Source organism: Molothrus aeneus, chromosome 3, assembly GCF_037042795.1.
Source record: "Molothrus aeneus isolate 106 chromosome 3, BPBGC_Maene_1.0, whole genome shotgun sequence".
Lineage (NCBI taxonomy): Eukaryota > Metazoa > Chordata > Aves > Passeriformes > Icteridae > Molothrus > Molothrus aeneus.
Window position 1 is genome coordinate 60,142,840 of NC_089648.1, and position 136,522 is coordinate 60,279,361.

General features: G+C 40.8%; 3 protein-coding genes across 7 annotated transcripts; 2 read left to right on the forward strand and 1 right to left on the reverse strand.

The window, feature by feature from the left end:
* Window positions 1-6,367: 6,367 nt before the first annotated feature.
* On the reverse strand, window positions 6,368-19,306 carry C3H6orf58 (chromosome 3 C6orf58 homolog). Its single transcript, XM_066545765.1, has 6 exons — window positions 18,985-19,306; window positions 14,768-14,854; window positions 11,149-11,333; window positions 9,937-10,070; window positions 8,828-9,066; window positions 6,368-6,495 (listed from the first exon to the last, which is right to left on the reverse strand). Exons 1-6 carry the CDS (start codon window positions 19,304-19,306, stop codon window positions 6,368-6,370), a joined length of 1,095 nt encoding a protein of 364 aa, XP_066401862.1.
* An 18,564-nt stretch (window positions 19,307-37,870) lies between these two features.
* On the forward strand, window positions 37,871-76,414 carry MTCL3 (MTCL family member 3). Of its 4 annotated transcripts, none has more exons than XR_010783374.1 (8): window positions 37,871-37,960; window positions 40,138-41,084; window positions 41,404-41,628; window positions 44,974-45,132; window positions 66,178-66,249; window positions 66,852-68,027; window positions 69,318-69,654; window positions 76,307-76,414. XR_010783374.1 is itself a non-coding variant. In XM_066547041.1 (7 exons), the coding sequence occupies exons 2-7, from the start codon at window positions 40,212-40,214 to the stop codon at window positions 68,749-68,751; spliced, it is 2,610 nt and encodes an 869-aa protein (XP_066403138.1). In that variant the 5' UTR covers window positions 37,871-37,960; window positions 40,138-40,211; the 3' UTR covers window positions 68,752-69,310. The 4 variants fall into 4 exon arrangements, 2 of the variants coding, with proteins under 2 accessions (XP_066403138.1, XP_066403139.1); XR_010783375.1 differs by having other exon boundaries at window positions 66,852-68,018; XM_066547041.1 differs by lacking the exons at window positions 69,318-69,654; window positions 76,307-76,414 and adding an exon at window positions 68,647-69,310.
* Window positions 76,415-80,481: 4,067 nt separating this feature from the next.
* On the forward strand, window positions 80,482-93,314 carry KIAA0408 (KIAA0408 ortholog). 2 transcript variants are annotated; one of them, XM_066547045.1, is made up of 5 exons: window positions 80,482-80,647; window positions 83,363-83,704; window positions 84,046-84,125; window positions 85,323-86,697; window positions 88,499-93,314. In XM_066547045.1, the coding sequence occupies exons 1-5, from the start codon at window positions 80,513-80,515 to the stop codon at window positions 88,667-88,669; spliced, it is 2,103 nt and encodes a 700-aa protein (XP_066403142.1). In that variant the 5' UTR covers window positions 80,482-80,512; the 3' UTR covers window positions 88,670-93,314. The 2 variants fall into 2 exon arrangements, with proteins under 2 accessions (XP_066403142.1, XP_066403140.1); XM_066547043.1 differs by lacking the exon at window positions 80,482-80,647 and adding an exon at window positions 81,758-82,634.
* Window positions 93,315-136,522: the final 43,208 nt, after the last annotated feature.

The following is a 136,522-nucleotide window of genomic DNA, read 5'->3' on the forward strand; positions in this document are numbered from 1 at the left end:
GCAGGCTGTGCCAGCAGGTAGAGGGAGGTCATTCTTCCCTCTGCTCAGCACTGGTGAAGCCATATCTGGACTACTGTGTCAGTTCTGGGCTGCCTTGTGCAAGAAAGATGCAGACATACTGCAGTGAGTCCTACAAAAGCCCATGAGGATGGCTGAGGACATGGAGAGTCTGACATACAAGGAGAGGCTGAGATAGCCTAGAAAAAACAAGGTGTCCTCTAGTTGCTATAAGTGTTAGGATGGGTGTGAACAAAGTGGGATGCAGTAACTTTCCCAACAAACCTAAGATTCAGATATCCTACATTGGCATTTGGGACCCAGTGAAAAAAACCCAAAGGCTTACCAGCCCTTTCTGGAAATTCTCCCCTTCAAAATGCTTCCAAAGAAGCAATTTCTCTTCTTTGCACAGATCTTCTCACATAAGGAGCCTGGTTCTGTCACCCTTGTCATGGGATGCAATTCTGTCTTGTATATTCAGCCTCACAGAGTTGAATGAGTTTCATTCTTCTGAGCAAAGGTGGCAGTTTAATGAACTCTGTAAATATATAAATAGCAGAGATGTCTCCCACATCTTTTCCTCAGGCACATGAGCCAACACCATGTCCTATGACAGAAATGGGAGCTATCCTGGCTGTTCAGTTTATATGACACAGCAGGACAATGCCATTTGCATTCAGTTCTGGATGAAAGAGAGAACATGGTGCTCTCTTGTGCTGTGAAGAAGGGGCACCCAGTCTTGCTGGGGAAAGCAGATGGGAGGAAGGAGACACGAAGAAAGAGCCTAATAAAAGGTTTGTGTTCAATATTAAAGACTTAATAAGCATTGTGGTTCCCTTATGGCATACAGATGACCACAGTGATTTCATACTGTTTGCTAATACATGTTTGACAAAGCTATAATGTCATGGCAATCCTTGAGGGACATGGTTATCAGTCCCAGACATTAATGCTCAAGAAGACTGCATTCAGGAAGGGAAAGCCAACACAGACCACAATTGCTATGCCTGAAGAGAATACAAGTGTATTTAAATAATAAGATATTTGCTTTGCAAAAGATTGGCATAAGCTTTTGCACAGACTTGTTAGCTTAAAGGCTTATCTCTTTTAATGCTAAGAAGTATTTCCAGTGAGTTCTCACTGAGGACCTGATCAGAAGCAGCTGTTTCCACAGCACTCCATGGGTGCATAAGCCCTTAGTGAGACAGAATTTTCTGTTTGGATGATCAACATGCACAATTTTTTATATATCCAGCCTTTGTGTCTGGAAAGATAAGAAGAATCTTCTCCCTGCATTCTTCTTTAAACTCCAAAACTCTTTTGTTTAAATGACACGTCACAGGAACATTTATCTACCACAATGCTCCCAACAAGAAGCCACTGTTTATTCACTTAACGCATATGATATCTTTCCTCCCCCTTCTAAGACTGCCCAGGTGTTTTCCTTACATTTTTAGACTTTGATGCACCTTTACCATGTAAATTTTCAACTTCCTGACACCATGTTAAAACTGATAGTCTCTGAAGAGAATGTTCTCTTGCTTCTACTTCATGTATAAGTGGCAGGTTTTGCTGTTTGTTTGGGGTTTTTTTTTGTTTTCCTCCTTTGTTTTCTTAATGTATCTGTGTGCTGGGAGTGTTCTTGTGCTTTGCAATAATAAATCTCTTTGATAAATTTATTCTGTATCTTTTCTTGGGTTTTTGTATTTTCTAAGATAACCTTTCACAACTCTCTTCCTCTGGAACTGATAAACCATATGGGCGTGATGTAAGTGCAGACTGCCAGCTGCTGGCAGGCTGAGTAGAAGGAGAGATTACCCTGCCTTTACCTTGCCTTTGCTGCTCTTGCCCCAGTCCTCTGCTGCCAGCTCTGTCCAGCGTGGGGGTACCAGGATGGATAGCTCAGTCTGACCCTTTTAATTTTATCATGTAACCTTAAATCCCTCCTATTTGTTAACATTTGGGTGTATGTGGGAACATTTGCATGGTGTGTCAAGGGGCTGATTCCACCAGGATCTAAGAAATGCTGGTACATCCCTGTTCCTTATCCCCATGTCTCTGTGACACTGTCCCTGAGGCTCTAGATGCAGCAGTGCTGGCAAGCAGAGGCTCAGGCCAGCCTCAGAAAGCAGTACCTCTTCCCAGGGCAGTTTTAGATGTTATGATTTTCCTTTATTGCAAATACATCACCCTTCTGTAATTCCTCTGGTTCTCATAGCGCAGAGGAAGGATCTGAGTGGGGCTCAGGATTGCCCCACGTGGGGCACTGCAGCTACTCTGTCAGCAAAAAGACTCTTTTCCTTTTTTCCTCTTATTTCAGCTGCCTGCTCTCTTAGGTTCAGTGGTCACATCTGTTAGTATTTTGGGACCTAATGACACACAAAAGGAGAGGTAGAAAGAGCCTTTCATTCTGAAATGACTTTACTAGTCCAGAAGCCTGGTTTATACTGCCACTATCTGTTCACCATACCTGCTGCAGCCCTTTCCTGCGAACACACACACAAACAGTTCATGCAAATTTTCCCACAGCTACTAACAGTTTGCAGAACTAAGTGAGAAACATTAAGGATTTTATTTTATTGCTCTTTCTGTCACGGAGAGTCTGATTAGGCATTAATCAGTTAAAAAACATTTTTACATTACCATATTTTTTTCTACTCATGTTTTAAATATGTATAAATGTCTTCTAACAAATGTTTACATTATTCTGCCTCCATTCCTCATCCTCTGAACCCCATTTTGAGGCACTGTCAATGCTTCCCAACTGAGCAGCCCTTTCCAGCTGGTGCAGTTAGGCAGGTCTGCAGCCCCAGGCTCCCCAACACCCTCCTAAGGATCCTTGACAGCCCTTGCCTGCAGCAGTTTGTGCCATGTGCATAGTTCTCAAAACACCTCATGGCCATTGTGTCTCATTGTAAAAAAGAGAATTAAATCCATAATAAGCTTAGACTCAGATCTACAAGGACATTCATATTTTTAAATTATATCAAAACCAGAGAGGAAATGTGCTCCTCCTGACGTCACTGAGGTTAAGGTGACGGAAATGTTATAACAGGTCCCCATCATCTTGAATCTCACTGCTTTTGGTGGCAGGAACTGAAGGTCCACAGCCTCCAACACCCTGCTGAGAGGGGCAGATAAAATGCCTTGGTCAGAAAAAGTAACTGAACAATTTGGGTTTGAGAAATGCAGAGGGTTTTTAATGCTGTGCACAGCAGTTAGAATACTTATATTAGGTTAGTTTTGTTTCTATCTGTCAGAGTCCAAATCTACATCTTCTGCTTCCCTGCAAAACCTCCTATCTGCCACATTAGAGGCTGCCTTGGGCAAGAATGCCCTTCCCTCCACACTTGCCAGGTGTGATTTTTCCCACCAGAAAAAAAGCACTTTATTATTCATTAGAATGCGTAGGCTGGAAAGGAACGCCCAATTCTCCACAGATTAGGATCATAAGGAAGGAAAAACCTAGAAATCCAATTCCTACTTGAAAGAAAAAAGAGTTTTTTGGCATCTTTGCTGATGACTGCCTTGGGTGTTTGCCCTGTGAGGTCCATGTCTTGATGCCTAAGAAAGCTAAAGAAGTGCCTGCTGACACCTGTCTGCCATTCTGCAAAGACACAGGTACCTTTCCCAGAGAAGCACAAGGTTGCCATTCCCCTTATGGAAGGACAGGTGGAGAGGTCAGCCCTTATGTATTTCTGTGATGTAAATTTAGGATAGTATTTGGTAAGGCACAGCAGCTGTGTGCCCAGTTGCAAATATATGGACAAGGACAAGAATCTCACTTCTGACCACTCCTCAGAAATGTGATCACTCCTGTAGCAAAGGCACTGAAAACTGCACAGTGCTCAGAAATAAGGAGCTGACCTGACTAATATGAGCTGTGGAGAGGGGACTGCACAGTATTCAGCACTATTGCCCAAGTTTTGAGGATGGACAGGTTCTTTTCTGGTGTGTTTATATTTTCCCAAGTTCCTCCTTTATCATGTACCACATTTCATTTCTAAACTTCCTTCTTCACACCCAAACGTTGCTTGTTCCAATCCCCTTAGGCTTGCCATTTGCAAGTGTGTACAGAAGTTTAACCCCCTGTCTTTCCAAAGCCTTTTGCTTATTTTAAACACCATCTCTATCAAACAGGAAAAAGCCCTACTTAATGCCAGTCATTCCTCATTAGAGAGACCACACATGTAAAAGACATGAGAAGAGAGCAGCAAACCCCAGACTAATGCTGAGCAGGAAAAACCTTTATGCTTTGTGAGCCCTTCTCACTGGGCAAACCTTCGCTTAGGGAGTCGTCAGCTTTTGCTAGCTCTTATTAGCAAGCAGGCTCCTTCACTGCTCTCCCATTCCTCTCCAAATCCACCCTACCACACCGCTACAGCTTTCTCTTGATGCTTTTCTCTCTGTTAAGTTTCTGATATAAGTTTTCCTGTGAGTATGCAGCTATTCTATTTCAAGATAACTGGCTCTACTCTACTTGTAAGAAACCCCCATCCCATATTTTGCCTAAACTTTTATACATTCCTCAGCTTCCACAGAGCAATCACTGGCCAATTTCTAAAGTCTTCACCTGACTGGTTGTCTTGTTGGATTAGGACAAAGTGTATGAAATACAGAAATGCTTGATGCTGTATTAAGAAAAATTGCTATTTTTCAAAATTCGGGACTGTTTCCTAATGTTTCATAAATTCAGGTAAGGAGTAAATTGCTTTTTAAAAATGTGTTTTATAAAGACTCCCTCAAGTGCAGCAGTGTGCTGTTTAAAAGTTTGTATTAATGCCTCTTTGTTTTCTCAAAGCGTACCTTAAGTTCAATCTAAGTTAACTACAGAAAAGGTCAAAAAATTTTTTCTAACTTTTCTGGAGCTCAACTAACTTAATATTTAGCAGCTGGCAGCTGTGGTGATTACTTTTGGATTATATCTAAAGTCTGCTGGAATCTAATTACTGTGATCTATGAACCAGGTAATTAAGGTAAAAACTCCCACATTTTCTTATACCTCATTAATGTATTTCCTTTGAAAATTGTTAGCTAATGATGGCACATTAAGAGTTTATCCATTACATGACAATGAATAATTAACACCTTTGTCCTGGGACATTAGAGGACAGAATGGTGTTTAACTGCTATATGTGATGATAATTATTTCTTAATTTACAGTGCAAATATCATGCAAGTTTGGGCAGAAAGGACAAATCAAACCAGAAAAAGGGAATGGAAAGAAATTACTTCTTTTCATAGAATTGCAGAAGGATTTGAAATGGAAGGGACCTGAAAGGTCATCTAGTTCCAAGCCAACTGCTCTGGGCAAAGACAACTTTCATTCATTTCCCAAGAAACCTCAAGCCCTGTCTGCATGCAGGACCCCTGACTCACCTCCCCACAACCTCTGTTTTCAAGTTGTAACCAATTCCAAATATGTGTTATCACCCCGAAGACTGGGATCAACTCTTGGGTCTGAGTGTTCCAGGCACTGGGAATGCAAACATTGCAAATACAGCTCTTCCTCAGTAGCCAAATCCAACATATGACACACTGCAACAAAGTGGATCAGACATGGGGGAATGGAAAAGCAACCTGTGGTTCTAAAGGGCACACAATCACATAAATTCATATATAGATCAAAGTTTTCTTGAAGAAAGTGAAATGAATCAAGTACAAGAAATCTCTGCTGTCACATAAAAGCTGGTACGGAATAAATTAATTTGCTTCAGGACTGCTCTGGTCTGGCTCTGCTCTACCACGTGAGGCATGTACTTGTTGCAAAACAGCATAGCAAGGGAACCTATCTATACTCAAGTACCTAATCTGAAAAGCCTGAAAGCTTCCAGTTTGATTGCAGCTGCTCTGCAAAATAGCAGCTTTGGTGGGAAAGAGTCAAGGCATTTGACTTACCAGCTTTGAGATTTGACAGTCAAGTCTTTTGGATCAGAACTTCAAAAAAAAGTTTCTCCTGATCATCTGTTAGACAATCAAGTAATTACATATCTAGTGGAATCCCTGCCTACAGGGAAAAAAAAAAAACCAGTCTGAAACCAAATATATTTTGCCTGATTTTAATTTTGTCTCCAAATATGATACATTATTTATAAGGCCACAAAAAGTAGTAAAGAAAAATTTTTCTGTGAGGTTTTTTTTTTTTATTTATAAGGAATTGAGTTATCAAATGAGATAGGAAAATTAAGGTTAAAAATATCGATTCTATATGAGAGAGAGACATGCATGGCTACTCAGGAAATCCTGCTGTAAGAAATTACCAAGGCCAGACTACCAGACACATGTCCGCTAATAGATTAAATCAATCCACCTTGGAAGTGCTCTTTCTCAAGGAACTGAGAACTTTCAAATCATCTCCTTCCCAATAATTCTAAATTCCTATTAGGTCAAGTAGTTCGAGCTTCTGGCTGGAAGGCAAGCTTTCAATCAGTTCTCGGCCTATTCTTCTTCCTGCTTCGGTGGACATAGCCTTTTGCCAGATCTTCAGCAGCAATCCTCCTTGGAAAGAAACACAACATGACATTGGCGAATTAGCATGGAGTGCATGCAGCTCGCAGCTTACCAGGGACCAAGTGCGCGTCTGGCAACAAGCACTCCACACTGCTGGGGACAGAGAATTGTAGACAAAGCTGGAGCTTGCCGAGGGGGTGATAATTGCCTACAAATGTGCAGGGAGACGCAGAGCACTCATTCAGCTCAGGATCCTTTGTATTGACAGACAACGGGGCTTGCTCCCGTGTCACCAGTGTTGCAGGTCGAAATGACTGAAGATTTATGGGAGGGTCTTTGTCTGCTCTGGCACGTAGCTCCGTGGTTTATGGAGCAGTGGCCTGGGAGTTATAGTCAGACCTGTCTTCATTTTCACTCTAAAACTAAGTGTTCACTTTCTGCCAGCTAAGACATCAAGCTAAAGAAGGAAATGATCCAAATACTTAAGTCCAGGTGATAAGCAGTGGCTCTCTAGGACGTGTGGCTTGGCCAACCCAGCCTAGCATCAGCACCGGTTTGCAGGATAGCCACTGCCTACTCCTCACCCCAGTGAGTGCTCACCTTTGGAGTGGATAGAGGGGAAATATGAGGGTAAAAATGTCTACTGTAAGAAGAATTTATTCTCCTCCTTTCTGCCTTTGGGTAAAAAGTTGATCTGACAGTCTATGGGTAGAAAAGCTTTAGAAGCAGCACAACTCTCATTACAGTTCCTGCTGGACTAGCAGGGGCAACTGAACAAAAATGAGGAGTAATCAAACTCTGAATCAAGAAATCAAGTCTCACTCTGGGTTGGACAGGGTCCCATCCTAGGAGGAAGTAAGACCCTCTATCTGCTGTTGAAGTTTGCAGTACCAGTAGAGAACCCTGTCTCTCACAGGATGTATTTAAAAGGATCTACAAAAAGAGTCTGTTTTGTCACCTGTGCTTTGTAGCACTAAGGTAGGGTCTTTCAGGTCCCTGTTGAAGCTGTGGGTTTCAATGCAGTCAAATTTATTTTAAAGCTCCTTTTTCTGATCTGCAAATCAGTTACCAGGCTGAATTAGGTGGCAGCTGAATTCAAATCTCATCCCTTAGAGCAAAGTCAGGGAAATCTTTCCCCTGAAAAGCAAGGGATTTCAGCTATGGGATTCATTATGGCTGCACCTGCATGAAGCTTATCTCTCTATCTCCTTCCACTTACGAGGTTCAGCATCCATACATCCTTCCCTCTCTCCAGGCAGGGCTTTCCTCACCTGATGTGCTACCCTGGTGCTCTCGACCCTCCTTCCTGTCCTTCTGGTCATGCTTTTCCTTGCTGTGCTCCTCTCCTTTCCTGGAGGTATGTCAAGAAACCCTGAACTGTGTCATAGGCTGCCAAGCAAGCAATAGATCTGTTCAGACCCTTATTCAGATTCCTAAAATAATGCTGCATGAAAAATGTGAGGGAAGCCCTCTGTGATGGGAAGATGCTCTTTTGTAGCACTGAATAGCTTTATGTCACATCTTTTTCAGCTTTAAATCCAACTGGAGAGAGAATTTTCAGTGAAATGTACAGATAGAAGAGGATCACAAGTGCCATAGCTAGGCATGCCAATTTTTCAGTGTATTTTTACATTCTATTTTAATTTAAAGATTCAAAATAACTTTGCTTCATAAAGGTCAAACAAAAATAGCCAGCCCAGAAGTATCTATGAAAGAACTGAATCCTCTGGAGAGTGTAATTCTATGTTGCACCACTGGATGGTGATGTACGACTTATTTTGGTGAATACGATTAAGTCAGCATTGACTAAGGATAGTTTTGCTGGGACAGATCTCTGTTAAATCAAAGACCAAGAGAGAACCAAAAACTGAAACCAGAACACTTGTGGACACAAAAACTGTTGCTTATGATAATTTACTTTTTGTTTGCTTGTTTTTTCTTATTCAACTGGTATAATAATTTCATTTACAGTTATAATTGTTTCAGATTCAACTGGTGAAACACAAAAAACGTCTCTGTTTTTAAAGTTCCTATGAAAACTGGGAAAAGAGAGTAAGATCATCTGCTCCCATAATGTTTTGGGGTTTTTTTTCACTGAAATCCCTCATATTGTCAGTGTTATCCCACAAGCATTTGCTGTCTGATGCATTGTTTGCTTATGGTTGTATTTTAATTGTTTTACTGTTAGTCTCTAAGATGTATACTACTATAAAGTAGTATACGTCTTATAGACACTAACAATAAAACAATTACTCCTTAGTCTCTAAGATTTATACTACTTTATATCAAACATTCACTATATTCATATGGAGAAAGGTATGTAGAGAGAACAAGATATTAATATCTATGGACAACAGACATCTGTAGGTCAAGGTCATACCTGTTATTTTATTTACTTTGTGAAGAGCTCTCAGTGACACCAGAACCTTATTTTGCCCTGGACTGAAGTCACTAATGGATGGGAGAACATCCCCTTCAACAAGCATCCTCTGGGGCAGGAAAGCCTGGAAGTCGTTTGTGGTCAGTAAGTCTGTACTGAAGTGTGTGGCAGCAATGAAATCTACAGCATTAGCCCAGTCTTCACCAAAATTTGCTTCTGGATCAGAGAGATATTTTAAGCTGAAAGAGAAGAAAATAAAAAATGTGGCAGATAACTGAATTCTCCTGTAGAACACATTAGTTGATCATTTATCCCAAAGGTTTTTGTTCAGTATAAAATCCTGAGTGGCCTCAGCGCCACTGTGACTTGAAACCTCCTTAAGTACTTTATACCCAATTTCTCCTGGCAACCCTGCCTCTTCCCAGATTAAACACAGCTCCTGAATCAGGCCCTGGCTCCCAGAGGGGAACCAGCATCTCATTTTAAGCCCAGAGCCTGACTGGTCATCACAGTTTGGGCAGCCATCTCTCACTGGTCATCCTACACTCTGAGAGAGGGGAAGGAAGAGCAGAGCCTATGGAGTAGATGCCTAAGGTATGAGTGTGGCATTTCCATGCTCCCCTGTCATGGGGAGGAAAGATGAATCTGACTCCATGTTCTTAGAAGGCTAATTTATTATTTTATGAGATGATATTATAGAATGCTATACTAAACTGTACTAAAGAATAGAGAAAGGATACAGACAGAAGGCTAAAAGATAATAATGAAAAACTCATGACCCTTCCAGAGTCCCAACACAGCTGGACCATGATTAGTCATTAAGTCAAAAAAATTCACATGAAACCAATCAAACAATGATCAGTTGATCAACAATCTCCAAACCACAATCCAAAGCAGCAAAACACAGGAGAAACAAATCAGATAATTATCGTTTTCATTTTTCACTGAGGCTTCTCAGCTTCCCAGGAGAAGGAATCCTGGCAAAGGGATTTTTCAGAAAATATGACAGTGTCAGTACAAGGGTTCATGCAGACTTTGTTAGGATACCATCCTTCCAAAGAGGCCTGGAGGTGGAAAGATGCTCCATGGACACTGCTCTATTCCCTTACCTGTCATGGAATTTGGGGAGTGCGTAAGCAATGGAGGAGGTGTGTGCCTTCCACATGAGGCCAAGGGCATCGTCCAGTTTGAAGGAGGAGAGGCTGGCAGAACTCACAGCTTTGCGTTCTGTAGATAGCAGATACTGCAGCAACAGGGAGAAAAAAGGGCATAAAATGAGAGGGGAGGTTTAAACCCTTTTTTTTTTTATATGAGCACATACCTCACAAAATAATAAGTTAAAGGAAATTGCATTTGTATAGTTAGTGATAGCTGCTGTTTTTCGACTTCAACATTGCAAGGGTTTTATTCTTTTATTTGCATAATTTTGGTATTTGGTTACAAAAATTCAGTGAACTTTTGTATCTGAGTGCCATGGAAAATTCAGTACTAAAATAGGGGACTCCTTATTATCTTAAAAAATTTATCTATATTCTTTTAATCACAACTTTCTGGAGATTTTCAGAAAAAGAAGAAAATTATCCTTGTTATCATTATAGTTATATAAGGAGTAGATATTTTACAATAACTTCTGAAACATGGTGTATGGAAAAAATGTTCTTATGAAGACAGATCCAGTCTTAATCTTAAACAATTTCTTTCACTCACAAGGGGGACTTACAGTTTAACATTCCTGCTCATTATCAGTTGACTACCAATAAAAAATATTGACTGCAGTAGTCTAGCTATAAAAAATAGCTATTAAATCTATGAAGTAAGAAATATTGTTATTTTTGGGATTAGACAACAGCGGAGTGAGAAGGAAAGAGAATATCTCCTTGCATAAATAGGTGTACTTCTGAATGATGTTTCAGCATTTTTAAGTTTTAGATGTTTAAAGAAATAAACAAACCTTATAAAACCAACCAAAGGCCACTTTTTAAGGGCAGTGTTCCATCTCACAGGCTCATTTTGTATTGCTAAGATAAGCAGTATTGGAAGAATACAAATATAATTGAATACAAAACAGTGTCTTGGAACAGAGGCCAAAATACAGAACTGTCTCAAAAGAAGAGAAAAATTCCATAACTTTTAAAAATCCTGTCCTACTTATTTCTGACTCACTGTATGTTATGCTTTCCATTTTTCCTGCTTCATTTTTACATGAAGCTGCTATTGAAAACAAACTAAGCTCTCTGAATCTTAAAAAATGACAGTAATAATAGTTTTTAAAACTAATATTTTGGTATAATTTCTAAAAACATTTTAAAAAAATTATTTACTTCAAAAAAGGCTTTCCAGTCATCCATGAGCTTGGGCATGCGAGACCAGCAGTCTTTAACACTGTAACAGAAGTCATCTTTTTGCTCCCCTGGTGGCAATATTTCTATCTCATATGGCAGCTGCCCAAAGAGGCCAGCCTCCACTGCCCCCAGAAAGGGTATAATAGACAGATAGTAATTCATACCTGTAACAACAATTAAAAGACAGCAGGTGTTAATCACAAGCAAATGAAAAATTCTCACATAAGAAAATGAGCTCTCTCCCACACCAAACGCAACTGTTTGAAATACCACAAATACAACTGTGTTCAGCAGTGGAATATATGTACTGAAATGTAATAAAGATGACCCTTGTATTGATTTAGATATGATTTGTAGTGTTCATTTATGCATTGTCCTTTAAGAGCCTTTTATGAGCTTCCACTGTGTTTTATTTTACAGGAAAGGAAAAAAGCTAATGGAAAAAAGTTAGACCTTGTAGGTTGTCATGGACAGGGCAAGAAAAGTCTCTCAAATACTAATTGCAAACTAGGTATAGAAAGACTAAGGGGAATTCCACAAGTGTTGTTGCTATTAAAAAACCCTCTTCTATGTACCCTAGACCTATGAGAAAGGGAAATGTGATATTTTACTGGAAAATAATAATTTTGCTTCTAAAAAATATTTCACTCACTGAAAATTGCTTGATATTACCTCAGTTTATCTGTTTAGATCTATTTTATGATGATGGCTTTCTTTGGTCTGCTCCATAAGTCGGAGGAGTCAGACACAGAATGTAGGAAACTCAGGCTCAGTTCTCACTGGTGCGAAATCTTGTCCCATGAGAGTGCCCACAGGGCTATTTGATATTCCTCTCTTGAGAGGAGAATCTGAAGTTCTCCTCTTAATTGTGTCCCCTTTGTAGAAATGAAGTTCAATAGTTTTGAGTGAAGAAAACCCTGGGGATCTGTTGTTCTCCCTCTTGGGTGGGCGCCTCTGAGCTGTTATGCCGAGAAGTCATTTGCCCATGCATGGTCTCAGGGACACGGACTGTACTGATGTTTTGTATGAAATCCCAGCAGTGAGGACCAAAATCATCAAAACCTGAACACCTACCATGTATCCATGTCCTACTAATGGGAAGCCATCGCTCCACCTTATGGTTGAAAATCACAAAACAAAATTCACAAAGGAGTGTGTGTGTTGGCTGCAGTTCAGCAGGGACTGGGTCTGCACACCTTAGGAGCAGGGATACTGAGGGAACTCGGTGTATTGCTCTAAGCATGAGATGTTAATGAAGGACAGAGCAGCATGGAGGTGCTGTGGTCATGGTCTGTCAAAATTGACGCAGATATGAAACAAAGGATGGAGCAACAGAGCGATGTTGTGGTTATGCTCCACTGAAAACATGCAGCTAGCAGGAACTAAGCCCAAGGAATGAACCCAACAGTAACCAGAAGCTGGCCTTTGCTTCATTAGCTCAAAAACACATCTTGCTTTTCTGTACATATACTAATGACTCAAGCACCACATCAACATGAAATGTCACCAACTGTAACTTAACCTTTTCTCTTCCCTCAAAGGAAGCAATATAAATCTAGCTAAAGTGGGGAGGGAGGTCAGAGAAGACTCCATCATAATCTGGGATCAGTCAACAGGCTGAACTTGTCTTCTTCCCCCAAAGGGATGCCTATTGGGTAAGAACCTCATTCTGTGCAAGCTAAATTATTATCTCTAGCCAGCTTTAATTGGTGATTAGAATTGGTCAATATATTGCTTCAAATTCATTTTTGCAATCAGTTACTGTCAACAGCAATCTCTGAACCTTAACCTGTCACAGTGTTCGATTATCAGTGTATTTGTTCATAAAGTGTGTTATTCAGTACACTGTTTAGTGTGAGTCCTTGAAGGGCACTGAGGGAGGAGTGGCCAGAAGCAGATAACATACTTGACAAAACTGGAAATATCTACCAACTCTAAGTGGGAACATTGTTGGTTTGTGACCCTACATGGGTTGGTCAAACCATGCTCTGAGTGGATTGTTTGGTGGGGTCCCCATAATGGGGCACTGACAGGCTGGTCAGGCACAAGGGTTTCAACTTCTCTGGGGGTGCTGATGGAGCAAATATAAAGGGTTATATATAAAGAGAAACTCATGTGACACAGTTCCTAAGTGTGGACCTGGTTGGGAATTTAGGAGGAAATGTCTGGCTAGTCAGAAGAGCAAAGGAAAACTCTCAAGTGATGAGAAGACAGTGTTTCACTGAGACTCATTGCTGAACTGGCTCTTGCTTCTTGTTCACTGTTTTCATGAGAAGTATTTGAAAACTTGACCCACATCACAAAGTGCTTATATTCTTTTAAGTGTTCTTGTCTATATTATATATTTGCACCTGCTTGGGTGACTTAGAGGGCATAAAACAATGCAGGACAGGACTATAGTGACTATTATTCTAGCCAAAGAGACTGATGTTCTTAAGCAGTTAGTATCCCATACACCCAAGGTATATTAAATGTGAGTTTCTGGTTTAAACTCATTCCTGGTTTCATGTGACTACTTGTGCCAGAGAGGGCTGCTCTGAAGGTCAGCTGAAAGCTTTCATATCCTCAGAACACTGAGATGTTTCCATGCAGTCTCAAAGACTCTGCATGCTCTTGCTTCAATAGGGTAAATCAAAGCCGAGTTTATACATTTTCTGGAGGCAACAAAATGGATATCAAGCAAACATGCAATATTTAGAAGTAAATGAAGAGCAGGAATTCAAACACTGAGAAAGCAAAAGTGGTAGATTCTATTCCAGGAAGGTCCCCTGCTTACAAAGGGCTGTGCAGCGACTCTTTTTACTTGGCACTGTGTGGGACACCATCCCACAGACCACTAGTGCTATCCAAACACAGAGAGGAAAAACCAAAACTGAAGTGAATACCACAGTCAGTTTTACCCTAGATTTACATTTTAAATTTTATCTATGCTTATGTCTTTGTTCACTTGAAGATATATACATTTAACTGCTGATTCACAGCCAGAAGCTTAATCCAAATGGCCCCTAAAGGAAAAACATTCCTGTGACAGGGAAGGGAGAGATCTGCTTGCTCAAACCTACTGCCCAGTCTGGGGAAAAGAGGAACTTACAACAGGGCATCAAGGAAGCTGAGGGAGCAAGGGACAGAAGTGATGGAGGGAAAATATGCTAAGGGAAAAAGAACCAAGGATGGTATAAGAACCACAAAGATTCCTGCTTGACATTTTCTCACAAAGTTTTAGTTTGAAGTGCAAGCATCTGAACTGAAGAAATCTGCTCTGGACTAATTGTAAACTGCAAATATCTACAAATATTTACAAATATGTATACCTGTCAGGGTGTTTCCCGCATATTTTCACATGAATATTTGTAGTATAAATATTTTTAAGGCTGCAAACTTGCTGGGATCTTTTTCTCCTTCCTCAAAAAAGTATTCAAAATCAATTAACTTTCATTTACCCACTCACACTTAGGTGTCTTGCTGCAAGTTTGTGATGTAGAATTACATAGCACTGAAATTATAATGCAATAGAGAAGTCTAAGGGGAAGAAATATTTTCAGATGTCCTTGAAGGACACTAATTTATTTTGGAGAACAGTGTGACAGCATATACTTACAGGACCACCAACTTCTTACAGATTGGCACAGGAGCTCTCCATTTTCATGGCCACAGGAAGTCACACCAGAAGGATCTGCTAACCTGCCTAAATGAATCAAATGAAATAATTCGACAAATACTTCCCAAAATTTCACACAAGAAATCCCATTGAGATGAAAAAAAGATTAAGGAATAAAGCATGTAGATTTTTGGTTAGAGAAGCAAAACAATCACTGTTACTTTGCTTCATAAACTAATGTCCTAGAGTAGTTGAGTTTCTCATTGCATAGTAATTTGATTGTGTTTTACATTTTGAGCTATCCCTCACTGTAAATGTATTCTGTGAATTTATTGAACTGTTTGAAATCAGGACATCGCAGTATTTTTAGTGAGATTTAAATATACATTCACATGCAGACATGAGCACATGCATGGCTGAAGCATCGTTTCTAATAGATGTAGGGCTGCTAGTTCAGGAGAGCTGCTCAACGAGCAAAATAGCACAAACTAAATGTACCAGTAATTGCCTCACCTAATTGGGTTGTGTGATACAGAATCACTCCCAGCTTAATCATGCAGACAAACGTAGCCTTACTGTGAAGCTAAGCATGCAAACGTTGCTGTAACTAATTAGCAAAGTTTGCAAGCATCTGCGCTGTGGAAAACATGCAAGACATTCCGTAATTATTCATGAGAGAATATTTTACTTTGAGCATGTGGCATGAAGAAATAGCTTAAGTCCTAAAAGAATACCATACATGTACATTAAGTGTTGTCATGCAGTGTCAGGAAGTCTGCTTTAAGTGCATGGCATGCAATTACCACGGCCTTGTGCAATGACTTGAGCTATTCCAGAAGCTTCCAAACTGCCCTGCAGAGCACTTGCTCTCTGACGAGTCAGCTGAATAATGGCAGCGTCATTTCTGCCACATTAGAACTAAACCGCTTTACCAAACCAAATTTTCTGATATTTACACTCAAGAAGAAGAGATGATCATGAACAATGTGCATACAAATTATCCTAATTATTCTCCCTAACTGACTGGGCAGAAGACTGCTTTTGCTTTGGGGCATGCTAGTTACTCAAACCTGTATCTTTCAGTAGCCAAGCACTGAGAACACAAACTTGCAGTAATGAGGGTTGCAGTTCAACCCATTTTTTAAAATGAAGATTATAATTTTTAATATCTACAGAAAGATTCAATTTTTCAAGATTTTATTTCAACAGACTGTCAAAAACAGGCAGCAATAGATCACTGGTGTGCAAAGAGGATGAATGGGAAGGATAAAGGCTAAGAAGAAAAAAACAAAATGTTGCAAAAGAATTGTACATGAGGCTAACCAAATATTGTTAGCCTTGGTGTTTCAGGAAAATGAAGATTTCCCAGGCAGTATCAGTGATAATTATAAGATAGAAATTGGAACTGGAAGCATTAACTGCACTTACAGGTGTCCACACCATTTTTGTGGTCTCTGCTTCCTCCTATTCCCTGTGCTTAACACAATTGTTATTTCAGTATCCAGGTCTACCCAAGCTAATCTGTATTGACAGTACCTCCCAGCTGTGTTATTGATAACTATGTGAAACCTCATCAGCAAGATTTCTCCACCCTTTTTTTTTTGTTATTGTGGTTTTTGTTGCTGTTTTTTGGAGTTGTTGTTGTTGTTGTTGTTGTTGTGGAAATGTTGTTACTGAAAGTGCTAAATGTAGTTATTCTCATCTTGCTGATGAAGAACTCCTAGCACATCCTCCACTTAGCCGTATACTTCTTTTAGCAGCAGTTATCGCTAAATTCTCCCTCAGGTGTTCCTTTACCAGATTTGCAGTTCCCTTGTTCTGTAAAAGGGAGTAAATGCATTTATGCATTTCTTTTTGAAAAAAACCCCAACATTTGTATGACAAAAGAAGATATCAAATTAGCCTGAAACAATATGCCTTTGATTCACATAACCTGTGCTTTATCCCTTTTTCTATCTGGTTCCATGTCATTAAATATTCTTTCCTCTATACTTATTCTAATGTCTTGTTTACTACTGATATAAGACAAATAAATACTGTTCTTATCCCCTTTTTTCTTCTTCAGTACAGGCACAATCTTTCCTGCACTTCAGACATACAATACCATGTGAATAATTCTTAAAGTTCTTGATCCTGTATTTGGACTTCTGTATATGAAGGGAGGATAGGGTCTATCCTGTTTCCTCAGTTTCTCTAGATAGGACCCTCAGTTTAGCTTTACCTCCCAAGTGACAATTTCTGCTTCCACAATCTCATTCCTAATAGCCATGCTGTCTCAAGATCCTTTTCTCTGCTGTAAATTTAGGCAAAATACTGATTTCATTTTATGTCCCTGAGTGGATTATCACAAATCTTCGTGCCACTCTTATTAAGTAACAGCTTCACTTGTACTTCATGGTTTATACAGAACCATATCCATAAAAATATTCTCTCAGTAACATAGCTTTCAGGACAAGACAGAACTATTAATTCAACAAATTTTGTAATATTTTCAAAGTTCTGTTGTCTTGCACCATGAACTCAAATCCTGCTTTTGTTTGTCCAAGCTTATTATGTTGATATACAAATGCTTCAGTCATTCATCACTAATCTATCACACTGCCTATCTGGATTAGGTTTAGCCCTTGCTAACCTCACTACTGTATACACCAGAATTATGTTATTCTTTCTCCCTTCCATTTATCCTTCAAATGCTCATTCTTTTTTTTTTACTGTAAAACTACTTCCAACTATGTGATATTTCTCCTTTTAGTATTTTTTAAATCTTCTGGTCATGTAAATTAAAAAGCTTATCTAAGTGTCGGTCCTATGACTCTTTAAGCAGGTGACAGGACATTACCTGTCTATGCAACCAGGGGCAAATGTTCCCTGACAAACTATGTCCCTTGTCTCTACTTGGAAGTTGTCACTACAAGAAGGCACATCCTCACTTCGTGGATGAGGCCATACTCCATAACTCCTCCTTTCCAGCAGGTCACCACTCAGCTGTAGCTGCTGCATCTTTGCCTCTGCCACACATTGGGTCAATTCTCCTGCTGTACCAGCCATCCCTTTCATCTGCTCTTCTTTTTGTATACATAAAGAAGGGAAAGAGGAAAAAGTTTGCCTAAACTCCAACCAAACTTGAGCTGTTTTCCAGCTAGTTTCCTGCTTGTATTTTGTGTATTATCTTGTTTCCCTCATTTTGACTTAGGAGTACATTTTCCATGAGGTGTGACTAAATGCTGGCAGCCTTCCTTCACCACCAGGTGCAGGATCTCTGTCTTCTCTCAAACCTTCAGTGTCACCCAAACCACCACCACATGTAACTATGGGTTACATCCAACAAAGAAAACAACAGGCAGTCGGATGCATTTGTTTACCCCTGATAAGATATTGTAGCCTTAGCCTTAAGGAACCTTTCACATGTGTTTCTGTGTCTGCTCCCCTAGCAGGGACAACAAGCAAACCAGAATGAGTGCCCCTAGACAACAACCAGCTTTTAGGGGATAAACCCTTAGAATCTGGACATAATTTAAAACAAAACAAAATAAAATAATCAAAAAAACCCCACAATCAAGCAAACAAAAAGAACCCCAACAAACAGAAAAAACTTCAATTTTTGTAAAAAACATTTAGAAATAAATGTTTTTTACAAAAATTAATGTAAAAATTAATTACATTAATTTTAACATTTAGAATTAATTAATTCTAAAGGTTAAAAAACATTTAGAAATAAATATTTAGAAAATAAGGAGGCTACTTCTAAACAGATCATGAAGAATAAATGGAAACAAGTTCTCAGAGGGAGATGTGTCTTAGAACTAAAACTCAAATGACCTCTAGAAGCTTGTAACATTAACAAAAATAAAAGCCTATTAGTTAACAATTTAAGAACATCATTGTAGAATGCATGCCCTGAAATCTGTCTACATAAATTGAAGCAACTGGGAATGCCTTTCCAAATATTTTAGTTAGCTGAATTATTGTGGGCAATATTTCAGCTGAAATATACCACAAATCTGGATTCTGACCTCTTCCTATAAGGAATTTTAATAACTATTTCTCAGCAAGGTAAGGGTGTTCACTCAGCATCTTTTTCAAGTTGGCATCTCTGTCAAAGTTTACGCTGTCTGAGGCCATACTGTGCTTGTCAGGCAGAAACTTTGGAAAGGAAGCCTCTAAGCAGGTCTGGTAAACACTTTGCTAAGCCAGCATCTTAAGGAAATAATTCATACCTGTACGAAATTGCCACCCATGCTGCAATGGTAATCCCCAGAGAATATTGCCACTGTTTTGGGGTCCAAAGGCATGAAAATATTTGGCTGAAGCACTTAGCAAGCTCTTGTACACTCCCAGTCGATCTTGATAGTTCCAAGCACTGACAACAATTTTGTTGTCCTTTACTGGGAAATCTAGCAGGTTTCCAGGGGCCAGGTCCCACAGAGGGGGATAGAGATCTTCTCCAGTGACATCATTTTCACTCTGTGCCCTGGCAGGCAGAGGACTCAGCATGACAGTCACTACCAGAAGAGCACGTATGCCAAAGTGGGGCCACATTGTGAAGGCTTGTGACCCAGGTGATTGTGGCTGCAGGGCTTTTATTGGCAAAGGTGAGGGCTGGACAAAAAGGCTGACTCAGACACACAAGCCTTTGTCTCCCTTCCCTTTCCCAGCCATGACCCTGACGTGGAGCTGCCAGACTAGCAGCTGTGAGCAATGCTCTGTCCTCTCTGTGGGATACAGGGAGCACCACCAGATGTTTAAGAGGAACCAATCTAGTCCATTTGGATTGGAAACATTTGGGAAATGTCCAAATCCGTGCTGTCCATGACATATGTACACACTTCCAAATGGCTGAGGTGCTACAATACTGATTGTACAGTTGCACTATAAAACTTTCTGTGTCTGTGTTTCTTACTAGCTGTCAGCTTCCCTTTCCCAGCCCAGTTCCTTTGGGTAAAGAAGGGACAGAAGTGGCAGAGATCTCACCTCAAAACATGTACAGGCTGTGTGTGAGGTATTGTGAGGAGGACTCCAGGCACTGACAAAGGAGCAGCAGTGACATGCTGCTGGTGCTGCTGTTGTCAGCTTTGTCTTTTGGCCTTGGGACAGCAGCCTGCAGCCTTCAGGTCATAAGAGTGTTGGAAGTAGCCAGATCAGCCTGTCTTCAGACCACATAGCACCTGGAGAGTTGTACTTTTAGTACTGGTTTGTCTTGTGTAGAAATGGTCATCATTATATAAAGTTTTAAGGTCTCCTATTATAGCCCCCTGATCCAGTAGACTCCAAAGGGAACACAAAGGCCATGCCTCCAGTGATAAAAGTGGTGTTTAAGTTATACTCCAACAAAAGTGAAACTGTCCAGCTGCCTTCATCTCACCTATTGTCAGGAATTCTAGGACTTTATCATCCTCAGCTGCTTTTTCTCAGATAAGCAATGGTTGCAAAAGAACACTCAGCAAACAGACACGTGGTTTGTTATCTCTGTAGTCTTTTATTTGCATGAGAAAAATTGCAAGTGCTGCTTTTCTTTGAAGTAATTCTGTGAGTTTCGGTCGGGCTTTGTGTGCCTAAAGAACCTTCAACCCATGGGTGGGAGCAAGTCAAAACTGGCTGCAAACATCTGATAGTAAATTCAAAAGAAATGTATCTCTTCAATTCAAAATTTTCCATTTACTTTATTTAGTAAGAAGACTTTCTGGTAAATAGCAGAATTTTTCAATGATCACTTATAATTTTTTTGTCTGCTTGTCCTTGGGTGACTGAGAGAGAGACCCAAACGATTTTGAAATACAGTGTTCAACAGAGATTAACACAGATCTGATCATGCTGCCTTGAAGAAGTTTCAAAAAATCAAGTTGTTCTTTCATTAACTTCTATGGATGTCATTTCTCTAACCCAAATGTGGGCATTTTAACACTAACCTAGCTATGTAGATTCCCTTGATAACAAAACAGAGAATCAGGCATATCCAGAATGTAACTCATTTAAAGCACACTACTGAGAGATGTATTGCTCCTGACTGACTGTAGAGGGAGTAGAAATTACAAGTTTACCTTTAGACATAGAGAACATATTTTTAGATTAAATAAAATCAATATTATTTTTACTACTTTTCTGAAATAATTTCTGATCTATATTCTGAAATAATAATTTTGGAAATATTTCGAAAGGAACTTCTTTTTATTTTCTTGAAATAAGGCATTCTATTACATAATCCTGAGGACAAATGCCAAAAACGGTGCTGATTTAATATAAATACATATGTGTATATATATTAGTCTCTAATTGAGGCAATGGGCAGTAAGGCTCACATGAAAAGGAAGGACAATGAAAGGCATCAGCTAAGGTACAAGATATATGGAGGAAACCTATGAAATAAAAGACTTAAGGCTCATAATTGCACTAAGGGAGAAATTTTATTTAGGATCATGAAGGAGTGAGTAAGGGTGGTTGGCTTTTTTTTTTTTTACCATCACTGAAAGAAGTGTCCCAATTGGGAAGCTCAACTCCTTCTGTTTTTCTTTAGTCAAAGAGGAGAGTTTGAGCTCTTCTAATGAAAAATACCAGACATTTGTATTACATGAGCGATTTTGCTTAAGGTACATAAGATAAATAGAGGTGAATAAACATCTTCTTTTCCTTTTTTTTTTTTTTTTTTTTTTTTTTTTTTTTTTTTTTCTTTTTGTAGAGATATCATATATTTACATCCTCTTGGCAGATTACCTGGTAGGGGACTACTGGTTCCATGCTTGTTTGCTTGTTTGGAACTTTACTGTGTATGAGAAACTGTTCTCCTGCTCTGCCATCTAGAAAGGCAAACCCTACTAACACTAACACGGGCAGGCATGAAAATATTAATCACTAGTGTAAATGCAAAACCACACTTTCCCAAAAGACCTATAATACAGAATTGAGATAAATCAATGACATAATGCTTGCCTTATATAAATTTTTGAGCTATTTGATAGAAAAGAAATTGTGTTATATATTAAATGGGAAATAATGACCAAGAATACATCTACTCAAACTGCTGAGTCTCTTTGCTTTTAGAAGTTTCAGCCTCTTGCCTTATTATGGTAATAGAAGGACTTCAATAACCCAGTTAATCATTAAAGAGCCAACAATAATTTTTTATTAATATAATAAAAAATTCTTCCTGAAAAATATTATAACTCAGTTTATAGGTCTTACTTCATTTTTGCATTTATCTGTGTGTGCAAAAAAGTTGATGAAGTTTCTGTAAGACTTTAGGGACAACAGATTTCCTTTGAGAAATATCTGAGCTGGTGTTTCCAGTTTGGAATCCAGTCCAGTTAGTTTGGCTGTCCTGAGGGGGAAGAGGAGAGGGTACATGTGATCTCAATTTGGCTTGAGTGGTGTTGGTGTTGGGTGTTGAGCCATAGCACCCCTCCAGGGATGCCAGCATTTTAAACAAGGGGGAGATTAAGGAAGACTATTAGTAATGTCAGCACCATTATTCACCACTCTGTTAGCAAGTACCCTACCAGTTACTCAGTAAGGAGGTGTTCCCAGAGACATTGCAGCAGAATCACATGCTGGGAAAGACTGCAGGATACGATAGGTGGTAATTTCAGATCTGATACATAATTATCAAGTTTCAAGAGAGAATGCTGCAGTTTTCAAGTGGGCTACAGATTTTGCTTCAAGATAACTACAGAAAAGCTAATAAGCATCAATTAGATGAGTTGAGGTGACCACAAGAAGAAATGGCAGCCCTAAGCCCCAAACTATCAAAACTTAAGGTTCCTTAGTCCTGTTGGATAGACTGAGGAAGGAGCTGGAAAGCCAGTGAGGAAGGGACATCAGTACTCCCAGTGGAATTAATTCAGAACTGACACAGAGTTTTGCAGGTGAGAAACCTTTAGGTAAATGGGGATTTCATTATCCTTCAGCCACATAAAATAGCACTGAAAGGAAGGGTTTGCCCACTTCATTTTAGGGTAACAGTCCTAAGAGGAAGAATAATCTGTTTTCATTTGTATGGGCTATTGCTATGAACCTCCCTATCGCATGGCACTTTGTTTCATGCCCTGACACTCGCACCAGAAATTGTGGGTGCCCTTTGTCTGTGATCTATTTCAGGGAAAAATGACTACACTGTAGCTAAAAGTATTCTTCATGTAATTCACTGAATAAGCTAAAAGCAGTGGATACATTTAAGTTTCTTACTAATCTCTGTTGTTATTGTTCACAGCTATTGTCTGGAACAGGCTTTCTACTTCTTTTTGTCACAGGCCTTTAGTACTTGGCAGGGAGGATCTCTCTGGCTGCAGCATCCTCCAGCAAAACCCCTTAACAGGGCTGTAAAAGGATTTATAAATTGCTACTGGTGTTTCTGTGAGTAAAGGTCATCAGCCAAACCCTGTGGTCACATAAGTGCAACCACTAATGCAGTAAGACACGCTGTGGTAGGAGCATCAGGCATCTGAGGGGAAATTACACTCTGTGTGTAGTGGATATAGCAGGAGGTGCTGCATCATCCTATCCTGGCTCCTTTCTCCATCCTTGAAGCTAACATTTCTCCTTCTTTGGAAAACATCATTCTTGTGTTGTCTATGAATCCCATTCTCCCCTCTGCAAAAGTCTTCCTGTGTTCCCAGCTGATTTTGCCTCACCAAACAGAGTAACCTGCACTGAAGATCCTGACAATTCAGACTATAAATTGTAATTAATCAGCACACGGAGAAATGTCAGGTTCATATCTGTGGTGGGATTTTACCACATGCAGTTTTTCTTTCCCAGAAAAAGCAGTATTCTTTCCATGAGGCTGGCTGGGTGGAAGTCTGGCTGGACAAATGGCTACAAAGGCAGGTGTAAATCCAACATGTTACCAGAGCTTCAATTCATAATAGCAAAAGAAGATTAATTATCACCAAGGTAAAAATATGGATTGAGGAGCAAGCTACACACAAGGTGTGTAATGGGTGGTGGTGTCCTAGGACACCTGGTGGTGTCCTAGGTGTACTTCCCAGACCACAGTGCTCCAGAGGAGTCAAGACCATCCTCAAATTTCCTGAATAGGCTTGCTTGCAGACCAATGTTAATATTATAAATATATATATATATATATATATATATACATATGAAAGAAACCAGCCAATAAAAAAATTTTTATCAGACTTAAAACAAATTTGAATTAACCTAAAATTTTCATTTTTATAATGATATTATGGAGGCATATTTAGCTTAGAGGTTAGTTCAGATTATACCATAATCTTCACTGCTTTTTTATCTTCAGCTTGAAGATGATGCTGATCATGGAGTCAGGTATCTGTAGAATTTAGCATCTACAGCGTGGTCTTCAGCGTCACCTCTTCAGCACCTACCATAAAATACTTCAGCCTTATTTTCACAGTGTGATGGAATTCATTCCCCTGAGTCAGACTATACAAAAGCTCCACTCACTGAAATACATACTTAAAAGTTGATATAACCAAAATAGATACTCCTGAATGCATCTGAGTTGTAAACACCTGTTTAATGGAGGAAGATGATAGTAAATTTTTAATATGATATGTCTATTTTTTCTTAGAAATTGTTGTCAAATACAGCCCTAAGACTGCTTATGAAGCCAAGGAAATCTTTTGGCTGTCTGTTTATATATCACCAGGGAAAGAGTAAACTGCAGCAAAAATTACTAGAATCACGTTGTGAATTGGGTTTATTTTTCAATGTCATTAATTATGGATTCATTTATAAGACAAATAAACTGAATCTTCACTTATAATTTTAGTTAGATGAAAATGAGAATAACTAATTAGAAAAAAACCAGTATAATGGAAAAGATTCATTAAAAGAAAGACACAAGTATCTAAAGCATTAAATCTGTGACTAGATGCTAATGCCCAGATTTACTGATGTGAAGTATGCAAAACAACTGCATCAATTAGAAACTTGGACCAAAACAGCTTCTTTTTTTGCCATTTGGAAGGAGTAAACAATTATTTCAGGAATTAAAATCAGCTCTTGAAACTCAGAGACTGCAGAGAAAATTTAAGGAGACTGTCAACCATCTTCTTCCAGCTGCAGCCATTTTCCTCAGACTGAAAAATAAAAAGGAGGGGGAGGGGAGAAGCTTTCTTGCAAAAAAGGAAAGGAGAGCTAACAAAAAAAATTCTCAAATAAATAGATTACTCTTCATTGTGTAAGGAGGAAAAATAAATTTTAGTACAAGACAACTGGAAAGAAATGCTGTAAAATAAAACATGAGGTATAAAGTAGCCTCACATTTATTGCCTAATTTTGCTTCTGTCATGGGAAAGAATAACATTCTTGTTGTTTCTAATTGATATTCTGTGTTGGTATACAACACACTATTTTAGTTCTGCTGTTCATTTGTAATGAGAGAGAAAATAAGGGTGATTTTCAAGAAAAGCAGATTTCAGCCTCGTTTAGAGATGCTGAATAACTCATGAAAAACAAATTCCAAGCCTGTTTGATTAAACTAAAATGTATATTCAACATATAATTGCTAAACCAAATCAGTCATTTTGAAACATAGTTAAGGTACTATAAACCCAGAAAAGGTGTGTAAGGAGCAAACATGTGCATGGATAGGTGTTAAAAGACAGAAATGACTGGGTATTCACAGATGCTTGCACAACAAAGCTAACATTGAAATGAGACCTAATGATAGTATATGGAGAGATGTCACAACACCAAGCTGAGAGATGACAGAAAACAAACATTTTTTCAAACAGAGTACTTTTTTCTGGAAAACATGATAAATAATTCCATTGCCCAGTTTTTCATTAACTTTCCCTTAGCTTCTATTTCTTTGTAGAACACACCCTAAACTCCAGTACCCGTGTGCTCCTGAGAACTCTGCTTCTGAGATTTCTCACATGGCATGACTTCATATGTACCAATATCAATTCCATAATGCAAGTGTCCACTGCATAAAGACTGATGTGAAATTAATTTCCTATCTGACAGCCACCTGCTGATGCATAGCAAACATAAATATGACTAAGCTCCACAAAGGCCACCAAGTTTGGGACCCAAAAAAAATCCCTCAGACACATAGCTGGGCAGTTATTGTAGGACAGGAATTTCTAGTCTGTTGTCCCAAGTCATAAAAAAATTAGGCCTTGGATTGTCAAAGGGATGCAAGTGAAACACGTGTTTAGTTTTAAATAGGTTTGAAAGGAATTCATTTAGCCCTCAGGTGTTCCTATCAAACAAGAACCTCTGAGGACTCCCTGATCTCACTAGAAAAAATGTCCAGCTTCCCAAATATTCCTGGCCTGTTCTGAAGTGACATTTCCTCAAATGTGTGTGCCACGTGACCTTACTCATATTGAGTCACACTTAATGGTCCAATTTAATTCTCATCAAGAAGACAAGAATAGCTTTTTTGGTTGTAAAGTATGCCTCCCTCAGCCACCCATCTGTCTGGCTGTCCTGCTCCTGCATTGTTTTCCAGTATAACCTGTTTTTGTCTCCTCCCTGCCTGCACCAGCACTTGGGCCATGCTCTGTGGTCCCTGCAGGGAGCCACAATATGATCCTTACTTACAGGGGATGGCACACCATGGGAAACCATCCAGCAGAAGAGCCTGGGGAGATGTGACCTGCTGTTTGGGTGGTGAAGGAAGCTGCTGTGCTCCCTAGAAACAGAGCACCTTTTCCAGAGTGATAAGACCTGTTGGAGATGCCTAGGAGTGTCATTGACACAGATACAAGAAAGTCTTAGGCTGTAGCCTAGATTTAAATGAAAGGCCAGGGGTACTGATGCCTTGTCAAGGCTGCCCTAGAACAGAGGCTAGATGGAGCTAAAGAATAAAGTACGGATTTATTAGGAGGCCTCAATGGATACACTTTGGGCAGCACAAGAGGATAAACCCAAAATGGTCACAAAATGCATGACCGGTCATGAGACCTTACACTTTTATAAGTTCTGGTCCGTTTGCATATTGGGGTTAATTGTCCAGTTATAGCTTTAGGTTTTGAAGTCCCATCCTTCTTTTTCTCTCTTCAGTCCACAGTGTTCATGCTCTTGGGCCTGAGATTTGGATCATTTTTCTGTGGTCCTCAGCTAGAGAAGGAATTGTTTTGTCAATCTACTCTGTGAAGAGAACTTACTCTCCCTTAATATGAAGCTCAGAAATACACACAAAAGCAGCACAGAATCTGAAAAATATAAAAGCTAAAACCTGAGACATCAGTACTTTTTTCCCTTCTTTTTTTTTTTTTAGTCTTTTTTTGTATTAGCATAGATCTCTATGTTGGCTATTCTACACATAAAAACACAGTGCACAGTTAAGAAAAATCAATTTAAAATTTTGAAATATTAAGCTTTTAAGAAGGAGAAGACAACCCTTCCAGAAAAGTGAACATAAGCAGACATGCTTCATAGAAGGTAGGTTTCTGAACTATGTTATATCCTCCTGGATTTCTATTGCATTTCCTTCAAAGTAATTTAATTTAAAATGCTTAGCCTTGGAAACAGAATATTTGGATTTGTGTTCGGATTATCTTTTTTTGAACAAGTTCTTAAAAAATAAAGAATTCTAATTTATTTTGTCAAATTAGAGTGGGTACAGTAGGCTCTGATCCTGGTCTTCTATCATCCTTAAAATCACACACCAAAATTCCTTGGCTTAGCCTTATCTGCGAAAATACTTGCAAAAAATACTTAATATTCTTGTCCCACTCCTGTGAATGCTAACAGTATGGGCATAGCACAGCTCTGTTTTTTCTTTTTTTTTTTCTCTCCTTAGAGTCCACAGGCCAACAGCTGTAAATAAGGAATTGATCTCACATTTTCCTTTGGAGTCAACACGGGTGCCAGTTAATCTGAATAACTGAAGGTGGTGAAACTGCAGGCTCCTGTAAATTTGTTTATGAACACTAGATGATGCTATACAACTTTTCAATCTCCCTATCACTTTCACATGTAACTGAAATAAAAATTATACAGAATCAGAAGACTGGACTCAAACATGTTTTTAATATGTTGGCAAGTATGCACATATGCCAAATCATATCACTAAAATCTATTAAAAAAAATCTATATTTCTCTCCTAGTCAGCTGTCTCCATCTCAATTGACAGGTGCAAGGAGAGGGTACATCTAATTTTAGGGCTACTTGTGCCAGACATTGTGGCAATGTGCTACAGAAGGATATTAAACAAACGCTTAATAACAGCAATGCTTTCCAAATGATTTGGCAAAAAAACCTCTTTGTCCAGCAGTTTTTATACTGGACCAGGTATCAACTCTTTTGCTGCAGTCAGGATAATTCCTTAAACTGGCATAAAGATCACATGCTGTACTTGGACTAAGTTAGCTTGGTTTTGGTCCAGATGAAATTTGTGCTATGAGGTAACATGTAGTGTACAAAAAACGGCTTTGGCTCAGAGGAAAGGCTTTGGAGCCATTGTGGCTTCTGTCTTTCCTGTAAGAAACAGCTCCTCTGATCCCTATGACCTTCATGTGTATGATGTCCTTATGACACAGTTCAAACACTAACCAAGTGGTGAATCCATGTCTCAGGGCGGATATAGTTACAGACACAAACCTGTTCAGACATGGTGAGTCTTTCATAATTTGCAGAAATATTGAATGGGAGAATCTCAAATGTTACTGTCTGGGAAGTGGACTAGCAGCTGCTTTTGCCCCAGAGAGGTTTTGATCTGTGCAGTTTCCAGAACTCCTTCGTCAGGGGGCAGTGCCCATGCACTAATGTGCTCACCTGGCAGCCAGGGAAATAGCTCTGTGTCGTGCCCATTTCACATCAGTGGTGCAGTCACCACTACCTCAGTGGCTTGAATCAGGCTGTTTGGAAGGGTAGTTGATGAGAGCACATGGGCTTGAGTTACACTTTAAATCTGCTTGAAGAAATAGTTTGACCCTTTGCCAAAGCTTTGATAGTAATTACAAGATGCACACAGACTTCCAATGGCTCACAGAACATCCTGCAATGAGAGAGAGTGTCACCACAACAGTCATTGAAGAAGACACTTATTCTTTAAAGAGGGGTCAAGGAAAGTTTTCTCACGTGTCATTTTGTGGGCTATAATGGTAGAGAAGCCTACAGAACTAGAGTTTCTGGTATTAAAGCTATTAAAAGTATGGTAAACAAAATGAAAGCTGAATTTTTGCTTCACCTCAGTTAAGCATCTTTAAAATTATGATGGATTAATGGAAAGTACATGCAAATGAAAAGTGGGTAAAAACATTTTAGGATTTTTTCCTTAAAAGAAATTAACCCGGTCATCTTTCAGAAAAAGGACTTCGCTGAGTTAGTCTGTTAACTCATGTCTCATTCCAGAACTAGATCTGGAGGGTTGGTGAGGAAGACATGGCAGCAAATATTATCATGGCTTTGGGGACTGTAACTGGAAGTCATAAGGTACATGGCCTGCATCAAACAGGAGATGGGATGCACTGCCTGGCTCTGTGCCTGAGCATCAGCAGCTCCAGCTCAGAAGAGAGAGCCTTCCTTTCCAGTAACTACAGATTTCCTTTTGAAAGAAAAACTTCATTATAAAACTAGGAACATTTACTTTGCTGCATTAAATGATTTTTATTTTCCTTATACTTTTTAAGTCATACAAAAATTTTGTAAATGTAAAGACAATTGATATTTTAATAAAATCCATTACTACAATTCATTATTATTATTCACAGAAGTTCTCAGGTTATATGAAGTATTTCAAGTGATCAGAACATTGTTTTTTTCTAGTCAAGACAGAAACAATCAGTGATTTGAAAATATATATTTACCTTTTAGCAGTTGGTTTAGTAAAGCTTCTAAATTAAATCTGTCAGTACTTAAATCAGCATGAAGAATCCTGTGCCAGCTTAGAGGAGACAATGACCAAAATGTCCAAGAACTCCTAACATTGGGGATGGTCATTTTGACAAGAGTGTGAGATTAGCTACTGACCTTAATGGAGCCAAGATTTAGCCCCAGAAGATTTAAAGGAATATCTCTGTATATTGTAGATTTGTTGCTTCCTACACATGCCTCTTCTACAATTACAAGATAACTTGGACTGTGGGAAAAGCAGGTGGGTTTGAAAAGAGTGGATCACAGCTCTTTTGAGCAACTATGACTGCATGGCAGGGTAAGTTTATGTGCCTTCCTTGGGCTTCCTTCCTCAATAATGAATGAAACCTGGAGGGTATCCTCTCCTGTATATATATCTCATTAATAACTGATTAACTTGGCCAAACAGGAACACTTGGATTTACTGCTGACTTTGTTGGGATAGATACCAAGTTAACCTCACATTCAGACTCAGAACAGGAGGAGCAGAAAGACTAATTCTGCAGCACCCTTTTCAACACAAAGGCATTACCTTAAGGGTCAATTATGCTTCAATTATGGTCTCTTGCACCTCAGATCAATAAAGGATTATCTCAGATCTGTCCTGCAACATCCTGATTCTCTGTGGGCAGCAGCATCAGCTGTCCAGGGTTTACACATTGCTATGGCAATGTGACCCAGAGCCTTGTTGCAGGACTCCAGTGTCTCTGGGACTGTCCTTACTTCACAAAGCTCGATTGTTGTTTTGCCCATAATAGAATTACACCAGGGTAGATGTGAAAAACATTTCTCTACAGGGACTCCAAACAAGATCAGACCATCACCATTATGTTTTCTGTGAGATGCAAGGAGTGCAGGAGTGGGTTAGCATGGAGGAGCCCAGCATGTCCCTGGAACCTGCCCTGCAGGGATTGCCTCTGTCCATTCCCTGACACTCTGACACTACAACACACCAATACTGGTTTCTCAGGCTCCTCCTTGGAAATACTCCATCCTTGCCTCCCCCTCCTCTCCCTCCCCTGCACCATCTCCATGGAATGGAAGAGGGGCTGCTTGATGAGGTGGCAGCAGGTAAAGTCACCATAGAAACCGGGGCTCTGGCCTCATCCGCACTGCAAGCGAGCGGCTCCCCCGCAGCCCACGGAGAGCACAAAGCTGCTGTGCTACAGCCACAACTGATCCTCTGTCTGCCATCTAAAACCATCTATAGCAATATCAGCCAACACAAGGCAGCAGATCTGGAGAAAATCATTTTCTCCCTTGCTCTTTAAATCAGAATCAAAATTCGGTCCCTGAGTCAAAAGCCTTGCAACAAATCTGCCGTGTGTACTTCTCAATACACCTACAGAGCTTTTTCTGTGCACATGCACCAGCTGGAAAACCTGATATCCTGATTTTATTGTCTTAATGTGTGCCAGAGTCCTCTAATTTCTCTGAAAGTACTAGGGCATTATGTAAGAAGCTTGGATATGATCCAGGATGTAGATAACAGCATAACAGGCCTGATAAAAAGCCCAGCAAATTGTTGAACAAAGGATCTCATTCACTGTTGATTTATTAATCAGCAGCTTGCCTAAATACTGTGATTTTTTTATAGGATTTGTAAGTGTGAATTAACAACCAAAATGTCCAGCCATCATACACAAAATCCAGTAAGACATAGAAATGAAAAAAACTTATTTTCAGGATTACTTATGTTGAGGTCTCACAGGTGTTTAAGATAAAAAAGGAACAGAGATAAATTTGACAGCATTTTCAAATGTTTCTAGTCCAAGACTTACCTCTGAAAATTGCATTAAGCTTAGAAATGATATATCCAAAAATCCTCTGATCCTAAAATGCAGGTTATAGTGAAAAAATAACAGAGAAACCAAAGAAAAAATAAAGAGAGAGATTATCCATAAGAAGAGGACAAAAAGGCAGAGAATATTTCAGCATGTATCACAGGTGGAAAAGAAACTAATTATCTAACATCAGGTGTTGGAAAATCGAGGTGGAATTTTCATCTGGAAGTTTATGTATATGGTAATGTGATGCCACCTGGAAGTCAGAGTAGGAAGATACAGTCCCAGCCTAAACAATTATACACATCCATAAGTTATCAAAGCAAGCATAACAAATTAACAGGGAGGAAATAAAAATTTAATTAACATTAAACGAGGAATAAATAAAAACATAAAACACTCTCAAGCCTCTCAGCTAACAAAATGTAGACTGTTTATTCACCTGTTTCCTCACATCTTTCCTGTCTTTCCAAGCTAAGGACTTAAGTCCTCTAGAATTCAAAGGGTATTGGGCATTCTAGTGCCTAGAAATAAATGAAGAAAAATCACCTACTGTGGAGACCCCTGAAAAGTACTGTGTTTTCTCGATCACCAGATGTGTGAGACTAGGATGGCCTTGCATCTCCCAAACTCTCCTTAGGCACAGAGGAAGGAGTCTGCAACCCCCCTGGGATGCTAGAACCACTGTTTTCACTTGCTTCAAGCTGTGGTGGACACCATGGGGTAAGAAGTTCTGCAGTCTGCTCAGGAAAGCCACAATGAGGACTTTAAAGATTAAGATAGACAGTAAGCCCTTCATACTGGTTGTGGGCCACCTCTCAGTGAGATGCACAGGCAGACCCCAGAATACAGCTGGCTCATGACTAATCTCTTTTAACACCAGTCATTTTAAGTCTGAGATCACCTGCAACTGATCATCTGCAACAAAAATGCTTTCTATTTGAAATCTCTTCTTGGAAAAGCTGTTTGAACATATTGGTACTGTGTTAGTGTCCAAAGGAATATTGTTTACCTTCAGCAGCCAGTAAGCATGTTATACAAAATGCAATGAGACTGATAAATCTAGAGGAATTTCATATTTTGGCTTTCATTCCCACTCTTAGCTATAAAATTTTCTCTACTGTTCCTCTACCATTAGCCTTATTAAATAATCAATGAGGCTTAGATCCTAATGCAATATATAGACTATTCATATATATGCATGCATGATTGCATTTATGCAAGTCTGCTGTAATCTTATCCTCTGAAAAGAGTATGAGAAAGTAGAATGGCAGCAAACACAGCAATACAGAGACCTTTTTCAGTGTCTTCAATTCAAAATTGATACTTTTTTAAATCATTCTAGTAACATAAGATATAGCAATTCCAGAAGAGACAGAGAGAGACTGATAGAAATTTTTTTATCATTAGAAATGGTTGAGCAGAACTGGCCTGTTTCAGGGCATGTTCAGTTCTGTTATTATCTCTGAACAATAGGTAGAATTGATTGCTGTAGAAAAAAAAAAAAAAGGATTATGAAACTTCCTAAAGCCTTTGGGAGGGCTGAATGAAATGTCTGAGAACAAAATTAGAACTAAGCCTTTATTTTAAAAGAATTTAGTTATTAAAAGCAACAGACCTAACTTCATCTAGTTTTATTCTCCATTGGTGGAACAAAAGATGCCTCTAATTTTCATTACAATTTAAATTTTTTGTGTCTTCTCACAATCTTGTGAGTCTGAGAATCCAGTGAGGTGCTTGAATGCAAGGGTTAAACCAAGAGAATTATGACAGAGTGCATGAGATCCAGACTTCCAGAACTGGGATAGAGGTGATCCCTCACAGGTATGGTAGCTGAAGCTGCTTCCTTTACATAACAGTAAAAAGCAACATGACCTACTTCTCCCATGGGAATGACTTGCCAGGGAAGGTGCAGATGGCATTGCTGTACCTTTGGTGGAGCATCCTGCCCCCTTGGTAGGTAGGGTCTGCTGATGAACAGAAGGTGCAGCCTCAGTGTGCCATGCTATAGCTGTCTCTGGCTGAGAAGCAGCTGTTAAGGAGGAGGAGGAAAAGGAAATATAGGAAGGAGAAATGGCAATCAGACCACCATGATTTTATAGAATGATCTGGCTAAACTGGTATGCCAAACTATGTGTCTTTTAACAAATTATTTGGTGCTGTTATTTCTGTTCTACTGAGTTGTATGAACTTAAAATATATGGGGTTTAGCTTTGTTTTTTCAGCCAAGTGTTATTCCTATCTAACATCAAGGCTTCAAGGTTTCTTCTTCTTGAAGTGTGATGATTTGGTGCTGTACAATTCTGCTATGCAGTACCTCTGGAAAGCTTTTACATTTACAAGTATATAAGAAAATAGAAAAGTTGTAATGTATTCATTGTTTATTCTCAAATTACCTCTTGTGGTGCTTAGTCAACATATTAGAAATAGGTGAATTAAAGTCTCAAAGTTTGTTGTTTTTTGGGTTTTTTTTGGTTTTTTTTTTTCTGTATGGACAGAGAAAACAGGCCTTGGCCTGGGGTAGAATTAGTTATGTCCAGCACATCCTCCTGGGCAGGGAGATAAACTGCAGCCTCTGCCAGCTGGGGCAGTGCCAGCACCATGAATTAGCACAGCATGCTCCAGAAGCTTCTCTTTCTGAACAAGCATAACCCAGCATACTCCCAAGAGGGCAGAGGAGGTGAGTAAGCAAGTGGAGAAAGTACAGCAATTGTGAGCCACCCAGGCATTTTCCTGGAAAAGCATCCTCTGCAAGCCACTCCTGAAATCTGTTATTAAAGTATTCTCTACTGAAAGCTAGGAGGTTGTGCTTTGGTCACACTTTTAGGGTGTTATGTAAAGGGATTCTCTTCTTAACTTAGGAAAAGAAACTTGTATGGCTTAAGCTAAACTCTGCTTGGAGGAGAAATTCTTCCTTTCCTTCATCTTCCTCTACTTTCATCTCTTGCTTAACTGCATACAACTTAACGCAGTTATAGGCTGAAAAATGTGTCTCTACATGAGCAAGCAATAATGGGACTAGAAAACAACTAGAAAACTAGAAAACAAAATCTTGTTTTCTCTTGTTGACTCGAATTTGAGTCAAAACAATTCTAGCTATTGAAAGCAGAAAAGTAATGAAAAAGTCATAGGTATGCTCTACCAGGGTGCAGCAGGTTGCCAATGCTCTGCAGAAAAATAAATCTAAGGTGGAAGAATGAAATAGAAATGAAGAAAACAAAATAAGGTGGAAAAGAGAAAGGGGGTGAAGCTAGAGTGTGATACTAACAGGATAAGAATTGTCATACACAGCCAGACCCAAGATTTTTTGTCTTACTGATAGGTGTCTAACTGTGGTCAATAGTAGATGCTGGAAGAGAATGCAAAAACACATATTAATACCTCTCCCAGACCATCTCTCAGATCAAAAAAATAGTCAGAGAAGAGGTGGGTTTTGAGCATGTTCGTCCTTTTTTGTCGCCAACTGATTTTTCTTCCATTACTTTCTTCAACCACTTTTTAAACTCAGGCAGTTCCTTATATTCCCAACACTCTGTGTCAGGGAGTGAATAGCTTAACCACAAGGACTGTCTTCTAGGTTTTTGGAATGCATCACCTGTTTGTTTCTTTCCTTCCTCTTTGCATCTCTGCACCATTTGTGTGGGTAGATACTGTGAGTAATGGTGAACCTTTTACACTTGTTTACCTTCCTTACTAAAGATTGTAGGGACTTGCATCACATTTGTCCTCAGCCACCCTGTCTCCAGTCTGAAAACTCCTACCATATCTCATCATTCCTTAAGCAGAGACACTTCAGGCTCTGGCCATCCTCCTCTGAACCTTACTTCTTTCCACCATGCCTGGTTTGAGACGGGGAACCAGAACTGTTCTCGGTAATCAAAATCTCTCGGCAGCAGGGAATTATACAGGACCAGTAATTATATTTTCTGGTTTGTTCTCTACTTCTCACTAAATAATTTCTGGTATTCTACTTCCATTGTTTTCCCTGACATTTGAGCCAGTGTATTTGTACAACTGTCCTGCACCATGTCAGTGTTTCATTTCTGAATGACAATAGTCAGCTGAGATCCCCTTGTTTTCTGTGTGAAGTTAATACCTTTCCTTCTGTGTATTATTTCAATCCACAGGTTTTTAGAGACTCTACAATAAAATCTGCTCATAAATGGAATTTTTTACTGTATTAATTTGTATATATGGGTCTCTTCATACTGCACTTACTCAAGGGTGTATATAATTATTGTATCTTTTATATCATGATCTGTTAGTAATAGAAAATGTCCACAGAGATCTGGCAGAAAATTTCCTTGTGGAAATACATCTTATATTAGAAAAAGAGTACTTTAACTTGTATTCATTTTATCCATTTTCCCCAGAAAAGTAAATTATATGAGTAGAATATTTTTGTGCCCATGTCAATTTTTATAACTCTATCAGTACTGATGTTTAGACAAAATGGAAATTTTTGAGAATTAAGTCAACCATACCAAACCACACTGAGAAACTGGCATTTTTTACCACCATAAGATTGATCTTTACTGTCAGACATATGGCCTATGACAATGTAGGTGAAGATAATCTGATGACCTGGTTTTCATTTGGCCACCACTGTGACAAAATAAGAATCTGTACCTTTCCAAAAGCATGATCAAACTTGTTGTAGGTGGTATGAGATGCCATCACATTGCATAATTGTTTTCTGTAGAAAGTTCATCCAAGCAACTCACCCACCAAGGGGGCAGAGAAGATGGTAAATAATGTCCAGTGCTTAAAAGTAGGGACTGTTGTGCTTGTCCTTCTGAATGATATTGTGTAAATGAAATGTTATGTTGTTGTGATGTCCTTAATACTTCTATTCTGTTTATTCACTGAGATCAGGACCTAGATGTTCTAGCAGAATCTATCTAGCGTTTTCATATGAAATTTTCCCAACTCCTACTCCAGAAATATTTTTATTTTCATTCCTCAGGTTTTCAATCAATTATTCTCTTTACTTGGTATGATTGCAGTTGTTTTTTATGAGTGTCAAAGACCCCAAAAAAAATCATTAAATATTAATAATTTTAAAAGTAGCTTTTCATCGTCCCAGTGATTTTCTTATTCAGCATTAATGTTCCATTTCCTATTTTCTGATTGCCCTCAACTCATCACATCTATCTATATCCCGTTCATGCAGTCCCAGGGCTTGAGTCTGGAGGACATGCGCCTGCATGGGGGGAGTATCTTTCTTCATGCCACATATGATGGTTTAGATGTGTTGAGTTCTGCATGGCATATCAGGAGAGGTGGAGATGACTGTCAGGAGGGGGGGAGCTGGAAGGGGGGCAGCCCATCTCCCCCTTGCCGTCGCCCAAGGACTGCACAAGAACCTCAGAGATAAGTAAAACAAGAACCTCAGAGATAAGTATATATGTACATGCAATGTACCAACCCATGCATATGTTTGTATATTTTGTAGGCGTGCTAGCACATGCGTATGCACACACATCTGTGCACATATTTATGCACAATGTATATGTGTATATACAGTTTATATATAGATGTATGCATGCATGTATATGCTGGTATACCTATGGGCACGAAACCATCACTTAATTATCCTTCGGGAGGAGTTTCCAGCCCAGAAACCCATTCTCCCCACGGCTGGAGGGAAGCGTCCGCCGCCCCTCCCGCCGCCAAGGCGCTGCCGGGGCTGAGGCAGAGCCCAGGAGCTGCCCCGACCTCCGAGCTGCTGCAGGAGGAGGGAGAGGGACCCCAAACTGAGCGTCGCTGCCCCTGAGGCTATTCTTGCCGGGTGTTCACATAGACACAGGTGGGTCCGGGACACTCCCACACCATCACGTGGCGAGGGGAACGAAAGCAAGCCTTTCCGCAGTTTTCTTTGTTTGTAATTGAGAAAGACTTCAAGCGCAAAGTCTTAAGAGCCTCCTGAGGTGCTTCAGAGCAAAGGTAAATTCACCTCACGATAGAACAGAGAGGTAAAACAGATTTGCCCGCGACACGAGTAAAGAAAGGGTCAGTGACCCGTTGGTCCCCGTGTTGAGGCGCGTAAGTAACCCCAGAGAATGATCTCCACCAGCCCAGAGACGGCGCTGCCTTTGTCTCTGCCCCTCCGGGCGGCTGCGGGCTCTTGCCGAAGGGGCGCAGCGGAGGGCGGCGAACAAAGGAAGAAAGCTCTGTCACCGCAGCCCTGCCCGTACAGGAGATGCCCGGCACCCCTGCCCGGCCCGAGCAGGCTCCCCTGAAGGGGACGCTAAATAATTGATCATCATCGATTGCCCGCATGCATTGGGAAGCCAGAGCGGGCGCATCCCTTGCTTGCAGCCCGCTCCTTCCCCCATTTGCGCTGTAATCCTATTCCACCATGTGCAGGATAGATGAGGGGACGTAATTCAGCCTTCAGGCCTGGGCGGGGTTCTCGCCGTTTAATCTTTTCCTTTCTCTTCCCTTCGCTGCTTTCTTCCCTTCCCCCCGCGTCCCCCCCACCCCTTCCGTCTCCCAGGCCCAGTGAGGTCAGCTCATGAATATTGCTTCATTTTTCTGAGAGGCTCTGGCAGCGGCGGGTACCTCGTGTGCGGTGCCCGGCTCTCCGTGCATGCATTTCGCCAGCCGGGCAGCGGACAAAGTGGTGGTGAGTAATGCAGATGCTTTAGGTACAAGCCTTCTCTCTCTTTTCCTTCTACTTTTTTTTTTCTCTTTCTCCCCAAAAAGGAAATATTATTCCTAATGCAGATGTAACAAACCCGCCAGGTATGGGGGGGGGGGGGGGGGGGGGGGGGACTTTCAAAAATCCCCTCTGCTCCTTTAAACCAGGACAAAAGGCAGAAGCGCTCCCAAATCTTAAGCCGCGTTTGCGAATTCTCGCCGGGGCAGAGGCGAATGCCCGGTAGGACGAAAAGGCCAGGGACAGGTGGATGCTCTGCCCGAAGTTCGGGGCACGGGAGAGTCCCGTGCTGGCCCGTGGAGCCACCGGACTGCTCCCTTTTGTTGCTTCCATTTATTTACCCCTTTTTCCGCCTGGACAGCTGTTCCCGACAGGAAAACCTGCGGAGACGCCGCGTCCCGGCGCCACGTGGGTTTGTCTCTGGGGAGAAGGTCGAGCTGCGGAGTTTTGTGAGGACAGAGGTTTCGGACTTGATCTTAAACAGGGCTTTCGTTGTGCCAGTTAAAAATGTATATGAATACATATATATATATATATATACATAAAATTAGCCAGCTTAACCCTAAGAGGTAGCAGATCTTGGATTTTGGGGCATGCAGGGTAAGGGATTGTGTTCTGGGAGGTCGCAGTTGAGTCCGATGTCTTAGTTGCCGTGAAAGTTCCCTAAAAGATTCAGGTATAGCATAGGGTTTCCGATGATTAATTTGAATTACGTTTCTTATATTTAATACCTGTATAGCTCCAAACAATGGTAGGGTGGGAATTCTGTTTGTGGTGGCTAATAGAAATGCAAGGAAATCTTTTATAAAGTGTTGTCATACAAGTTTTATAGCTCTATACACCCATGCTTTTTTTTTTAATAATTAATGCTTGGGAAATGTCTGCCAAATTGTGTCATTTTGAGGATTAATTTCGACAATATTGGCTTAAATCTGGTTATTAATGACAGTGCATTTGAGAGGAAATTATGTCCTCCTGCCAGTGACAGCAGAGCAAACACAGCCTCATTGTCTAGTATGTTCGAGGGAGTCAACCAATTGTCAGGGCACGGTATAGTCTCTACATTGATTTTGCCCAGTCGTGCTTCTTTCTTTATCCCCTGTTCTAGCAGGGAATGGTTAAGCCATGTTCTAGGAGGGAATGGGCAGGCCATGTTAGGAATGCTGTCATTTCTGATGTTGCCCATGTTTTCTCCCTAAGGGGAGTTGAATAAAGGCTGTGTGAAAACAGTTTGTGGATCATAGCCATTACTTTCAGAATATATTGGGGGCATTAGCAGCATGATATGGCTTTTAACAGCCCTTCTTCATAATCTGTTGTGGTCATGAAAACTCTGGTTGTGTCATTATAGAGGCAAATTGTCAAGTGAGCATCCTTCAGAGAATGACATATAACATTTTATTCCGGGTGACAGTGTATTCCTTGCTTCTTCTGTTTTGAAAATCTGCTGGAGTGATTATGTCTGAGTCCTATATAACTTATTGATATGCATAACTGGTAACAAATATGAATCGGTCCTGACAGCACCTCTGGATAAAAAACTGGGGCAAATGTGTGTTTAGAAGCTGACTGCAAAACCCCTTTCCTTTATGACCCTCGATTCCCGAGTCACCTTGCCCCGGAAGAGTCGCTGTCAAAGCTGGGAAATCTGTAGTTGCTTCCACGTGTGCAGCCCTTTGTACAGTAGCTTTCCCCTATTCGGCTGTGATAGACATTGGAACGAGGCCTTTTAGCAGGCAGACAGGTGCATTAGCAACGCAGGCTTGGTAGTGAGGACAAGGGAGAGGGAAGTTTGTGTGTGGGAGGAAATCCATTCCCGGTGTGGCGGTCCGGCGGGGGAAGGTTCAGCATCGGGGCTGGGGAAACGCCCCTAGGTGCAGGCGGAGTGGGAACAGGTCTCAGCCTCAGCCGAGCCCTTCGGGCCCTTCCTTGAGCCGCTCCGGTTGGCTCTGGGCTGCGGCCTCGGTCGGATTCTCCCCGGCCGCTCCGGGGGACCGCTCCGGTGGGCGCGGGTGAGGGCCGGGGGCCGGCGGGGCGCCGCGACGGCGGGGAGCGGGCAGGCTGGCGGCCGCCGTGGCCGGAAAGCCCGTCTCCCCGTCCTCCCCGTGCCCACCCCGACCGCTTCTCCGGTTCTCCTCCCCCAGCTCTCGGGGCGGCGGCGGCGGAGGAGGCGGAGGAGCCGGCCGGTGATGGACGCGTCCCCGAGATAGCCGCCGCCATGAGCCAGCCGCCTGCAGGGGGCGCCGCCGCCGAGCCGCGCCTGCATCCCGAGGGCAGCAGCGGCAGGAAGCAGCCGCGGGCAGCCTCGCCGGCCCGGGCCCGCGACGCCGCCCCGCGCCCGCCGCCCAGCACCGCCAAAGCCGCGCCCAGCGCCGCCAAAGCCGCCTCGGCGCGGCCGCCGCCCGGCCAGGCCCCCCGAGCCGCCCGCGGCCGCGCCGCCGAGAAGCCGGCGCGGGGAGCTGTCCAGCCCGGCGCCGGTGCTGAACCGCCGCCCAACGCCGCCGCCGGGAGAGGAGGAGCCGCCGCTGCCGCCGCCGAGGAGCCGCTGCCGCCGCCGGGCGCCGCCGAGGAGGCGCCCCCTGCAGGGGGCGGTGGGGGCGAGCGGGAGGGGGCGGTGGCGCCGCCGCCCAAGCAGTGGCGGGGGAAAGCGGGGCGGTCCCCGCTGAAGGGCGCGGGGGAGGCGGCCCCGGCGCCTCCATCTTCCTCGGGCGCGGGGAAGGGCCGCGGTGCGGCGGCGGGCGGCGGCGGGTACTGGAAGGAGGGATGCCTGCAAAGTGAGCTCATCCAGTTCCATCTCAGGAAAGGGCTGGCGGCGGCCGCCCAGATGCAAACCAAGGGCAGCAATCACAGCAGCAGCAGCGGCAGCGCTGCCTCCGCCGCCTCCGCGGCCGCCGCCCCGGCCGAGCCTCCCCCGGCCGCCTCCGCCTCCTCGCCCGCTGCCATGGCGGCGGCCGGGGCGGAGGGGCTGCGGCAGGGCGAGGCAGAAGGCGACGGCAGGAGCTGCGGCCCCGAAGTCGCCCTGAGCCCCCACCTGCAGGAGGAGATGCAGGAGGAGATGGAGAAACTGCGGGAGGAGAACGAGAGCCTCAAGGTGAGGGGCCGGGGCGGTGACGGGGGTGGGGGAGAACCAGGGCCGGGCGTGGACAGGGCTGCCTCCCGACCGGAGGACCTTCCCGGCCTCCCTCTTGCAGCAGGAGCGCTTGAAGCATCTTTAAGATGGCTCTGTTGTGGAGTGTGCGGGCAGTGCCACTTCCCTGCTTCGTTGCGGTGCTTATAATGAGCTGGATTGTATTTACCTGCCGTCCCTGCGGGGCGGAGCTCCATTTTGGCTGCCTTTTCCTATGTGTGCTGACATTTGTGCTTTTGACCCACCTGTTGCGTCCCTGTCCCCTTCTTGCCCCCGGTGCCAGAACGAAATAGACGAGCTGAGGACAGAGATGGACGAGATGAGGGACAGTTTCTTTGAGGAGGATGCTTGTCAGCTTCAAGAAATGCGCCATGAACTGGAGCGAGCCAACAAGAACTGCCGGATCCTTCAGTACCGGCTGCGCAAGGCCGAGCGCAAGAGGCTCCGCTACGCCCAGACTGGCGAGATCGACAACGAGCTCATACGCAGCATGGAGCAGGACCTCAAGGTACAGACACGGGGAGGTGTCGAGGGAAAGGGAGCGTCTCAGATGGAGACACAACCATGCTCTTGGTCCTCATGACTCAGGCATTTCCATCCGTTCCACTGTGCACCCAGTGCAGTTCATGAAATAGCAATGGCCAAGCTCTTCTTGGTAATAGGAGGCCCTTGCTGTATGTAGCCCTTGCTATCATTTTTTATAAAGGTAATGTGCAAGGAGTTAACTCAAAAGCAAATTAGAAGCGAAAGGTTTTGGGCTCTTTATGATGAGTGCAAAACATACCCTTCCACTGAAGAATTAAACCAACCTCACCAAACAGCCCCGTTGACTTTGAGGGGATTTTGTTACTCTTAAGTGAAAGATTTTAGGGGGTAAGCAGATTGAATACTTGCAGTCACAACACTAAATCCTTACTCTGTCTCCATCAGTAAAAAAACTGCTGTCATAGTCAATGAATCCAGGGTTTTGCACATCCACCTGAAAGCATAGACAAAACCCATCAAATTTCAGTGTGTCATCAACTGCATTTCATCCATAAGATCTGAATCAACCACAGCCTCTTGCTAAGGAAAAGTTTCAGTCCTTGTTTAAAGATTGTCATTGGTAAAATACCCATCATCTCCATTCTAGATTGGTCCAATTACAGAGAAAAAAACCTTTCTTGACACAGTTGGAAGTTTAATTTCAGCTTCCATTCACTAGATGTTGAAGGACTCCTGCTGAATCAGGACACCTAAACATTTTTCAGTTGACTGATCTCCCACTTAACTGACCTTTTCTCATGGAAGTGCAGACCTCTGTATAGCAAATGTGAGCTTGTTGGCCACACTTCTGCCTAGATACCCATGGCACATGGGCTCTGTGGGCTGCAGTTTAAAATGTGAATTTAATACATGATTACGAACAAGGTTATTTTTTAACTTCTTTCTGATAAATATGATGGATGGATATGATGGATAAATATGTTATTCTCAGACCTGGTTTGGATCATCTTTTCTGAAAGTTTTCAAGCTTGTCATCACTATTATTAAAATTTCTATTTGATATTCCTTTTCTGTGAGTATTCAAAACCCACGTTTTCTGTTGTGGCTGTGACAGTTCTATAAATACAGCTGCCCATGTGGTTCTTGGCAAAATAGAGTCTTCCTGATCAGAAGCAAAATCACCCCCTTCTCCTGGGGATTTCTGTTTGAAACAAGGGATGATGCTTAGGTGATCAGTTGAGACACACACATTTGCAGGCAGAATTTGAAGGTGGGCCTTCATGTCTCAAGTGAATTGTGATTATAGTTGGCTTCTTTGTTGGCTCAGTGTTACTTTTATTAGCAAGTCATACACATGCAGGCTGGGGAGGGAATTGTTGAGAGCACTTTTGCTGAGGTTCTTGTCTGCCAATATAGGAGATAGAAACTAAGGCCTTGGATTTAGCTGGACAAAGAGCTTGCTTTAATTAGCATTTCTCCCATGTGCTTCCCAGTGTGACTGACTCATTGGAAAGGAGCAGTGTTCTTGCAGAGTGTTCTCACTGTTCATGAATGTGCTCTGCTTTGGAGTAGGGATGAATGCCTAATGCCAAATTTCTGCCTTATAGAGTTCTGGGTGCTGGCTAACCATAATTATAACTTGTGTGGTTTTAGGTAGTGTTTTCAAGTCCTCTTCTGAAGAAAGACTATCCAAATTGACATTGTTCATTTTGCAGTATATTAGGGAACTTGATCCTTCAGAGATATGTTTTAATACAGCTATCTGCAAGACTGTATCTTGCATACGCCTGGATTAAAATGTATCTTGCATAAGTGAGTTCCATTTCCCATGTGATCTAGAATGCTCTGTATTTTTTTTTCCTGCATTAACAGCTATTCCACCAATTTTTGTGTCAAAAAGTTAGCTACCAGTAATTGCATTACAATTTGGTTTTATTTACTGATCCAGACTGTATCTATAGACTACAGGTTCTATTAAGGTGCTGTTTTAAATATCCCCCATGATTTTCCATTTACTTTGGTTGGACAACCAGATGAGCACTTTAATACTAAGTGTAGGAAAAGGCATCAAGCTAAAGCCCTGTGGTGTGTTTCTCAGCTCATTCTGCAGTCTCTTTGGCCTATGGTTATAATTGAAATTCCCCTCCACTCACTCTTTCTGTTGGGCATTTTGTGTCTTGAGTGCGTGTGCAGTGGGGGAGGTTATTGAATGATCTTGTTCTACACTGCAGTGTTGTATCTGTAATTCACACACACTGGGTTTCTTGTCAAGGGAGGCTGAGTCACTAGCTGCTGCTGATTTCTGAAACATTGGATCTTTCTAGATGCTTACTTACCGTTAGAATTTCTTCTCTAGAGTTTTAGTATGTCAAAGAACTTCTGACATACTAACATAAAGGTGGTTTGAGTGAAAGCCATGAAGGACAGCTCGCTGAACTCCCCTAGCTAATGCTAAGTTGGATTAATTATGCTTGCCAGTGTTCTAAAAAAAGCAGGAAATTAGGCTTTTCAAACTATATTTCTGTGCGTCTAAATCACCATCAACACAGTGATTAGTGTATATTTAAATATTTTTGATGTGTGATTATAATTTCTGGTAGTTTCAAAAATATAGTGCAAGTGGCTTGCAGGGTAAGATTCTCATTACTTTTCCTGAGGAGGAGGAATTAAATCTTGTCATATGCCTTATAACTCTATTCCTATGAAAATGCATTAAAAATCCCCCAAACAACCACAAACCTTAGTGTTAATTTCCATTGAAAATATCAGATATCATTTGTGTGAACACAACCTCAGTAAAAATGTTGTTTGTTTGTATTTTGATCTTAAAATGAGCCAATGGTAGTAAATATTTTCATTAATTGTCCACCAAGGAGAGAGAAACTAGCAGAGTCAAAATAAACGTGTCCATTTGCAGTCACAGGTAGACACAGGTAGGGAAGGCCTGGAGAAGATGGGCCCTGCTTTTAGGTGCTCTTGCGTGTCAAGTATTTGAAGGGTGTGTGGTTTTAGGCATTGAAAAGCATAAGCTAGCTGTGGTTGAGAGAAAATAGATGATGCACTGTCTCCAGGAATAGTGAAGGTCCTGTTTAACTGTTGATGTGACAGAACCTAAGAAGGAGTTGGGGTTTAATGTCTGATGTGGTTTCCAGTGAAGTCCATAGGGATAATGTATAATTTTTTGGAAGGAATTGGCTTGAATTTGGAATTATTTAGAATTCTTCTGTGGGTGTCCTTGTCTACCTGTTTCCTTACACACCTCTTCCATCAAAACACCCAGAATTAACTTTTAAATGGTTGCTTAGGCACTAAGCACTGCAGCAGTTAATTTTTTTTAACCCTTCTTTTGATATACCATTTCATTTAGGTTGCAAAAGATGTATCAGTGAGACTTCATCACGAGTTAGAAAACGTGGAAGAAAAACGTACTATAACAGAAGATGAAAATGAAAAATTAAGACAGCAGCTTATAGAAGTTGAAATTGCCAAACAAGCACTACAGAATGAACTGGAAAAAATGAAAGAGGTTAGTATTGCTATTTACTTCTACTCCAATTATTTGAAGAGCTTAGATTCTTCCTGATGAAGTGTTTTTCTTCTACAACTTGGTTTGGGGGCAAACAATATGGCAGTCAAAAGTTGAAAGTTGCAAGGAGTGCTAAAGTACAACTTGATGGTTGCAAAGCTGAGAAGAAACTAAAATATTTGGTGGCTTTTAGCAAAACAGGAACCAAGAGGTGCCTTTTTTTCTCTCTCTACTAGGAGGGAAATGTGAAGTTAGTGGTAACAAGACTTCAGATGCTTTGATACATTGTACCTACATAAATATTCATGTAGGAAGTGTGCTGAAGTGTGCCAGAGGCATCTAACTTTACAGATGATGTTTCCCACAGGTTTTTACAAAGACCAGTAGTTCTTCCCTTGCTAACTACACCTGGGGACTAGCAGGCACACTGACACTGGGGATCTAGCCACCTCCCCATCTTGTTCAGTCATGTTCTTTGGAGTATTGGGAAGTGAGAGACTCTACCTGGCTTTTCAATCTAAGCGTAATTTTTCATTGTATCTAATTAATCTTCAAAATTACTCCAGCTGCCATTATATAGATGCAAGATACTGTGCCATTAAGTAAGCAGAAAATTGCATTACAGCAGTATTAGCCAGGCTGACAGAGATAACAAAGCAGCAGTAAAAGGAGAAACTGTTGACTAAGAATGACTTATCAGAAGTCCCTAAAAACAGCTCTCCTGTTTCCTCTTCAAGATTTAAAATTCAATGAATGCCCCCAATTTTCACATTTAGGAATATACCCTGGTAGGAACACCAGTGTCTTCTTTGATCTTGTATGAAGCAGGAGAGACATATTTAGTTGTCAAAAAGGGCAGGAAATTTTGATTTGTATGATGTTAGGGCATTTTTAGGAACTGCAAATGAGTCCTTTAAGTGATGTAGTATTAAAAATATTAAATTTTTTTCTTTACAGGAGCTGAATTTCAACCATGTTAGTAGAGGTTAAACAGGTGGTTTGTTCCACCTTCTGCTGCTTTCTCAAATAACTGCTGATTTTAAAAGGGCATGAAAAAAATCTGAGCTTTAGTCAGGTTTCCCCTCATCTCCCTGAAACTTTCCCCTTCTGTTTTCTTTCTGGTTACTGCCATTAAATAGAGCTTGGTTTCTTCTTGATAAGAGCATGGTCTTTCTGTAATTATCCTTGTAACTTGTCTTTAAGATTGCCTTTACTCCAAAGCTTTTGTTATTCACACTCTACTTTCTCTAGGTTCTCATCTCTGGCTCCTCCTTCTCTCTAATAGGTTATACTGCTGTAAAATCCTTTTGCCTTGCTTTTTTGAAGCATCTTCAGATTACAGTGATGTTTGGTGGCAATTTAATAGTTTGTGTTCTTTGATAGTAAGCCAGTTAATTGACTTCTTCATCCCTGTCATCACTAGTCACTTTCTCCTTATCATGGTTCTTCCCTCTGGCCCGCTACGCGGAGTTACGATTCTGCTGCTCCCGCACTGCTCTCCACTCCTTTCTTTGGCTTGTGTTTAGTCCTTTCTGGTTTTGCTGTTGGTATCAATGAAAGGGTGCTGGAGGCTCCAGAAGAGATGGTGTCATCTTTAGGGTCTCTTGTTACACAATAATGGTTTTCATGAAGCTGAAGCAGATGGATGTTTCCCAGTGGCACAGAATGGAGGCACTGAGCCAGAATGAAAACGTTAAGTAAGCCTTGACACCATAGTAGGGGTGGAGTGGACAAAGAGTCAGAAATACATCCTTATACTGAAAAAGGGAGAACTTCTTCAGAAATGTGTTGTCATAATTGGCAGGATTTATGTATTTCAAATAGGCTGCTGAGTTGCTTTCAGCAGGTGAATGCTGATTTTCAGGCCAGGACTTTCAGCACACCATGGGGAGAGATGGAGGATGGGTGAGGAGGTGCAAGTAAGAGGAAAAATGAGTTTGAAGCAAAGCCAAATTATTATTATTATGCACTTGGCAAATATACCATGACTTGGGGGACCCATGGAAACATGCTTGTAAAGAATAGTAAATCTTACAGAATTGAAATTTAGAATCTGTGAAGAAGCTATTCAAATGTTAATACAAAAAAACCATGAAAACAACCAAAAGCAGTCTGCATTAGAATTTTTCTGTGACAAATAGTTTTTCTTCTTCTCTGGCAATTGAAGGTTTCATGCATTTTAAATGTCATTGTCAGGTAGTCACAATGTTAATTTTCTGTTTGTTTATGAGTTATTTCCTCTAATCTCATGGATTCACAACCCTTTCTCATTTCAATACAGTCATTATAACCAATGGAACCTCCTGCTTAAAGGAGTTCTACTCAGCTTAAATTGAAATACGGGGAAGGCCTTTTGTCTGGATTGGGATCTTTGCTTTATTGAGCTTAGAATTAATGGGAAAGTATCTCTCTAAAGACAAAGAAACATTTTTGTTTCACAACATAGTAAAAATGCTTGGAGATGTAATGATTGATTTCTGTACTTTTGTCATCAGATGTGCTGCAGAAACTCAAACCTTTCCATTCTTAAAATCTATTTATGTACAACTGCCATATGAAATTTCTTGTTCTTTAATAATGAACACTGTGAGATATCATAGAATTAATATATGACTTAATAGAAAATGTAAGAAAGAAAGCATAATGTTTTGTTAGGTAGTCTCTAGGGCAGGACCAAAGCCAAAGTTTTCTCTTTGTGGATTCTCTGTTGTTTCAAAAAGCATGGATACTTGACTGAAAACATGTAGAAAAGATAAAAGCTAGCAGATGTGTTGGTTTAGAGTCAAATCTGGAGTTCTCCAGTGAACATTTGGGTGAATATAGACATGTGAATGTATTTGTCCATTTATGTAAAGATGTAATTGCAGTTTGCTTTCTTGATTTGGAGCTTTTGGAAAAAACAAATTATGATAAATTCCACAACAAGTTTGAAGATGTTGTTGATGGCAGCAGAAGCTTGCAAGCATCCAGGATTTGGAAGGTGTTCCAACAATGCATTCATTTTCTATCAGTTACTTTTGCTTTCAGCCCTCCAAACTGCAGCTATTTGATGGAAAATTATTCCTGCATATATCCACACAGACACACAAGATTTTTAATCTGTGTTGGTTTTATTTGTAGCAACTGCTGCTGATTTTTTCTTTAATATTGGTTGCTATCAACTGTAATCCTTTTTGGGAAGCTGAAAACAAAGTAGAGGAATTGTTTCCTAGCAGGAAAGAGAAACTAACAGTAGCTAGATGTAACTTTTCAGATATTAAAAAAATTAACATGTTAATAATAATAATAATGAACATGTTCATGGATTAATTAATTAACTTTCATTAATTTGTTGTTAACAAGTAAAGCCTAGATAATGCTTGTAGATCTTTCTGTTATCATGAACTAAAAATCAATTTGTTTGCTGTAGCTATGTAGCAAACACCCAGTTACCTGACGTTTAGTGGTTTGTTGTGAAACAAATGAAATAGGGGGAAAATATGGTTGTTGTACTGGACCCTGGGCTCTACAAATCCTGGTTGCAATGCAGACATGCAATGGCAAGAAGCACAGTGTTTTTTTGGGGACATGGGTTGTGGAAACCCAGAGCACTGGGAATATTTCTCTCTCTGCCCTGGGGTGCCCTGACCCCCAGGGGAGCACTGACTTTGACCCTCTTTCATGGAGAAAGTTTCCTAGACTTCAAGATAGACTAGAATCCACAAAAGTGTGAAATAGATTACAGAGAATAGTGTAGGTGCATCCCTTAGGTGAGAAATTTAGGTTTTGGGATTTTTAGTATGTTGTGGATGGAAGCAAGATGGAGGGCACCGGGTGTCATCCTGAGTTTCTTCTTCATGCTTCTTCCTTCTTCTTCATGGGTTTGGGTTGCATTTTTTAATTGGGCAGAAAAGTCCAATAGCAGGCTCTTTGGGATCAGTTATTGGGTTAAAAAGGGAAAATAATCTAGGTCTTAATTGGATAGTCTAGTCTTAAAAGACCTTGTAATAAGAGATTGTTAGCCATTTTGTGCCTTCTAATGAAAAGCTGCCAAACTCACAGTAGTGAGACTATTTTACTGATAAGAAATAATAAACACTTGAGTCCAAAGTTGAAATAATATCTCAAGTGCCTTCAATCCAGACCCAGAGAAACCAACAACTGGTACCCCCACAATGTGTCTCTCTGGATGGGTGTGGATTGCTCTGCTACTGCTCCAAGCTGGGCAGATGCAAGGCAGCTCAGTTCTTACAGCTGCTTTAGGGTGGTGTTGTCAAGCCACCATTTTCTTTTTCTGAGCACAGACTTTTAGTTCAGATACAGAACCTGTGATAACCATGGCACTGAACCAGAGATGTCTTTTGTGCCTTCAGTTCAGACTGCAGGCAGCGGAGTCTATTTTGCTGTAGTGGTGCCTGTCTTGTCAATCTGGTTCATACGCTGCATGGAAATGGAAGGAGGCAACAGGATCTGGGGAACTGGGCACTGGAGCTTGGAGGAAGAATCTGAATTCTGTTCCTTATTTTGACATTAACCTGCTGTGGGACCAAAGGAACATAATTGCACTGTTCTGCTTACTCTTGCAACCTTTGCCTGCCCTGTTTAAGCACAGATTAGCTCTTTATACACCTTTGAGTGTTCAGACTGCATAGACATCAGAAGGATAGCTGGAAATTTCACTAAAAAAGCTGCTGTAAAAAACCCCCAAACAACTCCAAATTTGACCCCGCCACCCCTGCAAAAGAAAAAAAAAACCAAAAAAACAAAAAACAAACAAACAAAAACCCAAAACCAAAAACAAACAAACCCAAAAACAAACAAACAAACAAAAAACCCCAAAAAACCCAAAACAACCAAAAAAACACCTCAAACCAACAAACACACATTGCAAAAGATCTGGTAAGATGCTGTCCCTGTCCCCTTGATCAACAATACTGGCTTGCCTTGCTTTTCTAGGATGAAAATCCAGTATCTCTTCTTTCTCATAACCCTTTCTTTCTTTAAGCCCCTTCTCCTGCCATTTAACCACAACCACTTATTTCAAGTCTTTCCTCTATAACTCACAAAGTCTCACATTCTCCAGATTCTTTCACTCAGTCTTGATCCTGTGTCTCTTTTTTTCTTTTTTCTTTTTCTTTTTTCTTTTTCTTTTTCTTTTTCTTTTTCTTTTTCTTTTTCTTTTTCTTTTTCTTTTTCTTTTTCTTTTTCTTTTTCTTTTTCTTTTTCTTTTTCTTTTTCTTTTTCTTTTTCTTTTCTTTTTTCTCTTTCACTTTCTCCTTTTCTTTTTCTCTTTTTCTTTTATGTCTGATAGTAGTAGCTGTTGTGCTGTCTTCTGATTTCTAAGTCCCAGTCTTGTCCTTCTCTCCCACCATTCCTTCCTTCCCTGCATCCTTCCAACTCTTCATGAGTGTCCAATCTTCTTTCTGGATTTCAAGAATTTTCTAGTTAATTTTGCTTTTATTCTGATTTAAATATATTATCCCCATTTCTTAGCTACAACTTCAGTCTGCTGTGAAATTTTTACTTTTTCCCTGGTTCCTCTGCCCCCTCATGCAAATCTGTCAGCTTCCTTGGTTTGTTCTGTTCCTTTCCTTGTTTCCAAGCCTTAGCTCATCATTTTTGCATCTGATCTGAGAGCAGTGGAGGATCACTCTCTGTGCTAGGAAACAGGAATTGTATCTCTGTGAGCACCTGAATGAAGGTTTCTGGTTCTAATGCCTGGCTTCAGCTTTATCCAGGCCCTCATGGAACAACAATTGCAGGACTAGTTGGCTTTGCCTTCTGGCCCTGGAGTTGGAACATAATCTGTCAGCTGGAGAAAACGTGCAGATTGATAGCTGGCAGTGGGAGAGGGTAAGGTAATTTATAAATACTGAATTTTCAGCAATTCAAACTGGTAAGCTCCAATGAATAATTACCTGGTAATGTATAGGAATGGAAAATTTCTAAAAGGTTATGTCATCCTTTTGATGAGTTAGGAAAGTATGAGGTATACATTGTATATAAACACAAAAATGGTCTGGAACACGGACATACTGGGATGTCTCAAGAGAACAGTTGCTAGGATAATTTACTATAAGCAAACAAGAATATTGTCATCTTAAAAAGAGCTGAATAATTTGCTTAAATTTCCCAAAATATTAGCAGTGTTGGTAACTTATCCCAGGACAGATGCTTGGTGTGGAAAATCTGCAATGCTTAAAATGTAATGAGGTTGCAAGAAATTGGAACCAAGTCTCATAAAGAGTGGTGGTTTGCAGCATTTCCAACAGGCAAGGCAGCCATATCCAACAGTAACATTACATATTTGGATGGTTTCAGAACTTCCTTGCCTGGTACTCGTCTTGATCCCTTCTCTCAGGACCTTAAACTTCACCATCTCACAGCAGTGCTGCCAGTGCTGCCACTGACCATTAAACCTCTGATTCCTTGTTTGCAAGAGGTCCATCAAAGTAATTGCTACAGCTGACTTATTCATCACCTGTGGCAAAAATTGTCTTCAATCCATTGCAGAAATCATGTGACTGTTAGTTGTCTGAAAATGCTTCATCTATTTTCCCTTGTGCATCAGATGATCAGGAGACACTTCAGATGATGCTCCTCTGTCCTCTGATTGTTGCCTGTAGCTCACAGCTGGCCCATCATCACCTGCCACAGGACAGCACCAAATGCAATTGAACTGCTCTTTTGTGTGGAGCCAAACCCTTCTTCCTCACCTTTAGAGTTTTCATCAATCCATTGCTGCACTCCAGGCATGTGAGCTATCCTGACTGGTCTCTGTGATTCCAGTGAGGTCATAACTATGTGGATGTTCATGGATTTCTAGCTTCTGTTTGTTGCCTGTGCTGCATGCATATGAATCACTGGAGATTGATACTTGAAAGAGAAAGTTTAAGTCTCCTCCATCATGCTGTCTCCCAAGCACATCATAATTGCACCTCATATTTTCATTTTTCCTCAGAGTTAGAGCCTCATTTCAAACAGCTGGTAATGGAGGGAGCAAGGTTAAGCAGAGTGAGATGAGAGGCTGCTGTAGCTGCTCATCCTCACAGGCTCAGTGCAGCAAGTGGAACTCTTTGGAGAGTTACAGTAATTTACTTGCTCCTGGCACCAGATGGCAGCAGGGGAGGATTTAATAGGGCTCTCACAAGACCAGTTCCTTCCTGTGTCTTTTGGAGTATCCAATACTAAGTCTATCAGCAACACTTTTACCAACAGTACCTTTAAGCAGAGGGTTTCTGTGATCTGGAATTTTGGTTTGTTGTCTCAAATAAAGGCAACTAGTTTTGATGAAAAGAACAACAGGGTACTTATAAGACTTTTCAAAAAGATGAGAAACAAATGTCTGCCTGGGTTTGTACAGAAAAAAGAGAATAAGTCCTCTATCTCCAAGCACAGCTCAGTGATTTCTAAGCACCCCATCCCAGCAGATGTGTAACCCTCAGTCAGAATTGCTTGTATGGTATTCTGTTACCTTTGGTGTCTTGCCCAAGTATTTTGATCCTTTAAAAACAGTACTCAGCAGGGATGCTATTCATAACCTGTGAGGGTGTGATTCTGACACACTTGCTCAGAGCACACTGTGACTTCACAGGGACTGGGATAAGCAGAGTTTGCTTCGGTTTTGTTCTTTGAATATGAGAAAAGAATCATAATGGAGTAAGAAATTAATCTCTGTAACAGAATCTGTTGTAGTAATTCTCTGAAAATGTCATGCCATGAGCAGGGAAAAAAAAGTGCATTTGAGATGCAGCTGATGCTTAAACTTTGTAAAATTAGATTTTAATTATCTATCAGCCATCAGCAATTCACATGAGCCATTTGCTTCAAGAGAGTTACTCAAAATTGAATATAAACAGCCTGATGGTCAATAATAATGTATTCCAAAACATATGTAGTAAATAGGGAATTATTTCAAAGGAATAAAGCTCCATAAACATATTATTTTGGAGAGATTTTGTGGGTAAAGATGCCTGGAAGGATATTTTTAGTCATTGAAGTTGGTGTGCTGCTTTGTGAATTTCTATTCTGAAAATTGATTAAGATGTGTAAAAGAAGTGGCAGGATTGATGGCTGATTAGGAAGTAATAATGAAGGAGTGGCAGCTGTTGTAAAAAAGAGTATATCTGGAATAGATTTAAAACAGAAACTAATTTAGCCATCACAAAATAAAGACTGATCAGTTCTTTTGAATCTGTAAACATAATGCTGCTACTCTGATTTCATGGGAACGTGAGAATTCTTTCCTTGTTTCAGAATCTTATTTTATTTTCCTTCATCTCTGTGGTAGATAGCAGCAGCCTTAGATTTATTTGTAAGCTCTTTTGTCAAAGGAGTTACTGATATTATATACAGTCTCCAGGTAAAATTAGAGTCTCTTTGCAGTAAGGTGTATTTTAAAGGAAAAAAAAAAAACAGTAATAACCATCTTAAAAAAACCCACAAAAAACCTAACTGAAATGGAAGCATAGAATAAAACCTGAGCTTCCAAAAACATACAAGCTATATTTTACAGAAAGGACATTAGTCCAAACATTATGGTCTCAAGCACCTGAAACCCTTTTTTTTTTTTTTTTCTTGGATAATTCTTTTCAAAGTTGTTTTTTGCTACAAAATTGCTTCCAGCAGTCAAAAACTATATATGTAAAGTAAATCAGGCTAGGAAGGGCCCACACACTGAACAAGCAGTTGCTAACATGTCCCTTAGATGGTTTTGACCTGGGTCAGCTGCTACTGCTTCAGTGCTTGGGCACGACTTGGGGTCTAGCCTGGGTCAGAGCTTGTTACTGATTGACAATTTGGATGTGCTCCTGTTTGTTTGAAAGGAAGCTGTAGGGAAGTTCAGCTGTATTGTCATCAGAGCTGAAAGGAGACTGAATTGTGAAGAGCCAGTTGGCATTGGGTCCTGAGAACAGTCTCTGACCATTTCATTTATTAGTGCAAAAACCAGGCAAAGGTTCTGTGACTTGGTGTGGAGCCAGATGAGATGGCAAACGAGATGCAGAACAGCAAGTCCAGTCTGTTGCTGCCATGTGATTTCGTCCTGCTGGGAATTACTTGGCAAGGGGCAATCACTTGCCATGCCCAGTTGTCCGTGGAAGTAATGGACAGGGTGGGAGCTGTGGATTGGGTGGTAGGTGGTATCTGGTTATCAGAGAAAATGGTTTGTAAGCATGAACTCACCATAGAGCAGGCAGTAAAAGATGTATTTCTCTTAGTACAGATTTTATAGTATGACTTCCTCAAGATATAAAGGAGAAAGAAAACCTTCTTTATCTCTTTGCTGAGTAGGCAGCCTCACTACTGACTTCACTAAGGCTGTCAAAATATGATACCACATTAACAAATGGAGAAAAGTCTGGGAAATAAAATATTAGAAGGCTCTCTAATGGTCCTCAGTCACAGAAAAAAAATATATTTTTGTACTTCTCAATTTCAGTATTTCTTTACTCAAATGGAGATTCAAGTGTCCCTATATACAATTGAGACATAAGGGTACCAACTGGACTGCCCAATTGAAACAAAAAGTTGCCAGGTCACTCAGAAGTGTAAAAATGAGCTCCCTTGTTTAGGGGACTCTTAAATAGCTCTATTATGTTACTTTTCACAGTATCAGAGACAGCATATAATCTACCCTGGTTCTTTAGTTGTTGTTTTGCCTAAGTTGGCTTTGTTGTTTGTTTTTGTTTGTTTGTTTGTTTTTGTTTTTTGTCTTTTGTTTAGTAATATGTTGTGCTTTTCAAATTCCACCTCACATTTTATTTTTGCTCTTTTTTTTCATTTTTGGCAGGTGGAAAATTTTTTCTTGCTATAAGACATTATGTATGATTACTTTAGATCTTAAAGAAAGAGATTGCATGATATAGAGGACAAATTTAGTATCTTTGTGCTGGTACAAAAAAATGAACGGGAAAATACATGTAGGCCAGGATTATCTAGATTTAGAGGAAATCCATATGACTTGTCAAAATTGCTTTCTATTACTTGGAAGGCCTTATAGAGGCAGAACAGACATTTTCTAGGTGCTGAACCAGAGTTCTAGATACATGTTTTTGTATGGAATCAATGTACACCAAATGTCATCATATTACTGGAAGGCCCTCCAAGGCTTTGATGAGTAATAGGTATACATGCTTTCTGTCCCTTGTACCACTGTATTTAGTCCTGCTTAAGTGCACCTGTCCCTTCAAAGAAACAGCTGAAATAACAGAGTATTTGCAATGTGCTGATACAGGTCAAATATGAGCTTGTTTTAGATTGAAAAAGAAATTGCCATAGTTCTGTTATTGTTTTAGTGTATGTAGTCATTGCTGGTTTCAGGGCTATCTCACATATTAAACTGAGCTTTTCAGAAACCCCTTATGAAAGATATTTCTGTCTTAACATCCTCCGGATGTTCTAGCAAATCTACAGTTTCAAAAACCTCCAGAGAACTCTGCAGACTGATAGATTTTTCAGTGATTCTGTACATGGAATTTCCCAATGCATCTTTCAGATGCTCCTGACACGAGTTTGGGAGATCCTCACAGCTGTAGGTAGTTTGTTCTGGCTTTAGGAGAATAAATAGGAAGTAGCACCATGGAGGTTCGTGCTGCTCTGCATCTTGGCTGAACTCAGCTGTTGGTGTAAGGAAGGGAACCTTGTCCTGTCACAGTACAGATGGCTGTTCTGGAACGTGTCACGGGCCCTCAGGGTGTGACCTCAGTGCAGTTTCCAGTGTAAAACCAGGTGAAACAACTTGGCACGACCTCAAATGGAACATGGACAGCAGAGACATGTACAATAAAGCTATCACAAGAATTTCTAAATTTACTATTCAGTAGTAATTGTTCGTCACTTTTTTCAGAATGATGGTTCTGAGAATTTAGGTGGCTGGCATAAATTACCCAGTATGTTAAGAATCAGAAAAGCCTAGTGAAGCAAGCATACCTTTGTATGCTGCTGTGACTTGTATGCAGTGCCTGAAGGAAAAGTGATACTGTTTGTTAATTAGTATCCTAATGGCGCATAGTAGGATGCAAAAGATGTGGTGTGATACTCCAGCCTTTTGATGGAGTTTGGTCCTTCTCCTTTAAAACTATCTTCCCATGTCCTTTTCCCTGCCCTCACGCCCACTCAATCCCCCCAAAAATCAGCCCAACTTAATGTTTTGCTGCCAGTGCTTTATAATGTCATTTGTGTTTGCCTGCAGTCCACTTAGAAATGAAAACTTATGAAGTCCAGATTATGAGTCAGGTTCAAGGTGATGAATCAGGTCTAAGGTTCAGCTGGAAAACCAGTGCACAGGTGTATCAACAAAGTCCATGACCAGTGACAGGAGCAACTGTGGTGAGCTAATGACAGACTCACTGCATCTCACACAGCTCAAGCAGGACCTGAAGCATGGGCTCAGCTGAAATGGAGCTCCTGGGCCTGGGGGCAGGGTATCTGGGGAGGCCCCCAGATCTGTGTTTCTATGAAATATCTGATAGGATGGAAAGAAGAAGGAGGTAGACTCTTTTCAGTGGTGTTCAGTGACAGGACAAGAACAAACTTCAGTGTGAAGGTGCTCAAACACTGAACTCATTGCCTATAGAGGAAGGAGATTCCACCTCTGGAGAAATTCAAGACCACACAGGACATGGCCCTGAGAAGCCTGCTTCAGCTGTCTGTGCTCTGAGCAGGGGGCACTGGACTAGATCTTCAGAGGTTGTGAGAGACTGGACTATTAAATGAGTAATGACTCAAAACATTTGTCCATTTGTGGAGGCACCAGGGTGCTTTGCTGAGGCCAGTTGTGGGGGCTGGTCATAACAGAGGTCTCTTTCAGCCTCCACTGTTCTGATCTGTTCTTGTTAGTAACAAGCAGAATCTATTTTCCCATTTTGCAGTGGAGCATACGAGGGGTAGGGAAGGTCACTTCTGGATAGGGAGAAAGGAAATGGTTTCCAGGTTACTTCTGCTAAACAGGAGAGCTCAGGGTCTGTCCAAGCAGACTTTTTTCCCAAGGGAAAACACAGCAAATGAGCAGGAGATCTGAGGCAGCTACATGCTACCAAGAAGGGCATGTTCCCAGTGACACTGATATTGCACAGAGGTTTGTGCCTCTGCTTGTGCTCTGTGTCATGCAGCTGTGCACGTGTGTGTCTGTGTGCACAGCACTGAGCTCTCCATCAGGCACATAGCTCACGTGCAGTGCAGGAGCGAGGGAGGAAGAACAAAGTGAGACAAGGGAGGTGTTGTACACGTTCAGTGGTGGGGAACACTGCCCTGCAAATGGCTTCTGTGTGCCATTGTTCAAGGCAGCCAGCTGATTCGTCATAAACTGGCAGTGTGCTGGCTGTGCTTTACCTCTGAACTGCCCTGGAAGAATATGACACTTCAAGGAGCAGAATGGCATGTTCTGACCCTCTTCTTTCATACCCTATCATCTTTTAGACCCTCCCATTCACACACATTTATAGCTATTATATATAGCTATATAATATGTGTCACTTGACAGGGGGAACACCCAGCTATAGGTGTGCTGGGTTCTGGGATCAGCTCAGCAGCTCTTCTGAATCATGTGGAATTAATGCTAGCCAGGAGCAAGAGCACCAGGCTTTTGATGTTTTGGGTTTTTTGGGTTTCTTTTCACTTACTTCAGTGTTCATAGTATCAAGAAATGCAACCTTCTGACATTAGAAAAATTCAGATTTTGATAATGTTCCATAGCTAAGAGTTCCAAGTATTGCATTTCTTATTTTGAAGTAAAAGGGAATGGATTTACCTCTTAGATGTGCAGGTGTGCTTTTTTGAAGTCTTTGTTTCTGCTTAGATTTTTTGATATATGTGTGATTTCCCCCCTTTCCCCCTCATTGCTAGTATTAACAACTGCATAGATCAAGATGTGTAGAATAAAACCTGCAGGTATCAAGTCTGTTTTGCTTTGCTTGATCCTGATTGCATGATTGTTTTAATTGACTTTGGCTTAGCTTAGCAATGAATCCAGGTTAGGATAACAGCAAAGCCCTTTGCTGAGGTGACAGATGAGTACTTGCACTTAGAAGGTCTTTGCCATAAATCTGTTTCCATCAGTGTTGTCTGTAATGAGAGGACTTTACCTCCCTGCAAAGCATGACAGATGATGGCATCCAACTGCCCTGATTATCAGCAGTCTTTTAAATTACAGGCTGGTCTAAATTATTTTAAATTTACAGATGCTAGTAGTTTAAATCTTTGATTAAATGATTAATTAGAAGCACCAGTAACAGTCCTCCAGAACGACTTTTGAAATGGAATATTGCCTTGCTGATACATATAAATACATGCAGAGGTTTATTTTTCTTGTGATGGGCTTCCAGGAGTATTGTTGCTCAGTTTCTAAATTTTGGTCAAGTTTCATGTGTTCAGAAGTTATGAGGACAGAACTGTCTTAAACAGTAAACCAGTCTGGTCTTCTGAATAACACAGGTCATAAAATACCCCAGATATTTTATTCAAGCTGATGCCTATTTTTCAGAAAAGGGTTCCGGTCTGTGCTAAAAATTAACAGCTGAGAACAGTCTACCACAGCTCTTTGTGAACTGTCCCAGGAACAGGTAAAAATTTGCACCTCCCTTCTCATCTGAATTTGCTGAAACTCAGTTACCAGGCAGGAAAAACTTTCTTTCTGCCTTGCTAAATTCAAGAGTCTGGCATCAATGTTTTGGTGTTTGTTTTTTTCTTTGCGTAAAATCTTCATGCTTAAGGTGGATATCATTTACCCGTGTGAAAACTAAGCATTTAACCTAGGTTAGGAATTTGACCTCTCTCAAAGGAGAAAGGTAGACACTACTTGGAAGTGAATTTTTTCACTTGCCTGAGGCTGGTTTGATTCTGTGGAGAAGCAAACCCTTTCTAGTTACTGCACAGCAAACCCCAGTTTTGATACCTACATCCCACATTAGTAAACCTTTTGGTCACAAAATTACACCTCAATATAATTTCAGCTGATTATTTTCTATGAGCCTACAGGTTTTTTTCAGAGATGTGGCTTTTCAAAAGATCTTCTCTATTCTCTAGGCAGTTCTCCTGTTGTCTTAGCGTAACTTTTATTCCTTGTTCTTACATCTGTATCTTCATATTTAGTCATATTAAAACAGATTTTATTAGATTGCATAAAGGTTTGTATCAGTGACCTTCCTTTTCAATATTTAGTGTTTCTCCAGCCTTTACCCTGCAGTCTTTATCCAATGTTATTTTATAGGCCTTCTTTCCAGTTAGTGAGAAAAAATGTTAATTAGAGTAGGACCTAGAATTGATTCTTGCATGACCCCATTAGGGCTGCTGTGGTATTAATTTGCAGGTGATTTGCTGGTTCAGTGACATTTATGATAAATGCTGAAGAGTCAAATATTTGTTCATGATAGCTAATTAAAAATACATTCCAGTGATCAAATATTTATAATGAGTGGAAGACTGTCAAGCTTCTTTTCAAAATGAGATTTTCACATTTCTAGCAAAGGGAACATTTAAATAATAGTTTTAGGTCAACCTCTACATGAAGGTTTTAAGTCAGCCTGAGTCACAGCCCATTCCCTTTCTGGGAGTAAGCATTTCCCATAAGAACCAGAGCAAGTTTCAGTTAGGGGGAAGAGTCATTGTTTAGGAGGGCAGGACATGGGGATCAAGTGTCAGGTCTTACAGTTTCTAGAAGTTAGTGAGGGAGCTGGACACTCTGCTCTAGCCAGGGCTGCAAGGTCCTCCTTCCCCTCATCTCCATCCATTCTTGAAATACCAGGAAAAGTATGGGATGCAGGTTTAGGTTATCTCAAATCAGATTGGTACCAGAGTGAGAAAAGCAGGTGTGGGGCCGCCCAAACTTATAAAACACCTTCCTTCCATTTCAGCTCTTAGTCTCCATGGTTTATTTTTTCTAGGGTACCTTCTTTACATGAGCTGCTCATCAAAATGTGTTTAGTTTGTGGCTGGATCACACTGGCATAACTTCAGAGCACTGCAGTCTGATCCTCTGTTTTCAATGACCAAACTTTCCTAACACCTTTGAAACTTGCCCATATGTTGTATTACAGAAAATACTTTTAAGCCAATTTACAAAGAATTAGCTTTACAAAAGCACTTCCCCAAGTAAACACAGACGAAAGAAGAGACCAAGAGTAACAGAGGAATTCATCTTCAATTTTTGCATCCTTTCAAATGAACTCTAAAATCTGATTTTTTGGTGAGATGTTCCTGTAAGTGGAAGTTGTCAGAAGGGCACAGTCTAAGAGGGTGAGCTTCAAAGCTCCTTTCTCTGCTGTGCGCCTACAGATGCACCTGGATGTGCCTGTGCTTGATGCTGTCCTGCCCTGTGAATCCAGGTGAGGGACTGTAATTGTTGTCTGTGCATTTAATGCAACTCTTGAGTATCAAATGAGCATGGACACCAATGGACATGTGTGATCATCCCACAATTTTGCAGAACTGCCTTCTCTATATATTTCCAGTGAGCAGTGTAGAGGTACACACTACATGCAGAATCATTCTTATTTTCCTTCTCACTACTTTTCATTTTTGACACAAATCTTTTCTGTTGGGATAGTGTAACTACACTTTGGTTAATATATATGCATTTGTGTAACCAAGGCAATGAACCTCATCTGGTTGCTGGCACTTTCCTGTTCTCATGAAAATCTATTTGGAATCTCTTCTGAGATATCCTTCTAAGAAGACTGAAAAACAATGCATGTGGTACTAGGTGTGAGAAAAAACACTCTACATTTGATGAAATCTCTTATGTATTTAATTTATAATTGCCATACACATATCTGTGCCTGTGAATATTGCTGTTGTTACGTGGTAGTGGTTTTAACTATGTTGATGTGCTGTCTGTCGTGCTGTCAGTCCCAGATAAAGGCTGGAGCAGTGCATTGTACTAGGCTTTGTGCAAACCCTGTCAAAAAGACTGAATCTCTTCTCTCAGAATAGATAGAGCTGGCAAATAAACAACAATAAATTGCAGAACTGGCAAATAAACAACAACTTAGGTAGCCCGAGGAAAAGTGTAACTGTCATCAGTATGCAGCACAATAACTTATTCCTGCACTTGTGCTTCAAAATATTCATGATGTTCTGAGATCTTCTTTTGCATTTCAGGATTAGGGAGCCAAGTGTAAGATGATTGTGATTTCTGCATCCATAACAAAGCCTAGCTGGATAGCCTTGGGGAAATAACCATGTCTAGCTCTTCCATGCTTTGAAAGGTTCAAATGGCAGAAGACCTCTTCCTCCTCAGAGAAATTGCTTTCACTGTTTTGTGATATCCTGGTGGATGAAGGAGTGTGTAATCACAGAAAGCAAAGTATCAGTTTGGATGGCCCTTTGACCAGGATGTACTGAGAGCTTTGAAAAGGTGGCTTTCATGTGATGTTATTTTTTTGACTAAGGAAAAGAAGGAAGCAAATGTCATGGAAGCATAAATATGCTGCTTCAGTTATGCACTGCAAAGAATTCTTCTACCTAGTTATACTATAATAGTTATTATGATATGCTCTAACAATATGGTTTTAGTTCAAACTGCAAAACATTTCTCTAGATAAGGTGCAAATATTACATATATTTTTCCCTTCTTTTGTATTTTTTCTTATTTAATTGATAAATAAATAATGTAAAGGATCTGAAAGTGATAACTGAGATAACTCCTAAATAAATGCAAATGAAATAATACAAATATTGGAGGTGAGCTTCTCTTTTCTACAGTATGGAGTCATTCAACTATATGAGAACTATTTTTCTTTCTCTAGTGAAGTAGTAAATATATTTTTCATTTTGTATTGGTCCTCAGCAGTGTTTTTGAAACAAGCCAGTTTAAATATGAAGAGAGTGCTGGTACAGCTAATAGGGATATGCTTAGTGCTTGCTTTGTGGACAGGTAGGCTGTGCTTTTTGCATTTCAGTTATCCTCTGCTTTTTCATTTGTGGTTTAATTTTGCTAGCAAGTAGAGTACAGAAATATTCAAGACTTCTGCTCTTGAATAGTGGTGGAAGGAGTAAAGTATCATTCTGTGTGCTTGTGCTAATGACAGACAAAACCAGAGCCTTGAGCTGGCAAATTGCTGGCAAATTGCACTAAGACTTGTAGAATAAGGAGGACATTTTAAAAACAAAGATTTTTTGTTGTTGTTTTTGGAGAATATAAATTTTCAATTTGCCAACAAAGAGAGTGTCAATTTAGTTTTTATTACCTTAGACCCAGTGGCAGAAAACTGAAAAATCAGTTTGGTGTCTGATTTGATCCAGCTCCATGGGTTACACAGCCATATTGATTAAAGGGAAAGTGCAGAGAGAGGCTTAGGGCAAATTTACATTTCCCTGGTCATAGTCACTCTGTGCCACAAAGAGGCAAGTTTATGCAGCCCAAAAATTGTTCAATATCCATCGACTTTTCAAGACTGTAAAGTGTTGGGTTTACTCTGATTTTCAAAAGCACTGCAGGTGTGTCACAGCAGTTGGGAGTCAGCTTACCATAGCCAAGTACAGCACAGTTTTGTGCAGATGAGAAGGTTTGTGGTAGCTGTGGAAATTCAAGGAGCTGCACACCCTTTGCCTTGTTCTGTGAGGAGGGATAAAGGCTGTTTGGGGACTCAGTGCATGCATAAATCCCTTGATGTGTCAGGAATTCCTCCCGTGGTTGCCTACTGTGACTTTTAGATTATATACCCCTAGATCAGGCTTGAAAAAATCAAACCTAAGCATCTTAAAAAATCTTGGTAGGTTTTACTTAAGGATTCTTTATTAATTTTTGAAATATTTATTGTAGCTTAGAATAAGGCAGGAAGAATTTGAGTTCATTTTATAGCTTTACTACTAAGAGTGTGATGAAATTATCTCCATATTGTGTTATTCTCAGAGTAGATTTCAGGTCTCTTTCCACCTGAGAAGCAGGGAGCATGACAGGTGATGTTAGGGCTGCACATTTGGCTTGCAATTTAGGGCTGGCAAGAGAAGGATTATGCCATCTTGAGAAGTGCTTAGCATATCCAGCAAGACATTGGATAAACTCCAGTGAAGGTCACTGGAGAATTGATGCTGCTGAGCACCACAGCAGAATTGTCCTTTGCGTGTGATCTGGTTTGCCTCTAATACAAACATCATCTGCAGTCTTATCTTGGCTGTGGACACTTCTGAATAGGATTTTATTAATTATATGGAAAAAAAATTATCTGAGCCCACAAACTCTCCTTCACAACAACAATTCTAGCATATGAAGGGCAGATTTTTTGCTACAGTTGAGAAAGAAGAGGTGGCTTTTAGTGACAAGCAATGTGCAGACAATTTTAGTAATGTCCAGTCTCAGTTTAGTATGAAGATTTGCATGCAGGAGTTCTGAGTTGCTATTTTTTCATTCTGCCATATGTTAGTTTGAACATTTTTTTTTCTTTTTTCCATTTTGCTGTGATGAATTTCATTGCTTATCTCATTAGCATCAATAATTTTTTTCATGTTGAAAATCGAACTGGAAGACTTCAGTAGTACAAGGCTTGAGAGAACTGATAGAAAGAGTAGCTACTGTAAATTGTGAAATGCACATCTGGAAGAAAGGCTCAAAAAATTTAGTATTTATAGCGAAAATTTAATATTTATAGCAGAATATACTTCTTGATATGTGGCATTCTTTGTTTAGTGTGATATTGCCATTGCCTCAGTACCCTGATGTGATGTTGTAGGACACTGTGATTGTGAGGATATTTTCTGTCAGCTGAAATGTGTGAGATCATAGTGATCAGAAATTGTTTCATGGTGTTTTTCATATGAAAAGAGATCACACCAATTCCAGCTGGGCCTAATCTGCTTACCCACATCATCCTGCTAATTGAATTGTGCATGTTCTTCATTGCTTTCTGCTATAAAATTTTTGGTGAATGCTGGGATTTTGTTGGTGAACAATACAAGCTCTGGAGAGTTAGTTGTAATTCAAATAGAGCAGAACAGAAAGTAGTGCTTAATCATTACATAGCCACAACTACTGTTGTAATTTGAATGTTGCTATCCTGACTACTACAAAAAAATAGAGCAAGAAAGGAGAACAACAAGGGGGTTGTGTTGCACATTATACCTATAAAAGTACTTTTTCTTATCTCTTATCTTCTGAAAAGTCATAGGGTACAAAAGAAGTTTCATCCCAGCATTCCAGAACTTCATTATTTCTGGAGAGATGCTGAGCTCAACAGGGTGAGCAAAAGGCATTTAGGTAATAGAGCAGAAATATAGTTTAGCTATAGCTTATTTATTTATTTATTTGATATTATTATTGTCATGATGATATTGGCTTAAATACAGGGCAAGGAAAAGTTTGCAGTGTAAACTGATTTGAAAAGGGTTTTTTCAAAGTGGTGATACACAGTAGTTAATGGTAACACAGAGGAGGAACCTACTCCTTTGGAAGTTTAGGGCTTCATAAACTTGCCAATTCTAAAAGAAAACAACAAAACAACCCCTTCAAAAATGCATGTACCATTTCTACAACAGGATAAGTTGTGGGTGACTCTGGAAAAGAACCATTTTGTTTATAGACTGGATTCCAAATTTGCTGGGTTTATACTGAAAGGGATAAATGAGTTAATTGAACTATTTTCATGTCTTTTCTGGATTCCATTAGAAGCCTTTGTTTTACAGCTATCTAGCTATGATCTTTGATTTGTTTTATTGTTTGGTCTACTGAGAGCATTCACTATTTCCGCAAGAGACGTAAAAATTTGATTTACATGTGAGTCTTTCTGTGGCATTAACTTTTCCTTTTTAGTGAGCAGTCCACGAGTATAGGAATTTTTAATAGAGTTGATCTGCAGAAGAAAGAGGATGATTAGTACCAGCAGGCAAATAGTGCACAGGATTGTTATGTGCAGCATAGTCACCCACTATACTCTGTTTCTTGAGAATTATGAACATATTTTAATTCTCAGTCTGTGGAACTGGACAGCTTTTAGATGGAGATGGATTCTGCCCTCGCTGGTGCAGGGAAGAGTATGTTTCTCACAGGATGTTTCTACCAGAGCACAGTCTCAGAAGGAGATGGTATTGGTTATCACTGTCCTGCCTTGGGGGCTACAGTTTACCTGGGGAACACAAAAACTGGGAACAGCTGCAAGTGGGGCGTTATGTATTAACATATCCTCTCATTTGTGTTTTCCTGATGATCAGTATTGAGTGTTGCCAATGGGATGGTGGCAATTGTTTTCCACTTTTGCTGCTTTTCCATAACCAAGTTTTCTGCTGTCAGCAGCTACAAGATTTTTGCTGGATACACTAGCTGGCTTCAATCCCAGTGCATCCTGCTCTAAAAGCGGGAGTTTCTTTTTTACTCTCTTGGGCTACATAGCAGATGAGAGGACACCAAAGAATCTCACTCATATGGTGGGGCAGACCTGTGTTTGTGTGCGTTGTGTATTTCTGTCCTTGAGCTGGTATGATTTGTTTCTCTTTAGAATTTTGTAGTCCAAGCAGTTTTAAATGGCATTTACTTGAATATGATCTGGAAACAGAACAAACATAGTGACCAGAGCTATGTGTGAGTTTGTCCCTAGTGTACACTTAAGGAAGTGTGACTGCAGTGCACTGCAAGGTTGAAGCCTGAGGGGGGGACACAGAGAAGGTGTGCTTGTAGATGCACACTGGAGTCAGCTACAGATCTCAGTGACACTGTTTAGTGTAGCTGTCTAATATGAAGGCTTTTTTAAGTGCCCTGGCCCCACCAGGGTTAATATCAAATGGGGGAGCTGGGTTTCACTGCTTGTCTCAGCTTTCCCATCTGACAGTTACCACTTGGGATGCCTGTTTTCTTACCACTCTTGTCGTTTGTTAAGCATTCATAATGCACGAGTCTCAAAATGTGTTGAATAAAAAAGGTAAGACTGATTAAACTAAAACCTTATTTGTGTGCCATTGCTGTTTCATTCTTGGGCTATGGCATCTTTCCTCTGTATTTAGTATCTCAAAAATTACAAGAAATTAATTCCTTTATAGTTGCATTTGATTTGCTCTCTTTTAAAATTAATTATATACAATTTATATACATCTTTAGTGTACCTTTAGAAAAATTCAGTGCATGTCCTTTTGTTGTAATTGCAGCAATCACTGAAGAGGAGAGGAAGCAAAGACCTACCAAAATCAGAAAAAAAGTCACAGCAGACGCCAACAGAGGTATGTTGCAAGTAACTGTAGCCTTGATTCCTATGTGGAGACTTCAGGGAGCTGTGGAAATGGGGTACATGGTTTACTTATTTGCACTTGGATTGCTTTTTGCTTTGCCCTTTGTTTTTCTGTATGCTGTGAAATGGATGAGCTCTTACCCAGATCTGCAGTCAGACACCACTAATCTCAAGGACTCCCTAAACAGACTTGGTGCTGCAACAGAACCCACCAGCTTTCACCTACTCTGTATTTTAGGCAAAGTAAATGGCAGCAGCAGTGAAACAAGATTTATAGGCTCTATTTGTGCTGACTCCAGGATTTTTGAACACTGTAAAGTCTGATAATGTTGCAAGCATAGAAAATATAAGGTTTTTTACAAGCCCCCTTTTCCCACCCCCCCCAAGGTACTTCTGGGGACTGTGCAAATTTCAGTCACAAGTAAAATAGTATTTTCCCCTGTTTTTAATTTATTGATCAGTGAAAAAATATTGCAGAAAAATATCTTAGTATCTAAAGCCATGTACCTGTGATAATCTTGTAAATTAAGACAATCGCACTGGAGGTCTCCTGTTTGATTTCAAGTTTGTTCAAATATTGCTTTTTTTCCTAAGGATGACAATGAAGACCTGAAATGCCAGTTACAGTTTGTCAAAGAAGAAGCAGCCTTGATGAGGAAGAAAATGGCTAAAATTGATAAAGAGAAAGACAGATTTGAACATGAGCTGCAAAAATACAGATCATTTTATGGGGATTTGGACAGTCCCTTGCCAAAAGGTGAAGCAGGTGGGCCACCTACCACAAGAGAAGCTGAGCTCAAGCTTCGATTGAGGCTTGTGGAGGAGGAAGCTAACATTCTTGGGAGGAAAATAGTGGAACTAGAAGTAGAAAATAGAGGACTGAAAGCAGAACTCGATGATTTAAGAGGAGATGATTTCTCAGGGACCACGAACCCACTCCTGGGAGAGCAGAATGAATCCCTGTCAGAATTACGACAGCATTTGCAGCTAGTAGAAGATGAAACAGAATTGCTGAGGAGAAACGTAGCTGATTTAGAAGAACAAAACAAACGCATAACAGCTGAGCTGAACAAATACAAGTACAAGTCTGGGGCCCATGAGAGCTCTAGGCACCATGACAATGCCAAGACAGAAGCATTACAGGAGGAGCTAAAAGCTGCACGAATGCAGATCAACGAGCTGAGTGGCAAAGTCATGCAGCTCCAGTATGAGAACAGAGTCCTGATGTCCAACATGCAGCGCTACGACTTGGCCTCTCACCTGGGGATCCGCGGCAGCCCCAGAGACAGCGATGCGGAAAGCGATGCAGGAAAAAAGGAGAGCGATGATGATTCCCGCCCCCCTCACCGCAAAAGGGAAGGTCCCATCGGTGGGGAAAGCGACTCCGAAGAGGTGCGCAACATTCGGTGCCTGACGCCCACCAGGTCTTTTTATCCAACGCCGTCAGGGTGGCAGAAAAGCTTCACTGACAGGCAGCAGATGAAGGACATTCGCTCCGAAGCCGAGCGGCTGGGCAAGACAATAGATCGCCTCATTTCCGACACGAGCACCATCATCACAGAGGCAAGAATTTATGTGGCCAACGGGGACCTCTTTGGGCTGATGGACGAGGAGGACGATGGCAGCAGGATACGTGAGCACGAGCTCCTGTACCGGATCAATGCGCAGATGAAGGCCTTCAGGAAGGAGCTCCAGGCTTTCATCGACAGACTGGAAGTTCCTAAGTCTTCGGACGATCGAAGTGCAGATGAACCTTTGTCAGTGAGTCAGGTAGACTTTTACTTATTACGGCCTACAGGTAAAAAGGCTCTGCCAAGCAAATTAAACCTCAAATTCGATCTATGGCACAAAAAGAAAATTCTTTATTCTAGGCAGTGAACAAAAATCACTGTTTCTTATATTACTTCAAGCTCTTATTTGGCCATATGAAAACATACTCTACCAATAGAGTTGTTTCTGAACAGTAAATAAATCTGGTCTCCTGAAAATTAAAATCATGCTCTAGGAGACAGAACATTTTACTCCTTTTCGGCTTTGCAATTGCATGTGACAGAGTTGGGCCTTCATTGCCACTAAAGGCAGTGCAAACGGTATTTTTGGTACATATGAACATGATTGTTTTCTTAGTGGATGGGTTGCTATTAAATGGACAAAAGGGAAATTTTGTTAATTTTAAGCAGGAGGAAATACTAAATTTCAAAAACTATAGAGAATATGGCAAACCACAGATTAAAAGAAACTATGCACATCTACTATATGGAGTCACAGAGCCACACAGTAATGTGAATATTGTAGTTGCTGTAATAGATTGCATCTTGTTGAAGGCCTTTTAATCACTGCTTGCATGCAGCAGTAACAAGCGTCTTTGTTGTGGTTTGTTTTTGTACAGAATTGTTTCAGAGAGGTTTTGGGGAGCAAACTCCTTGCTGACTCAAGATCTTTTGCCATGAAAAATGAAAATTACCTACCCTTATCTTATCATGCAATCCTATAGTTGGCATATCTTGTTATTGCTAATGAAGTTATCGAATGTTTTGTAAGTCTCTTGCTGTGTTAATTTACTTTGTGCTGTCTTGCTAGTTTACAGTTGAAGTAGTTGCCAGGTGAAGCTGAAAGCTATTCTTATTCCTATGCTGACTAATTAGTCTTTTGTTTCCTTGTATCAGAAAGTCACAGACGCAGTGAGTTTAAAGCTAATCAATTACTATACATGTATTGCATGAAATCAAACAGAGATGGCATTTAGCATGCTCACTTTCTGATCTAGCACTAGTTCTGAGCTTGTAGAGCTCCCATTGGCTTAAAGGCAGAGCACTGCATGGACCTACACAAATTTAAAACAAACTAATTAGTATTTTCTCTAAACAAATAATAAAATTGAACATTTAACAATTGGACATTTCAGGGCTTGACCATGCAGAACTCCTACTGAAGTAAATGGGAGATGGGCACTTGGTCCCTCCACAAGCATATTCTGATTCACTATTTATTTTGTTGAAACTTTGGACTTGCTATTCCATTAATTGACTGTTCTCTTTGTCTTTGTATTTACTTTCCCAGATGTTCCAGCCTATCATTTTACTTATTCTCATCCTTGTATTATTTTCATCCCTTTCATACACAACAATATTTAAACTTGTCTTCCTTTTTACACTGTTTTTTGTACTGTAAGTCATTCATCATTTACTGTTCATTGTAGTGTTATTTTCAGTTTGTTTATTTTGTCCACCCTCCAAGATAAGAAGTGCAAGAGACATAGTTTCTGTAATATCCACTGCTGTAAAAACACTGAAGACTACTTGTTTGCCAAAACCAAAGCCAAACCAAAAGAACTGAAAAAAACCATACCAAAAAGTTACCCAGTTGAATAGGAAACCTGCCCACTGTGGTATTCCAGGTAAGCAAGCAAAAAATTGAGTTTTTTACTTTGTCTGGTTTTATAATTTTTGAATAAAAATTTCCTGAGGAGTGGAACCAATTTAATATTCCTTAATTTGCACCAAAACAAAAAAATGCAGTGCGGGTGTGAGGACTCTGTTACTTTCCTCTCCCTACTCCTAGAAAAAGAATTTGTATTCTAGCCACATATGAATGGTAATGCCACTTTGTGTGTGTATTCTGCAGTTTTATATCAGAGCTTGTATGTATATTTTGCATAATGGTGATGATAATGTTTTTCAGCACTCCATTATGTGCATTAGGTCCCAATCAAAACAGTTGGTGTATAGAGCACTATATCTGCAATGGTGGCCAGGAGCTGGAGCCTCTGAGAATGAGAAGCGTGAGGAGAAGGTATCAGAGTAGCTGAGGAGTCTTCTGAGAGATAGAGGCTGGCTGCATTCTCTCTGTGCTCTAGAAAAATGGCCATGCTACATCCCCAGATTTGAGCAGGATTTTTAAATGGACGTGGCAACTCTTGGTTTGCTGAGTGACCCCTGTCTAACTGTGCCATTGGTAGCCAGTGCCCATGGTGAGGGAAGCTTCTGTACATGGGTGTGCATCAGTAGTCGCTGAATATTCCTTTCTCGCCTGGGAGAGGCTGAAGTAAGAGTACAGTTGACTAATTTCTTTCTTTCACACTTACATAGCAGCTCCTACAAGCAGTAGATCTCCCACTATGAAAACCTCATCTGAAATGCCCAATGGAGCTCACTTTTCTGTTTCATTCAACCCATGCTGAAACCATTGAGTCCCACAAATACAAATTCTCGAAAGGTGAACAAGTGTGTGTATTAATGACACTTCTTTTTCTGCAGTTTCCATGTTGAATAATGTAGTGGTAAAGAGTGGTAATAAATAAAGTAGCTGTTTTTCTAGCTAGTGGTAAGGATTACCTTTGATTTATCATGTTAGCTCTCTGTTCACTTAATGCATTCCCCAGTGAGAACAGTTCATCTCCATGCCTAGGTTATGCTCTGCTACTTGAAATAGCTGAGACACCATTTTGAGGGAAAATCCTCAGAGAGCAGCAAGAGATGGGCAATAAAATTTTTGTCACGTGAGTGAAAAAAAATCATAAAAATATTCATTATTAAAAAGTACAGTATTTTTCTCTTTGTCTAGCTTTCCCTCAACACCCTCTGCAGGTGCAGTTACCTTGATCAGCTAAATCACTCAACTCCTTGATTTAATCCAAATACTTATTCCTACTAGGGGATGTTGTCATCATTATCCATGTTATAGTTAGGGAGATGTATAAAGGAAATTATAATCAATATATGTGAGATTAATAGATAGCTTTGACTACTTTCCCAGCAAAGGATAAAGTCAGGCCCAAAGTAATTCTGAGGAGTTTCTAAGATGCTATAATTTATGCAGTTACCTAAAATTAAATTCCACATATTAAAAACTATTATGGCAAGATATGATCAAGCCATAATTCACAGTGAATTTACGTAACTGGAAAAGGCCTTTTGTTTTTCAGCAGCTGCTGGAAATACTAGAGGTTTTTTTTTCCCCCCATGGATTTGCAATTTGCACATTAAAAATACAAAAATTTGAGGCTTAAACTTGTCATACCAAATCTTAGCACAAGATTGACTTTTACAGTTTCTTTCTGCTTTAGTATCTCCTGTGGAGGAAAAACCAATCATTTGTGTTTTCTTAAATATTACTGACTCAATTTCCCTAAGAGAGAAAAAGTCATACTTAATCTAAGATCTGAAGTTCTGGGCTTCCAGTTTTTAACCCACACTTGCTTATACCTTTCTTGGTGTTGTATGTAATAAAAATGAGTGGAGAAGGTTTGATTTACAAAGAGTGTATCAGTAACACTCTAATGTAGTAACACACTGAATTCACACATTGAATAAATCTTGGAAATTAATTGGGAAAGATTTGTTTCTTTCTCAGAAATCAGAAAATGTAAGAATGAATTACTGGGATAAAAGGTGGGGATAATCTCTGCACAGCACTGGCAATTACATTCCCATTGATTTCTCACTGTATTTTTTCTTGCATAAACGCTGGAGATTTCTATCAGGCATCAACAAAGCAAAATCAAAGCTGAAACCTTTTGGGACATTTAGGGAGCTATTGCACAACCAGCAGTCTGAAATTAAAGCACACTAAAGCATACAAAATTATTTTAGAAGCTCCAGACAGTCTTTGAATCTCTCATGAGCAAGGAGAATGGCGAGGAGCCTCACAGAGAAATCTCAGTGAGAAATGAGATGTGTATTTCTTGTCCTTTTGCATTCAGGTTGAAGGGAGTGATTTGAGCTGCTGATCTGTTTCATGCCAGATATTGCACAACTTTAAAAGATGCTGAGAAAGCTAACAGAATGAGTATGGCCATTTATCCATAGCCAGAAGATAAGATCTAGCCAAAGAAATATGTGTTCTATGTCTTGCTAAATTGAAATAACTTGATATTACGAAATGCAGTAATTATACTTGCCAAGAAAGAAAGCAGATTCTCCCCACTCAGTAACTGGCCTGGTGGGTGAAGACCATCTCACAGGTGAGTGAGCAAATGCAGCTGAACACATCAGCATCCTCTAGCAGGAGTGCATTGGAGTCAGGCAGGGCACTGCTGATTCACTGATTCCGCTGGCTGCACCGCTCGGAGTTCTGAAGACAAACAGTAAGAAGAATACAGGTTTTGTTTGCATGTGGCAAGGAGCTGGATATGCCAGGTTACCTATCAGTTGAAATCTCATTTAGCAGATTTACAGCTCTCATTTTGGAATATTCTGGTGAAGTATTAATGTTCCAGGGGAAAAAAGCCATTGAATTTGAACCGTGAAATTGCCTTAATTTAGCACTTCCCTGATATATTAAATTTCTGTTTCCTGTGTTCCCAGGGGATTTATTCAGTATTCTTTCAAAAGGAAAAGATCTTCCTTCTGTAGATCTAATTATGATATTGTTTCACTTGTGGAAATTGGCACTATCTCCAGTGAATTTTTATGTAATTTAGGGAATAGGTGCATTTTTTCCTTTAATGCTACCAGAAAAATTCAATAAATTAGTTTCCTGTTTAGAGCTGGCTCTGAATGCCCTGACAAAATCCCTCTACAGATATTCTCTCTTACTGCTACTGAAAAATTCCCATTATGTTAGAATGACCATTTTCTCCAGGCTCGGAAATACTTCTTTCAACCAAAAATATCCATGCCTGAAGCTCCAGTTGAGAGATAGAATAAGTGTCTGCTGACACATGTCACCAGTGCTTCAGAATCAAAACTCGAAGAGAGCAGGTGCTATAGTGCAGAAATATGCCTGGCAGTTGGAAAATAGAAAATTGCCAAAAACGTGGCTGTCTAGATATGTGTTATAAAAAGAGATGAACTGCACATGAACTTCAGGAGTTGTTTATGAAAACAAGCAGAGCTTCAGGGTATTACATGCCCTTCTCCTTAGTCACCCCGGAATCTGATAGGTGAGTAGGAGACTTCTAAAGGCATCAGTATCAGGGACGTAGTTCCCATTGGCTTACATTTCTGTCTCTGATTTAATGCCAGGGGAAGTGATATTCAAATCCAACTTTTGCCATTACACATGCAGTTGCCTATGGGGAAAATTACGGTGGCTCTATTTAAAGTAAACATCTAAAGTATCTGCCACCGATTTCCAATGTAACCTTGGAGCAGCAACATGACATAACATTTAGCTGGCTCTGCCTCTGCACTGAGTTATATCCTATTGGAGAAGCAATAGGAGTAAGAGGAGACAGGGTTTGCATTCCCTTCTGCCCATTTCCCATTGTATATAGCCTCTCCCGAGGTGTATGTACCAGGATTATTAAGGTGTACATCATTCAGGAATCTAATGGTGAGGTTGGGTTGATTGCAGTGGCAGCAGTGCTGTTCTTCCTTTTTGTCACTAGCTTTTGTGGCCACAGCAGAATGGGTGTGCCATAACCAAGCTGGGGCAGCACAGCCAAAGATGCTGTGAAGTAGTCTTCAGTAGATTTTATTAGCCACTGCCCTTAGTATATGATCAGATTATAGCTCATGCTTAAACTCATGCTGCTTTGTCTCCAGTCTTGCATGATGAAGAGAAATTTAGCAGAGGTCTTGTTTAAAATGCCCTTGCAGCTTTTTTTTGTTGAGGTGCTGACTTTTGACTCAAGCAGTGATGGTACCAGATATGGACAAAATATACTTTTCCTGTGGAAACAATATGTTGGATGTAAAAAGCCTACAGTAGTCTTCCTGCTTATTTTATCTGTGCCAGATACCAAGAAGCTACATTTGCTGCTTTGTCTGCTGATGCTGGAGGATGGACAGTAGGGACAGTCTCTCTTGAATAATTTCTTAGCCTCAAAAGCAGAATTCTCTACTGCTACATTTAAGGGTATATAGAACAATGATTCCATGTTTTTACAATTCACTTCATGTTTTCTTTGTCTCACCTTTTCCATATTAGGATGAAGTTAATGTGTTCCTTTGACCTATGAGGTGTGTCTAGTGCTTGTCTCCTAATGAGCCCCTGACTCTCACACATTTCTAATTCCTCACACTGACAGAAATGAAGCCTTCTGCCTGACTGAGAACTCAAGCCTGGGATTTAGCCCATTGTTTTATTTATTTTTACTGTTTTTACTTCAAAGAGTGCACGTAGCAAGACAAGAGGCATGGAGTTAGCAATATTAAAGACACAAGAATAATAGCCTCTGTTGATGGAATAGAGTAAAAAAAAACATGTCTGAAGAGTCTGCCTCCATGTGCAGTAGTGCAGCTGTGCTGGCTTCAGGGAGGAGGCAGTGCGCTGATGCCTGGCCTCCAGCTGTGGGCTCAGCTCTGCTCCCAAGCACTCCGGCTTCACTTCCAACCATGTCAGCTGGCACTTGAGACCTAACCTCACAAAAGAAAGTCATACTGTTTCTTTAGATTTAAATCCTCAGAGTTTAGACTCTGAGGATTTTCTTCAGAAACATTCAGTTGTGTACTTGGGGTATTATTTGTTCAATTTTTAGATCATCTTTACAATTTTCACAAATAGCCCAAGTCCCATTATTTAAGTTACATGTGAGCAGAATAAGCACCCAATTAATGTTCTCGCTGAGACTTACAGCTAGACCATATAAGGAGAAAAAATGTGTTTTCCCTGAAACCTGGTTTGGTATTTACTATAAAATGCACCCAGAGTTAAAATTTTTATACTGGATTTTATAATGGATTTTGTCAGATAAAAACTTGCTGTTCTAACGAGGAGAGTGCTGACTAAGCAAAGGATGTGTGAATCCTCATATTGTGCCCTTTTTCTCACTGATCCTCTTGTCATAAGCTGCACTGCCCACAAAAATATGTTCCTGCTTAGGGCATTCCAAGACATCTGTCTGACAGCGTGATTTGTCCAGTTTTGTGCTGCCTCAATCAAGTATTTTGTGGCCCTTCTCCAGGCACATATGGGGCAAAATGTTCCCTGAAAGGTGAATTTGCTGCCTGTCTCAGTTGCTGTCTGCAGACACACCCAATCACCAGTGCCCAGCAGGGTGGTGTGTGTGAGGCTTTCCCCCGGGGGTCTCTCTCGGGCTGCCAAAAAATGGGAGCAGTTTAACCCAGTGGGCAGCAGGGGAGTTATCATGGTGGTCAGAGACCTGAGGAGTGAGCTGGGTTCCTCCTGCCTGCAGCTCAGCAGGGGGAGCAGCTGAATTTTGCTGCTCTGGCTTCAGGGTCTCCTGTGGACTTTTGCTTGCTGGATGCTTTTGTCACGCTCCCTTCCCTCATCCCATGCCAACACTTGCTGTGGACACTCCTAGGGATTTATATCCAGCCCAAAGTGTTTTTGGACCTTCTTTACCAGCCTTGTGCCAGAGATGAGTTTCCCTGTTCAAGAGAGATTCTTCATCCAATTTCAAGTGTTCTGCTTTGCTGAGATACAAAGTGAATTAACAGACTGTAGAATCTGATCCAGAAACACTATAAAGTATCAGGAATATTTGGGTGTATCCCAAAGAAACTGCTACTGCCATTCCCAGAATGCAAGACAGTAGGATTACACAGTGCCCAATAATTCTGCATTTCATAACTGAGAGCACATTTAGAATACAGAAAGGGATTTTAGGGAGGAGTGGTTTGCTTTTAGCTCTTTAGGATAGCTGTTAACCAACAAAACCTCTGCTTTAAACAAAACTCCTTTTACAAAGCAGTTAAGGAGGATCAAGTTGCAAATCTCAAAATGATCATACTAAAAAATATAACCCTGAAAATGGGGTCTGGAAGACAGCAAAATCTTCCTTTACAGCATGGACAACAATAAAAGAAAGCTAAAATTGCCTATTGTCACAGCTTTGATATTAACACTAGCTGCTTCGGCAAGCTTTAAAGACTGGACTGCACTATAAAGCCTAAAAATGTCCCGGAGTTGGAGTTGTTTACACAAAATATGAGGAGATATAAAGTTACAAAGCTGGGGGTTGGAAGAGATGGCTTTAAAACCATCCTCCGTGCACTGACGTCACGTGGAAGCCAGCTGCGGGGATGATGCTGAACGGAACTGTTTTCCAGTTTGCAAAAGTTGAGCATTTATTCAAGGAGAGTTGCAAATGCTGCCCCAGTTGAAAGGTTGTGTCTTGCTTAGTTTTCTTACTTCTTTTAAAGATCAAGATTCACAGAACAGGATCCCTGCTAGCTGTGTGTTTCATTGCTTTCTCTGCTGCCTGGAAATGGACTGAAAAACTCCTAAAGGATTTCTTATTCCATGAAAGGTATGGTTGCAGTTTATTTCAAATGAATGTTTTTGAACAGTTAAGATTATAAAAGAAGGCAAATTTCTGATGTGGCAAACAGTTATTTAAACATCCCTCTTGATGTTATTTATATGTAATGTGAAGTTCATATATGTTATACATTGTCTTCTTAAAGTTCAGTTAGTTTTTTCAGTGCAGGCAGAGATATATTAACAGAACAGGGATGACAGCATTGTGTGCACTTGAATCTTCTTTCTTTCTTTCTTTCTTTCTTTCTTTCTTTCTTTCTTTCTTTCTTTCTTTCTTTCTTTCTTTCTTTCTTTCTTTCTTTCTTTCTTTCTTTCTTTCTTTCTTTCTTTCTTTCTTTCTTTCTTTCTTTCTTTCTTTCTTTCTTTCTTTCTTTCTTTCTTTCTTTTCCTTACCTTTTCTTTCTCTTTTCTTTTTCCCTTTTTTCTTTCTCTTTCTTCCTCATTTTCCCTCTTTTCTATCCCTTCTCTCACTCAACTGTACTTTCTTTTAATGTATAAAGTGCATGTTGTCATGGCACACATTTATAATTGAACAAATACATACGTTTACAATTTTCTTAGTCATCCAAAATACAGCACTTATTTGGAAATATAATTTGATTGCATTTTTTTTTCTGTTAAAAGAAGGGAAGATTTGTGTATCTGAATGATTATGCACATCCAATCTGATTAAACTCTGGTGAAAAATAATATCTCAGCTGATGTCAAGCTGATTATTTTCAGAAGTTGCTAGAGGTTGTTTGCAAACTATCTTGCATTTTTAATATCTGGCTAGAAAGGGTAAGATATGGGGGAATAATGACTAACGTCAAATAGTGGCTTAAAACATTTTTTGCTTGAGAGGAGGAAGGGCTAAAGGAAAAGTTAAAGCAAAATGCAGCTGATGCAGACAAAATTGATTATTTGCTTAATTTGATTGCTGTAATGAGCTTCTGACCTTGTCTAGGACATGGAGAAATTGCCAATACTGCAAGAGCACAGATATTGTTCTGATCCACAGAGCAAATGACAATGTGACATTTTACATGCCTTGGGTTGCTTTAACAATGTGAAATACCCATGGGGAAATCTCAGTGCACTATACACACAGAGGGTGTATTACCAGGACTGCACAATGTTCTCTACCAAAATAACCCCAAACAAATGCAAAGGAAACACCAAGAAAAAGAGAAAGTGGGGGGGAAGAGAAGTGGAAATGGGAGTCAAAGTTTCTGAGGAACTGATCCACTGTAAAATTGCAGCAAAGCTGTATAGTCATCCAGCTGCTAATATCAATAAACATGAGTTTTCTTCTCAGAATTTATGTCAAGAGGAAATCAGAGAAGCCTAAGAAACAATACACGCCTTTTGTGGATCTTAGAGCTACAAGTGACCATCTGTAACTTCTGTAACTATCCTCTTTTAAGACTTGCTTTCCTTCTGACTGTCTTCAGTCTTTTTTTATAATTGGAGTTCCATATGAAACAATTTGAAAATTGTTAAGATGAATGCCAACACGGCAATAGTAGTTTCCAGCACTAAGGAAGCACCAGAGGCCTTTTCAGTACTATATTCATGCTTAAAAGGAGTGCACATTATATCTGTTCTTATGTGTGTAAAAACAAATACGCTATACAGTATTGACCTTTCTAGTAATATGTGGCTGACTAAAGCATGGTCATTATTACTAATAGTGCACTAGCAAAATCACCATTTGTGCAAGTTGTTGACAGATTATGTCTGCCTGTCTTGTTCATGACTGTACAGCATTTACACATAGGGGTTTTTCTTTTTTTTTTTTTTTTTTGACATGTATTTGTGTAAGGATTATAGTGGAGCAGAGAGTTGACTTTTGTTTATTTCTCAGAGGTATCCTGAAAGTTTATAAAGACATAAATGTAGAAAAAAAAAATCAAATGGCGGTACTAAAGATTGCAACCTTTGAATTTAGCAAGGTGAGAAAGTACTGCAATATTCTTAAAGTTCATTAGCAATAGATGTTTAGATTGCAATGGATCTTAAGTGTAATATAATTTTTTTGCAAGTTGTTTTTGGTCAATGCTTACTGGAGTCTGGCACAAAGCTGAAACTCTGGCCTGGAGAGGTGCAGTCTCTGTAGCCTGGCTATATTCCCTAAGAGGCCGTGAGCAAACCAGTACTTGGCTTCTTTTTTGATGAGAATTCTGTGCTGTCTTTCAGCAGCTCCTAGTTTCAAGGTGGTTTATGGTTTTATGAAGTTGCTCTGTATGTTTTTAGGCAGGGGAAAGAAGAAGGGTTTGAAATCTATTTGTAGGTAATTAAAGGAACAGATTGTCATTTCAAAGCTCCAAGGCAGGCACTTGGGGCCAACTGTTCTGCAAGCCCTGAGTTAGGGCTGGGCCTGTGATGGCTTTGGAGATCCTGTGGGAGGAACTCCTATGACCCAAAGACCTTAGTAACCTGTTTGGTTTCATCTGAGCTCTTCTGCTTACTTGTACGTGAAAGAAGCTGATTGCAAGTTTGACATTGTCTTCCCAGTCAGCTGAAATAAAGCAGACACAGCAAATGGTGGTTACATGGTAACCACAGCTAAATCAACAAGAGGTGCCAGTAACATAAGGGATGGGGAAGAACTTGGCTCAGGAATGAATTTTTACTATATCATAGGAAATGTGGGCAGTAAAATCAGCAGTTCCTGTGAGTTGACAATCACTGATCATCAGTCAGGGAAATGCACAAATTGCAGAAAGGTAAACTGGGCTTACTCCTAGTTAACTCTGTGATAATTCAATTTCCTACGTATTTGATTTCTGACAGGAGCAGAAAGCAATGCAGAGGCATTTTATTACAAGAACTAGATTCCATGACCACCCTGGTAACATAACAAATGGCTTTGAGAGCTGAAGTTAGCAAACTCAAGTATCAATGCCTCTGTACCAGACATTATATCACAGAAGCCATCATAACTGAATTAATGAGTGTTATTTCAATCTTGCTGGCATAGTAAATGTGCTGATGGTAATGGGCTTTCTAGTGTAAAACCTAAGAAAGCAAGAGGAAGCTTGAGGATCACCAGGCCCATAAGATTTGTAACTTCTTTGCTCCAAAATCAGATTAGCAGATCTAAAATATTTCCCTTAAAGCTTGCCAATTTAGTGGTTCAATTAATATTTTTTTCATTTACAGACACTAAAGGCTAAAGACTGTCTTTGGCTAAAGTTTTTGCTAAGGACTTCTAAAGGGAAAGAAGAAACTGAAGCACTAATTAGTCAAATATTCTGAGAAAGGTTTTGAACTAGATTGGAGTTAGTGCTGTTGAAGAATATTTTCTAGTTCTCCCCATACTGATCCTGAAACTAACATTTATAGATCTAGATCTGTAAATCCAAAATTCTTGAATCCTTTCTGGTGACCTTCTGTCCCTCCTATATAACTGATTTCTACTGTTCATGTGTTTGTACCTGTTACTAACTTTCCTGTCCTATCTTCCTTCATGAATTCCAAAGCATTCATGTAGCCATGAGAATTCCCTGAGTATATTAACTTTGCAGTCCTCAATTGCCAAAAGAATGTACCAGTCCTTGTCGTGCTCCTTGCATGTGTGCAGGGAGTGCGTGAGCAAATATGATACTTTTACAGTTGTCTTTTGAACAAATATAAAAATAGCTTTCACCCTCAAGGGCAGATGTTGCAGGATCCCAAGGTCCTGAAGTGCCATTCAATATTGTACAGACCCAAGTTCATGGAAAACACATTTATAGCAAAGAGTAATGGCAAAGATGCAAAGTGATCATGATACAGAGCCTGCTGTGGCAGATGTTACTGAATTCTGTGATGCTGAATGTGTTCCACCTCCCCTCTCCAGACTGGGCATCTCTGCCTTTGGGTTTATGTCCTATAATGCTTAGTTCTTCCACATTTGAGTCACACTCCAAACAAATATCAATTGAATAATACTGTCTCCTGCAAGCTCCTTTCAGTTATTAATTTTGGGAATTTTCTTGATTGTCTTTGTTCCCTGAAAGCTAGAATAAAACATAAGGAAGACTTATTCTCTTAAACTTCCAGGAAACATTCAGGGAAGAAAGAAAAAAAGGAGAGCTGTCTTTGCTGTTACACAGACTTTAGCCATGGACCTGCGTGAACAACTGGAGAATACTGAGAGGAACTGGAATAAAGAAAAAATGGAACTGCTGGAGAGATTTGACAATGAAAGGAAAGAATGGGAATGTCAATGGAAGGTCATGCAGAAGAAAATAGAAGAGGTACTTTTAAAGAAAAATCCAAACTACCATTTTCACTTGGCCTGAAGTGACATTGAGTCGCTTCAAGTTTTTTTTCTGTATTTTACCCTATTTCTTATGTGTCACTGGAAGTTTCTAACAGCTGATAGAAGGATGAAAATCCTGGGATTAAGCAGTATTTGCAATTGCTCATTTAATAGTCATGAATAAGGTAGGAGGTGAATGTGGCTTTGTGAGCTATGAGATTATTGCCTGTACTTACTGCTGACAATTCAGTCATGGGCATGAGCCACGTTGTATATATTATACATGCTTTTTTCAAGTAAACACTGAACAATATGGGGTTTAGAAAATGCATATTTTGTAACACAAAATTTAGGTATCATAATTCTCTAGCAAAATCATTCTCTAGCAAAAAGGCTTTAGATGGCACAGGTCTGCTGGGGCAAATGGTAATATTAAAAATAATACATATATGAAATACTGCATGACACAGAATTTTTCTGGCTAGAACCTGTTCCTTTTATGGATGACTCTTGGGAGAGAAAACAGGTACAGCAAATAGCATGAAAGTTCTGAAACCACTTGTGTTTACAGATACTAACAAACAGTCCTTGCTATTTGCAGTGCATCTCCTTCCAGAAATAGTCACAGCAATTATTTATTATTCTTTTATCCCCAAATTGTCCCTGCAGCCAAACCCTCTGACACTCTCTAATGCATTAACTGAGTCTGCTTGGCAGCCTGTGGAGGCAAGTTTTTTCATTAGTGAGCTTTCCACATTTTTCATCTAATATACACATGGAGTAGTTTCACTTGCTCTCTGCCAGCACTGTTGTGTGGCTGAGCAGCACAGGAATGTATGGCAGAGATTGCTCACATGAAACTGAGAAGGAAAATGGTCAAAGCCAAAGGAACTGCAGCCATACACTGCCCATTAACCAGCCTGCAGCAGAGCTCCATAATGTCAACTCTCTTATAATTTACCCACAATTCTTTCAGACTTTTGTATGATGGTCTTTGCCACATTTTGTCTTTTGTGTTAGGACTTTTCTGTGCAGTCTTCTCTAATTTCACTGCGAAGCTGAGAATGCTTCAAAAGTTAGTAATGTGATCTGTATATGTAGTTGAATTTCATTTTCTTAGGTATAAGAGCTGATTTGGAATGACAGTAATGAAAAGGTATTCTGGCTATTAGTAGAACTGACAATGTCAGTAAGGACGGTTTTCATCATGTTGTTTATTAGCACAGAGATTAGGAAAGCAAGAGAAAGAGATAAAGAGTGGAACGGGGCTGAAAGGAAAAGAATTAAGCAATTTGCTGGCTACGGCAGGGCCAAACAAAACTAGAGATTATACCTTAAGGTTATTGGAATCCTAAGGTCCCCTCTTAAGCTGTGACTATAGCTGCTGCTGATTTCAGATGCCTGACATTTCTTCTCCACAAGCCACATGGCTGGAGAAAAGGAGAGATAGATACCTTTTAAATGCCATTATCTGTAGAAGGATTTCCTCAATAAAACTTGTGCTTACTTTTCAGCTTGTATTTTAATTTGGCAGTTTTCTCTAGCCCACCAAACCTAACTTAACTCCTCCAGAAAGACTGGTAGGGTTTAGGAGATATAATGGGGTAGTATCCTTCCTTGTTACCGGTATGCTGAATCCATATGAGGCTCTTATTTCTTGGAAATGGCAAAGTTCAGCCCTCAGTTTCCATGAGCAGCTGGGCTTTGGGAGTGAAATCTGGAAACCCAGGATGAGGTCAAGTGTTAAGTCCCTGAACGTGAGAATTCTTCTAATCCACAGCACTGCCCATGAAATGGCCACATGTTCTGCATGTTGTTATTCTTTTCCACTGTCCTTCCAAAAGCTGTTGTGATGGCCTTGTGCACTGGGAGAGGGCAGGCAGATGGCTGCTCAGAGGTGCCTGTGTGCTTTCTTCACGATAGCAAGTTAAGAACGAATGTTTATACAGAACTGTGGGATTCTTGGTACTGGAAATTATACTGTAAGTAGAAGAGATTTTTATGATGTTACCATTTTTTCTAATTTATAATTTATCACAGTTCCTAGTTTGAATGTGCTGGGTGACCAGAATTAACACCATTTACTAATGAAGCCACTGGATCTCAGCAGATAGCATGAAAGAAGAAGGTGACAGCACATTGCCAAATAATACCATTCTGCAGTACTGATTTATCACTCAAGTCATAGGGAAGAATTCCACTTGTCTGAGAACTGAAGGAGTCTGCTCTAGTGCAGATGGCACTGTATTTTATGAGAATTCACTTCCTCTCCTTCAAATAATATGCTTTAATAGTCTGTAGCATAGCCAGAACACTCTCTCTCTGTCACATTCCCCTACATTCCCTGTCCATCAGATAACAGTTGTGGCAACCACAGAGTGTGCTGATATTACTTGGAAAACAACCCTGCATCTTTTGGCTCAAGGCAGGGCCAGTTATCTCGTGAGATCTCTTCCAGACCCAGCCAGAGGTGGAAGCCATACATTAAAATTATGGCAGAGAGTTTGAGAATGGTAGCAGCCTTATCCTGTGGCAATCCTGGTGTTTGAATTGTCACACTTGATGACTCAGCAGTTTCCTAACACATCCAGAATCTTTCTAATCAGTGCTGCTGAGTAAGCATCATTCAAAACAGAAGATAAATATGGGGGCCTTGCCATAAAGCTCATTACAATACCATAATTAATAGAAGGTTTTATTGCCTTTTCAGCTTTACCAGGAGGTAAAACTTAGAAGGGAGAGCAATATGACCATCCATGATAGCAAGGCCATTCAGAGCAAGATGCTGCAACTGTCCATGCATTGTCCTACTTTGCAAGAGAGTGACACAGCAGAGCTGAACCATCAACACAATGTGGCAAACGACAGAATGGAGAAAGGGAGTCTGCTTGGTGTAACAGGACATGAATGGAAGGAGCCCAGAAACAAGAGCAGAAACAATATTCTGTTAATGGACAATCTGGCCTTTGAGAACCACGAAGAACCTGAAGACAGCCTCACCATTAAAACTTCTGAGCAAAATACCAGGAATTATATTGGTGATCTCAATGTAGTAAGTAATGAGCATGTTTCAGTTACAAGGGGGAGGAAAGCACTGAGGACTTTGGCCTGCCAGGTTAAGCTAAAGGACTGATCTCCCTGATTTTAGCTTTCCACAAGTCATTGTCTCTACTTGCTCCTAGGTTTGCTATCAATGAGTGTCTTCTCACTGTTTGAATGTGTTAACAGCATGCTCTTTACCTGTGTTCATAAGGTGGGGGCATTTTTGTATCTTTTCTCATACTACTTCCCTCTGCTTTGATTCTTAAATGCAAATGACCACAAGTTTCAAATTAATTCTGGAGATACCATTTTAAATGTATAAATTAAAGGCCTGGTTTTATATTTATAAAGGCTCTTAAAGAACTTGCCAGAGTCAGTGAAGAATTATGCAGCTATCAAGAGGAAATTCGAAAGAAGTCTAATCACAGAAGGTAAAAACATCTTTAATCTTCTTATGTTAGAGGAAGGAAGTGAATAATTCTCCTTATGCTTTTCACTTTGAAGGCAGGTTTGCTGTTGGATTTATTAGTTGGGCAGTTCTTACCCTCCTAGTGTTTCAGTGCTCAGCATAAAATATTCAAATGAAATATGCTGAAATATGATACAAAGGCAGGTTTTACTGGCAAAATGGGTTTTATATACAGAACATACAAATTCAGATTAGTATTTATATGAGATGAAATTGTATTTGTTTCTAATGGCTGTACAGAGGATTGGGAAAGTGAGCAGGTATTTCTGTCTACTCTGGCCCCATTGCCATGTAGTTTTATACAACACTGTGTGGGTTTGTCAGGCTGGAAATTTCTTACTTAAAGCCCAAATCTAGCCTTAAGCATGGGGAATGTGTCAGGAACTGATGACCCAAGAGCAGAAAGAAAGCAGGAGAAGGAAGAACCACCATACATCTGTACTAATGGAAAGATGTCAAGTCAGACCCTGAAAAGTATGGCAAGTGAACATTCCATCATCTGTTAAAAATTCAGTGTTCATTGTTTTCTCTAGGAAGCTAAACACCAGACTGCATCTTGAGTTGTGCAGAAATTCTCAGGTAAAACTGAACCTTCTCAGATGCTCCCAAAAGTCAGAGGGATTTCTCACAATCCACCATGTGATCAGTTAAAAGTCTGTCACTAATTCATTATTTTAGCTACTCTTTTTATCTTTAGAGCAAATGGATTCATAGCTGATGCATAACTTTTAAAGATGCTTTTTTATCATATATCAAAAGGCAGATCTCATGTGTAAGGTTATGAATCTAAACAAGGGATACACTGTCCTACAACTTTCTTCATTCAGTTCATAGTCAGGTAGACTCCTAGGAGTCATTAGAACAAGATCCTACTGTACTTACTGTAGCAGACACAAGAAAACAGTCATCATCTAAGAAACTCAGAAAAAGAATTTTAGTAGCAAAGCAAAGGAATGCAAATTCCTTTTGTTGACCTTTCCTCAAGTTTTTGTGTGTGTTTCGGTTGTGCTGGGTATACCAGCTGCAGCAAAACTGCTCCCAAACCTTTTGAAGTAGCCAGTGTTAAAACACCTGCTTCTGGGGAGAATTAATCCATGATGAGGTTCTCTGGAATGTTCCTTATTGCTCATCCTTAAAACACCTCTTCTGTTACTTGCAGAATGAAGTCACTTCCTTTCCTGGGGGAATTTAAAGAAACCCAAAACACAGTTATCCTGCCGGAGATGAACCATGTGTCCAGCAATGATTCACAGACTTCAGTTGCTTTTGAAACAGAGCAACATAATAATAGGAAGAATCTGATGAGCTCCACCAAGGCTTTGAAGGACATTTCTTATGGTAGTCTTACTGGTGACATAGGAACAGATTTCAGACCTTGGCAAAAGAAAGAAGCTCCACCAGTTCCTCCACGGAGCACTTCTCGGCACCTAACAAACTCACTTTCTGCAGTCATACAGCTTTCAGAAGCACCCATAAGAGATCCAGGCATCAAAAGCAATTGCAAGGCTCAGGATTGTTGGAATGGGGGGAAACTGAGGAATCCTTCACCTGTAAACAAAAATAAATCTGCAGTAGCCTGTGCAAATGAAGGGCAGGCTGTGAAAGTTCCTGTGATGGTAACTGCTTCAATACCTGTAACCAAAAATGAGTGCAATGTTCCAACAAATTTCTGCCACAACACATGGGCATATGATATGGGCAAGCTTGGAAAAGACAATAAAAATGAGCCTTCCCCACTGTCAGCCCAAAAGAGTTGTTCAGATGGAAATATGGCCCAAAGCAACAAGATGCATCAGAAACAAAACACCAAGTCTCACAGCAGCCCTTTTTACAGCAATGACTTTTATGCCCCTGCTACCTCGCACAATGATCTTTTGGAAGACACCAGGTATCCTTTGGGAAAGACCCAAAGAAATGAAACGCTAGCAGCAAAGATTGATGAGTTTAATCGGACTGTATTTCACACAGATAAACGTAACAATGCTCTGCAGGAGAATCAGGTGCCTCAAACAGCCTCAGAAGATCACATACCGTGTGGTCCGCCATGTGACTCTGCTGCTAGCAGGGCAGAAACTGTAAATACGCCTTGTGTTTCAAATCCCAAGCTCTCTGCAGCAAAGGAGCAAGAAACTAACAACCCCAGCAAAGCTGTCAGGACAGCAGGGCAGCAAAAACACATGAATGGACTTCCAAATACCAGTGGTTATAGGCACATGCTTCTCGAGCATGACTGGAGACCAAGTAACTTATCTGGCCGCCCGCGCTCAGCTGACTCAAGGTCCAACTATGGTGTTGTTGAAAAGCTTTTGAAAACCTATGAAAAATCAACTGTGACTTCTCCGTGTAATGCAAAATGCTGCAAAGATAAGAGGACACAGGCAAATTCTGAATTCACCAATGGGGGTTGCGAGACACTGAGTCAGTATTTAGAAATGCTCCAGATTGAGCAAGAAAAACAAGACTTTCCGAGGAATTCAGCCAGGCATATTGGGCAGCAACTCAAGCAAGGAAAAGAGAGACAGAAGTTACCAGAGGTAAGGTTCATAGGAATGACAAAAGTAAAACAATTCCATTTCATAGCAAGCCTCAGACTCTTAAATGGGGCAGACTAATATTATATTGTAACTAATTATGTAAAAATAGATACTTTAGGCCAGGATCTGGATGAATCAGGAGCATTTCCTCTGCAGATTAAGAGTTGTGGGAGGGCAGAAGCATGTAAGTAAGAATGAGCAGTGAAGACATGCCAGATTCTTATCCCTGCTGGTGTTCTGCAAAGCTAGTTTTTTACTACAGTGCAGTTATGCTAAGATTGCGCTAGTGAGAGCTTCAACCAGGTTTTAACACCCTCTCTCCTTCCTTTAGCTGATGTGTTATTTCATAAGACTTCCCATAGGGCTTAAGAAGACTTGGCCATGCCCCAAATCCTAGAGGTCTTAGATAACATTTTTCAGTATCCAGGGTGCTGCTTGGATCAGGTTTTCCTTGGAACTACCTATGACAAGGAATATTGTGACTCCATAAAGTTTCCAGTAATAAAGTAACCTTCTCTTACTCATGTCTCAGTTCCAACTTCTGCTATATATTCAAGCATAGGCTCACAGAAACAGAAGAGCATGGCATGACTAATTAATTTATATTTGGCTGAAGTTTATTTTCAGAAGTTTAGAAATATTGCCTTTGCCAACATTCTTTCTTAATGAAAAGACAAACAGATGGTTTGGAAACATGTGAGTTGCAGGTTCTGTAAAGTCCACAAAGAACACAAAGAGATATGCCTCTTGGAATCTCAAAAAAGATAAGGCAGGTGTGTTTTGAGTTATGAAACTTAAATGGGTTCAGGCTGTCAGCTGGTATGCCTTAAAGTGGCACAAATTCACAGACTTCAGTGGAGCTATATAGATTTAAGCAGCTGAGAATCTGACCATGCAGATTTTCTTCTGCATGTCTTTCTGACAGCCTTGCTGTGATGCAATGGCTTGCTTAACAGGCACATCTTTCCTTCACACAGAAATAAAAAAAGCTGTGAAGCTTCTGATTTCTTTTTCATCCAATAAACTTTTGACAGGCAAACAAATTTTCATCAATTAATATGGAGAAAAGGAAAAATTACTTTCTTCACAGGCTCACATTTTATATTGTCATTTCTATCTGTAGAAACTAAGTGTGGAATACTGCCTGACCCGGAGTTACCATTTTATGTCCAGCAGAATTAATGTCATAGAGATGTAAAGAATTACATGTGGCTTGAGGCACTGGGTTTATTTTCATTATTTCAAATTTACATCAATGTAGCTATGATCAAAATCTGTTGAGTTTCCTCTGCATCTCTATGGGTGTGCTGGTAGACATGACACTGTATTAGCACATAACCATTCTGAATTAGTTACCAAGTTAAACAGCTTCACACTGAACTAATGGAAACAGAGTTTCCTGAAATAGGATCTATCAAAAAATACCTGAGAAGCATGTAGATCCTACTCCAGTAATATCAGATGGTATTCTGAGTTCTACACTTGGAATATTTTACAGCATTCATTGACAAAAAAACTTACAGAAACTAAAAGATAAGATGAAATGTCAATTTTGTCTTGCATTATCACTTTATGCATTTCCTTGTGTCTGACACTTGTCTTCATGTATTTTAAACAACAACTGATGTGAGAATCCCTGTACATAGAAATAGCTGTTCTTTTGCATTCTGTGCATTGCTGCGCTCCTTTTAATAGCTTCCAACCACCTGTTCTGAGGTCACCACAAATGTCCTCCTGAATTCCCGCTGCATTCCACAAAAGCTGCAACTTGTTAAAGCAAGGACTTGCCTTTGTGTTCTAGATATGTGTGCCAGTGAAATGTTCCAGTGAGAAGGGCTTCTCCCGTCCTGCTCGGCCAGCAAATCGACGCCTACCTTCCAGATGGGCATCCAGATCCCCATCAGCACCGCCTGCTGTGAGAAGAACAGTGTACAACTCTGTCTCCTTTCGGTCAGAGACCTCAGTAGTCTGAACCCAGAGCTGGGTTGGATAGTGTTGTGAAAGCTCTATGCCTCACTATGACTGTGTTTGGTATGTGTCATAGCAACCAGTTCCACACTATTGTGTTTTGTCCAAGAGTGACCCCCACCACATGCTGGACAAAGCATTCTGAATCTTAGGTCATCATCACCATGGTCTTCAGTGTTTTTATTGAGATGAAATAGAGATATCCCTGGTTTTCTCTGGTTTTTGGGATTTTTTTTTAATAGTTCACAAGGAATTTCTTTTGAACGGCATCTTTCTTAATTTGTTGATCAATTTTGAGTTGAAACAATGTATAGTGCTGTATATTCTGACTTTTCTGCAAACAGCAGAACGTAAAGCTGTATGCATGATCATGTGTTTGTAGGTGCATGTGTTGGACTAGGAAGTATACTGGCCTGTATTTAGAAGAGACAAACTGTGCTAGTGTTGACATTGAAATTACAACCTATATGCCTACATATATATATATAAATATACTTTGTGTTTATTTTAAAAAGTTTGAAATATACAGTCCCAATGACATTTATATTTTGTATATCTTTTACATAGGTTCACAGGTGTAGTATTTAATGTAAAAAAACTAAATATGCATTTTTTGTGACTGATCGCAGTGATAATGCCTTGCACAATATGTATCTGAAGCAGACTAGCTTGACTGATTTGTCAGTCACGCTTCATGGCATCCTCGTTCAGTTTCCTAACTCTAATGCTAGGTCAAAATTCCTAAACATATTTTTTCTGAATTAAAATATTATATGATTTGTAATACATTAGCCTTTTTCAGCACCAGAGACATTTCTGAAATGTTCCAAACCCTTTACAAAGCTTATATGTGCCATTATATATATAGCATACTGTAAACACTTTGGTAGATTCAGCTACTCTAACATAAAATTTATGAAGGGAAGAAAAGAGTTGTATATGCTCAATTCTGTAAAGCTTATTTTTCCTTCTAGCATTATACTTTGAGGTTTGGCAAAGTCAGATAACAATGGACTTGTTTACTTTCACTCAAGGCAGGAGAACAAGCACCACTGCTCCCAGTGCTGCAGCCACACTCCTTTTTTACTCTTCTCCTAGACTAGAGTGCCTGAGCCACTTGCCAATTCCCTGCTCCTGGACTGACTCGTGGCAGTCACTTATGAAGTTTACTTGCACTCTGGCAACAAGCTGCATCTAGTAGGGAAATATTGCATCGAGATATGATCAATGATGCCCGAAATCCTGACACATGGCATTGCGACTCTGGTGTTGCCACCACTTGACTTGGTATTATTTGCCATCTGAATGACATGTACAGAGAGCCTGGCTTGTTCCTTCTCACAGAGCGAAAGTATGGATGCTGTCCAGGCTCTGAACTTTCAGAAAGACAATGTCCTTCTTCATCCTGGAATTTTTGCACCTTTCGTTAGGCTGTTGCTGGGTACACAGTGCAGTAATGATGATAAATGTTACCTTTAAACAGTATGTCTAGGTCAGAAGGTGTAAAAAGGCACTTCTTCAACATCAGCCTGATCTTGTCTGGCAACTTTCCTTCTTCTTCTGGAGAAACATAGTGTGTTCAAAGGAATTTCAAAAATCATCCCAGGATCCATTAATGTGCACATCTTCTTATGTGAATGTAAAAAGGATTTCAGAGAGAGTATAGGCTTTTGTCCTAGTGAATTGTATATGTGGCGATATAGGGAAAATTTAATGTGCTTAATTTGTAGTGATCTGTTGTTCTATTCCAGTCATGTTGAGAATTCACACTTTTTTCCTTCCTTTAAGGACCTTATTCTTCTTTCCTCTGCATGACTTTGTTTTTGAAGAGAGAGAAAACAGGAGGCCCTGTGCTCTGAGCAATAGCCTGTGTGGTAGTATTGGTAACAGTTCAGGCTTGCGAATATTGGAGTGAGCAGGCATTAGAGCCATAAATCCCAGTTTATCATGCCATTGTGGCTGTCTGCTTGGCTAAAAATACACTCACAATAATTTGCTCTATCCAAACTTCTGGTCCTTTTTAGGTCTATCGCACAATTCATGAAGATTTCAAGCAAATCAACAATTCATCAAAACTTACTCAGACATCATTGCAAAGTTATTGCTGGAAAAGATACAAGGACAGAAAATCTTGAAGAAAATTCATATAGTTTGGTTAGAGACAAAAATCTGTGTGCTCAAGTGAAAAATCAAGGGTTCTATAAATTTGACTGTTTGCCCTAATTTAGAAATTGCACTCCATTAGCTTCCTCAGCACTAGCAAAATTAGACATGATTCATGGTAAATTTGGAACATGGTTTAATATTCTATCTAACTGTGGAAATTAACAAACCAAAATACCTTGCAAATTGACCTTTTAAACGCCTAAGCAGCTGACCAGCTTTGAATGCCTAATGCTGGGGAAAGGGTAATATGAGAGAATTGTAAAAAAATGTGGTTCTTAACTTCAGTCACTGTTGACTGCAAAAACACTTGTTTAAATTACCTTTATGGTGAAGTTAAGCAGTTTTGTTCTGAGAAATTGTGATGCACTTTTGTTTGAAGTATGTAACTCCAAAAGCATTTCCCTTGATTAGACAGTGAAGGTGTTTCTTTAGTTCCCTTCAGTTTCTTTGGTTACCTTTGACATAGACCACATTGTTGAATCACAGAGAAAGGATCAAATACCAACAACATTCCCTGATGTATGTAAGTTAAATGAACAGAAGGTTTTTGAAATAAACGAATAGGTCAAGGATGAGTTCATTTTGTCAAGATTTTCTGTGGGAGTCTAATTTTAGACATTGGTTCTGATGCCTAAAAGTATCAAAACTGGTGATTTTGGTCTGCAGATGGCTAGTTGGAAAGCCTAACTTTAGAAAATTGCCACTGTCACTGTTTAAATATTCTCTTCAAATGCTGTGGTGATTGTGGTGATTTTTCTAGTTTCCATAACTAGAAAACTGTGGTTATTGAACCACATAACTGTGGTTATTGAACCACAGTAAAGGCTTTATTCACTTATTTGCTATAGAGGGAAAAGCTCCTTTGGGCTTTCAAGTTCCCCTGTGTTGTTTCTGACAAGGAAATCTACACATATACACATGCTTGTGCAAGAAACACAAATGATCTAAGCATTACTTGACCCTCCTATTAATCCTAGTGTCACCAATGGAGGTGGTGAGCTTTGTAAGCCTGTTTCTGAAATAGGTTTTAATAATTTTACTCCTCCATACCCTGTCTGAAGTCTCAATGCAGATATATGTTATTCTTACTTGCACTCTGAATTAGTCTCTCTTTATTGCATGTCGTAGTAAGTCCCTGGAGACACAGAGTCAGCTGCCCATTGAAATGGAGATGTCACTAGGAATCAGATGTCTGGTACTTATTAACAGAAAGCATCATTCTCCCTCATGCCAGGACATACAGCCATAATCTTACCAGACTTTTTTATGGAGGAGCGTGGCAGGGTAGAAGCACACAGAGGAGAATCACTCACGTCTTACTTGAATGTGTGACAGAGCAGGCCACCTGGAGGCTAGAAAATTGGCCTGACTCAGACCCTCTCCTGGAGGCAGAAGGAGTAGAGGAGAATAATTCCCTTCAAAACCTCTGCATACCATTCCTCAAACTCAGAGTACAATTCCATTAGGTGATTTTTCTTTACAACGTAAGTGACAGACTTATGTATCTTTAAAATGTTGCTGAAGGAATGAACTTTGTTTTCCAGTAATGACACAATTGTCCCTCACTATTACACACACTGTAAGGGAGTTGGCTGTTATATGTAGGAAAGGATTTGCAATCAGTGTAATAGAATTTTCCAGAGCATTCAGACCACCAGTTTATTTCTCCAGTTGTCTATTTAAAAAATTGAGGTTTTAAGTAGGGATTTTGTATCCAAATGTCTTCAACAGCATTTTAGCAAAGATCTACAGCAATCCAGAAGGCAGGCCCAAGAACTTACACAATTCTCACCGTGCTGCTATGCAAAGGATTTCTTTGGTTTTGAGATCTGTAATATACAACTCTAGCCATTTCATGCTGATATTTTCAGTAATGGTATTCTCATTTGTAATGGTGTCCTTAGTTGTGTACATGTCTTTACACTGGAAGGTGCTCTAAATGCACAGAATCAAAGCCCCATGTTGCCTCTGGCCTTCCCACCCCTCTTTGATTCTTAGTGTGTACTTTTATGTGGTTTATTGCTGTTGGTCTGTATGTATATGCCATTCCATAGGACTTTCTACCTGTACTGCAGCCAAAATATTTTTTGGACAGGCTGTTCTAAAAAGTGCTGATATTACTATTGCTATTCACAAATATATTAGAACTTGACCTATTGTTTCGCATCACTGAAAATGCACTTTCTTCACTGTTAATGGCATAAATTATACAGAATTTGTGCTTTTGCTTTTTGAAATGACAATTCATCTGCTTTTGCACTTTGGTTCTACGCCTCTCCCTCAGACCTCTTCTTGGTCAAAGTTCTTGTATCAGTGGAGATGTGTTTCTGATGTGTCCAGTTGTTCCAGTTGCTGTGTGGCCGTGACAGCTCATACCTAAGGGTGCCTTGCTAACTATGTTGCTCTAGAAAGAATTGTACTACAATTTCCATGGGATAAGAGAGATTGAACCATCAACATGATCAAAGTGAATGTGTTGTTAATGCCTCTTCTCTAGTACCTGCTGTCAGCAATGTTTCTGTTAAAGGGTCTGGAATTTGTTTCCTCCTAATGGTGCATGTTTGTGTGTGTGTATGGCCAAGATTCACTAAAAAATGACACTGTAGGGGAGTCCATACATGTTATATCTTCAAATCAGATTATCTAAAGTGTGAGCCCAAAATATACTGGTCTGTCACATGAGATAATTTTTCCCTTCACTATGGAGTAGATGCAATCCCAAAATGAACAATGGGAAGACAGCAGGCCCTGCACAGGTATGTCTAAGGTATGTAACACAAGTAAGCAAGCTTTGCTGGCTGATATTACTGGCTGAGTTAAATCCCTTGACTAGTCAACTCATTAAAGCCAGAGATTCTTTAATATTAGATCTCAGTGAATGCATAGACTTCTACTAACCTGCTAATGTACCACAGGGATTGTAATGCTGAGGAGTCTGATTTTGATTGCCCCTCCACATGGAAGGAGGCCACTGGTTGTGGCAGATGTGCCTGCACTTCTGCCAGTGCCCCTCAAATTTCCCTAAATGAGTTTACTGCAGCTAGAATAATTTCTAAGTGATATTCACAGTAGGAAAGGACTGTCATTACAGAAAATTGCAGTCATATGTGAACTCTGCAACCATGACACTGCCAGCTGGCATGGTGACACAGAAAATCATACTGAATTTTTCTTCCGTATCACAAGATATCTGCAGCAGGTCAGCTGTTATAGTACCATATGTGATGTAGAGCTGCTTAAGATGTTGTTGGAAGATCACCACAGCCAGATATGTGTGTGCATATGGCGTGCTTGTTTCTTTGCAGGATCTTTCTAGTTTCCACAAAGATATTCTGATTGTTTTGGGAGTTTGGGATTTATTTTTTTTTCCAAATTCAGCTGAAGGCACTTGACCTACCCATGCTGTTTCTGGTAAGCAGTTTCATAGGAGTTTTTCTGAGGCCAAAATATCTACTCAGAGAGTAGCTGGCTACCAAAGGAGGTAAGATGGTGAGATGTATGTTGAACAAGCCAGTTCACAAACTGGCTCATTCACTCTTAAATCTTTGTGTACACACACACACAAACACTTGCACATCCATGCACATCTTAGGAACTTTTCTTCCAGGAAGTCCCACAGTGTTCAGTGAAGCTGCTTTTTGCTGTAAGACACTTTACTGCATATATGAGCAGCACAGTCAGATACATAGTACATACAGAGAGATGATGTCTAATATTGTATGTAAACAGGCTCCTCCCAAAGAATGGCACTGAAATCTTTACATAAAAATAGCATGTGACTTAATGGGATCCAGCAGTTTCTGAAAGCCCAATTTCATGTAAGTAAACACAATCAAATCTTTTAATGAAAGAAATGTGCTTCTGCATGTCATGTTTTCCTTCAAAATATTATAAGCCTACCTTACAGCTCTGATCATGATTTTGCCTCTTGTACTGCGGGGGGAAAAAAAAGAAAGAAAGGAAGTGAAAATAGAGATAATAAGAAAAATTCTCAAGCTAAGGCACGGAAAAATGGCTGTACTGGTCTCCCTGTACATGGATGAGACTTTGTTAGTTTAAGATTAACAGTGTTTTCCGTGCAAAGATCTTCCATTTCTCTTCTCTGCAGTTTTATTCTTTCCTTCCCTCTCCTCCCATCAGAAGGGGACCATTCAACCACTTAAGAAGAGAAATAGGCCTGGTAAAAATAGTTCTATGGAGGCTTCTTTTCACTTTCCAGCTTCTCTTCCACAGCCCCCCAGACCTGCAAAACACATGATGTTTCTACAGACCAGATGAGAGAAAACAAAGATGGCTTTAGTTATCTTTCTGCAACAGGCACTGCATAAGCCAGGTTGGGGCTGAATAGTTTCATGTGTCCTTTTTTCTTCTGTAGGGAGGAAAAAGCTTTTTCCTTTTCTGTGCAGGAGTCTGTATTCCCTTCAACCACCTTTTGGATGGATTTCTGCAATTTTAATTCATTTTACAGTAAAATTTCACAGCAGTTGGGACAGAAAGTGAAGAAAACCTCATTTACTACTGGAGTTTTGCCAAAAGCTGAACTAGATGCACAAAGGGCCAAGACAAATTTAAGACTGTTTAAAAATCTCTTGCCAAAGTGATCTGCAGTCAGCCCACCAAGGTTTTTAGAAGTGAACTGTCTCTTTAAGCTTGGTTCCAGCTTCTTTCTCCTGTAGTGAGTGGAGACTGGATGATGAAAGTAATTTGCAACATTCAGAAATGAAGATAACAGTGGTCTGATGATTTAAGTAGCATTATGCTGCTTGCAAAGCCTCCTATGAGTTATGTGTTAGATATTCTGTTTTTCCTTCAATGCCATTTAGTGCCAGCCTGCATGTATTTTGGCCTAGACTGCTGTCTCATGGGTTGTATACATTTAGATATGTCTGGGAGACCAAGGCTTCTGTAATGCTGGAGCCATCACCTCTGTCATCAGTCAAGAAACATTTGAGAAAATCAGAACTCACTAATTCCAAGTGCCTGCTTTCCTTTTATGTCTCTATACACACAGATACGTAAACATCACATGGATATATACGCTGATCAATTTTTATTTTTTTGCACTGGAGGGAAACAATAGTGGGGCCTGTACATGGTTTTATAGTCAGTCTTAGCTAAAACGGAACAAGCAAGGGTGTTATGCTGGACTTGGAATCACAACCAAAATCCAATGAAAGGAAGTGCTGTGACATTTTAGGGTACGAAGTTGAATCAAGTAATTTATCATTTTTTCAGCTAAAGCAGTCCTAATCCTTTATATTTTGTTCAAATATTATAGGTTTGCTTCTGCCTTTACAGGACCAGTGTGAATATATATATTTGTGTGAATATATACATATTACCCCTACCTACATTGTCCTGTGATTTGAAGAAAGCCAGGCTGTAGATAAAATGATGCCTTAAGTTCTAGCTTTCATATTTTTCAGATTCTATAGTGCATTAGTATATAACTCTGAACGTCATATAAAGTGTTAGCAAGTTCTCTTCACAGTTTAGTTAGACAAAGCAATCCTTTTCTAGTTTGAGAACCAAGGCCACCATTACAGCTTCAGGCCCAAAAAGTGTAAACAACAGCTAATTAAAGAGAGGAAACCAGGAGGATGGGACTTCATTACCTGAAGCTGTAATTGGAAAATCAACCCCAATATGTAAATGGACCAAAACTTATAAAAGCGTGAAAACTTGTGACACGCCATCTGTCTTGGGTATAGCCTTGGCCAGGCTCTTCTACTGTTGTCATTATATTGCAAAGGTTCCGTATTGTTGTCTCCGTATTGCAAGAGTTTCACACCTCCTTGACGTTTCTCATAGGCAGCTCCTCTAGGCACTGACTCTTCCTTCTTCTCACAGCAACCAATGGACCCCACTTCCCCTCAACCAACCAATCCACTCTTTTATAGCACTCTTCTTCTTACTGGCTACAGCTGTGGCCTGGTAAAGCCAGGCCTGCTCCTAGTCTTTAATAATTGGCTCAGCTGCAACTCTTTAGGGGTAAGATTACTTTCTATACTACCTTTATTTACTTATATTCTAAGCCCCTACATTCTACTGCCCAAGGTGTGTCCTTTGAAGGCCTTTTAATAAATATATCCTTTATTCCTTTAACTCTGTCTAGCCTCTGTTCTAGGTACCCTCTCAAGGCATCAAAAGGATTTTGATTAACAGTGAAGATTTCCCCAATTCAGGAAGATTGGATTGAATTAATTCACTTGGCACACAGGGGTCAAATGTAAAGTGTGTCTGACAGGAATGTATTGAAATCAGAGAGGAACTGAGTCTTCAAATTCAGACTTTTGGTTTATTTTAATTGCTACTTGAACCTCCCTAAAATCCAAAATCAAATCTCAGATTAATCTGCCAGTCCTGATGCTTCCCACAGAGTTTGACTTTGAAATGACTGAAGAAACTTCAAATTTTACATGCATGTATAAGTATTAGCAGTGTACAGTAATAAATCTCACAGCACTTCATGCGGGCTCAAAATTTCCTGCTACTATTTCACACTGGTGATCACTAGCCTGTAAAAACAACTGTGTAAAAGCCATGAACCCACAGGGGAAACTATAACAAAAAACACAAAAAAAACCCCAACAATAAAACCCAAAAAACCCAAAACAAAACAAAAAAACCAACCCAAAACACCAAAACAACAACAAAAAAAACCCCTTGCATAAAAAAGCCACATGTGGAACATTTCTACTAAAACAAGGAAGCAGATACCACCAGCTTTGCTGCACAGGCTTTAGCTCTGATGATTTACTGCTATAGAAGGATATAAAAAAGGAGTGGTCTCCCTCCTGTATAGAGGAGCAATAGATGAACTTCTCTGTGCTCATAGCTGGATTCACAGGTTTGCACTGACTTTCCTGAATGAGCAACAAGTGTCAGAGCTGAATTGAAGTCAGCTCTTGTGCCATAAGTGGGTACTGATGTCATTAGCTATCATCTTTGCTGCAGGACTGCTTGCTGCTGCTACTAACCAAGAAAGGCAGCAGGAAGAAGGGTCTTGTTGACACCCACAACAAGTTTAGGCTTGTTTGAGGTTAAAGCTCACAATGTTACTTGTCCTAAACACCCTAAAGAGCCCAACAGCTAACTTCTCTTTCTGAAAAAGTGTACACACCCAGTCACTGCTGACTAAAACTGTTTTCCATGACTCTGATATTACCCACCACTGAATTTCCATATTACAAGAGAGGCCAGCTGCCACAGGTCCGGAATAAGGAAATGCCACTCTGGGTTTTCTTATTTCTTTGGCAGAGACACAGACAATTTGGTTTTCATTACACACACAGCTTTTATTTTTAAGTTGGATCTAGAGGAGGGGGGTAGTCACTATCTCCATCACTTCAGACAGGCTTTGATCTGCAAAATTCTTTAATGCTATCACACAAGAAGTACTTCTGATCACTACACTTTGGAAGTAGAATAAAAGATTGTGATCCAGCTAAGTAATAAATTTGGAGGTTGGGAAGACCACTCTTCTCTTTGCAAGTAGCTTACAGTGTGAGAGCATGCTGGATATGAGATGTTAGAGCATTGCACTGTTTTAGTGTTTTCTGCAGTCCTGTGGAGCAAGCATAAACAATCCTAGTTTTGAAGTGCAGAAAAATGAAGCTGAAAAAGAAATAGCAGGGAACTCTTGACTTTCTGGGGGTAAGAAGGAGGAAGGAATTGAAGCAGACACAGCTGTAGCAATGTAAGATGGTCTGTGCTCTTTTCTACTGCTCTTTGAAGAGGGAAAGGGTGAAACCTGCTCCCACCTTACAGGCCAAACACTGACAGATGTAAACCCACCTAATTCTGAGGAAGGGAAAACCCAGCTGATTTTGCATTGAATTGGGTGAGGAACTTCTGTGGTTCATTCCAGAGGCTCATCCTGGGAAAGTAAATGCCTTCTGCAGTGTCAAAGGAGGCAGCTGGCGAGAAGTGATCTGTGCTACTGAGCCAGAACAATTGTGCTCACTGGAGCTCACAACATTGCTCCAGTCCAAGGATATTACTCTGCCATTAACATGCCTTTGTTGTGGTGCAGAAGACTTTCTGTCACCACTGCCCAGCAAAATTGGTCAAATCTAACAATCCATCCCCATTTCAGACTATCCTGGCCTGAAACACCACAGAAGGTGTTCCTGGGCACACACTGCAGCAGGCTGGTTTGTCAGAGTCAAAGGCAGAACAGGCAGGTGAGGTCAGAAACCAGTTCCCAGTGAGCTGTACCAGCCTAGCCAAGGGCCAGTGGCACATCTTTGGCTCAGGTGCTGAGAAGACAAGACCTTTTGCCTGGGCTTTGCATCCTGCTTCTCCATGGGGGACGTCAGACTCTTAGGCCTCTCTCTCTTCCCTCCCCAACAGGAAATATCAGGACCACATTGCATTAGCAGTAGATCTCATTGAAGACTGAGGAGGTACCTTTTGTTCTGCCTAGAGTCAGTTCACAGAGAGTAATTTACTGGTTGTGTACAGCCTGTATTTGCTTTCATAGATTTGCAAGGAAATAATTTTTTAGAGATTTGGTCATTATCCCAAGTAATTTGATAACTCTGTCAAGCTTATTCTACATTTCAAACTGTGTAGCAATTGGGCAAATAGTTCTATAAATATTTATTTACAATCTTAAGAGTCTTTTTTCAAAATGGATGTATGCTCTCCTGCAGCACCTCCTCATACGTATATGTCTGGTCTAATGACTGCATGTTACAGTAAGTTTCCTGCTTTAAACCAGAGAACAGAAACAGTAACAAAATGGATTATGGGACTATGACTCTGGGGACCTGTTGTTATCTTTTTGATCTACCAGGACCTGATCTGGCTCAAACCACTGGGTGAGATTCTCAAATAGGGACCTAGGGCTTGCTTATTTCTCCTGGAGTGAGTGAGGCACATTCATGGTTCTGTGGGCCTCAGCTTGTGTTCCTCTTGTGCAAAACAATGGTTATAGTAATGCTTTCTTTGGCTGACTGTTCTCTTTAGGTTATGTTACTCACTCTGCAGAAATAGAAGAGAGACAACAGGAACTTCTTTTTGGCCCAGAAAGAACAGTAACAAATCCAAAGTCCACTGAGATACTTAGAAGTCGTTTCTATCTTGGATCATGCTGTATGTGTTTAAGATCAATCTTTTACCTAGCATGTCCTATCACTAAATTTGTGAGAGACAAGCCATGAAAGAAGGACCTGAACAGACAAAAAGGGAATTCTTTCGTTTGACTAACAAATATCACCCAATTACACTTTGGCAAAATTTCCTGAGTGTTAATCCTAGTTCTGGGGAAAAGGAGAGTGTCCCAAAGGTTGGCTCTGACAGTGCATGAAAAGAACTGCACTTGCACTGTCATGAAAAGAACTTACTACCAAGCTAGTGGATAGTTATTAAAATGTTGCTGAATTTACCATATAAGGTATATTGGATTACAAGCTGGACTGGTCTGTGACTGTCAGTATGATTTAACAGATTCCATGCATCAGGTTCTAAATCTGCAATACTTTATTCTTCTGCCCCTGATTAAGGTCTTGGATCCATACAACTCTCACATTTAATTGCACTGTTCTTGGTTAAGAACACATCTTTAATCAAGTGCTGGGCAGCCCCTGTTAGCACAATCAGATGTTCTAATGAAAGAAAGGAATTGTAGGTGTTGCCAGCAGAGCTCACACAGAGAATGCTAAAAAGGCAGGCAAGCAGAGTGCTGGAAAAGTTTCTGTCTCTTCTCTTTAATCACCCCTCCCCTTTCCTGCTGACATTTTCTGACTCAGTAGAAGCTGCCAAATCACAGATGGTTGTGGGGCCTGTGTGAATCAGAATAAAACAAGGAAGCTAGTATTTGGGAGAGATTGGAGCAGTAACAAATAAGACTGACCTGATTATTCAAGCATGGTCGGACATAATGCCAAACTGCATCTTCTGATATTTGCTGTGTGATTTATATATCAGTATATACTGCAGGATACAGTCAAAAAGTGCTGCATCCCTTTTGTGTCTCCTCTGCTGTGAATCTAGTAGTTTTTGTGCTCTGAACCTCCTGACTTCTGAATTTTGCTGTACTGCTATATAAAACACAGTTTGGAGTGGGAAGCAATACCAAATCAGATAATGTTTGCTTCTGTAGCCCTAAGCATAGATATTTTGATGCCAATATTTTTAATTGCTAGGCAACCAATAGTCCATTTTGATAAAGTTGTGCTATTGCACACTGGGAATTGTAGTTTCATGACTGTAACAGTATATGAACAGTATAAGAATGACACATTGTTGACAATAGTTCATACTTAGAGTCACTCTGAGGTCACTTTTGCTGCCCTGTCTGATGCTTTGTCAGTGAAGGCCCTTGTTGGAGAAAAAGAATGGGTTCAATGACCGGAGTTTAAAAAATAGAGGCAGAAGAGAAGAATGCCAAGCTGCAGGCAAGAATCATCAAGCTCTGCTCCTGCCCTCCTGACACTCTGGCATCTGACTAAACTCCTCCAGGAGTAGGGCTGCAGCTGCAGTACAAGCCCAGCTTGACCTTGGCAGCAGTCAGCAGCTTCATGTACTTTGTGGGAGGGAGAGGAAAAAAACAAAGGAAAACAACACAACCAAATAACAACAATAATCCCTAGAAGTAGGAACATGAGTTAATTCATTCTGGAGATAATGTTTCTCTGATTGTCAGTCTCAGGAGTATGTATCTGTGCACATTGATGGGTTGTCTCTTTCATATGTTTTGCTTGGGGTGCAGAGACACTGTTCCCACTTTGCAGCTGGAGAGCAGAGGCACTGAGAGACCAATGTTCAAAAGGCATTGAACTCTGTAATTCCAGAGAATTTGTGTGGGATTCTGGTCTCCAAACCAAGTTTCAACATCTGCCCAGCTACTGTCTTTCATCCCTCCCTGGCCAAACTGAGATTGCATGGTGGAAAAGGAAATTGAACCTACACCTCTCACATCCCCCATTATATCTGCATTCCCACCAAGACTGGGATTGGAGCCCTGCATGTTTGTCCTGTTACAACTCTGGACACTGCTTTAAGCTGTACACTTAACTTGCCTTTCTGCATTAAGAGGAGTCTCTTTTAATAGAAAAATAGGTTAGCTGTGCATATGGTGAAAATATACATTTTTTTACCTGCTTTTCTTTCATTTGGGAAAAAAAAAAGGTTAAAAACTTCCTTTCAAGAAGTTGCCGTCATTGTCTTCCTGATTAACTTCTGTCTGCATCATTTTATATGCTTTCAGTCTTGTTTATTTTTATTTAGTTTTTTTTTCGTTCCCAAACATTTTATATCCCAAACTTTTCAAGCATTCATTAAGGGTAATTTTGCTTTGCCCCTAGCTATGCTTTGGAATTGTCTCCAATACCATTCTGCTCTCTCAAAGTAGGATTAAAATTATGTTTTGCACAAGAACCTTTCCCTGAATTATGAAATGACACAGAGCATATTTCATACTATTCTCCATCACCTTCTTTTTGTATTCTGACAAAAATCAGCTCTTGTCATCACTGCTGCAGACTGGGCAGACTTTTTTTTTTTTTTGTGGTACCCTAAACCAACACCAAGTTAATTCCTAACATGGATTACAGTTGCCCTGGGGCACATCCACACAACAAAGAGGAACTGGGGCAGTCACTGACCTGAGAGATGGTAAGCCATTGAATGTCACTTTGCAGTTGTCTTCAAGTCACTTCAACACAGCTTAGTCATGGAATTAGCACCTGCGTCTCAGTGAGCCCTACAGGTTCATGTGGTCCCTCTGAAGTACCATTTTCAAGAAGCTCCAGACATTTACTTGCAGCCAGTGAAATTACCATCTTTATTTGTTACTTATGTGGTTAGAAAGCACATATGCAAAAGAATAAACTTTCCTTTTAGAAGCTTGTTATTTTGTTTTGCATAGCAATGGGCAGCACATGTTAATGTGAGACCAAACCACAGACTAAATGACAGACAAATTTAACTTGCATTGAAGTCTGTGGGAGTTTTGCCAATGACTAGTGGAAATACTAGCAGTTCCTTAGGGTCAAACAAAGAGCACAACAATATCAGGGGGAAAAAATAGCTGAAAGCTGTTCTTGAAACATATATGTAAAAGTCCTGCTCATAAGAAGGTCACTGGCTGGACTTGCACATCTGCTCAGGAGTAGCCTCCAGACTGTTTGGAAATTAGTATAGTACACTTGCATTAAGGTTGCCAGCTATCTTGTTTAGCAAAATAAGACCTTCTCTCCCTTTAAAGAAGATGATAATTAAAAAATGCAAATGCAGTACACAGAATCCTATTGCTTAGGCCTTTATCCTCTTTAGTGCTCCTGATCCCTGGATTTGTTTGAGAAGTGTTTAAGTGGATAAATTTGTTTCAGGAAGTGAACTGTTGTCTTCAATTACCAGAGTGTATTTTGTATTCTGCCAAGGCAGGGTTCCAAAAGAGATGCCCTGTAAAATAGGGTAGATGAAATAAAGTAGGAGGGTAATAATTTCCTGGGGAATTGTTTAAAAACATTGAAATACACATGCATTTTGATGTTAGAAACACAAATGTAGTTGAGTACTTTTGGAGGCATCAGGAAAGATTTGGACTGCATTGTGTCAGACAAACACAATGATCATAATTTGAGTGCATGGAATTATTATAATCAAAAGTGTAACTACTGAATATTCAAATGCTCCAGAGCAATTTATCACACCAAGAGGCATTCCACACCCTGCATTTCATGTGACTGCAAATATTGAGAAAGTTTTTAGTGCAAAGTGAGATAAATCTTCTTTCCTGTGAGCTCATGGACTTACCAAGTTCAAGGTCAGCAATGACTCATTTCTGCATGCCTAGATCATAGCAGAGGTACTAACTATGGTCTGGTATTGGAAGTATCAGATCTGACAACCTCCTAACATTGCATGTTTACAGATTTACCCTGGTGATTCTATTTACACAGCAGTGGTCATTCCATCTCTATGGCCCTCAGTTTGGCCTGTGAAACTGGATAGCTTTGTCAGAAATGGAGGAGAAGGATGTGACCAACTGACCATGAGAGTCAAGTACTGATGCTATGCAAAATGTTACATCCCCAAAGCATTGAGCAAGCATTGATTTGATTAATGTGAATTCCCATTTTGTGTCAGAATAACCACTGGACCATCCAAGCACAAGTGTAACTTGGTACCTGGTGCTTGCTCGGGCTACTTGAGCAATACAAAGACATTACAAAAGGGAAGATACAACTTTTGGCAAAATGTACATGCCTATAATGCAGTTTCTCTGGAAATCAGGCTCCAGACATTAGCAACTTCCCAGGACACTGTCAGAGTCCAAAATCTCAACAGCCAAGAGGCACAGACAAGAGCAAGACAACCTCACCTTTCTCAAAGGCAGAGCTACATTGAGATCCAGCCTTACAATAATGTGCTAATGGGTATTTCTAGGCCCTGGCTTCTGATGTCTGTAACTCACTGACAGCAATGTGTTTCCTCTCACCAAAGGATAGTTGTGTCCAAGAGATAAATGACTCTGCTTTATCTCTGGGGTTACTTTATATTTTTGGTCTTGACTGCTACCTATTACTCCCACTGAATCTCAGTCTATCTCTTCTCATGTTTCTCTGGCAGTTAAAAAAAAAAGCAAGAAAGCACAAGCAAGTTTCTCAAAATGTTTCCTTTTGTGAGACAAAAGGAACCTCATACTATTAGTTGCTATTAGGCTACCTCCACATAGATGTGAATGCTCTCCTGGAATACCAAAGTTGTTCTGCCTCCCAGCTTTCCATCTTTCAAGATTTCATCCTCACTGGCTGTCAGAAAGCATTAAGTGTTCTGGAGAAACCAGGGATGTAAATGCCACTTGAAAATTAGATCCATCAAATTAAAATAATTACCATTGTACTTACCATATTGCAGTATATATATTGAAGGTTTCTTTCTTTTTTGGTATGTTTTTATATCTCTCAGAAACAGATACAAAAGATCTTTTCTCAGTGTTTGTCATTTCTGAAGAGAAAAAATGGCTGAAAGTTGAAAATATGTGCTTCTCCCTGGTCCAGTTCTCATTAAGTACACAGTATTTGGATTTTATTTCTTCATGTTCCGAGTACCTGAAGTCTACTGATTGATTTGTGAAGGTTTTCCTCAAGCTCCTATGTACATAAGATCTGTGCCCTATGACTGAATTCTGGTTACTTGCCATGTGACTCACAACACCTGTGTATCTCTAGTAGACCTTTATGTACCTGTTGTGAGTCTTCAACAGCCACAAAGTAATGCAAAAACAACTCAGACCACAGAGAAAACAAAAAATGAAACCCAAGGTCTACAGCCAGACCTAACAATGCAGAGCTTAGGGAGTTTGGGTTGTTCTCCCCTCTCTGCCAATCGTCTGCTGTGCAACTTTGGACAAGTGACTTTGATCCGTCATCTTTCTTTCTTCACTTTTACTTTTATTCTCTTTCTCATTTACTTGAAGGATCTTATGTACTTGATATCTCTACACCTTCTCCATACAAAGAATTAATAAGATTGTTGGGGTTTTCATTTCCAGCTAGAAACCTTTTCATTCCTATGGCCTTAGAGGGTACTCTTGTGAGGCATACCTAGAGGTAAGTAGTGCAAGTTCAGTGAAGGGATTAAATATTAACTGCAGCAAGAGCAGTCAATTGTGCAGTGCCTGAGTGCAGAAAACAAAATCAGCCTCAAGTATTTCTAAGTGAATCTGACTCCTAACTAAACCACTGCTGTGACTCACAGCTGTTATGCCATGTAAATACTTTTCTCAGAGACAATAAAATATAATTGGAGTCAGCTTGTTATTGATTAGAACATAATGCATTAGAGAGCACCCTTTTCCATGCACTCTATTTATAGGCCCTGCATCATGGAACAGTCATTACAGCTTTTCCATCCTCATTGCACAATCATGAACAAAGCATTAAACATGCATTCCAGCTAGCCCCCTAACTTGAGCCTGTCAAAAGTGACAGGGGGTAAAGTCAGCCAGACAACATAATATTAAGCATTTCTGTAAGAATCTAAGCAAGCAGAGTAAAATCCAAAGGAAAAGGGGTGTGATTTAGCAAGGGATGTTAACTTTATTTCTATGGGGCGTTCTACACTTTGAAGATGTGGTATGCATGTTTACAGTGCCAACAACTTTTACAGGGCAGATGGCACTATGTCAGTATTTTCTCCCTGCAAAAGTGGCTCTGTGCCCAGCTCTGCAGCTTTTCTTCTACTCCCTCCAGGAATCTGCAGTCCCAGGAGAGCCTTCAGTAAAGAGGCTTGCAGTGGAAAGCAAGGCTTATGCTCTGCCAGGCCAAATTCATTTTAAACTGTAGTCAGCTCAATGAGGTGCAAGCTAGCAGGCACGTAAGCAGGAAAGTACCTTTAGGCTGATGCAGTGCAGCTGCATGCAGAACTAGAGAAAAACTACTGTGCTAGCAAAATACTCTTTCTACCCCTTGCTTTGGGTGCCATAGATGGCTCAAGTTTGAGACTGCTGCCTTCAGAGCTGTTGCTGCAGGCTGGTAATAGTGCAGGACCACAGGAAGCCTCTGATTTAAAGTCTGCTTTCTGCAGGGGCACAGAAAGTGACCATCTCAAGAATGAGGTTTATATAGGCTAAGACTGATGCTGTGACAACATGATGTGTTCCCAGGAAAAATAGCAATCATAGTGCTCTTGAACAAGTCCCTTTGGTCTAAGGTTTGGAGTAATCTCCCACAGCCCCAAGGGTGAGGTTGCTGTCATACAGAGCCCTCCTTCCTGATAGGAAGCAGCTAGTTAACAACCAGAGTCCCAACAGGGCAAAGCACATAAGCACATGACTAACTGCTTGAAGTTAAATATGTGCCCAACTAGTTCACTGAACTGGAGCCAAAGGTTGGAAAAGGTGATAGCAAGGGAACATTCCACTGAAAAAGCAGGGGGAGAAAAAGCAGCATGTGGCTAGAAACATGACAATCCTAACAAATTCCTATACTCCAGTATAGTCTTTCTTTTTTTCCCCTGCTTGCAGCCTAGCACGTCCATGATGTGTTGGAGCAATTCACCCTGGAGGGGTCTCCATTTTAGTGGAAATTGTCTTAGAAGTGTAACTTCTTGGGATTGCTTGTAGTAATTGCTGATACTTATTGTGTAGTTTTCTGGCAAAGAAGGTGAGTAGTATTTTAAAGTGAGTAGCAAACAGCAGTGGAAGAAGACCTACAATAAATTCTGCTAGTTACTATCTATGAACAAATACAGCTTGCTCAGATTCTGCTAGAGCAGACCCCAGACCTCAGAGCACCGCAAAGCAAGGGGCACCTGTTATAAAGAGCCACTGAAGGTTGGTTGAGATTCTTCCGAATGTATTAAATGTTTTTTGCAGGACTAGATCTTTTATTTGTCCTTCATGGTATGACACAACAGGAAATTCTATTGCTATGATGTATTAACTTGGATGTTTTAGGCCTGGCTGTCATTTTGAGCAAAATGGGGAGTAAAAACACCAATCAAGCTGAAACAGAATTTATGACTGTTTCAAGGTGTTTCACACTTTCTGCTTTGGGTAGAATGTGCCAAAGGCAAATGCATTTCTCAATGATGTGTTCGACTGCCTCGGTTCCCTGCAGCCTCAGTGGTGCCTGTGAACAGACCATGGAGCAGTGCTGCAGTGCTCCTGCCTCTTCCCTGCAAAACTTTCATCCCACACTTTTAGTGGCAGTGGTCCCACATGAGCTTCTAGTTGCTAAGGTGTTTCAGGTACCTCCAGACTATAAGTAAATTGTATATCTAGAGGAAAGTATGCATATTGCTCCCAGTGCACAGGGAAAAGTGCAGGAGGGGGTGAAGGAACAGGTAGAGCATGATGGATTACCTCATATCATATTCCTGTGGGCCTCAGGAGAACATGTGGTTCTGTACCGGTGCTGGCCCACTGCATGACTTGGAGGACATTGTCTAACAAGTGCGGAATTGTTCATAAAGGGCTCCTCAAGAACCTCCTTGTGCCTGAATTCATGTGGAAAGGGAAAACAAAAATCCTTAGGGGGTTTCTGTCGTGCTGCTTCTTCCCTGGCACACGACAGGCTGATGGGCATCAGAGCACACAGACGTTGAACGAAAGAGGAGATCACCACAAAAGGAAGCCAGAAGATCAGGCACTGCTCCAGGCAAGGCTGCTGATATAGAAAATATAATCCAGCTGGCATGCAAAACATTGTAGCTGCCAAATATATCCCATGAAGAGCTCAGGGTGGTCTCCAGGGCTGGACCACTGAAAGGAAAAAAATGCACTAATGGCAGCAAGATGGGGAAACTTTGCCAAGTCAGGACAAAAGTCATGCGTGTGCCAGTTTCCATGCTTGCAGGGACAGCTCTGCTGTCTGTGAGAAAGGACCCACCCATGGGCAGGTCACACACACACAGGCACATGCTCAGCCCAGGCACACACGTCCCCAGGTGCCTCGGACTCGCGTTGCCCTGCGATGCCACCAGTATCAGGTGGTGCTGCTGACTCAGGCTGCAGCTGGTGCTGCTACCAAAGGGGACTTCACTGCCAGCCATGCATTCCTAGGGCTAATGCTTGTGTCCCTGCTCAGCAGGCAGGATCTGGGGAAAGGTGCAGGTAAAAACCAGCCCAAATGAAAAATAATGACTCATGTTCAGCCTGAGACACTCCCTGACTCAGCTTGCCACGGGTCTCTACTTCTGCTGGTGACAGTGCAAGGGAGGCTTTCGACATGTGCAACGGGGCCAGTCTTGTCCCTTTTGGTGACAGTGTGAAATTAGATCTGTGCACATGAAATCCCAGACTGGGTCATACAAGTCAGACTTAGGCCAGCATTCAAGGGTTTGTTTCAAGGAGACTGTTTTTCTGGACTGTTCTTTTAGACTGAAATAGAAATAAGTATTAGTTTTGTGGCTTGCCACACCAGCAAGCTCTTTGCCCAGCTTCTGTGCCTCCTGAGAAGACCCATCATCCTTTCTCTTTGGTTTTTGCTGTCAACATACACTTGTCTTTAGCTCATATGCTCATCCAAAGCTTGTGACTCGGCAGACTTCAGCACCACAACATGCTGTGCAGCCTTCCCTGGTTGCCTCTCTTGTTTTCATGAGGTTTTGCTAATGGCAGCTGGTGTCTGCTCCTGTTGAGTCAGGAGAAGTGCCCACCACATCTCTGCTTTGCAGTCGTGTCTCTCATGCATGTCTTGTAGCAGATGGTCAAAACTGTCACGACTCATGCACTCTCAAAGACAGATCTTCCAGAGGCTGATTTCCTGATGTTTAATCCCTGCAGCACTTTGTGATGGGAGGGGGAGCAGTCCTCTCTCCCTCTCATATAAAAGGCAGCAATTGGTTCTAACTCAAGCATGTTTGTGATAAGTACCTCATGTCTGCTCTGAGCATCCCTGTGGTTAGTACTTGTATTTATTTGTATTTGAGTATTTTTTCTGCTCTTCAAGCTTTGGTATTCTGGTTTTCTTTTTCATTTGTACATGCCTGGTCAAATAATTTTCTCATTACACTACACTTTGTTTCTTTCCATTGTGCTTTTGTCTACCAGGGATGTGTCATTTCCTATTGCTCTCATTGCTGTTTCCACGTGCAGCCCTTCGTACCCCTCTCCATGCATGCCCATTCATTTGTTACTGCCTTGGCCCTGGGGTTGCCCAGTTTCTTGAAGCTGTTTTGAACTGCAGCAAAACTGTGCTCACACTTGGAATGTCAGTACATGCACAGAATTGAGAGTGCCAGTAATGGTCAGTCAGAGGCCAGAGAACTTCCCAGAAATTCAAACCATTTTGAGCCAACAGTTTTTGATAATAAATTATGTCAATAAAGAAAATAATATTGGAAATTTAGAAGCATGTACATTTCCTCTTCCAATATTTTCCATTTGCTTTCAATTTTTCCTACTCTCTTCTAGAAAGACATAAATGTCTTAAATGAATTAATGATCAGTTCTAGCCCTGCAAATACTAGGAATTAATTTAATGGGCTGCACTGACTGCATTACCTGAGCGGGGCACTCTGACAGTGTGTACACGTATCTATGCATGTGACAGCCTTGTGACAATGTGCTTTCACCAAAGGTGGCAGATGCAAGCCTTGCATTGTATCAGGTCAGATTTCCCCTAAAAATGGTTGAGTTCTTGAACATAGAAATATCCTAAATACAGACATTTGCATTTTCAAGTTTTGTCAGTCAAAACAAAAATAATAGTAGTAGTAGTAGTAGTAGTAGTAGTAGTAGTAGTAGTAGTAGTAGTAATAATAATAATAATAATAATAATAATAATAATCCCCAAATCTCTAAACAAAAAATACTGCTACAGAAAAAGCATTTTAGTTTTCTGTGTTCTCCTGTGCCTGCCCAGCATTCCCCTCTCCTAGACTGTCAAGCCTCAAGCTAACCTGCTAGACTACCTTGTAAAAAAGTGATGTCGGAATGAAGGCGGTGAGTGGCACTGGAAAAACATACTATGCCTGATTGGAATCCCTGTATGTGACAGAATAATAAAAGCATATATCTGTCCCCAGTGTTGTGATAATTCATTAATTATTTGCATTGCACTCTGAAATTTTCTGGCAGGAGGCAGGGCTCTGTGGTTACCCTTAGCAGCAGCAGCAGGAGTGATTTTTAGCCATGCAAGAGGGACTGGTGAGGTGGCTGAATGCAACATTGTGCCCACTGCCATTGTGCCAAAACCTTAAAAGTTCAAAGGTATTTCGTGGGTCATGTTCCTTTGGCCACTTCTCCCCATCTAATATTGAAATATTGTGTGTTTTTTGGAAGAGACAGCTTTCCTTAATCCACCAGGATTACTTCCATTACAAACAAACCTCTCCCAGTAGATCTGGAGCCTGTGCTGCCTTGTGCCTGTTGGCTCTGACAATGATTTCCTGTGTCAGGGTGGGGGTGGGAAGTGAGTGCCAACACTCCAGCACAGCAGCAGCCCCCCAGAAAGCCACTCAGATCTCACAGGTCTCACATCCTCTGCCACATGGGTGCCAGCCCCTCAAAGCATGAGCTAATGCTTTGATGAGAGTCATAGAGCACAGCTGGATGGGAACCCAGCTCTGCAAGCAACCAAAGAAGGCACAAGAGAGGGCTGAAAGTTTGGGTGGAGGTAGTGGGGAGTGAGAGGGTGACCTCCACAAAGAAAGGCCCCAGGAAGATGAAAAGGCATGAAGTGGGATGCTGGAGGGCATCCCACTGAGGGATGGAGAGTGGGGGACACGGTAAAGAAGAGGATAGGAAGGGGAAAAGATGGTGACATGGAAAACTATGGAAAGGGGGACAGAAGAGGGGAAATAAAGGGAGAGGATGATTTCAAACACCCAGAAGGGGTGCTGAGAAAGGAAAGGAATTGTCTGGGGTGAGAGAGGTACCTGGGGAGCAGACCAGCAGTGGAGACAGCATGAGGACTGACAGGAAAGTTGTGGGCAAAAGAGAAAAGGTAATGGGGACAAGGAGAAGGGACACTGGACTTTGCATAAGAAGAATCAGAAAAAGAAAAAGGGAAAGAAAGTGTGCAGCAAATTAGTGTAATAAAGATAGATAAAGAAGGAAAGTGAAGAGGCAAGGAACTGCCCAGGACTTTCAGAAACTTCAGTTCATGCAAATCTGTTCCAGCCCAGCTTTTGAGGGTGACCCTCAGGATGAAATCAGGAACCCGTGTTAAACAAACTCTGAATTTTGGAAACTTCTTTCTAATAGTAATGAAGCAGAATGTTTGAAAACTGGCACATTTCCTATTACACAAAGATGGAAGGAAAGAAAAAGAATAGACATGTCCATAAATTCAGTAATTACAACCACATGCTCTTAGAGCAGAACTATTTTTAAAGGATCACTCTAGTATTTTTTGTTTATTAACTGTCACTGGGGAGGATAAGGGTAGTAAGTGTGATAAGGAATTAACCAAGCTGTGTTTGCAGTGCTGCCTGCTGATGGATGGAGTAGCACTGGGATGCTGTACATCCATGCCTGTGCTGTACATCACTGGGTAGCGGGCAGGGAGCCAAGGAGCAGTTTCTGCAGTGGATTTAGCCAGCCTGGTGTTGCAGTGCTTCTGGATGGGCTGCACTCCCAGAGGGGCAGCTGAGGGGAGGAGCAGACTCCCTCCTGGGATGGGAACAATGTCTCCCCACCCTGCTTGGGTGACCAGAGGTCTCTGCCAGGCACGGGCCAGCTGGAATAGGGGAATGGTTTCCAGCCACTTCCCACTGGCTTGGCTTCTCCTGCCTCACAGGCTGAACCAAGGCAAGGGAATTGAGCCCCTAAAGCAGCCAACTCTGTGTCCACCAACACTGCCAAATTCACAGAGCAGACACTTTATTGCATGCAAGCAGTGAGAGCAAGGCTGACACTGGGAGGAAGTTTTTCCATCATGTGAGTTGCTGGCATGAGCTTCACCTGATGGCATGACGCTGCTTTTAATCTCTTATATGCTCCTTATGCCAGGTGTTTGAATTCCAGCTCTCCAGTTCACAGTTTGTGCCATTCCTCACACAGGGAAGGAAAGGCTGCATATAAAAAAGATGCACATGACATTTTTGGTGGGGTTTTTTGGCTCATTCCTGCAGCTGCTGTCCCTGGAGGCTCTCAGCTGAAGCCCAGATGGGAGAAGGTGGGTGGCAGGAGGGCACAGCCACGGCTGCAGTGCAGAGGCAAGTCAGCCTATTGGACTGCAGGGGCTCTGCCACTGGCATCAGTCAGTGCCATGTATGCTTCCACCCCATACCCTGCAAACCCCCTTCTCTGTGGCCCCACCCCATCACTGGGAGGACATCTGCCCTGAAATGTATACCAAGGACAGGCAGTGAGTGTGGCTGACCACGGGCTGGACAAACCCTTCCCTGTCTGGTAGGGAAAGCCACCACCAGCTGTGCCAGTGCCTTTCTGCTTCTGCCCATGGGGATGAACATCCCTGACAAAAGCTGCTGTGTTTTAGCACCCCAGAGTACAGTTCAGCAGATGGCACAGGCTGACACCACACACTGCAGCTCTCCTCCTAAGGAATTTCTCTGTTCTAAAATGTGTTGAACTCTTTAAAAAGCATTAGGAAATACAGCAACTAAGTACTCTCTCCCTGCATTTTAAATAACTTGTTTACTGCATGTGACATTAAAAAGACACGTTTTGATGTCATGTTCAAAGAGGTAGATATGCCAGTATCTAGTGAGAATGTGGTAGCCCTGCAAACATACTAGAGGGGTGGTAAAAACCTGCCTGTGGTGCTGCATGGGGAGGCATTTGCCCACAGCAGTGACTCCTTTAAAGACAGCAGGAAAGTAAAATTCTGTAAAAGTCAGACAACCCGAGCAGCAAGCTCTTTTGGATATCCAGCAGGAAGAAAAGGCATTTGTTCCATGAAGACGTAATGAAAACCACTTAACATTAAAACAAAGCATGGATCTAATGAGCTCTATGGAACAAGAAAAAAATAGTATGAATACTAAGAGTAAAAATTCTCAGCATATTTAGCTCTTGAAAATCTCTGCTTACAGATGTGAAAACAGCTTTGTTTACTTCATAACTGTCAAGGTTATAATGTCATAAAACAAACTTCCTGAGATATTAATCTGGTTTTATTGGTCTTTCCTTACTGATGTAAGTGTTCTTGGAAGACAGTCTGAGCTCTGGCATCTCATTAGAGATGGAGATGCAGTGACTGAGGCAGACTGTGCACCTTGTGCACGACCAGGCTGCATCTTTGCCCATGTCCTGATACTCTGTTCGTGCACATGCTTGTCAGGAACTTGTTTTTCAGAGATGCTGATAACAAGCAATTCCTGCTCATGTCAGGAATGTTTCTGGAAGCAGAAACATTTTTAAAATTAAAAATCAGGTCAAATGCAGTTTTCTGTTTTGCTGTTTCCATTTCAGTATCTCAAGAACACCCCGTTGGTGTACTGTGGACAGAATGAACCTGCTCCCTGCTTCACTGCTCTGTGCTAACAAGTTGCTATTTGTTACTATAGTTATATTGATTATTTTTAATAGACTAGGGAATTGCCATGGAAACTGCTAGCCCATCCCCTCCTTCTGCATCCTGGGATCTCCAATTAGCTCATAAATGTAATCTGAACTAGGTGTCTCCCATGGCAGCATCTAGGGTCAACTGTGTGCATCATTCTTGAGGGGTTCACAGAAGGAAAAGAAAGCCAACAAAAATGAGAAAAAAAGATCTACTGTAAGAAATGCCTGGTGCTCTGAACACAAAGTAACTTGGAAAGCATTGGGCTAGCTCAGCTTCTTTTCTGAAGGAATGCCTGTGAGCCATCCTTGTGGCTTTGTCAGTGTGCTACAGAGCTGTCATTGTTTTTCTTATTAGCTTAATAGCTTGTATGAGTACGTGGCCATACAGGTGACATGGACCCTTAGCTATACTTACTGTGCACTTTTGCCTGTTAGTTAGTACATGACTACCTGCCAAGCCAGGAGTTCCCTGGGAAGTACAGGCATAAGTGAATGACACAAAAACTATTTGCCCATGGAACAGCCTGGGAAATTCCCTGTTGCTCTGAGGTTGAATAAAAGAAAAATTCTATTTGTATGGCACAAGGTCTGAAACAGAGGATAGCTTCGCTGCTCTAGCTAGTTTAATACTAGGAAAAACTATTTGTATTCTGCAGTTTATAAAATCACAGGAAACAGAGATGGGAGCAGCTTCAGGAAGAATCTCAAATATTGAGGCAAGATCAGCTAGACTTGAACTGCCTCAGAGAGCTCCTTTTCCATGCTTTGTTATCCCTGATATTGGGACACTGTTCTTCAAGGGCTAAACAAGACATATAATATTGAACTCCTTTTAAATACTTCCTGTCTTACCTGTTATTGTCATGGAGAATTGTTTTTTCCCTTTCTCCCCACAGCTTTTGCTTTCATGTCTACCTGGCCTACACACCAAAGATCCTACTCCATGGTAATCCTGTCCATGTTGGCTTGCTCTCTGCAGAAAATGATGGTCAGAAGGGTCCCTGCTGTAGAAAGATCCTGCACAAAATTTAGACAAGACCTTTGCTCAGAATTATTTACTGCATTTACACCATCAATGCTGTCAGAGCACAGTCAGAGCCAGAAAGACATAAAAACTGCCTGCTCAGGATATTCTCTGTGCAAGCACACACACCCCCACACACTGCAGAGCCTCTACCAAGGCAATCCACATTTTTGCTGGCTTTTGGATTTTTTGCAAAAAGATTGCAAAGCAACTTTCAAGGTCAGGGAAATGGGGAGACAGCACACAGGACCAGGTAAAGTGGTGGCTTGTTCTCCTGGATTATCATAAAAGGGTGGTCTGCAGTGATTTCCCTGTGGTAAGTGTATCAGAACATCTGAAAGACATAGGAATAGCTAAAAAATTAACTCGGTCTCAGCCAGACCAACTTGCAACACACATAGTGTTTCCTACTGTCAAAATGTGATGGGATGCTTTATTTTATTTGTAAGAAAGGGCTGAGTGGGCATCTTGAATGGATTAATTTCCCTTCTTAAACAAGTTTACAAAATTGCCCACAGAACTAATCTATATGAAAATTTTCTCTTGGTAATAACTCTTTCACCCAAATTCTTTTTTTTTTATTCTAAAAATCCATCTTTACAATAAATCAGAGCTGTAGGGTTGTGCAATTTTGGTTTTCCTTTTAGTTACAAAAGCAGTGTCCCAGGGTTGGCAAAGAATTTTATGCACTAACCTCCATGAACCACTACAGTGCTTGCTTTGACCAGTGCCGTTCGATTCAATGTCCTGATCCTTTTTATTTATTTCTTAATTATAGAGGGAGCAATAGCTAAATACAATTTCAGATGCTGCACTGTCAGTGAAAGCCTTTCCATTGCTCTCTGCCCTGCATTGCTTTTCTTCATCACCCATTCTCACCCCCACAGCAGCAGTGCCAGGTAGGGATGTGGGAAAGGGTGCAGCTCACCAGTGGAAAGAGGCAGGGAGAAGGAAGGAACTGGTGAGTTTACATGGATAAGTCTGCAGAAAACTTTTAAGATTAGGAAAGTTTGGGATTCTAGCACTGGATCAAAAGCTCTCCCCAGCTCCCTGAAACCAATCTGAGAGTAAAAATCTCTCCATTATGCATCATTCAAAGGACATTGACAGGTTCAGCTTTTACCGGCTGTTTTAACTTCACCTTCAGGTACTGCCTGTTCTCCCTCATATGAAGTTCATGTGAAAGCTTCAGGCTGCCAGAAACCATTGCTATAGGCTTGGGCTAATTTGGCAGGAATGTGATTGTTTGATCTCATTTGTCCTTTTTGAACATGTAGTGTCCAGGTCTGGTACTAATTATCATGAAACCTCAGTTTTGAGAGAAGCCAAGAGCTGTGACTGGAGAGTAAGAGCCCAAGATCATAGAAAGGGAGAATGAGGGAATAAAAAATAAAAAGGAGAGGAACAGAGAAAATCAAAATGCTCTACATTCCCAGGGAATAAGTAAAGCAGAGGACCACTAAATTTCAGATAAAATTATTTGGGGATAAGTATCCAAAACAGGCATGGCAAGGGGAAAGGATAGGACTTGATACTTGAGCCCTTAAGCTAAAGTACATCCTACACAAGGTTGACTTAAAAAGAGTCAGGGTATGAGGTGGGTAAATGCTCCTCGTCCCATTTTATGGGTGAAGAGGTGAAGATTGGCATAGGTGGGTGGTGGAGTTGTCCTGCACCTTGCAGGAAATCCTGGCAAATTCTAGGTAGTTCTCTCAAGCCCTTGCAGGGGTTCCCTTTCCAGATGGAAGATGAGGAGCCATGGTGACCAGCTTCTGCTTCCTGCAGGAAGATGTCCAGCTTGCTGGGGTGGCCAGAGGTGGCACAGCTGAGGGCAAAGCAGTGAGGAACCAAAGAATCAGCATTTCTTCTCCCTCATAAGCACAGCTTCCAGCAAGTCTTCCCAGCTTTCAATATATGCTAGCAAAGACAAAATCTGTGTCAAAGGGTAAACAGCTTTATGGGTAAACAAGCCACAAACTTTCCGAGATATGATAACTTCATCCAAAATGTGTTCTGGCAGTAGTCTTTTGTCTTTCTTCACATACTTCTGCTCCTGAGGACCTCCTATGGCAGAATCAGAAACAGCAGTGAAAACAAACTCTTCCATCTCCAAGTTAAATACCTCACATTGCTCCTTAAGATTTTGTCCCATAGCAACACATGCCTTAAATTCATATGAAACTACTTTTCAACTAGCACATCTTTGTCTCAGTATTTTCTGTCTGAATTTTGTAGACAGGACTGAGACAGAAACTGAGATGCCAGGGTGTCATGAGCTAAGGGGAAAAAGAACAGCTGAGCACACCAATAAATTAAAAATAGGCATGGTAAAGGGACAAGGTTCTGTAACCATGCTGTCTGGCTCAGCATTCCCCTCAGATCAAAAAACTAGGAGCAGGAGGGAGGGACTCACTCTTCCTATATGATTTCACTCATATCCTGCTGGGGACAGAGCCCATTTCTTAAATGATGCAGTTCTGGCTAAGGAGGGGACAGAGCAGTAAATACTGATGTGGACAGAGATCATAAAGCCCTGCTCATTTGTGTTTCCTTGAAGTATTATGTAGCAGCAGTAGTAAGGGGGTCTCTTGTCACTTTTAGATGTCTTCAGGGAGATGTTTCCTGATTTGTTGTTTTAATTGGGTGACATAAAAAAAAATGGAAGATGGAACTATTAATCTGGAATTCAGCATGCTTGAAACAGAGCATTTCTGGACTGGGATGTTCATGAGAGAGTACTTCTGGATACCTAGAATGTTTTCATGGCATTCATCTGGAATTTGCCTTTACTCCTTTAATCCTATCCCCTAGGGAGATTTTCACAGAACTGCATGAGCAATTCCTATAGGAGAGCTAATGTAATTTCCTTCAGCTTCTTTTATGTAATTGGCAGAACATTTAACTATTTAATTGCTATTGATATCCTCAGGAATTAGGCACCTAGGTATTTTGGAGATTTGAGACAAACCTCTGTGAAGAGATCTCCTTTTTGCACTTATAAAATTTCTGGTCAATCTCTCCACAACTGAGTGCTATAATCTGTCTTGGATTCATGCCATATTCCTTTGCCAAGCTTGCCAGGACAAAATCTACCCCTCAGTCTTAAAGCTGTAGGCTGTACATCCTGATCTTCCTCTGTTCCCATCCAGGTCGTGGTGTGAGAACCGCTCCACGTCCTGGCAACTCAGGGAGGATGTGAAATGGGGGTATGTGGGGATGTTCATCAGAGGAAGAAATTTGCTCAGATGTAGGTTAGGTCAAACAGAAGGCTAAAAAATTAAATCCCCAAAGCAAACAAAATGCAGCTGGATGCAATTACTGGCGTGAGCTCTGTCCATTCTCTGTCTGCCTTGGGTTCTTGCACCACTAGTAGTCACTAATGGAGCTTGTTGACATCAGAAAAAGAAATCAGTCATATCAGCCCTACCTTGGCTGGCTTTAAAGCATGTGCTTTCTTGCACTGTTTCTACAGAATGGATTTTGAAAGACGATTTGGCTTTGACAGCCCTTTTTGAAAGGCTCCTTTCCTAGGAGCTAAGACAGAAGTGAGCTGCCTGCATCATTTCCCCCTCACTCCTTGACAGACCCATATACATAATAATACTTACAACTGGCAGCTGACATTTACATTGACTGAATGAAATGACCTCATAGGAGAGAAGCTTTTTGACATAAAGAGTTTGTAAAATGATAGTGAACTTGTGTGGTCTGCAAAATAAAAAATAAGTGGGACCCAGTGAAGAGGGGATAGCTCAGTGGAGTTTGAGAGTTTTACTATGCATCTGTGCTGCATCACAGTCCAAATTGCTCTATTCTGCCCTGAATGTCTGGATCAATTTCCTCACTAGCATTTCTATTCAGCCAGCGATCAGGAAAACAGGAGCAGGAGGAAACGGGCTCTGAACTTGCTCCATCTCCTGGCTGCTGGGTTTCACTATCTGCCTGGGAAATCCAGCTTCAGCCCTGAGCTTCTATTAACTTCCTACCCTGTGAAAGTCTTCTTTAAAATGGCGATATCATACTCTGGGTACTCCCATCAAACCAGACCTCTCTAGCACTGCCAAACCTAAAGCAGTGTTGAGGCAATATTTGAAGACCTAAGCAGATATCAGAGTGCACGATGGCCTGGATTTTTAGAGGATGCCAGCTGCTGCAGTTGCAATCATGTTGCCTACATGAAGAAAGATTCTGATCTCATTCTGCACCTGTGATTTCCTAGTGCTTATATTTTGCCTTTCTCTGTCAGCTCTTTAGTATATATAATAAAGATTTATATTCTTAAGGATTACTGTTACTGTTGCAAGACATTAAGGTAATAGGTAATAATCCTGTCAGGAAGAACCCTGACAGGATTGTTTAGCAACACACTGAGGATGACACAGTTTACAGCCTTTCTACACATCTCTGCTCCTTGTCTATTTAAATGGAAAACCTGTTTAGATTTGACAAATTGCATTTGTGATTTTCACAAATAATTTTTCTCATTGAATCAATTTGTGCAAATAAAATCTATAAGTAACTAACTCTTGCAAAAAGTTTGTGCAGCCTTCTGCAATGCAGTGGGCAGTCCCTGACTCAGTACACACTACCTAGCTAAGCTATTTCATCAGCCACAGGGTAAAAAGACACACAGACAAAAAAAATGGTAGATCCATGAGTTAATCTCTCACTGGGAACAGAGGAACTGAGAGTCTCTAAACATGTGACCACAATTTCCCATATCATCGTGTTTCCAGGGAATAATTTTGGGGCATCCATTTATGCTGGCTGAATATTTAGCTTGGGATCAGTTTTTTGAATAATGGTTGCTGATACTCCTGCTTACAGGGCTAATTTTTTGCTTTGGTGATTTAAAGGAGCTATTAGATCTTCAAACCTGGCTTCTTGTAAAGCAACAGACCATTACACCTCATCCACTATTCCTGTACTGAGTGCAATACCTAATTTCTGATGCAAAAGTAATGTGTTTACATCAGGCTTCTGAAAGAAACTAAAGACCACAGAGATGGAGAACCTGCCTTACCTCTCAGTGTGTTCAGGATTGTTTGGTTTATGTTGGTATTATGTTGGCACAAACACACACACATGCACATACACAAAGGCAGGTTACAGGTATAGATCTGATTTCTCTCATCAATTACTTTGGCTTCATTTTCCAACCATTGTTACTGTAGCACTATGTCTACACAACTAGAGGTAATTCAAACCTGATGTATTTTCTCATGAAGTGTCACCATGAAACCATGACAACCTTTTTGTCATGATTGAACTCATCAGGTCATTTTGTCTGCTTGCTTGTTTTTTTGTTTGTTCCCTAGCACAGTTCCTAGCTTGCATCTCTTCTTTCTTAAAGAGGAACTTTGCAGGTTTGTGTTGAGGCTATTTTCAGTGAATAGTTCCAGTTTACCAAGAGGTCAAGATCATTATGCTTACCAATCTTAGCATGATCTTCTGATTGATTTCTTTCATCTTGTCTCATCAAAAGCAGCATGCCCAGCAGCTCAAAAGAGGTGATTCTTTCCTTTTACTCTACTCTTTTGAGACTCCACCAGGAGTACTGTCTGCAGTTCTGGGGCCCTCAACATAAGAAGGAGGTGGACCTGTTGGAACAAGCCCAGAAGAGGGCCACAAAGATAATCAGAGGGCTGGAACAGTTTGGGTTAATCAGCATGGAGAAGAGAAGGGAGACCTTATAGCAGCCTTGCAGTACCTAAAGGGGGCTGCAAGAAAGATGGACAGAGGCTATCCCCAAGGACTGTCCCCTAGTGATAGGACAAGGGGAAATGGCTTCAAACTGGGAGTAGAGTTAGGTTTGATAATAGGAAGAAATTCTTTACTTTGAGGGTGGCAAGGCACTGGGACAGGTTTCCCAGAGAAGTTGTGGATGCCCCATGTTTGGAGAGTTCAGTGCCAGGTTGGATGCAGCTTGGAGCAACCTTGTCTAGTGGGGGGCAGCCCTGCCATGGCAGGGGGATTGGAATTAGGTGATCTTTAACCCAATCTTCCAACCCAAATGATTGCATCATTCTATGTGACACTTAGGGACAGGGTTTTGTGCTGGACTAGGCACAAACCCCAGTGCTGGGTTTACAGTTGGACTTGATAAACTTAAAGGCCATTTCTGACCTAATGAATCCATGAATCTAAGACTCCATATGTGCAAGCTTCTTTTTATCAACTAAACTCTTCAGTGGATGAAATCAGGGCTTTCCTACACTAAATATTTTTCATGACTTGACACCACCCACACATACCACATTAAATGTGATATCATTATTTGAATTATTTGAATCTTCTTCTGTGTTACGCTTAAATAACACAGAAGAAAATTCCAGATTCGGGATTTTCTCAAGTATGCCATGACTTAGAGATACTGACAGAAGGCCATTGATCTTCTGTTGCTTTTTCTTTCTATGACTCCTGGAGGAAAGCTGTCAAGATCCAGGCTGCAATGCATGTTTGGATGATTACAATCCTACTTGAGGCTTTTAAAGAAAAAGATACTTTATTTTATTATTTTCTGGAACATTTTATGCATATGTTGATTGCAAAATTGTTGTGCTTTGTTGATAGAGCACTGGTTACAGTTTAAAAATAGTCAACTTAATTAGTTTCCTAAATTTAATTCAGTTATAGTAGCATATTCCAAAGCAGGACCGCTAAATCCAAATCCATGACATCAGAAAAATGTATTTGTAGGCAAGTGCTGCTTATTACTGCAGCTTGTGACAAGAATAAACTTTACAAGAAAGGTGCAGCTTAAGGAAACTGAGGGGAAAAAACCTTCTTCCATTTTTAATAGCTTTACCATGCAAATCAATGCACTGAATTTACACTTACCCTTTAATGCAGATAACGTGGTACTACCTAAATTCAGCACTGTAGCTGAAATAATGTAATCCTTTGGTTGCACCACCATTAGAAGAAGATAAAACTTGTGAAACATTGCATTTTAATTTGTTATGAGACTTACACTGCTGGGAAGTCATGGCTCAAATTTGCAGTTGTGGATTCTTTGCAAAAATGCTAGATAGATGGAAGTCTTAGGAATATTTCAGGAAATTTCAGGAATAGTCCTTAAAAAATTATTCTGGGTTTACATTTCTCAAAAAAAAAAGAATGTGAAAATGAGGTCTAACTGTAACTTCCCTTGTCTTCTTTCCTGTTGACACAATTATTTACTCACAATGTGTGAATAACTGCTAGCAACCAAACTGCTCTATGAATTTGATTTTTATTTGCTGCAGTACAGGTGAGTTTCTACTACTGTGTTCCTTTGCTAAAGTCAAAGTCTAAAGTCCTTTGTGTCACAGTCCTACTGTGTTCCTTTGCTAAAGTCACCCATGAGCTGGCATTATTAGAGCTGGGCACAGAAGCCATTCTCCCTCACACTGCTTCTTGCTGTGCTTGCTCTCAGGAGTGACATGATTGTTTCTGATGGCTGGCTGACTCCAACTCCATTTTAAAAATCTCACTAGAATGTTGATATTTTTTTTCCTTGGGAGACATTGACATAAATAGGAATGAGGAACTCCAAAAACTATTAAATCATTTCATTTCTACCCAAACCAGCTCAACACGGGACATTTTTCCAAGAGTAAATAGAATTCTGTCAGATTGACTGCTTGGGCGCCCAGATTGTATTTCATTTCTAGTCTTCACCATCACACAAGTTTATTGCAATGTCCATAGGAATAAACAGCAGAACTGGAGATCCAGAGCCCTAACATGCCCTAACAGAGATAAGGCAACTCTTCCTGTTCAAAGGGGACTCAAAGCATCTTTGCATGCACGGAGGAAAGACACTTGACCAGAAGACTTTCTTGAGAGATAAAGAGGATGCAGATCCAGACTGGAAGATGGAGAAGCCAAATCCTGTAATGTTCCATCTGTTCTGGTTAGTGAGATACTTTCCTGGTTAGATAAGTAAATGCTTTACTTGATAAACACCCTAAGGCAGTATGGTTCAAGCCAGAGGTTGATTTGTCTCCTGCATATTTCAGCATGATGCGTTGATGAGAGAAAGTGCTCCTTGGCAAACCAGAAGACAGCATCTGAAATAGAGGCTGAACCTCTGTTCAGAAGAGGAGGAAACTCTCATTTGCTAATTTTCTAATTGCAAAAATTAGGCTAAATTCTCATATAGCAATTTATTTTAAGGGCTCATCAGAAAGCCTGTCTACTAGGTTGGAAAGTTATACTCCATACAATTTGACTTTCCACAACTGTCACTGAAGGTGAAGTCTGTTTTCTGGAATGTTTCTGTAAGAAAAATATTCCTTCATTGAAGAATGAAGCTTCCAGGACTAGGGGAACAGCTGGAGTTCATTGATTTTTTTTACTTATGACAAACACCCCTCGTTATGTTTTGCAGTATGAAGTCAGTTTTCGTTACTTCCTGAGGAGAGAAAATGTTATGTTTGCCTTCCTGATTGGGCTGCAACAGTTTATTCATTTCCTAGGAATGCTGGTTCAGTACTTCTCTTTTTTTTTTTCCAAACCACTCAGGCAAAAATTTGGGAACATCCAAGGTTATTTTAAAGCAATTTGCACTCTGTATTTCATTATACTGTCTCCCTTAACTGCTCAGATTTCCAAGAGCATCCAAATGACACTGTCATGGAAGCCTGTCTTCATTCTGTCAACCCATAAGCACAACAGTGCTCACATACACACACACACACATTGCTAGCACTTATGGCTTTGTGGTTGCAAAGTCAATGTGCTAATCTGAAGCAGGTTGTTTTGGCCTCTGCTTCTTTTCTGTAAAAACCCAGCACTACATCATGACATGGATGTGCTCTGGAGCACAGTGTTAGCACAAGGCACAGCTCTGCTGGCAAAGCAAGTACTGCTGCCTTGAAATGAATCTGAAATGGATGACTGGGATTTTCATTTTCCACCAAGGCACTTACACGCCATTAGAATGATGAGGATAAAAACTTTTCAAACAAGAATTAAACCCAGTGAACCTGCAGGCACACTTTGATTAGCTGTGCTGCCATGACACAACTTTACTGTGGCTGGTTTCAGTGGTTTATTATTAAAGCCAGAGGAAGCACTGTCAGGTGTAGAGCTGGGCAGTCTGTTAAACCTATTGCTGAAGAAATTAATGGAAAGCTTAATGAAAAATAGTTTGCTTAAGAGCCCTTTTGAAAGGGATTGATTTGGCAAGGGCCAAATTTTTTTTAACCAATACAATGTAAAACTTCAGTATGCCCCATCTAGACACAAACCCAGAATTTTTTGACTGAGTTTTCCTTGGATTTTAGTTTCATGCTATCCCTTCTCCTCTTTCCTTCCCTACCTCTCCCAACAAATGGTTTGAAGAGCAGTCTCAGTCTTAATTCAACTGAACAAACCAAATGTTTTAAGTAAATGCTGCCCTGTAAATAACCCAATTCTTCCCCCTTGTGGCATTTCTAGCAAGAATCACAATTTGAGATGTTTATGGTAAATATTTTGCAAAACTGACAGGCACAAGCCCTTGTGTTACATTTGTAGCTACAGGCAGGGAGAGAGAGGAGGACAGCAGAGGTCTGAGGCAGAATTTGAAGATGACTTGAGTCACTTTTGACACGAGTTCAGGGCACAGCAGTGCTCCACCTCAGGTATGGCAGCGCCTGGCTACACCAGCTGCCGGGCAGTGCATGGCCTGGTGGGCAGTGTGTGGCTCTGCTGAGTAGCTCTTCTGTTCCCAAGGGACTCATGCTCTACCACTGACACCATTTAGCTAACTCCATGCTGTCCCAGTGATGGCTGGAATCAGCCAAGGTAGTACATCCCTGCAGAGAAGAGCCACTCCTCAGCAGTGCCTGAGAAACAACGTGCTCTTCTTACCCTCATCCCTCATTTAAACACAACCCACCAAGGACTTCTGCCATTCGATATACTGGCAAAGCAGTGGAGGTTTGGCTCCCCACATTATCATTATAGTGTAAGAGTTCTATTGTCATGACATTGCAAGGGTTCCATACTGCAAGAGTTTCACACCTCCTTGATGTTTCTTGTAGGCAGCTCCTCTAGGCACTAACTCTTCCTTATCCTCACATCAACCCACTGACTCCAGTTTCCCTCAACCAACCAATCCACTCTTTTATAACACTCTTCTGATTGGCTACAGCTGTGGCCTGTAAAAATCAGGCCTGCTCCTAATCTTTAATAATTAACCCAGCTGCAACTCTTTAGGGGGTAAAATTACATTCTATACCACCTTTATTTACTTATATCCTATCCCCCTATATCCCCACAGGAGATCATGAACTCCTGTGACTTGGAGCAGTAATGGCAGAGGATGATACTTTCAATGTGCTATTGCAGAGCAGAGAGCAAGTTTCAGAGAATCTGCAAGTGAATTTCAGGATATAATACTGTGTCATTCATTTTATGAAGTTATCAAAATATAACTTGGGGAAGGGTTTTGCTCACCACTGCTTTTCCTGTAGGAACTTGGAGCAATAAATCTGTATAGCAAATAGGTCTGCTTCTCCACATTTATCCTCATTCTTTAATGCCAGATGCCTGCCCCAATATCTTGCTTTTAAGAAAGATTTGAGCTTCTTTTAGGTTTGTAATGAAAAAGAAAACAGACTTCCTGGAAAGAAGGAGAGGAATTGCTCTTGGTTCATGTCACAGAAACTCCTGTTTGAAGCTCTGATCCTTCAGCCCCAGCCCATCCTTGAGCCTTGTGAGCTGCTGTAAACCTCTCTTGAAGACTTCACTATATCAGTGTGTAGCTGTCAGAGTAACTACCAGGTGTTACAAATGGGGCATTGAGTAATTTAACAGCAGGAAAGTACTCCTGCCATCAAAGTCTTTGCAACACCTTTAACTAAGGCAGAGCTGAATAGCATCTGCACATTTTTCTTTCACTTCACACTGCAGACAAGGTAAGGGGCACACATTTCCACTACAATTTTTCCTCCTCAGAAAATTGGAGCCTAAGTCTACTTTTGACATGAAAACAAACAAACAAACAACTCCAAAGAAAACAAACAAAAAAACCCCACCCAAAACAACAAAAACCCCTCCACTTTTCAGTCTGTTTAAAAAGCCTGGCCTGGAGAGTCCCTACAAATTTGTGCTGCAGTAAACCAGCACTTTTATTTTTCATTCTGAGACTTAAAATAGCAACAACCCCCTATTTAATTTCCCTAGTAACTGTATGGAAGAGAGTAGAGTATTCCCTGGCATAGATCTGCAGAGCAATAACTGAATTTCATTATGAGCAATTTCAAAATATCATCTGTTTTCACCACTGCAGGATATTTTTTCCTTAATTCTCTCAAAAATCCCTGCCCATAATCAAGATTTCTTACACTATCCTATTTGTTCCCACACAGGTTCCCATGTCTTTGATTACTATGTTGGTCAGATCCATTGGTCTGCTGTTTTGCAGCACCACAAATACAGTGTCCATAAGCCTGAAATGCATTTTGTAGCTGCTATGTGTTGGTGGAAGTCTCAGCTCATTAATTGAATACAGCTGAGGACACAGAGGAACTGGCCCCAACATTGCAGCTTGGAAAATCTCACCTTAAAATGAAAGACATATGGGTTCTACACAAAAATGTTAGAAAATTGGCATTTTTGGTCACCTTTTACGGTCAAATCACTAGGCATAGTGAGGAGGTGGATCACTAAGAGAAAAGCCAAGGCTGGGATGAGGCAGTGCAGTTCAGGGAGGTGGAAGCAGCTGCTCATTTTGCAAATCCCTCATAAAAGTCAACTTTTTCAGGGTTATATAGCACCAGTTTCCCTGTGTTATTAATCAAAGTTGGTCACCTTGTCTATATATTACCTTGGAAGAGCAGTTCATGGCCAGCAGGCAGCTGATTCCTTCCCCCAACTGGACTTGGAAATAGTCTCCTGCAAGACAGCTGAAAACACATTTCATGGAACATGTGTTGGAATATCATATCTCCAGTAAGATGGAGACATATCTGCTTCTATCTGATGACTGTGTCCATGCCTTTTCATAATTAGGGTGATGTAGCTTCTGTTGCCTGTCTGTGATGGTGTGAGTGAAGGCAAGCCAGCTGTGGGGGTGATAGTGGATTATTGGACTGCAGAGATACAACTGGCAGGTGCTGTTCTGGCAGCTACAGCTGTACACAGGCTTTGTAGGGCAGTCACAGTTTGCAGTTTGGGACACCATTGACTGAAGTTTAGGATAGAGCATCACACATTCCTTGCTCACAGTGATATGCTTTCAAGTGCTTGGTTTTGTCCTTCTGTAGCACAGCGTACTCAAGAAGGCACTTGGTACTGGACACTGATTTATAAACTCTGAGCCCAGGACAAAGGGAACTACCTCATCTGACCACCTGACCAAACAAAACTTGCATTTCACCCTCTTATCCCTGCACTGAGTATAGCTATTTGAGAACTTGTTTGGAAGATATTTGAATGAAATGTACATGAAGAGATAAAAACCTCAATGGTCCTCTTGGCATTTATTCCCACAGCTAGTTCCTCACTCCACCCCTGTGCTTAAAAAAACGGTGAGTATTTTTTCACCTTAAAACATGAAGGATTTTTCACATGATATTAACTGGTTCATATTAGTTCACACCATGACTTTTTTTCTGCAGGCACAAAGGAAGCTGGTACCTCCTCCTGGTGCAGGCATGAGGATGACAGAACTGAGCCAAGGCATAGGTGATGCACAAGCCTCAGCCTGGCTTCTATGTGACTCCCCTGCTGCTGGCATGGGCTGCCTGCCTTGCCTGCTCAGCACCAGCTGTCCCCAGGGACCTGCCTGTCAGTGCAACTGCTCTGGCATCTCTGCTGCAGAAAGGGTGGACACCCCTCACAGACAGGTGAAGACAGCAGTAAGCAAGGAGATGGGGTCTCTTCCTATCAAGAAGCTGCAACTCCAGAAGTCTCCACTCTGAGGCAAGCTTCAGGTACAAGGCTTCGTGCTATTTACTTCTTGAAGTAAAGCCTGTTCTGGGAATACCAGGCCAAACTAAAATCCCTTTTGATCAATGTGTTGTCTTCCCTGAAGCTGTATCACAAACATCAACACAGTGTCAGCTATGATGTCCTATGTTCCTCCATCCTGCTGCAAAAATTGGGTTTCCCCATTTGTCTCACCCTACAGGGAATTTCAACTGGCTTATTATTGTAGAAATACTGTATTTCTGCTTTGTTTTGCTAAAGTATCACTCACAGTTACTTTGGGAGTGCATATAACTACTAACGATGAATAATAATACTGTTTTATCTGAAAGAAATGCTGAGATGACTAGAAGTTCCTTCATTATTTCTTTGAAAGCAAAACCCATGATTGTCCCAGACCCAGGCCATGATAGTCCCAGACAAAACAGCAGGAGTACCAGAGCCTGCAGCCTCTGTTTCTGGCCCTCATGAGCTGTGGGTAGTCATACCGGAAGCTCACACCCAATCTGCCATGACTGCAGTGGCTCTTGCTGGGAACAAAAGGGCAATTTCACCTCTGTTCTGGGGCAAATGTAGGCTAAATCACACAGTACATGTTTCTGTGAATCACACTGTTTCCATGACTTTCAAGTTTCTGGGACTAAGAACAGACTCTCATTGCATTTTCCTCTAGAAAATCAGAGCAGCACCTGAATGTGAGGCTAAAGGATGTGCCTGAACAGTAATTTTGTGTCTACTCTCAGCACCCATCCTTAACTCAAGAGAGTCTCAGGCTAAGGTGGTCTTGTTGCTAAAGCTGCCATTCTTGTTTTATGCTGAGGCAAGGCTATGTAGAGTAGGTACCTCAAGATTATGAAAATATGACAATATTTCAATGAGCATGGGAGGTCAAACTGGGCCAATATAATTTGTTGGCATACACCTCTATCTATCTATCTATCTATCTATCTATCTATCTATCTATCTATCTATCTACCTATCTATCTATCTTTTGCTTTCTTGCTTTCTTTCTTGTCCAGCTGGGTCACTGTGAAGTGTTACATGCTAGAGAAATTAATCTTGGTTTTCTCAGCCAAGCCTCAGTAAATGGATTATGACATCTGTCCTACAGGTGTCATAGACAGGATGACACTTGGGCATTGATATATGATGTAGACAGTGTCTACCCGTCAGCACAAGTCCTGCAGCAGAGACCACAAAAAACATGGCCACAGCAAGGGATCCTTTTGTTTTGTGCCAAAAGTGTCAACCAGACAATACCATCTTTGCAAATAGATTTGACCGTCTCCAGTCTTGGAGAGACGAAGGAAGCAATCTGTGCACAGCACCTCATCCGTCCTCTTCCCCTCAACTTCTTTTTTTTTCTCTCCTGACACTTCCCTTCTGCTTTCACTGTATAAACTTGCCATTGTTAGTAATACCTTGCTCCTTGTTCCTTCCTGCTTTGACTTAATAAGGCAAGAAGGGAGTTGCAGCCCCCTTGAAAGAAATAAATATTATTACTACATGGGGATGAAACCTACACTGTTCCTGGGTTGTAGGCTACCATATTGTGTTTCTAGGGGAGCAAGAAAAGGCAGCTAAAGTCCTTAAACTACCCATATCATATAAGCTATAATATCCTGGAAAATCTGCCAAGGAGTCCTGAATATCTTGGGCAGATGAACCTGTTCCAGCAATAAATTCCTTCTCTGAGCTCATCCTGCTTGCAAGGTGACAGGGATGGGTGCAGTCCTTTGATGCAGTGCAGGCCTTAAGTGTGTAAGCAAGGTGTCAGAGGACAGCTATATTTACCACAAATGCTGCCTGTGTAGGAAAAAGTGGAGGCTTTCCCTGATGTGAACTGCTGCGAGCTACAAGTCTCCATGTATCAGACTGAGTGCACCTGGGAAGGGTTCTCCGAGCACAGGACAGGACACTGCAAATAAAATGTCAAAAAGACTTTGATATACTGGGGAATAGGGAAAGCAGGAAATTTTTTATACACAGAAATTTTGTCAGTTTAAATTTGCAAACATAAGTCATATAATCATGTAAGATTATCAATTTTTAATTTTTAAAGTTCAATTTATTCCTTTAGCATTCTTAAAAATGTGATCCAAATTCCTCAGATTTGAGGAATCCAGATAAAGAAATACAATGTATGTATGAACATTCCTTTCTTTTCACTATGATTTTTATCCTGCAAATTATGCAGTCTGCACATCAGTCACTTCCCTTACAGTTCCTGAACCCTTTGTTTTATGTCAGCCAAGTCTGATGGGGTCTCCAAGTCTCAAAGGTATTCAGATTCCTGAAAGTTCCAGATAAATCAGCTGAGTGGACTCAAATGAATTCCCCTTCTGTTGTGTTGTGTCTGTATAAGTTGGACTGTTCTGTTTCCCCCTATCATGTAATGGTTCTGCCCTGGTTCTCCCTTCCCTCCCTTGTGCTGCCAGTTATCCCAGCTCCTCCCCAGCTGCCTTGGAGATTAATGTACCCTTTCTCAAATCCCTCCCTGGTGTCCTGTCCGTCACTCGGCGCTCCCACCCTTCTCTCTAGAACTCTCTAGAAACTCCCAGCTAGAGCGTCGAGTGATTGGCTCAGGGGCTGGGGCCCCACCCTCAAGTTATCTCCATTGGTGTTCTCCCTATGTCAATCTTTTGTATCCCACTCCCCTCTAAAACTCTATTTGTCCAAGGACTGACTCCTCCCCTGTGTCCCTCCCTCCTTATAAGCTGTTGCAACCCCTCCCCCTTTCTCTTCGGCTGTTGGTTCCCCTGGGACCCAATGACCCTGGGTTCACCACAGCTGGAGAGCGCTTTCTTCTTGTTTCTGCTGACTGTAGCCATAAGCCAAGCCACGTCCTACCACAAGGTCACGCTGCTGTCATAGCACAGAGTGTTTGCCTTAGGTGCTGTCCCGAACCACGGAGCTTGGGATAGTGCCTCCGTACTGCTAGCGGTGCCGGATAGCTGGCGGGGACGTCCGAGAAGGACCATCGTCCTCCAGCTGGACCGCTTCACCTTTCCAGGGAAATTTAAGCAAAAAACTATTACTCCTTCTTTCCAGCATGGGTCACCCACTGCACCAGGAGCCAGCCAGCATGTATGTTGGAGTTAGCTGTCTTTTTCCCTGGGGTCGCCAATGGGGAATGTTGTGCTGTTGCAAAGGAGTTAGATGAGCCACCAGGCAGGCACAAACCCATAGGAAATTACATCTCTTTGCTTTTCTAGCTCACAGGAAAAAAAAGTCCAGACAGTCCCAGTACTGAGTCTCCTGGGCTTGCAGGAGGTAATAAATGTTGGTCTTACTGTAGTCCATCATCCTTTCCCTCCATACAGCCCTAAATATACATTATGATTAGTATATTAATGGATTTTTGTGCTGTTTAAACTACTATTGATTCCACTCCAAAAGCAACATGAGGCACAGTAGTGTATCAGGCACCTGAAAAATCCCAGGTTGTTGTATGCTGGAAAGGCACATTAGGAAGAGGAATTAGCTCATATGACAGCTAATACAGAAAAAAAAAAAAAAAACAATAGGAGAATCACTTTTAGTGTTTTCTACTTTTTATTTTTCATGTTTGATCACATTGTCTTGTGATCAAAAACAAAGGCTTTACAAGTTACAACAGGACCGATTTTTAGTTACAGCATGGAAAAGCCTTTATCTCTAATGAGGAGCCTTTGTGAGAAGCAATGGCTCAGCCAGCAGTTCAGTCCTGGTTCTGCGTCAGGGCAGTAGCTGGAGCTGGGTGCTACTGCAGGGATCCACCTGTCAGCTGCACTGGAGCCCACCAAGAGATGGGGTCAGCCAGCCACCAGTGCCCCTTTTTGATGGAAGTTTTTTCCCACCTTTCTCTCAAAGACCTGTACCACGTGCATTTCGGGTGTTATTTCAGCCTCTTTTCTGCTTGGTAAAGGATTTGTTGTTGTAGCTGTTTGTCAAACAGCTGAGATGCACCAGAGAGCATCCAGGAAGAGACCAAAGTGCTATGGAGTGTCAGAAATACGTGTGAGTGTTAATGCTGCTTAAGGAGGACTATGACCTTGCTGTGACCTGGCAGGTGACAGACAGAGCCTGTCTCATGTTTGTATTCAGACAAAATTTCACTTTTTGTCTGGTTGGCTAATCCTTCCTCAATGACACTTGGAGCACAGTAGCTGTTCTGAGACTCCCAAACAGGTTGGGTGCCAGGGCCCCAGGCAGGATTTTAACAACCTAGGGCTTGAGGTGAGGCTACTACACCATGCAGGACCTTTGTGCCGAGTCTGTGGGAAGATTAATTCCTCCTATTTTTGTTTGGAGTGGTTTTTTTGTTTGTTTCAGCTTTTGTTTGTTTGTTAATATGAGATTATGCTTCCTACCCATCTCTTCCTGCTTGGATGAGAAACAGCAAATGGAATACTGCACAGCACACCACATGGCCACAAATGTCTGATCGCATTCAATGAACAATAATACCAATATCTAGTGTTGGGAAACACACTATGGAGAATGTCTGTCTAGTCATCCATCCATCATTCTGCCAAGGGGAAGGGGAGGTAAAGGGAAAGGCAGGAGACTCCCCTTTAATACACATGCACACACAGACACACAACTTGCCAGCTGTGCTGCAAGCTGATTGATGCTAACAAATGTAAAGAGAAGATCAACAGAAATCCTAAGTACCTCTGGAAATGATGACATGGTACCTCATCACCAGCTTTATAAGAATAGAAAAATAAATTTGTCTGCATTAAATAAATCATTAACTGTGATTAATTAATTTGATTCAGCAGTTAAAAGCTTGTACACTTTGTTTTCTTGTGTATTGCTGGGAAGTATATGTTATTGAAGCACCAGAAAGCAGAAAGAAATTCTCTAATGACTCAGGCTTTTTGTTAATATTTCAAATCCTATTTTATTTGTATATATCTGAAAGGTGGTAAGAGAGATGACAAAATCGACAAAGCATTAATTTCTTTATGCTATTTCTTGTCAGGATAGACTGGCCATATTTTCAGAAGTACTCTGCAGCAGTCCTGAAATAAAGCTGTCTGACTGTACAACCACATTTTGCACAGCCAATGCAGGCATGAGCAGCCCTGCCTCAGGGACACAGGGTAAACCTACACTTATGCTGACTCCAGACTGCCGTCCCCTGGTTACCTTGGACAGTCCAGGGATTTTGCACCCCCGTTTCTTTGGGCCAGCTGGCAACATACACCTATCTAGAGCAAGTTGAATACAATAAGATTTGAGTGTACTTGCAAAAGAAAACATAGCGTGAACAATCGGGTGACTCAAAGAGATCAGTGTTCCAGTGTTATTTGTTAGCTGTTACTTCAGGCTGTATTTATTTTTTAAAAAAAACCCAAACACTTAACTGATGGGTTTGTATGCTGTTTGTCCAGTTACCTTGTGTTGACAGAGGTAAATGAGCCAGGACAGGAAACATCACACCACAACAAAAATCTTGAGAGGTTTATTTCATTTCCAAATCTCTCTGCATTTGCTTTTATCTTTGAACTAAACCACAAAAGCAGTAAATTTTGAAACTGTAAAAAAGAGCAATGGGTTAGAACTTTAGATATGTACAGGACTATGCTTTCAGTGAGAAAAAGTGCAGGGCCTGGTTAATGTTTAAAGGTTTTAAGACTAGTAGACATTCAATTTTTTTTTTCCTGTGAAAACAAAGAAATATATACAAACCCAGCTTTTTACAATAGTTAAAAAACACTGGCATGTATATATAAACTAATTTAGCCTAATTAACTACTTCAGAGACATGATCACAGCTATCAACTGTTTTTTAATATTATTAAAATACCCAGATTTAATACCATGAAATCTCAGGTGATGGTCGGAAGTTCCTTTTTTAAATAACCTCTTTTACCATTACAATATTTTCATATGCTTTGGGCTTCTATTTAATGTTGGCTACTACAGGATGAGCTCTAAGCTGGTCCATTTTCCCATATAAAGTCCAGTAGCCCTGGTGAACCCGGAGTCATACGATTCAGCAGGGAGCTCTCCCCCAATCCAGCTGACAACCTCATTATCCATCTTTTAAAATATTTCAGCTGTGGAAGTGATACACTTACGTAACATGTACTTGAGAAAAAGAAAACCTCTGCTTTTAAAGAGGAATGCTCTGCCCCTCCTGCCACCACTTAATTCTCACAATTTCTCCTTTCTCTATAAAGTGTGAACTAGAAAAATATCATGAATGAAAAATAGTGATGACCAGGAAAGATGAAATAGAAACATAACGGCAGATGAGAGCAGGGGATAATGCTACCATAAAGAGGTACCTAAAAATATTCCAGTTCTCATTTAACAACAATCCTCATATCACATCACAGCATTTTCCATTTTACCTGGAACCACAATCTCTTCACGTGAAAAGGGGCATTAGAACAATGTAATGGACAAAACAAACATCATTGTAGTATTTCTGTGACCAGCAGCCATAGGAACTGGAGCTGGGAATCTGGCAGTCAGTGTGTCACCCACCTATGCCCCAGTGCCCAAAATGGCTGCAGGACTTGTGCCACCACCACCTCATGGTCTCCATGCACAACAGTTGCTTCTCCGGCATGGCAGATACAGGGAATTCTTTCCAATGGCCAGACTTGAAGAGGTCAGTCCTGAATCAAGGGTTTGTCTCTGCCATAGCTGCAGAGATGTAGCTGCTGACAACAACAAAGACATTGCAATGGATGGTGCCTGCAGCAGTGTGCTCAGCCATGTGCTTGGTGGAAATGCAGCAGTGCTAAAGACTGAAATCTGCAGCCAGATCTCTGCACAGTATCTCATATGTGGACTTCCTGCAGAGGTATCTAGGCACAGAAGTGCCAATGTAGACCATGATTCTATGTTACAGCTACTGATAATAACTGGAACAGCTTTTCCAAAAGCTCTAATGCACTGGGAGGCAAGAAGGAATGTGGTTTGGCAGGCAGAGTGGGCCTGATTCAACCAACTGCTTATGTGTCACTGAAATCAATGGTGCTATTTAGGGGCTTAATTGCTTTGCTGAATCCAGGCCAAAGAAACAAAAAGCAAGATGGTTAAGCTGCAAAGCTTCGATATATATCCTAAATCTCGAACACTTACATCCTTTATCAATATTATGATTCTCCCCAACAATTCAGAGTTGTTCAGAAAAATTTCAAAGGAAACATATGCCTTACTTTTTGGCCCTGACTTAGCTAACATTTTGGTGTACCATTATTCATGCAGATAGTGCCATTTTCTTAAGAACAGAAAGACATGAGTGAAGTGCCCCAACAGGCTGTTTTTGCAGGTCAGAGCTGTATTTAATATCTACAGCATTTAAGCATTCCTATCAAGGTTATACAACTGCTAGAGACATCTGGACCTAATACTGAAATGTTCCTATTGCAATCTGTGTGTGCGTGAATATTCTTGTGCCAAAATATTTATTTAAAACTGTCTTTAAAAGAAAGAACAGTAAGTTCAAGGAGTTATAATTTTTTCAGTTGTTTTTCTTTCAATAACAAACACACCTCAGACAAATAAAAATTAACAGTTTCAATACCAGTGTTTAAATAATGCTTTTACTCACTGGTTAGTCAGTATCCATAAAGAATGGTTGCATTTGCCCTAATTAATGCCCCATTTCCAGGAAAGGCTTTAATTAACATCTGACATTTAAGCAGCACTACAATGTGGTCTGCAATTATCACCTGGCCTACTTCGGTGTGATTCAAATGCTCTTGGAGAAAGAGATGCTTTTTTTCCTCTGAAAGTTTTACAGAATGGAGTAGCAACAGAGACCTAAGGAAATGAAGGAAAGAAAGCCAGATCTTCGAAGAGATTTAGGGTAGAGTTTTCCAGTACAATTAGCCCATCCCAGTGGCTGGCTGCCCCACTTCCTCTTCCCAAAGCCCTGAGTGCCCTGGAAGAGTCAGAACTAATAATAGAACTGAGCCCATTTGATAACTCAATGCTGCTAAAACAGGATGGTCTTCCTCCTTTAGTTTCCTCCATCTTCTTTCCCCTGCTTTGTGTCCCTCAGGCTCCACCAGCAGCAAGCCAAACTGATTCAGTTCCTTAGCCCTGGAATCCAGAGAGAAACTAGTTGCTGTGCTAAAGCAGTTTCCTGACAGTTGGGTGAGCTCAGCTGGCTCTCCCCTAGTTCTCACTCCCAGGACTGAGAAGGGAGAAGTGTGGGACCACCCCCTCCCAGTGGAAGTGGGCTGTTATTTTGTCTTGTGAAATCAGATCTTGTGTAGGACAGTACACCACAAACAAGCATGTTTTTGTACTGTATGTATTTTCTATCAGAAAATTAGTGTCTAATCAAATGACAGTGTTGGTGAAGTGAAAGGTAAGAGCACGTGGCAAGGACCTGATGACCCTTTTGATCTGAGGCCACTCTTCCCACAGTGAGCTGTAACCAGAGAGAGGACTTTGCAGAGCAAGAGCGTACCTCACTCTACCTGTTCAAGTTGCTTTATAGGGCATGGAAACATGGAACAGTTTAGGTTGGAAAAGACCTTCAAGGTCATAGACTCATACACTAACTTAAGTAGCTATTAATGTTTAAATATCTAGTATTTGCAGGGTCACTGAGACTGTGAGCAAGTACCAAGCTGTGGCCGTGCTGAGCCTCTCCCCTGCTCTCTGGCCTGATGAATATTTCATTATGCTGTGTCAAGAAAAACAGCTTTTGGCATGTGGGCCAGGGCTTCTTTCTCTCAACTTCCCAACAATACACCACAGCCTCCTGATCAGAGCACCCTCCCCAGAGAAATGAGTTGGTTTGCTTTGGCAGAAGAGGGCCTGGGTGACACTTCCCATGCTGTGGTACAGAGGCAGGTGTTTCCTTACCTCATCTT

Coding starts and splice junctions, on each gene's coding strand:
- KIAA0408 (XM_066547045.1), top strand. CDS start 80,513: ATGGACCTGCGTGAACAACTGGAGAATACTGAGAGGAACTGGAATAAA. Junction 80,648..83,362: donor TGCAGAAGAAAATAGAAGAG/GTACTTTTAAAG, acceptor TTGCCTTTTCAG/CTTTACCAGGAGGTAAAACT. Junction 86,698..88,498: donor AGAGACAGAAGTTACCAGAG/GTAAGGTTCATA, acceptor TTTGTGTTCTAG/ATATGTGTGCCAGTGAAATG.
- C3H6orf58 (XM_066545765.1), bottom strand. CDS start 19,306: ATGTGGCCCCACTTTGGCATACGTGCTCTTCTGGTAGTGACTGTCATG. Junction 10,071..11,148: donor ACTGGAAAGCCTTTTTTGAA/GTAAATAATTTT, acceptor CTGTTGCTGCAG/TATCTGCTATCTACAGAACG. Junction 6,496..8,827: donor CAAAGTAAATAAAATAACAG/GTATGACCTTGA, acceptor TTTCTTTCCAAG/GAGGATTGCTGCTGAAGATC.
- MTCL3 (XM_066547041.1), top strand. CDS start 40,212: ATGAGCCAGCCGCCTGCAGGGGGCGCCGCCGCCGAGCCGCGCCTGCAT. Junction 41,085..41,403: donor AGGAGAACGAGAGCCTCAAG/GTGAGGGGCCGG, acceptor CCCCGGTGCCAG/AACGAAATAGACGAGCTGAG. Junction 68,028..68,646: donor AACCTTTGTCAGTGAGTCAG/GTAGACTTTTAC, acceptor GTTTTTGTACAG/AATTGTTTCAGAGAGGTTTT.